The following is a 144,179-nucleotide window of genomic DNA, read 5'->3' on the forward strand; positions in this document are numbered from 1 at the left end:
AGCTAGTAACATTAAATGGCACTCATGGAGTAACATACAGTAGGTATAAATAATACCCAACAGTCACACCACATTGTCTGTATCAAAGCTTCCTAAGCTTCTTCATATGCTGACACATAGGAAATACTATGCAGCACACTGGTATAAACAGAAGGAATTGAAGCAAAAAAAAAAAATCATTGTTTTCATTACATAATTAGAAAAATGCAGAAGGTTGGCGGAAATAATTATTTGTACAGAACTTTCTTAACTTATAACCTATTAAAAATTTTAATGTTCCCACCAAGAGGAACACCCCACAAATGGATGATAATTTTTAAACCTTTCCATCTACAACATCAAACATGTATGCAGTTGAAATTATACTTACAAAATCTAACAGCTGTAAATGTAATGGTAAGTGTAATGTTGAGCTTTCTTATGGAATGTAAATTAATTTTCAAATTCAAGTGATTTTTTTCACTACAAGTATTTCAAAATAATGATGAAGCTCTAATTTGTACATACATAACTCTGCTGCTAGTTGAGCCACTGTTGAGAACATACATCAGCCAGACACACAGAAATACCTGATTTATATGAAAGCAATTCAAGGCCTGCAGGAAGCCCTGCTCCCACTTCCAGGCCCCAACTCCCCCCTCCTCACACTCACCAGCTACATTTGGAATTTCATACCTAGACTTCCTACCTGCTCTTCGAACACCTGGAGCATACTTCTTTTCCAGCATCATAGATCCCCATCGTCCGTGTGTGGACAGTGGAACACTGCATCCATCTGGCAAGGGAGAAGTGGGTGCCTGGGTACAATTACAAGTACACACCACTCTGGTAAATAAAATACCATGGTGATTCCATACCTACTACCATTCATCTATTTTAAAAATGCAATAAGCTCTTGATCTTTTGGAAATTTTACATCATTTTCCCCCTTAAACCTATATATCAGTTATTAATTTGTTGCCTCAGCTCTGAATGCACCCTTCAATGTATGCTCTCCAATAATGGAACTCCTTTGAGTAACACACCTTTAAAGTCAGAACAATGCCGTTCAGTAAGGGCCATGGAGGACATGGTAGAAGGCAAAGATTATCCTGTAGGTTCCAGGGTAGGCAGCCTGGGTGTAGCCTCCCGCAGCCATGGTCCCTCTGCTCCCTTGCAGCCTCAGCCTGACTGTCCTTCACTAAGCCAGAGTTGCTGTGCAGCTCATAGGCTGTGAAGCTCATGTGCTTGCTGCCCGCACTGAACTCCCATTCCCTGCCCTGCATGTCACATGTGGCCCACACACTGGCCCTGCAGGCCTGTCCATCCCTGGTATCCACACTCCCACTGCACAGCCCATGCCAGTAGTTGCTGTTGGCCTCCTCCCCGCCTGTACCCTGCTCAGCCTATTGCTGAGCATCTCCAGACAGGCTCAGGCCTTGTGGAACCAGTGATCTGTGCTGTCCTGGGGGCTGAAACATAGCTTCACCAAAGAGGACTGAAGCCCTTCTGAGTCTGTCCTACCATGAGTGCCCCCCTCAGCTTTAAGGGGCCACACAGTTTCCTCACATTTTACAATTATTATCATAGTAATAACCCTTTATATTAAACTTGCCCTACTCAAACTACTGTGTGCTTTGTCTTCTGATTTGATCCAGACTGCTACATATATCCTTTTCAACTATGCCACAGCTTTTTATGCAAATCTAGTACTTTTGTTAGTTTTTAATTGATTACTTATATTTTCTGCAACAAAAAAGTTTAAAATGTGATTTTTTTCCTTAAAAGCCATTACATTTTTTTGTCCTAGATTTTATACCTATTAAATATAACTGATCAAAAATATAAATATTATTACTTGTTCCTAAAAATGAGTCAGGTCCATCATCCATTCTATTTCTATTTTCATTTTTGTAAACACAAGTGGTAAAAAATTTGTTTGACATATATAAGTAGATGAGAAGAGAGGTCTGTTACAGCAATGTCACTCATTCTTCAACTTCGGAGTTTTCAGGACCAAACAAAGCATTGTCGTATTATCAAAAGTTATTTTATATAGGTCAACAGTTGAAAACAATTATTAATTATTCACATACTCATCACTGACACCAATATCACCAATATCTCAAACTGTGTCTTTAGCTTCATAGGTTTACACACCTTAGTTTGATGCATCATCATAAGACTAGAAGGTTAAAGGTATGTGCTCATTTTATACACAGAAGGGCTGCCCGCAAAATGAAGAAAAGGAAAGTAGAACCTGCACCTTGTTCACAAGTTCTTTCTAGGCAGAATAGCAGTTAAGCAGTATACACATGGAAGGTGAATTCTGTGAATTTTCCAGGAAGCATACCCGCATAACATTTGGAAATATTTTACCATACTCTGGGGGGCTGGTGGTGGTGTTAGTCACTAAGTTGTGTCTGACTCTTGCCACCCCATGGATTGTAGACCACCAGGCCCCTCTCTCTGACCATGGGATTTCCTAGGCAAAAATACTGGAGTGGGTTGTCATTCCCTTTTTTTTTTAAATGCATTTTATTTTTTTTATTGGAGGCAAATTACTTTACATTAATATATTGGTTGGTTTTGCCATACATTTGTCATTCCCTTTAAAGGGTCTTCCTGACCCAGGGATTAAATGTGTGTCTCCGGCATTAGCAGGCAGATTCTCTACCACCAGGGAAGCCCCTCAGGGGGTATATCCCAGTTTGAAAACTATAGTTTCTGTGACAAGAAATAGTTAACAGGCTTATTTCCACATTATTTACAATGAAAAATCAGCAGCAACCTAATGACCATTAATAACAAAATAGAGTTACTATGGCAAAGCCACACAGTGGAATACCACACAGTGGTCAGAATGAACTAACTTGACCTACATTTATTAACATGATGGATCTCAAAATAATGTTGAGGTTAAAAAAAAAAAAGCCAATTTCTAAAAGATATATATGTGTGTGTGTATATATACGTATAAAGATGTTATTGATGTACATTTTTGAAAGGAAAAACTAAACCTATATACTATACATAAACACATTTAACCAGAAAAACAAGAAAACATTCACACTTTTCACGAGAGTACTTACCTCTACAGCATGAGGACAACTGTATCTGGAAAAAAATTTTTTTTTCTTGAAAATAAGGTAAATGTAAAATTTGCTTTAAAGGAGCATTCTTTACATAATTATTACAGAAAACAATCTCAGCTATTTGGAGTATGGCCAAGAATCCACAAGTAAATAGAAAAGGTTTGTGGGAGATTATGCCCTGTACTCAGTTCAGTTCAGTCGCTCAGTCGTGTCTTGACTCTTTGTGACCCCGTGAATTGCAACACGCCAGGCCTCCCTGTCCATCACCAACTCCCGGAGTTCACTCAAACTCATGTCCATCGAGTCGGTGTTGCCATCCAGCCATCACATCCTGTCGTCCCCTTCTCCTGCCCCCAATCCCTCCCAGTATCAGGGTCTTTTCCAATGAGTCAACTCTTCGCTTGAGGTGGCCAAAGTATTGGAGTTTCAGCTTTAGCATCAGTCCTTCAAAAGAACACCCAGGACTGATCTTTAGGATGGACTGGTTGGATCTCCTTGCAGTCCAAGGGACTCTCAAGAGTCTTCTCCAACACCACAGTTCAAAAGCATCAATTCTGCGGCACTCAGCTTTCTTCACAGTCCAACTCTCACAGCAACCAATGCAAAGAAATAGAGGAAAACAACAGAATGGGAAAGACTAGAGATCTCTTCAACAAAATTAGATACCAAGGGAACATTTCATGCAAAGATGGGCTCGATAAAGGACAGAAATGTTATGGACCTAAGAGAAGCAGAAGATATTAAGAAGAGGTGGCAAGAATACACAGAAGAACTGTACAAAAAAGATCTTCACGACCCAGATAATCATGATGGTGTGATCACTCACCTAGAGCCAGACATCCTGGAATGTGAAGTCAAGTGGGCCTTAGGAAGCATCACTATGAACAAAGCTAGTGGAGGTGATGGAATTCCAGTTGAGCTATTTCAAATCTTGGAAGATGATGCTGTGAAAGTGCTGCACTCAATATGCCAGCAAATTTGGAAAACTCAGCAGTGGCCACAGGACTGGAAAAGGTCAGTCTTCATTCCAATCCCAAAGAAAGGCAATGCCAAAGAATGCTCAAACTACTGCACAATTGCACTCATCTCACACGCTAGTAAAGTAATGCTCAAAATTCTCCAAGCCATGCTTCAGCAATGCCCTGTACTAAAAGGCATCAAATTCAGGAGAGCCACTTGTTTCCTTCCAGCTCATTTGTTCTTATGTTCAGCAGAATTCTGATAAGTCTGTTTCTCGGTCTCCAGTAGATTAGAAGTGGACAGAACAAATGAGTGTGGAAGGCAGAAGTTTACAATCCTCAAAAAAGAATATAACTAATCTTAAGTCGTTGTGAAGGAACTTGAAATAGACCTACACAACCCCATAACAAGCTTTAAATACACTGTAATGATAAATGCAATGACCCTGAAACAATATAAAAATATATTCAAAATATCTCTGTAGTAAGTTAACAGAACACTTAATATATCTTGGAAATCTTTTCACACAAGATGGTTAAAATAAATATTTGTGTTTAAAAGAATGGATTTTAATCAAGAAATACTTAAGTGAAATTTTCTAAGAAAACACAGTTATTAGCTAAGAAACGTCATGACTGATAGAAAGTGAATATTTACTGTGTACCAAGTCATGCTCAAGATTCTCCAAGCCAGGCTTCAGCAATATGTGAATCATGAACTCCCAGATGTTCAAGCAGGTTTTAGAAAAGGCAGAGGAACCAGAGATCAAATAGCCAAAGTCCGCTGGATCATGGAGAAAGCAAGAGAGTTCCAGAAAAACATCTATTTCTGCTTCATTGACTATGCCAAAGCCTTTGACTGTGTCGATCACAATAAACTGTGGAACATTCTGAAAGAGATGGGAATACCAGACCACCTGACCTGCCTCTTGAGAAACCTGTATGCAGGTCAGGAAGCAACAGTCAGAACTGTACATGGAACAACAGACTGGTTCCAAATAGGAAAAGGAGTACGTCAAGGTTGTATATTGTCACCCTGCTTATTTAACTTATATGCAGAATACATCATGAGGAACGCTGGGCTGGAAGAAGCACAAGCTGGAATCAAGATTGCCGGGAGAAATATCAATAACCTCAGATATGCAGATGACACCACCCTTATGGCAGAAAGTGAAGAGGAACTCAAAAGCCTCTTGATGAAAGTGAAAGAGGAAGAGTGAAAAGGTTGGCTTGAAGCTCAACATTCAGAAAACGAAGATCATGGCATCTGGTCCCATCACTTCATGGGAAACAGATGGGGAAACAGTGGAAACAGTGTCAGACTTTATTTTTTTGGGCTCCAAAATCACTGCAGATGTTGATTGCAGCCATGAAATTAGAAGACGCTTACTCCTTGGAAGGAAAGTCATGACCAACCTAGATAGCATATTAAAAAGCAGAGACATTACTTTGCCAACAAAGGTCTGTCTAGTCAAGGCTATGGTTTTTCCTGTGGTCATGTATGGATGTGAGTTGGACTGTGGAGAAAGCTGAGCGCTGAAGAATTGATGCTTTTGAACTGTGATGCTGGAGAAGACTCTTGAGAGTCCCTTGGAATGCAAGAAGATCCAACCAGTCCATCCTAAAGGAGATCAATCCTGGGTGTTCATTGGAAGGACTGATGCTAAAGCTGAAACTCCAATACTTTGGCCACCTCATGCGACGAGTTGACTCACTGGAAAAGAGTCTGATGCTAGGAGGGATTGAGGGTGGGAGGAGACGGGGACGACAGAGAATGAGATGGCTGGATGGCATCACCAACTCTGTGGACATGAGTTTGAGTGAACTCCGGAAGTTGGTGATGGACAGGGAGGCCTGGCGTGCTGTGATTCATGGGGTCGCAAAGAGTCGGACACGACTGAGCGATTGAACTGAACTGAACTGAAGCATAATTTTAACCACTTCACAATGAAGTATTTTATGTAGTTCTCATAGCAACCCTATAAGACAGGGTATTTGAGACAGAGGAGAAAGGATAATTCTTTAGGGATATATTCCTAAAATATAGAGAAAAACCCACACAACAACAAAGACCCAACATGGCCAAAAATAAATAAATAATTTTTAAAAGAAAGAGATATACTAATAGAGGTTTAAATACATTAAAAATTGCAAAAGCAACAACAGAAAACTTTACCTGGGATAAATATCAAACATGAAGAAGAAAGGAAAATGGGGATGAGAATAGTACAAGTGCATTTAAGTCCCGATTTTTCATCTCAAGGAATCAATACACATACAAATTAATAAATGTAAGTTCATAGATATGTATATCTTCTAAAATTCTAAAATCACCAGAATTAAAAGGAAAAAAAAAAAGTCAAAAGAGAAAATGTCTAGGATGTATAACTGGGCATAAGGAATAAACGGGGAAACCTTGAAATTGATCCTTAAATTCTATTATTTTATTTCTTCCCAGTTGTTTATATTACCTCAGTGAAATGTATTTTTAAACTAATTATGTTCCTTGGAATCCCAAAGTATTTTAGACCACTCAGCCCATATCAAGTCTCCTGCCTTCCGCCACGCTCTCATCTGCCTCCTTGGTTTATTTCCATTCTCTCTGTTATTTTTGATTTGCTTTCTCCTCTCTCCTGTCTTAAGCCAAGACAAGTCTTTCCTACCCCAGGGCAAAAAAATTTTATTTACTTGATTAGAACATTCCACATTACTCCTCTTACATTTCTCTTCTTTCCCTTTCCAACTTAAAAAAAAATAGTCTTTATTTCCTACTGAAGGCTGCCTTTTAATACTGAAAATAATGATGCTTTTTGGTTCTCATTCTTCTTATTATTTTTATCCAAGCTTTTCACATGGAGCCTTGCTTTTTAGCCTTTTTTCTATGGCAGGGGTAAGAATGGAGAGGGAGTATAAATGGCTCACAAGGACAGCGTTTCAAAGAACATCTGAGGAAATGCTGGCATGAAGTGTTCCAGTTATAATGCATCACTGCTTTGTTCAAAAATATTTAATCTTCAGTCTCTTGGCACTGAAGGAAAAAATCCAAGTAAACAACTAAAACCAATTAACTTTTCAATATAAATAGTATAATATTAGCTATACTTAATTGCCTTTCCTTTCATAATCATATTAATGTGTAAGATGACTAACAACAGAATACAAGCCCAAGTTACAGAGACTTTCTAAAGATACTGAGTTCAAAGCTCAAAATGACACACTACCTCAATACAGCTATCTTAAAGTAAATCTCACATTCCCCACTAAAAACAGTAAATATCTTACAAATGAAGAGAAAAACAAAAAAATAAAACTGCACAGGAAATCAGTGAATTAATTAAGAATATCTAAATTCTTAAATTTGCCATTAGATAATATCCTGGCTTTAAAATATGATCTTTAAGTGTATTAACTTTTTGAATTGGGTCATTCATGTCTATTTATAAGAAAAGGGCACAGTTTTGGTTAAGATACCTGAATGGGAAAGATCCAAAAAAGTATTATTTTTAGCCTCAAAGCCATTGGTAGAAGTAAAAAAAAACACTAACTATTGGAGCCATATTTATGAAAAAACTAGCTGATTTTATTATTATCAATTCCAATCAAGTCTTTAAATCAATCAAAATTTATTTAATTAGGCATAAAGTTACTTTCACATATGTCTGCAACCATAGTAAATACAGTTCTTGGCATAAAGACACACAGCCTTTGGAGTTAAAAATATCCCCAACTGCAAGATTACATATATAAAACTCTCTTTATTGTTTATGTTATAGTAGATGAATTAAATTAAAATAATTATACCACCTAGAACAAAATAAAATGGAAATAATTTACTCATAAGATTCATATTTAAATCATCTTTATTTACAAAATACCATCCTGAGAATTATAATTCCATTAAGCTTCAATTTGAGCAAAAGTATAATCACTTAAGTAACAGCAGTTACTTAAACTGAAAATGAGAGAGAAGTCAAAATTACTTTTGAAGAGAGACCAACAATATGGTCAAGTTTCTTGCGATGGCTCTGGATGCTCAGTAGTAGGCTCATTTGAAGGTGGAATAAGCCCTGATGGGAACTCACTTCTGCTTTCAGGATGTGGGGGTGGGGGGAAAAATCCAGCTCTCGGGGGAAGATAATGAGGAAAACCTCTTGGTGGATAGACATTTCTCACTGTTCAAAGAGATAGGTAAAAGACAGGTTTTAACTTTCAGCACCTGCACTGTGGCCCCAATAAATCATTAGCTTATAACTTCCAATACCTATCTTTATTTTCAAAAGATGACACCAGAATAATTACCTGATTTAACAAATGAATTTTTACAACATTGAGAAAAACATATGCTCTTCAACTACACGTGATTAAAGGGAATATCACTAATTTTAGCTGCAGATTTTTGTCCTATGAAAATCTAATATCTTAACACTTTTTAAAAAGGAGAATTATTTCAAAATAGAGTAACTTACTCTCAAAAAAGCTTTCATGTAACTTTCATCAGACTTAAAATTAAGATCAGTAATTCCAAAATCTAATTTGACATTATCCTAAAATATTTATAGTTGTATCAAAAACTGTCTTGAAATTCCTCAAATAAAATTCATTTTAGTTCACTCTGAACTTTAAAGAGGAGGAATGAGGGAAGGAATGACCCTTTCAGGCAAATGATAGGCTTTTTCCTAGTGTTTGTTACCCATGTATTTATTCTGCTGAAACCTGTAGTTCTAAATGGAAATAGATAGTCATAAAAGCAATAATCATTTCTTTTCTCAAATGTGAGGCTATGAGGAATTTTAATAAATTCAACAATTAGTCCAAACATGATGATAAACACATTCTAGGTTTTAAATAAGTAGGACTACATGGGAGCTACTTATGAAAAAAGATTTTAAAAGATTTTTTAAAATACTTTAGCCAGTCATTTTAATGCAAAATATAAACTAATTATTTTTACTAATTGACATAGTACCCAAATTCTGTCTAATAAGATACAAATAATTTTAGTCTTAACATAAGACTGTTGCAAAAAGCCAATGATTTTCTTGATTACTGAAACACAGAAGTAATTCTACATCTATTAAGATGAATCAAGTTGAAGACTCATTACTGATGAGACCTCATTACTGATGGCTGGCAATCTTCCCAACTTGGAAAAATAATGGAATACTTACAGAAGATGAGAAATTTTTTCCTCCATTGTATTACTACATGAATAGAAAGTAAAATGAATATTTCTGATCTACTCTACAAGACATATATAAAGCTTTATAAAGCATACTTGCGAATGGCGGAGGTGGTGGGCCAGGGAAATCCCTTGGTGGAAAATAATCTCGGGGAGCTCCATACATGCTTCCTGGAGGAGGTGGAGGAAAAGGAGGCCCTCTTCTTATGAAAGGACCCCTTGCATCCATTGGAAACAATGGAACTCTGACTGGAGGACGAGGTGGAGGAATAAAACCAGGTCCAGTTGCTTCATTTTCAATGGGAAGAGATGAATCGGGAACATTTAAATTCTACAACAAATTGACATACAGCAGTCACTGCAGTAGCAAAGTTTGCAATAGCTTTCCTTATAAATTTAGGCTTAGAAGAAGGCACCCAGGCACCTAGGCAGAAAGCAGTCTATGATACCGTAAAAGGCTCCAGAGAAAGATTCCATTTTCTACATCAGATGGATTTTAGCTATCATGAATATTTTATTACCTTAACAGAAACAGCTTTAACCAACAAAGCAATTGTCCAATTAAAAATAAAACATAAGAACAGCTCAAGAGTACCAAAATATACATTCTTTTATCAAGATATACTAAAAAAAAAAAAAGTTTATGTTAATATTTTCAAGGTGACAAAAAACCAAGATTGTAAGCACAGTAAACAAAAAACATACTTTAAAACAATCCTGGATTTAAACTAAAAGTCCAAGAGGGAATTCAAGTTCTTGTTTAACTATACAAACTAAATCAAGCCTTGAGTCTGTACGTTGTACTTTATCACCATGGGATACAATCCAGAAAGGAAATAGCTATAATGCAAAGCATGAAGCACATTTGTCAAAAAGAAAGCAGCAGTTTTTAATCAAAAAACCAGATGCTGGCTAAATTACTATTCTAGTAAACCAAGAGATCAGAAATACATGGATACATGGATACAATTTCACTTTCAATACTTACACCAAGATCATCTTTGCTTTCATTTCTACTGGATTCCATTTCTGAAGATACTGGCCCATCTAAAATTAAAAGTTAAACCATGAAAAATATGTGGTTTATCACACCATTCTTACAGCTTCAGATCACAAAGGACACTGATATCCCTACTCCCCTGGTCAGCACATAAGCCAGCTTGACACCAGCATCCTGTATTAGGGCCACAAGGACAGCTTGAGGTCCGTGGAACTTTTGGCAGACTCAGAGTTCTATAAAGGCCTTGTTTGTGGTTTCCCCACCACGTGCCTAGAGAGTCCTGCAAGCTGCATCACTAAGGAAACTTCCAGGAGACAGCATTCCTCTCCTTCTCCCCACCTCCTTTTCCTCCTGCCTTCCTTTCCTCTCCTTTCTTCCTCCCTTCTCTCTCATCTTTCTTCCTTATTCCTCCATCACATAACATAGACTAGCAACTGAATTAGCCACTGTTTCTAAATAAATGTGCCTGGGCTTTATCATCAAGAATTGCACAGGCTCTGAGAACATAAATTTAAACAACCCTCTCTCTGACCACAACTACCTGTCCCCTCCCAGCCTTTTCATTTCACTACTCTCACTATACTTGTCCTTGGGAATCACTGAAGCTTCCAGTCCTCTATCTCTCAATTTCCTCCTTTCTTCATTTCCTTCCCTAATTAGCTGATCTCGCAGACTCCATTGCTAACAGCCAGTCACTAGCATCTTTATCCTACTGGCCATTTTTCACCTGCCTAGGATTCTTCTAGACACTCTAAGAGCCTGATTCTGTACTCAGAGTGCCCTGCCTCGAGCTTCCGCTGGGATCTTCCATTCTGTTTCCTCCCTCTACCCTTTCTGCTACACCTATCCTATCGGCAGGTCTCTCCCAACTACTATTTTAAAATTAGATAGAAAAAGAAACCCCCTTACAGCTATCGCTTCCCTTCACAGTCAAAAGTTCTACTTAAAAAAAAAAAAAAGTTTTTATATATATATATAATTCAGAATTCCTCCCATTTTGTCTCTCAATTATACTCAATCTATGTGTAGCATACACTGTTCCACTGAAATTATATCCCAAGATGAAATGTCTTTTTTTTTTCTCAATTAAAATAGAACTTTCAGTTCTTATTTAATGTAATTTCTCCCACTGGTCACTATTCCCTCCCTCTTTCAGTTCTCTCAGCCTCCACCTCCTGGGAGGGCATCTTCTCTGCCTCTCCTTTCTAGCTGCTCCTTCTCAGTTTCTCCAGTGGGCTCCAAGACTCCTCAGGGGTGGTCTCTTCAGAGTTCCACCCTCAGCCTCCTCTCCTCTCATTCTCTCCTTGAGAAACCGCATCCATTCTACAGCTCTAATTTCATGTAGACTACTACTGTATTTCCAGACGTTTAAGTCAGATCTAGATATTTCCGAGCTTGAAGTGCCTACTTGAATAGCCTTGCAGCTCCATCATAGGTGCAGCGAATTTAAGTTCAAAGTTAACTTAAAATATTTCCCATCAAACATTATACTGCTTCTTGCTCCTTGTCTCAGAACAATGAATGGCCCATATGCCTTAGCCAAGAACCCAGCATCAGCCAAGACTCCCCCTCCTCCCTCATTCCATTCAATCTGAAGTCCTCCCAATTATATTATATATGTGTCTCTTCACATCTTTCTGTCTGCTCAGCTAAGTCACCACCATCATCCATGTAGATTTCTGTCAGTCTTCTAAAAAGTTTCTCTCTCTCCCATCTCAACCGCTACCTCTAATCTATTCCCCATAACACAACCAGAATAATTTCTCCAAACTGAAGGTCTGATCTAATTATTCTCCATTTAAAACCCTTTAACGTGTTCCCATTATCCCACAAGTAGGTTCAAAATTTCTGAACAGGTTTGCAAGGCCTTGAAAACTATGCACTGCTTACTTCTATACTACTTGTTTCAATATTCTGACTTCCACTCCATGTTGCAGCCATATTTACAAGACATTCCTACCTGTGTCTTTAAATATGCTATTCTCTCCTCCCAGAACATTATCAAACATCATTCTGGCCCAGCTAATTCCTCCTTTAATGCTCAGCTTATACATCCTTTCCTCCAAAAAGACTTCCTCGACAACCCCACATTCAAAACATCACCACCTCTCATCTAGGTTCGTGGCTCGTGGCCCGTAAGCTCCCATAATATTTTGCACTTGTTACTTTTGTCACTATATAGTGCAACTGTCTACAGACCACAGGTATAAGGAATGCTGACTTCCTATTCACCACTGAAACATAGCAGCTACCACAGTGCTTGTCAAACGGTAAACAGTCTGCAGATATTTAGCGCATCAATGGCAGGGCTGAGGCACTAAACTGATCCACTACCCTCTCATTTCAGCAAAGCCTAAGGACCAAGACCATGGCTCTGGAGTCAGACAGGGTATCAAATCCTAGCTCTACCTGAGCTCTTTAGCATCTTTTTGAGCCTTGGTTTCTTCATCTGTAAAATAAGGGTAATAGTATCTACTTTACAGGTTTATTGTAAAGATGAAATGAGGTCATTCATTTCATTCAATAAATGTTTACTGAGCACTAGTGTTAATGTATTTCAACCATTTCACACCACTTTCCTTCATGTAAATACCATACACTGATAAACCAATAACAAAACATTACATATACATAGAAATTTTTCAGTTTACAAATACTTCCACACACATTAGCTCATTTAACCCTCATAAGATCAAGGGATTCATATCTCAGTTTTATAGTCATTATCCATCAATAACTCATGCTCTTTTCTTTATTTTTGCTTATACTCTTCATTACTACTGGCACAGACCTTTACCTTTTAACTAAATTTTCAAATTCCCTAAAAGTAGCTCAAATGCCACCTCTTTCACAGAGTTTTCCCTGATCCTTCAACTACATGGGTGTTTTCACTTTCTGTGAACATAACATATTCTCTAATGGGACTTATCATTCTGACTAGTATCAGTCAAGCATATATATCTGTCTTTCTCCTCTATTAGTAATTATTAGCTCCTTAGAGCTAAAAACTATACCTTACTATAATTATATTGTCTACCATGTCATGCAGCATACCTTCTAAAGTGAAAGAACTTAAAAATTGTTTGCTAAATTGAATATTGGTCAATTGCAAAAAAAATGAACAAAATGTGAAAATTTTTAAACATTAGTTTAGAAATAGATGTTTAATCACAAATACTTTCATTCACATTAAGCTTGAATTAATGGGGGAAAACAATTTCAAACACCAAACAGAAATAATAACAGAAAACCAGGCCGCAGGTCTCCTTCTTTGCTTATTATTCAGAGAAGAATGATTTTCCAAAATAATACATATTCCAACTGGATAATTTCCCTCTCCTGAAATATATACCCTTTCCTGAGGAAATCTTTTACCCATAAATTTTTCACTTTCTACTTTTAATCTTTTGTTATGTACTTCTAAAATACATTGGGTGTAGGTAATTCCCAATTTCAATGGGTTGCTATGAGGTGGTTTAAGAAAATGAGCCCCAAACAAATTGTTGGTTGCTCAGTAAATGTTAAACCTACCTAAGCATGAAAAATTTAAACAAGGTAACTGATTAACCCATCAACAGAGCATGCACTCAAATTATTTCTCTTATTTTCACATATCATTCACACAGCCTAATTTCTTTGATTACTACACAGGATTTATGTAAAGTGGACTGGAAAAACTAGAAAATTAATCATGGAACACAGTAAAATTTACCATCAAGAGGTACACAGAATAAAGTCATTGCAATAGTGCTCAAACCAACCACCAACACATGTGCAGATGCCATGGATGTATACAAAATAGCAAGAAACATAAAACCAGGAAGTTCTCAGGAAAGAAATTGTGACCTTAAGAGCAAAGCAGAAATCACAATTATCTTAGTCCTTTATGCAGCTTCCAGTTCTTTCGTACGCCATTATTACTAAAAAACACATATACACACAGAATATTTCTTACCTGTTTTATCCAAAGAAGGCATATTAAAACTTCTGAGTTCTGCTGGTCCAGAAAGTCTACCAGAATTAGAATAAAATCTGTCTTGCCTTTGTGGAAAAAGAACTGGATCAGGATATGGCTGGCCTAGAAAACATGTTTTTAAAATATCTTCATTAAAGATAAAAATCAAGTTTCCTTAAATTTAATACGTTGAACATATAATTTTTCTCTCTAAAAGACTTTGACACATATTCTTGGTAGACGATAGTAAACAATTTTAAGAAAACTACACACTTTACTTAAGGCAATAATTTTGCTTTTTAGTAACAAACACAAATATGATGACACCTTGGAGTTTGAAAGTTTTCATTACTACATGTACATCAGAATACATGAACAGAATTTAATTATATATATATTTATAGATAGATTTAACTTTAATTTTAATAATAGTGGAAGGAAGTGGATACATCAATAAATCAAAAAAAGGCTTCAAGGAGCTATCTTTCTAGTGAACAAAGGAAAGACAGACTCTGCTGTAAACACAGTAAGAAATTTAGCAGATCTGATAATGACAAAAGAAATGGTCACCAGAGCAGAAACAGTGTCAGTGAGGTCACCAAGTAATCAAATTTTCAGTAACTTCAACAGTTTAGAATTTAGCTTCCCTCCAAAACTAAAGGGAAAGATCTCTGACTCAACAGATGAATGGAAGGTTCACAATGCTCAGATTAAGGACATTTGGGCGGACACAAATATAGGCACAGACTCTGACTCAAGTGCTTCTACAGTCAGCCTCCTCTGTCATTTATGATGACAAAATGGTAATAATTCATGGGTCCTTGTGTAACTCACCATTCTTGAAAAAATATAGGTAGCCTATCTCATCTCTGTCAGGTGATGGTAGACTTTGATTAAGGATGCTTTTGCCAACCTTCAAAAATATGGTGAAGAACATGACCAGCATCTGCCCATTTCTCCATCCCCAACCCCTGGGAGCCATTGGTCCACTCTCTTTCTATATATTCTACATTTTCAGATGCCCACGTATAAGTGAGGTCCTGCAGTATTTGGAAGTTCTTAAAGACACTGCTACAGTGGGAGGGAAGCGCCAGAAGTTTCCTTAAGTAACCAGTCTGGCAAAAGTTAGTAAGTAATAATGCTATTAAAAAAATATGTCAGAGGACAAAGGGGATAACTTTTTTTTTACCCTGCTTCACTCTCTCCCATCCTAATAGATACGGTCTCATACTACCTTCCATGACTGTCCTAGGTGAATATAATGTGAGCTCCATACATATTTGTTACATGACTCAGTTCCTTGGGACCTTACAGACACATCTTTCCCACAAAAAGCCAAGGATACCATCTGCCATCAACTGGAGTCAATGAAGAAAATTACATTTAATGAGTTCTCAAGGGTCAAGTGGAGAAGGAAATGGCAACCCACTCCAGTATTCTTGCCTAGAGAGTGCCGTGGACAGAGGAGCCTGGTGGGCTACTGTCCATGGGGTCGCACAGAGTCGGACATGACTGAAGCGACTTAGCATGCATGCATGCATTGGAGAAGGAAATGGCAACCCACTCCAGTATTCTTGCCTGGAGAATCCCAGGAAGAGAGGAGCCTGCTGGGCTGCGGTCTATGGGGTCACACAGAGTCGGACACGACTGAAGCGACTTAGCAGCAGCAGAATGATTAATATAAAGCTCTTAACATCTGGCTCAAAGTAAGCATCCCAAAGTAGCTGTAATGATAAATTAAAATTTTTATAATTACAAACTATATTAAAATATAGTATTGACTTGTATGCTTAGTCGCATACAACTCTATGCAACTGCACAGACTGTACCCCAGGCTCCTCTGTCCATGGGATTTTCCAGGCAAGAATACTGGAATGAGTTGCCATTTCTTCCTCCAGGGAATCTTCCTAACAAAGGGGTTGGACTCTTGTCCCTTGAATCGCCTGCACCAAAACCCCTGGGGAAACCTATAGTATTGACTGTTCTCTTTCAAATCTATGATCATAAACTTCAACTGGATACTCAATACTGCTGTGTAATCATTCCACATTTCACTGATATGTAAATTCTTTCACTCTCCTAAATGGCTACTGGGTACCTTTTTCTCCCTCCAAATCTCTGACAATCCCCTGCCTTTCTCTCCTATCCCAAGTTAATGATCTTTCACATTAAGAAACTTGATGCAACTAAACACACTCACTTAGCCTCACCCAGCCTCTACATCTGTACCCAGCTGCTCCACCTTTCTTCCTTTTACAAAGTTATTCAAACCCTTTTTTTTGGATCCCACTTTTTTTTGTTTTTACTTTTATACCCTCTCCCATGCATCATCAATTTCTCCTTTGATCTTAGATTATTCCCATCAGCAAATAAACATGCTGTAATGTTTTCTATCTTTAAAAACAAGAACATTTCTCCATCCAATTACCACCTCATCTCTCATTTTTATTAAAAGCAAATTTTTTCAAAAATTGATTACATTTTCCCACACATCTTAATCTTTCCTCAATCTACTCTCTTCAGGAAGACTGAAAAATTAAACATGGATTTTTCAAGTTTATATAACTACATATAGCAGTAAGTAAGCAACCAAATGCTAATCATTAGAACTTAAAAAGGATCATTACACAAGAAAGTTGAAGCGCCACAAGAAATACATACTTCCAAAAAAGTGACAGCCTCAAAATTTGGAAACAACTTTAAAGTAAATCTCATCCTCTAAGAGTAGAAAAGCATCACTATGGATTTTAGTACACTTTTTCAGCTTATGAAGACTCCAAAATCTCAGCAGGGAAATCAAAGTGAACCTAACTTAAGATAAACTATAATTCTATCAAACGCATCTTATCTGAAAGAATGTTTGCAATGCAGGGCAATGCACAAACATCTACACAAACATCTACAGATCAAAGCCAGTAATGTAAAAATCTATGCCTGTATTCTCCAAACTGTTCTGATAAAGCTCTCCCAACTATTCTGATCTGTTTAGCCTGCTTTTCTCTCTCAAGGTAAAATTTAGAACTGTCCTCTTCAAGTTGGCTGTATGTGTCTTCTGTTTAGCTCTTTAAAAAAAAGAGAGATAAAAAGCAAGTTTTTTAAACACACAATGCTGAAGACCACATTTAATTCATGACAGAACCACCAAGAAATAGCGGCTAAGTCTCTTTGCTACCCCTTACATAAAATATATTATCTAAATCAGTTAAAGATAAGCACTGACCAAAAAAAAATGGAATACATACATACATATTACCTGCTCTTTGCTAAAACTCAAAAAAGTACAAGGAGGAAAAATTATATAATTCACTATTAATGCATCTCTCTCGAGTAGCACAAAATCTGCTGAGAATTAAGATTCTTATTCTTCTCTGCTGCTGCTGCTAAGTCACTTCATTCGTGTCCGACTGTGTGACCCCACAGACGGAAGCCCACCAGGCTCCCCCGTCCCTGGGATTCTCCAGGCAAGAACACTGGAGTGGGTTGCCATTTCCTTCTCCATATTCTTCTCTACTACTTCTCTATTTCTGGAAAAAGAAATTGTGAGGCAACACAGAGGAATAAAAGGACACTGAAGTTGCAGCACTGAAAGATCAAGAAGAGAGATTAAGAATACTAAAGAGTGAAAAAAAATAGATAAAAACTGAAACTTTGTTTCATTAAAGTATCTGTGGTTTTATTTTCTTAACTTAAAATTTTACCAAAATATTTACATGAACTTAGACACAATTACTATCTTTCTTGTTAGAGTTATGAATATAATCATGTACATGATGAATCATTACTGTGATTAATACCTGTACTATAAATTTATAATTCTCAAGAATCAGTTAAAATACTAAAAGCCAAGAATCCAGCAGATTCATACCCTGACAGTCAAAAAGCTATCATTTAAATTTTAGCATTTCTTATTTGAATTATGTTACGAGTACCATAGAAACACACAGTCACTAATTACAGTTTACAAAAAGCATAAGAACATTTTAATAAGCATGTCTCTCAAAATGTATTAATAACTACTAAATGTGGGAACAGGAGATGCAGTTCAATCCCTAGGTTGGGAAAGTCCACTGGAGTAGGAAATGGCAACCCACTCCAGTATTCTCACCTAGAAAATTCCATGGACAGAGGATCCTGGTGGGTTACAGCCCATGGCGTTGCAAATAATTGGACATGACTAAGTGACTTAACACACACACATGCGGAAGTTAGATCATATTTTAAGACTTTCTAAAGACTTGTTCAACCATTAATCAAGATTGCTTATCATGCACAGCTTTGTAAATAAGAGCAACTACAAAGAAAACAAGGCAATTACTTAGGAAGAACTTAACAGAAAAACCATATACTCCTTTCTTCCAAAAAGTAATTTCAAAATTTTTTAATTATATTACCTAAATATATTTTTAAAAGCTAGTTATATAATAAGTGAAAATACATCACAATAGTATTAAATATAATCCCTCTGGCTAGACTGTATTCATGACCTCAATTTTATTTACCTTTCCTTATACCCTTGTCCTTAAGAGGTAGAATACCTATCCTGCCCAATGATTCCAAATTCTGCCACATGACTTGCTTTGTCAATTAAATGTTAGCTGTTGCGATTCAGAGAGGCTTCAAAAAGCATTTTGATGTTTTTGCTTTTCTGCTCCTGAACTTCAAGGATGAGATCCTCACAGAATAAAGTTCTACTTCTTACAGAATGAAACACTGAGCAAGGTAAGTAACACTGATGAAATCCATGTTGCAGTTAAAGATTTATTAAGAATTCATAATGGGCTTACTAATTACAGGACATCTTCCTGCTAAAATTTTAATTCTGGTTACTTATGATGGGATACTTAACCTGAATGCTGGCTTACATGTGTGCTCAAATTTTGAAACAATCATCAGGTTATATGCTTAAAAACCCTTGCATTTTATACACACTGTATCCAGATAAGAAGGTTTTTTTTTAACTGTTGACTTTAAAATAAAGATTCCCAGAAAGCTGCAAAAATAATGCAGAAAGTTCCTGCATACCCTTTATCCAGTTTCCCCAAATGTTTACATTTTTCATAACTATAGTTCAATGTAATAACAGGAAACTAACATTACTAATGTGTATATTTCTTGCCATGGATAGATTTTATCGTGAATAGATTTATGAAACCACCACCACACTCAACATACAGAACTATTCCATTACCAAAAGGATCTCTCTCAGGCTTCCCTTTAATCACATCCACTCTCCTCCCTCTACCATCCCTAACTCAGGGCATCCACTAATCTGTTTTCTAGTTCTATAATTTTGTCATTTCAAGGATGTTATATACATGAAATCATATATTATCTGACCTTCTGAGATATTTTTCTCAGTCAACATTATGGCTTTATGTTAGTCACCCAGCTGTACCTGTCTCTTTGAGACCCCATGGACTATAGCCCGCCAGGCTCCTCTGTTCATGGAGTTCTCCAGGCAGGAATTCTGGAGTGGGTAGCCATTCCCTTCTCCAGGGGAGCTTCCCATCCCAGGGATCCAACCTGGCTCTTCTGCATTGCAGGCAGATTCTTAACCATCTGAGATCTATTCAAATTGTTGCATGTATCAATAAGTCAACCTAGTTTGATTCCACCATAGTCAGAGAACACACGATATGATTTCAATTCTTTTAGATTTGTTAAACATTGTTTCATGACCCAGGATATGATCTATCTTGGGAAATGTTTCCTTGGGGCTTGAAAAGCAGATCTATTCTGATGACAATTTATCTGATCCAAAGTATTTCTCAGTATATCTCTTTAAGAAGACTTTTTAGTGGTTGCTCTAGGTATTACACAACTCATCACTGTTTACTGCAGTCAACATTTACCAGTTTGATTAAAAGGTAGCTTGACCTAGAACAAGAAGTCCCTCAATTAAGTTTTTAAACTGAAAAAGGTGTGTTCACAATTGGATTTAGAAAAGAATGCTGTAAATAGTCTTTGGTTTTACTAACATTGTATATTATCTTATTTGGTCTGTCAACTAGATTGAACATTATCTAGAACATCTCAACATTAACCATTAATACTGAACTAATGTTCTATTACTCAGATAAACAGATTACACAGATCACTCAGTTCATCTCTCTCACTGTATAAAAGGACTGAGGTCCAAAAAGATAAAACAAATTTCCAAAATCACATAAAAAGATTAAAGAGTGAAGATTAGAAATCAAATTTCTTAATTCCAATCCAAATATTTTTCACCTGCAGAATTCTGGACAGAGGCTACAGTTCATGAGGTTGTTGAGTTGCTCAATCGTGTCCAACTCTTTGTGATCCTGTGGACTGTAGCCTGCCAGGCCCCTTGGTCCACGGGATTTCCCAAGCAAGAATGCTGGAGTGGGTTGCCACTTCCTTCTCCAGGGGATCTTCCTGACCCAAGGATCGAATCCATGTCTCCTGTATTGGCAGGCAGATTCTTTACCACTAAGCCACCAGGAAAGCCCCAAATGTACCAGATGGGCGTTATTAACAGCAGAATGGAAGTAACACTGGAAAGAGTCAGTAAACTTGAAGATAGATCAACAGAAATTATTCAACCAAAAAAAGAAAGAAAGGAAAAAAATTTGGCAATAAAATGAGGAGACAGAGATCTATGGGACAACATCAAAAGGTCTGAAAAATTATAGGCTTCAGGCAATTGTTAAACAACATGTCAAATATGTTCCAATTTTATGAATAATGGTCACTATTGTTTGAGTTCCAGCCTCAGCTCCTCACCTAGCTAACTGTTCTAACCTAAGACTGTCAGGGAAATTCCCTCTTCTGGGACTCAGTTCCCTTCTCTATTTAGTAAGGGCACTGGATAAATTAGTGGTTTTTAAATTTAGCTATTTCTCAGAACCTCCTAGAGAGGTTTTTTTTGGGAAATATAAATCTTACCTCCAGCGGTCATGTTCAGGTGTAGTGACAACATCGCAAATCAACTAAACTTCAATGAAATTTACAGAAAAACAAGGGTGGGGAAATGTGGTGAAACCCAGGTATTTGCATTTTTTTAAGTCCCCTAGATTATTTCTGATGATAAGCCAAGTTTGAGCATCACCACACTAGATAATACTTGGGGGGAGGGGCAGAGCATGTAACAGGGACTCTTGGTACTAACAGCTTGTAAATTCCCAAAAGGAACATCCTTTACAAAAATGTGAGACTTCCCTGGTGGTTCAGTGGTTAAGAATCCACCTTGCAATGCAGGGGACATGAGTTTGATCCCTGATAGGGGAACTAAGATCCCACATGCCTTGGAGCAACTGAGCCCATGCACCACAACTAGAGAGTCCGTGAGCCACAAAGAAAGATCCTCCTAAGACCTAATGCTGCCAAACAAAAAATTTTAAAGGTACACACACACACACACAGAAATACAATATACACCAAAAGCTTGAAATCAAACTCCTTAAGAAAGGGGCTGTAAATTATTCATCTTTATTTTTACCACATCTAAAGTCTAAAATGAATGCTACTCAAGAAAAAAATCCTTGAAAGGAGGATTTCTATGTCACCTATTAACAGATTCTTAAGTCTGAAAGTCACAGCATATATATTTCTAAATATAAAAACAGTAAGAAAAATATTCAGCTTTCTTAGAATTATTTGGGTATTCATTCATTCAACAAATATTTACTGGGCAAATACTACAGGCTCAGCATTGTTCTAGGTTCTGGAGATACAGCAGTGAACTAAAGTGACACAAATCTCTGTTTTTATGAAGCTGATACTCTAATGATATCAAACAAAAGAAAGTAACCTCAAACCAAAGAAATTACCACTTCATACAACATACACACACTAACAAAGCAAAGGCTAACTCTTGCAATTAAAGGTTTTTTTAACCACAATATTCTTCCTTCTCCAACTCCTCAGGAAGCAATCTGAACTAGTATATATTTTTTAATGTAACTAATTTATGCAAAGCGACATACACACACTAACAAAGCAAAGGCTAACTCTTGCAATTAAAGGTTTTTTTAACCACAATATTCTTCCTTCTCCAACTCCTCAGGAAGCAATCTGAACTAGTATATATTTTTTAATGTAACTAATTTATGCAAAGCAGGCATAGCTCACTCTACATAACACTGTCTGTCCCTGAAACACTGTGCATAAATAAAAGTTTAGCAAACTGAATAATTTTAATAATGTTCCTTGGGCAAATAGAGGCTATAAGGGAATAACAGTTATTGCTCTACTTCAGAATATTCTACTGTGAGTCTTCCGGTAAATATATTTATCTTGACAATTAATCTAAGATATATTGTTCAAGGGTAAAAAGACAATTATAAGAAGGTGAACAGTATAACTGCACAGAAGTGATGAAGGAATAGGTATACCTATGTTTATGAAAACATCAAAAAAGAACTCCCTAAAAGATATAAAACTACATTCTGGGAGGGGCATGCTTAAAATGACAAGGGGGATTTTTTCACTTTCCTAATTATATATTTCTCAATTGTTCAAATTTTCTAACATAAATATAAACATGTATCACTTCTATGAGCAACAAAAACTATAAAGACATTGCATGGCGGGGGTGGAGGGAGGACAGTTTCCTATAATGTGAATAATTATCCCTGATTATTCTCTTTGGAAATTTGTGTTACTACTGTTTTCTAATATGTATCATGGTTCTTCTTAAGACAGGGCACACGTGTACTTCTCTATTCTTTCATTCCTGTATGTTGCACATACCGGCTGCCTTTCAAATTACACACTAACTATATTCATTCCATACCTGATGGAGGAACCATCATCCTACGATCTTGCTCCCAGGGAGGTGAAAGGGAACCAGTGTCAGATGATGCTCTGTGAGGATCAGTTAACCTATCAGAATTTGATTCTCCTCTTTCATTGGTAATCGGATGGTCCAGAGGATTCCCTGGGCCTCTTGAGCCTAATTAAAGAAGAAAGATACAACTGTTTTATCTAAAAAAGTATTATAAGATCTCTCATCAAATAAAATCCAGGCCTTTTTTGAAAGGCAAAACAATCAGATTCCAACCAAGTTTTCCTAAGACACATTAGACTATAACTCTATCCTACCAAAGCCATTTCTAAAACAAAAGGAAATATTTTGTCATATACATAAATACTTGCTTATAAAACTCATTCTTAAATGTTACTATCACTATTTACATAAAAATCAGTGGATAAATTGGAAATTATAAATACTAAGCCTGAAAAATAAGAGTAGAAAGCAAATAGCAAAGCAAAGGATTTCTATATCAAATGTAATAATTATGAGATTTTTGTTAATTAAACTAACATGCCAATAGTCAAAGAGTATGAAGCCTTTAAAACAGTCATCTTAGAGGCTATGTACCTATTTTACTAATTCTGCAACTACTCAAAGTATCTTTTAGAAATGTACTCAGATTAACTTAAGAGCCACTCAAGAAATTGCATCTTACTATTATAGTAAGTAGAGGCATGACTCTTCATGACTTCTGCCTCAGAAATGATTTTAACCAATCTGATTACAAAATTTATATATGTCAAATAAATCTGGCTTTAAGTGGCTTCTAGCAATTTTTAAATATCAAGTTTACCTCCAAAGAGAGCTCACAACTCTGAACGCAAGTCTATAATAAAAGAGTTTCAAAAGCAGCAGCACTGTTGAAATAAACACTCTGAACAAGGTAACACTCATTTGGATAAGAAAATCTGACATGCTGACATTTACAAAGAAGGGGAATCATTCCAAAGTTCCCTTCCTATAACCACAGAAAGAATGGCACCTCAACTAATAACCCATACTCAAAGTGAAAAACATAAATATAAAAAGTTTTAATATTACATAACAAAATTAATATTTCATCTGCCATTGAGGGGGTAATGAGGTCTCCTCAAAATTATATTGCCCAGAAAACAAAAGCTTATTTGACTTTTCAAAGAACAACTTTAAAAAAACAATTACTTTAATAGAAATCATTCTAAAATGCCCCCCACATTTTGGTACTTCCTTTAAGAGAGAAGAGTAATATGACCTTTTCATAGTAACTTGTACCAATCAGTATAAGCATTCTTTTTTTTTTTTTAATTTTAGTAATTTTTAAAATTGTTCTATCTACTCTTGTTGTCAGGAAGCCAATTCTGACTTTTATGTCAGTAGGTCAACTTTTCCTTATTCCTTCTAGTTTGTTCATCCTTCTAATCAGTTCATCAGAAGAAGAAAATTAAATCGGTGAAAAATGTGCAAGAGTCAATTAGGCTGAGGCTGTCTAGAGTGAAAAACGGATCTTTAAAGGACACATTCAGAGACTTTCTCCTGATTGCTTACTTCCAGAGGAAAAAAGTACAGGCCAAGTGACTATTAGGTGAAAAACTGCCAACATGAACATGCTAAACGTCAAGGTTTTTCATTCAGTCCACAAGTTACAAACAATTTACTCTAAAAAGAAATTATTTTCCTTACACTCAAACTTATTCAAACATGTATCTCATCCAAACTTTCAAAAAAAAAAAAGATAAGAGGAAGGAAAAGAAAGGTCATTCTTCTTTTGTGGGTCATAGAAACTTTCAGTTCAAAGCAACTCTTTTAAGACCTGCTAATAACTTACCTAAAACTTCTGCAGCTTTTCTAACAAACAGTAAAACACCCTTGCAAATGATCTAATCACATTGTATCTTGAAAGTTATTTAAAAAGAAAGGAAAGTAATTTAAATAGGAGAGGAGAAATCAAAGGTAATTTTTACTGTTATTTCAAATATTCAATTAACTACAAGCAATCCTTGACTTATGTCATTCAATTTCTAGTGATTCACATTGGCAATTTAGCTAGTTTATACCCTTACTTATAGGGCACTGTTTTTCAGACTGTTGGCTGCAACCCATTGTGGTGTATGAAGTTAATCTTAACTAGTATTCTTTCTTAATGAAATGGAATAGAACTGAATAGAAGTTATCAGAAAGCATCAAAAATAGTAAGAGTAGTACTATTTCATGTGACTGGCTTTGATAACATTTATGTTCATGTGTAATATGACATGATACAAACACAAATTCAGGGCTAAAAACCTAAGCCTCTTGATTTTGGAATAAATGTTTGAATTTTGCCACAACGCAAGGCAAAGTTTTAAAGTAACTTGACAAACAAAATACAGTTGAGAGATCAAAAGAGGAAAACTCCAGATCAAAAGAGGCATACAGGTAACATCGGTGCTGATGAGATAACTGCAGAAAGATCAATAGCTAATGCTTGGGACTGAATGGCTCTGGAAATTCTCAAAAACACATAAGAGGGTAACAAGCACACAATCTTGGGTCAGTTTCTCAAAATATTAACAAATGATTTAGGGCTCTTTTAAGGTTCCCAACAAAACTATGCCTATAAGAGAGCACTTCTGAATTCCTTATTTCTTAAAAAAAAAAAATAGCTCTTTCACGTTCTGATTTTCTACAATAAAAAGATCATGATAATAAAGTAAAAAAAGATTTTTTAAAAATTCTGTATTCCAATAAGGCTTAATTAAAATACAATTTTATGCTAGGTTATACTGTTACTGTATTTCACGTATACTTTTTATAAAGTTATATATTATGTAGCAAAAGATACAGTTTTTAAAAAGATTTTAAAAGATGATATGTCAAGTCTCTGACCAAAATGTAATCCATTAGAAATAGGTTTCTAAGGGAAAAATACATTCAAATTAGATGTCACAGAGTTCCTTTACCAAACAAAAATTAACCCAGAGTAAGTGCAAGGAATGCCTGTACTTTTCAAAGGTTTATTTTAAAGATCATTTTAAAGATAAGTTGAGATGAAAATATAAAGTAAGGAAGAAATCTAGAGTAATAAAGATGTTTAAACAATATACCTCTTCCTCCTCCCCCTGGAAGCAAAGGTGAGAGTCTGAGTGGACCCTCCAACAAAGTTGGAGGGGAGAGAAAAGCTCTCATTTCAGGTGAAGGTCGACCCAATGGTGAGGGACCATATGGGGAATGCTCTGGAATAATTAAAACAGCATATTTAAATTCATAGTTTCAATTACCTACACTATAGGTTAGAATCCTATCTCAGCAATTACCATCGGGTCATTCTATTGCCAATTTAAATTTAATCTCTGTCCTAAATACTAAACGTGCCTTGGGTTTAGCTAATATGGGATAGAGCTATATATAGAACCATGTGTTTAAGTCTATCTACCAAATAGACACTTCAGTCAATAAAAACATCACTCTTTTGGTAACTAATACACTTGAATGATCATATACTATTAAGTAAAGGACACCATATTTTAGAGTTATAAGAAGGATTTGAGGGACATGAAGTTTGTTTGGTTTTGTTTTGAATGGCAGTATGCTTCCAGATATTTCAGCTGGTGAGGGTTGTACCAATAGAAGAGCTCTGTTTAAAACAGGGCCAGATAGGGCCTGTATTGAGCTATGAATTACCCAAGTATAGTTTAGATTTTCAAAAGCAGAAAAAAAAAAACACACAAAATACTCTGAAGCATCAGAAATTACTTCTGATTTGTCATCAGTGAAAACTCAGTTTTGAAAATCAAATAAATCATTTTATCTATAAACCATATAACCAAAAGTCTGATCATTTTACAAAATTCACCATTCTCAAATAATGGTTATACTTCCAAAGATCAAAAATTAACATTATCAAAAAACAAACAAACTCCAATGCCACCCAAAATAATACTTTTCAAAACATGCTTAATTTTATTATGTAGCTTATATAATATTCAAATGTAGTTACAACAAAAGATCAAAGCATTATTTACCCTGAGACATTTTTGCATTAGATTCAGATAAAAATTCTTTCTGTATAACTCCCTCAACTCCAGATTTTGTTCCTATTTGAAATTCATAACAATCTGCTATTTCTTAAAGTAGAACTACTTAATGAAACTAGACTCTCAAAGGGATTTTTATAACTTTTCAAAAGTTATTAAAAGAGGAGTCTACCTACACAAGATAGGTTTGTTTTTACTATCCTAGAAGCTTAATTCCAATTCAACCAAAATTATTTTGAAAAATGTAATAAACTATTTGGAATAGTATGAGATCATGAAGATGCTAACTCACTAATGAATGGACAGAAATATTAACTACATCGTCCAAATAACTGGTTCTTTTGGGGGTAATTAAAGCAATCAAAACTCAGATTAATAAAGTTTTCTCATCTTTTTTAATGAAGTTTTACATAATTAAAAACCAGCTGCTTTAATTCTTATTTTTAAAATTCAAGCAAATTCCAAAGAATGGTTAATATGTAAACAGTCACAATGCTATTCCATTTAAGCAATCTTTACCCATTCACTCTCCAAAAAAACAATGAGTACCTTACTATGTACCAAGCACTTTGCTTCCCAAGGAGCTCAAGGTACTAAACATACATCATCCTACAAAATGCCACTGAGAAAGCCATTATTCACATTACTGCTAGAGAACAAAACTCAGAAACTTGGGAGACCACAAGAGAACTCAGATTAGAACCCTAACTCCAAAATGTAAAAAATTCATCGGGAGTAGTGTTAATTCACACTAATATAAACGGTATGTACAAAATATAATAAGTATTTTTTTAATGAGGGGTTAAAAAAAAAAACTACCTCTGCCAAATGCTGTATTTGGAACATCAAGTGCATAAGGATCTTTTTCTAAAAGTTCAATTTTAAACTCTGTTTCAGTTAATCTGCAAATAAAGAACAAACATCGCTAAGTTACTTATCTAAGAGAAGCACTCACATTTCAAGAAAAATGCTATTATTACAAACTACTTTTTATTATCTCAATATCTACATAAAAGAAACAGGTCCTTTAAAATTATTCTGACCAAAATACCTTTATATATCCCCCCACTATTTATTTTAGGGTAACAGGTTCCTTTTGCCTCATGATAGTGATGTTTTGTTGAGGTTTGGAATTGTTTTGTTCTCTTTCAAAACTAGGCTACAAAGAATACCGTATCACAGAATCCAACTTTTAGAAAGATCTTGAAGGGCCCTCCAAGGTCAATGAGTTCAAACCTATTATTTTACAACTAAGGAAAGTGAGGTTAGGAGTTCAAATGATTTATGCAAAATGAAAGTACCAGGGTTAAAACTCAGGGCTCCCAGCTCTGAGTCATATAAGCTTTCCATTGTAGTGTTACCCATACGATTCCAATCATAAACATAAAACTGGAATCTGATTAATTCATCCTACTATTTTATTCCTGTCCAAACTTTTTATCTGAAAAATATGACATTTTGAAAGAATCTTATTGCTAGTTCTATAGCATTAGATCTGAAATAAAACATTTAATCATATGGCTTTAATTTCTGAGTAGAAAAGACAAGAGACTAAAACTTATACTGGATAATGTTAATAGTACATTCTGTCAAGAAATCATAACACTGTGGGAAGACTTTCACAGTCTTCACAGAAAACCATTTACTCTTCCCTTCAATTGTACATTGTACTCTTTTATCCTCTCTTTCCTTTAGTTACTGTAAAGCAATGCCATCCAATATAATAAAACCACAAAAAAAGAAATAATAAACATTCCATCCATTTATTCATTAACGATGTCAATACTCTTCGAATTACCATGTCAAAGAGATTTATCCTTTCTATCTCCATCTCTTATGATCTCCTTCTACCTACCCTGGTTTAAACAAAAATCTTTTTAAGCTATACTTTTTACAAAAAAATCTATGAAAAGTTTCTTTCTGTTATAGTAACCTCTAAGACAAGTGTTTCAAACAAAAAATCTAGTAAACTCTAATAGAACTAAGGTATAGTTTACTAGTAGATATGTTGGGTCACTGAAAGTCTGTTTATCCTTATAAAGATACTAACTAATAAAATGACAACTAAGAATACAAGTCATAAGCAAAGTTTTTAAAGTATTCCCACTAAGATACTTACTTTTGTCTGTTGTGAGCATTTTCCTTCCTTAAATCATTGAGGTTTCTTTCAGCAGTCCGAGCTGCCAACTTAAGGAAAATAATATATTTTTAAAATAAATTTATGAAAACATGAAATATAAGCGTACATAAATATATCAATAATTGCATACAGATATCACAATCACTTAAGTATGTAAGTATGCATTTCAGTAAACTCAATGTAAAAAAATTTTAATTTAGAAAATTATATCAAAAAGGAATGAGTTTCATACAACCAGATGAGCCTAAGGCTGGAGTTTAATCATGTACTTGCCAAGAAATGCTTTCAGCTAGATGTGAAGGCTAGTATTAGAAATACTTGGTGTTGTAAATATCCAAATAACATGACAAGAGCAATGGAAGAGGACCCAAGCTTAGGAATGGAGACTCAACTATTATGCGTGGCAGCATTGGCAGTGGAACAAAGTAAGTATCTCTGGAAAGAAATCACTGTAATTCTGTGAAACCATAAAGGTCTAAAAATGCTGGTAAAGGCCATTTTTTAAAATGGCTGAATATAATCAAAGCATGCCGCATGTTTATTAAGTACACAGCACTGTAGAGATACATTCCTTAGTCTTTTACATTTAGAGACATTTTCTTTTAATAAAAATCAGAGTACCGACACATATATTACAAGAAAAAAAAGCTTATATCAAGAATATGCAATAAACCCAAATAGCTGTGGGTAAAATTAAGCTTGCATAGAATACTACATGTTTCCCTGTTATTCTGTGGACTCTCCAGAGTAGAAACAGCAGACTGTGGAACATCACACCTGCCAGATTAATGCAGTTCACTAGAGCAAATGTGACAGTCACCAAAAATTAACTCAGTCTATAATTTTGAACTGTACCTTAGAATTGACTTTAACTGGGCAAATATTCACTAAAAATATAGCTTAACCATATGTTAGCACTCAATATCAAAAAGATCCCAGGTGTAAATCTTTTTCTGAATTATATAATCAATTTTGTACTAACAAAAAAGAATACCACTGTAACAATTTTTGTTAAAATACCAATCCATTTAACTTTTAATGATGGAGAACTAAAATCATTTCTAAATGTTTGCTAATGTGTAACATATTTACTCTTGAAAATATGGCACAAAAATGTGTAGTTAAGTCAAAAGTAATTTCTACTCCAATCATAGTATAGTATATACTAAAGATATACCTACAACAATGAAATATAAAACTAGACTGATGACACTGATTCACACTTGAAAAATTTACACCCAGAAGTTAGCAAAAAACTGTAATTTTAGTAAATAACCAACCATACTGTATTCTAAAACATTTATATTCAGATATTGAACACTTACAATATGCAAAAAAGATTCTATTAGGTACAGGTGTTAAGAAGGAAAACAAAACAGTCCCTATAAGCTTAAATCTGTGGTAAGAACAAATACAAATCACCACAGTACTTGCCACAGGATACAAAAAAAAAAACATGACAATTTAAAGGAAGATAAGTCTAACAGGATGGAGCAAAGAAATGCTCAACTGAGAAAGTAACACCTAAAATTAAGAAATTGTTTATTACAGTAAAATAGTGGAAACAAACTAAAAGTTTATAAAATGAAAAACTTCATAGAAAATATAAAACTTCATAAAAACATCTGATATATTAACATTAATATATGATCTTGTTTTTTTAAACATATATATGTGCTTTATGTCTCAATGTATCTATAACAGCATGGAATAAATTAAAGTACTACTGTTGATTACTTCTTTGTACTTTTCTACATGGTATAAATTTTTGTTCAATCAGTATATATTATTTTTATAAAATATCTTTTTAGTTTGAGACATGAGCAGCATATTTTCTGCATGTTTTAATTTAAGGTCAACGTCATTATTTACTAAACAAGAATTTCAATGTATTGAAAAGAAAAAGTATAAGACTTGGAATCTAAAAAAAAAATGTATAAGACTTAGAATCTAAAAGGTCAATGTTTCAGTCTCCAATATTAACTCTCTAATCATGTGACCTAGGGCTGTTTCCTCATCAGGAAGACCTGAATTACAGTTATTGTGTGGACTGAGTGAGTAATATATGTAAAATGCCTTTGAATACAGTGCCTAGAATATATGCAATACTAATAAACATCAGTTCCTCTCCATCTTTAAAAAATAATTTGCATCTGAGCATTTAGAAAGGGGTGAAGAAGACTAAATGTGAAGAAGACTAAATTCATTTTCAAGACCAGCGTATTATTTCATTAACAAATCTTCACTTGAACCCTCATTAGAGAAGCATATAAAAGTTCAAAATTGGGAAGGATCCTGATATTCAACTTATCTAATTTCTTACTCTAAGCTGAAATCTCCATTCCAAGAAACATCCATGCCTAAAAATAAAAATACCTTCCAAGCTTCAGTACAACAGTGATAATTTAACAGTTAACCTTTACTGAATCCCTACTATATGTCAGGTACTTGGCTATCAGAATTATCTTATTTAATGTCATCACAATAACTGTGAAATAGATACTAATAATATCTCTGTCTTTAGGTAAGGAAAGGGTAATAGGTGATAGAGCCAGGATATCAACTAAAGCAAGCTGACTCCAGACCCCATATTCACCTACTGTGCAAATCGCTTCCCCTTGAAGACTTTGAGGGGCAAGTCTTTCAAAGTCCAGCTGTTAACAATGGTTCTTCATGTTAGAGAGACCATCCTGATCATTACTCAAAATCTAAATAGTTATCACTTCTTCATACAGTTCCTCCAAAGCACTGACATGTCATTTCTCATGATGGTCTTTTTCTTACTATGTAGCAAGTAATTAAAAATCAGAGAATCAGATACATGAATTATATTAATATAACTTTTAGAACTAGGATGGGCTTTAGATTATTACTTCAGCTAGTCCCATTGTTTTACAGATGAGTAAACAAGCCCAGAGAATTTTAAAAATTTGTCCACAAGTAATTAGCTGGCAATCCACTGCTGAAACAAGTCCATGAACGTTGCCTCACCTCCCCCAGAGTATAAGCCCCAAAGAGTAAAGCTCCTTGCAAAGATGTGCTAAAAGCAGAGAAGGAAAAATCAGATTTTGTGAATAACTGTATCATAACAAAGTATTTAGTTCATAGGGATGTAATTTCACTACTGGTGAAATTAAAAGAAACTAACTTCTTTAAACACTACCTTTTTTTCTCAGTTGTGAAAGTGTACCTTTACACTGCTCATCTAAATTAGGAAAAAGAACAATTTGACAAAAAAGTCTAAGAAAATTTAATACTTACCCAATTATCATATGCTTTTTTCTCATGAGAAATAATCTGAAAAAGAAAAGTCATTAAAATACTACTAATAACTATTTTTTTCTGTAAAAAACATTCATATCTACCACTATGATTTAATACAAAACTCATAAATTCGAAAATAACTCAATCATCTCTAAAAAGTCAGCAAGTATTATTTTAAAGAAAATTTTCATATACATATGATCTACTCTATTATACTTCTAAAACAATAACAATGTAAAGACAACTGAAATTTTTGTCTAGTACATTTCTGTTTTATACAATAATCAATTGCAATAGGAGGTACCAATTAAGAGACAACTAGCCAGACTGGTTATATATATAGATATAGATATATAAAAGACCCTAATGCTGATATATGTTTATTTATTTATGCAACTCAAATTCCCAAATCAGCAGTAGTTCACATAGCAACTTTAAACAATGTCTGTTGTCCCAGAATCTTTGCTCCCTAGAAATGTTCCGCCACCACATGCAAAACCTCAGGAGACTAACTATATTCCTGTATCAAAACAGATACGAATTCAAACAAATCACCACCGTTTTAAGTTACACATACACACACACACACACACACATACCTGTCCTTGATAAGAATGAATAGTTCTCTCCAACTCTTCTTCTAGATCTTTGGCTCGCTTTCTATAAAGAACAAACAATCATTTTACTCTTAACATAAACTAAGAAATGACAGAACATACTATCTCTACTGAAAATATTAATTAACACCTAGACTGCTTTGTTTCATGTAATGCTAGAACTCCACAAGTTCAACACCTTTGGTGGTGCTGGTTTAGTCGCAAGGTTCTAAAGCATATTTTTTTCCTGATATAATTTAAACATTAGGGAAGCTTTAGGAATACTACTACTTGAGTTTACCTAAAACAAAAATCATGAAAAGATTTAGATGGAATACTGACTCATTTTCATTTTTAAGAAGCATATTGGGAGATGTATTCAGATGTCTATAGTCTCAAGAGAACTCTAGGAAATTAAAGATCTGTGAGAAAGAAAATGCTATTACCTTTAAAAGACTAAAAATACCTAAAGTTCATAAGACTATAAAAAGACCTTTTAAGACTAAAAATTTCTTTTGGATAAAATTCAAGCTTGCTCTTCCTAATGTAAAATGAAGTATCACAACTATTTGGAGTACTGCTGAATCTTGTCACTTATTTTCTCTAGGTTTTTTCTATTATTTTAGGATCGATTATTTCAGTAAGGATTGAGCTAAGGTAAAAACTAGATTTATGGTCTTATAAACACTTCTTCATAACTTTAATTAAGGCTTATTCTTCTTTTTGCAGCATACTTCTCAAATTGATTAATATTATATACATTCTTCTCCATGTGAACCAAAGAGGAAACACCTTAAAATTAGTCACATTCATAAAGTTCTTAACTTTAACAAAATATAAGATTGTCCATATTCAAATCCAACTAATCTAAGAGATTTTGAATTACACAGAATAAAGAAAAACTTTTTTTCCTTTTTATATTTTCTGTATAATCGCATAAGAGCAAGACATCTAAATGAAAAATAATAAAATTATGGGGGATTTTTTTTGATTGCTCTATTATTTTTTTCTGCTTTTGGGCTTTTGCATGGATACCCTTCCTACCTCAAAAAGAAAAGGGTGAAATATATTCATACCTATAGGTCTCCAGCTCTTCAGCTGCATGGCTGATCTTTTCATCAGCTTTGGAAAGTTTCTCCTCTTTCTCTAACCGGTAATTTTCCTCCACTGTCAATTTCCTTAAAACAAAAAGTGTTTTATTTGTTATTGTATGTCATAAAATAATCAATGGTATATTTTTAATTATATCACAACTGGTGATTTATTCTACTGCTTCCCATAAAGCAACCTGAAAGTATCAATAATAACATCACATGTAAGAAAAATACAAATGTACCTGTGGAATTTAATATTATAGACTCAAATTGTAAAGCACCTTATCCAACGCAGTACTACTAATACAGAAGCTTTAGAGTTCACCATTATCATTTATACTTTTATCATTGAAGAAAAAATGTTTCAAAATCAAATAACTTTCTTAAATAAACTGATGAAATGCAACCCAATCATAAATTAAGAACTTTGAGTAACCACATAGTGAAAGTGAAAGTCGCTCAGTCATATCCGACTCTGTGACCCCATGGACTATACAGTCCATGGAATTCTCTAGGCCAAAATACTGGAGTGGGTAGCCTTTCCCCTTCTCCAGGGGATCTTCCCAACCCAGGGATCAAACCCAAGTCTCCCTCATTGCAGGTGGATTCTTTACCAGCTGAGCCACAAGGGAAGCCTAAATAATCACATAAGCTGAATGCAAAACATTTTTAAGCTATTTTATTTGCCACTCAATGGAGTGACCAACATAATTTATTACCTGTGAAGTATCATTTCATTTTCTTGATATAGTTCAGTCATTACTTTAAGCTTCTGCTGAAGTTTTTGAGTTTCACTTTCGAACTGTGTATTTTCTGACTGTAAAGATGCTTGTTCAGTCTGGAGATTTTTAATACACTCTACAGAAAAAAATTTTAAATCACAATTAAAGGAACAAATATTTTTAACTACACGTTAATATTTTATAAAAATAAAAATTATGAAAACTAATTATTAATAAATTCTTTCCGACAGAAAATCGATATTTTGTTTGACTAAACACTTTTTAACATGTTAAAGAGCTATATAAATTATTATAATTTTTTTATTATTTAAGGATTTCCTAAAAAAAATTCTAAAACCTCAGTACTCTAATTTTAGCATCTAATTTTCAGTCTAGGAGACAAAAGTCACTAAAATTCTCAAAGTTTTGGTGATAAGGATTTTGAAGGCAAATACTTTAGCTTAATATTTTCTGTGAACCTCTCCCACATGATTAATAATGCATCTTTTTTTCCCTAGTAAAAAGTTTGCCAATTAATACTTCTATCCAGCCTCTTTTTAAGCCAAAATTTTATATACGTTAAAAATCAAGCCAGAAATTTGGATCTTCTGATAATGAATGCCCCAAAGGCCTGCTGGCTTATACCAGATCAAGACTGGAAAGGAAAATACCAACTTTAGCTTTGTATCAACCTAAAAGAATCATCAATGAAAATTAAAATAAACAATTCTAATTAATTATTATAAAATAATTAGTGGATGCACTAATTAGATAAATTATTTCTCTTTCAACATAATTCAACTCCTCTAAGACTAAGGTGACATCTCCCCAAAAAATGTGTATGAATCACGACCATACCACAAATCTTGAAACAAGGCAAAACTCACTCTGCCTAAACAGGACAATTCCAAAATCACACTAACAATCACTAGAATTTTGTTGATTTACGTAATGTTATATAATTATTCTAAAACATGTACTAATTAAATATACACACCAAAAAGATAGTTTAATACCTTTACATTAAATGATTAAATGTGCAATAAATTTTCCACATCTGTCTTTCCAAGAAATTTTTAAATCTAGATCAGTAACGTTTGTTGACCTTTGGCCTTAAGCCATTGCCACATCATCTTAACAATTTTTAACAAGCCATTGTTAAGTCACTTAACTGACATTCATGTTGGATATTACTTCTTTTAAAATTGGATCATCTCTATTTAAAAAAAAATTAAACGAACACTTTAAACTTCATTATATTTTTTCACTTCTACCTTAACTATTTTGTTTCAAATCTTCTGTATCTTAAAATAGCACTGTAAATGATTACCAAAAACGGAAGGGTCAGAGGAGAAACAATTCAGAAGAAAACCTTTCTGTTCTGAATAGAAGATCAATTATAGAAATTTATCTTTCATGACTCCCTAAAATAAGAAAGATTTGCAAGAAGGGACACAAAGTCTCCAAATACTAGTTTTAGAAAAATAGTAGTTTGCCAAGACACCATATTACGTGATGGGGTAACTGGTGAGCAAATTCCTTACTTTCCTAGCACTTCCTACAGTTCCTCACTGAGAGCCTGTTAATGTACTAAAACAGGGCTTCCTTGAAAGGAGGCTCCATATCTTTTCCTCTTATAAATCTCCCATGGCTTTTAGTACTATACATTAGCAAAACTTTAAGTTAACATTAACGTTTTTCAAAATTCAAAAATAACCCAACTACCAGTACCATGTGAATAGGGCAATGATAATTTTTTAAATAATCTGTATCTTTGGTGGTTCAACCTTTTAAAAAAATGTCTTATTATAAACACAGTTTACTTATTTTAGAAATTTTTGAAAATATAGATAAGTAAAAACAGAAATCTGTCCATGATCCCATATTCAAAGAGAATCATGGCTGACATTTGAGAATGTCCTTCCATCATTTTTTTATGCTTACAGTTATGCTGAAAGAATGGAATGTTACTTACATCAACTTTTAAAATTTTGGAACATAACAGTATTTGTTCACTTTAGGAAAAAAAATGTTTTCAGCAAAATTAAAAAATATCTTTTCAACGAAAAAAAACATCAGTTCTACAGGTCTAACATCATTCCCATATATGTTAATATACTATGCAAGGACATTAGAGGAAAAAACTGCACCATAAAAAGATATATGAAATATAGAAGTACCACTACTAAAAATCAAATTTGCAATTAACAAGATTTTTTTAAATTAAGTTTTAATTTGCCACTTTTAAACAACTAAAACCATACCAAATATTTTTACACTGAAATTGAAAGTACAGTTTTACATGTTTTTTTTAAATAATGCCATTAATTTTATATAAATATGGAGGAAACAATATGGCTTTACCAACAATAAAAACTCAGACTAACTTTTCAAATAACAAACAAAAGTAAAAAATCAAATTGTATCTCCCCATAATTGATTCAATTAATGTTCTATTCTCTATAAGGAGACGTATTTATTTAGAGAAACTTTGTAAGTCTATAGATTATCTACCTGTAAGCTCTTCTTTTGTTTTATCAACTTCAGATAATTGAGTGTAAATTTGGTTTCTTTCTCCTTCTAGGGTTTTTAAAGAAGCTCTTAACTTCAAAGAATGAGAGAAGGAGAAGAAAAAAAGCAACATTAAACAATTATACCAAAACAAACAAAAATCTCAATATACCATCCTAATCCTTTGAAGCTCTTTTACACACCAATGAAATTACTGCCCAGACTACACAAGCCAACAATGGAGTTTCCATCTTAGAAAGTTAGCAAAGTCATCAACACATGTAAATCTCAAAACAGGAATAAAGAAGTCAGTGACTAATGCTTGAACAGCAGCTGTTTGCTTTCAGCACATAAATTTTGATCAAAGCAACCTTCAAACTACATTACTGAAACTTCACATAGATCAATAAAGATCAGGATACCACTACTAGGATGAAAGAGAATAGGGATAAACCACAAGACAATGAATCTAGTACCTACTTCTCAAGATAAGATATGTGGCAACAGAATATTAGAAAACACTGAGACCAGAGAATGAAGAACACTCAAAGAGGAAAGTATGGGAAAATATGTAGTAGACATTCTTAATACAGTCCTTAATCCAAAGAAATGAGTGCACACCTTGAAAATTTTTATCACAATGAATTCTAAAAGCTAACAATATGAATTTCTAGTTACCATAAAAAAATTAAAAAGCAACTGAAGAAAATTGTGATCACTTCTAAAACTTCTATCACTTATATGGTAAATATAAAATGGACATTTAAAACAGTTACTAGGATATATGGATTTAACCCATGCTTTATTTGTTTCTCTATATTCTTATGTAGTAATGCAAACCTTAGCAGCATGAATCAGTTTCTTCAAAGCTCCTTTTGGTGGATTATCTATAGTGAAAAACAAAAACATAATAACTTGATAAACAGTACAATGCCACAACAGACAGCCAAATGATTTTATTAGTTCACTCAACTAGGGCTTTATAATCCCTTGCTACAATAAAGAATTTAACATAAGGCACAATGGCTCAGACCTGCTCCCGGGAAGCTAAACAAAAAAAGCAATGGAATTATCACAGTATCATGTAACACGGTTCTTCACCACTAACTCCAAAAACAGAGTTAAAATAAGCATTTGGTAATCACCTAAATCTAGCCCACAGTTTCAATTATTCTCAGACAAAATATGAGCAGAATTATATTCCAAATTAAAATAACATTAAGCATGAGTTTTCTTATTAGAAAATAATTATTTCTTACAAGATAAAGCAGAAGTAAAAAAGTTCAAACAGAATTATATGTCTTTACTTTGGAGTATACTTGTCTTCCAAGATATTAATGTTATCATCAAAGAAAATCTTTAAAAAAATCAAACTTTCTCCTTAACACATTTTTTACTGATATAGAGGATGGAGGGAGAGAGAAGAGAAAGGTTACAAAAGTCAGAGAAACTATCATTGGGGGAAACTCAATGAAGATACCTCAGACTTCTTTGTACTGTTCTTACAATTTTCTGTGAGTCTATATATGAAAACAAGATGTTCTTTTTTAAAGTCAAAAGAACTGATCTGAAAATACACTAAGTGGCTATAGGGAACCTAAACTTTTGCAGAGTTTTCATACTGCAACCAGCAATGGCAATAGATTTTGGGATGGTCAAAATTAAAGTACTGTCACCATATGAACCATCTGAAAAAATGCATCCTAAGGCATTCATTTCGGAGAAGGCAATGGCAAGCCACTCCAGTACTCTTGCCTAGAAAATCCCATGGATGGAGGAGCCTGGTAGGCTGCAGTCCGTGGGGTCGCTAAGGATCGGACACGACCGAGGACTTCACTTTCACTTTTCACTTTCACACATTGGAGAAGGAAATGGCAACCCACTCCAGTGTTCTTGTCTGGAGAATCCCAGGGACGGGGGAGCCTGGCGGGCTGCCGTCTATGGGGTCACACAGAGTCGGACACGACTGAAGTGACTTAGCAGCAGCAGCAGCAGCAAGGCATTCATTTATATAACACTCAATTTTCCAACTACTCACCCATCCATTTGATCAGCTTACAGTACAGGGGAAAACAGGCACGGAAAGAATTATGATGCAGTATGAAGACTGTGGTCATGGTGGTGGTTTAGTCGCTAAGTCATGTCCAACTCATGTGACCCCTTGGACTGTAGCCCGCCAGGCCCTTCTCTGTCCATGGGATTTCCCAGGCAAGAATACTGGAGTGGGTTGCCATTTCCTTCTCCAGGGGATCTTCCTGACCCAGAGATCAAACACGTGTCTCCTGCATTGCAGGTGGTCTCCACATTGCAGGCAGATTCTCTACCACTGAGCCACCTGGGAAGCCAAAGACTGCTATAATGCACAACACGTAAAAAGAACAGAGACGAGGAAGGCTGAAAGTCTGAGGCGCTGAAGAAAGATTTACTGAAATGGAGCTATCCTAGCTGAAACAACCATAAGGGACAGTGAGAGAGGAAAAGAATATTGCACAAGTGTATAAAGAGTATTATATTAGCACATGGGGCACTAAAAGGATATATAAGAGCCAGTCACCATTTTCAGTAAAAGAAGATGAGTTATGACTTAATACCTAGGTGCGCATCATTTTCTGAATCACTCTTCATTTCCAATTCCAAGTTATCATCATCTGTAATGTCTTTTACCAAGGACAGCAGTCCAGTCTTTCATCTTTCGTAAGCGCTCTGTCAGAGACTTGACATTTACCAAAGGGGAAAAAAAAAAGGGTAATGCTTTATGCTGGCTTTACAACCTCTGAATGGATAACTGTAGTCTAAAAATCAAACCACATAGTTAAAAGTACACGAGCTCTTACTCTCTACCCAGCATAAAATATGTAAATACTCTCAAAAACTAACATTTATTTACTATTTAGGCCTATAAGTTAAAACTAACAACTGGTTACTCTTAAATAAGAAAAGTGAAAACTGAAAGTGTCAGTTGCTCAGTCAGGTCCGACTCTTCGTGACCCCATGGACTGTAATTCTCCAGGCAAGAATACTGGAGCAGGTAGCCATTCGTTTCTCTAGTGATCTTCCAACTCAGGGATCGAACCCAGGTCTCCTGCATTGCAGGTGGATTCCTTACCATCTGAGCTAGGAAGGAAGCCCAAATCAAATAAATATAATACCTAGTAATGGCCCATTTTTGCTAAATGTATCATATGACTATACAGTAATAAAACATTTCTTACATGGTATTTCTCACTTTCCACAATAAGAGTAGTCATTAACACGAGAATAAATTTTGTGTGAAGTCAAACAAATCCCCAAGTGAAGTACATGATATATGAAAAAAGAGATATCACAGATTCAATTTATTCAAGTAAACAACTAGCTGAGGAGATCAACTGACACAACTGACAAAAAGAAAAAAATTATAAAAGAGAAACTGAGTTGGAACATCAGAGGTTTTGCTACAGTACTTTCTGAATTTTCTTAAAGAGGCTCCTCTGTCCATGGGATTCTCTAGGCAAGAATACTGGAATGGGCTGCCATGCCCTCCTCCAGGGGACTGTCCCAACCCAAGGATCGAGCCCAGGTCTCCTGCACTGGCAGGTAGATTCTTTACTGTTGAGACACTGAGGAAGCCCCAAAAACATCCTTCAGTTCAGTTCAGTCACTCAGTCGTGTCCGACTCTTTGCGACCCCATGAATCACAGCACGCCAGGCCTCCCTGTCTATCACCAACTCCCGGAGTTCACTCAAACTCATGTCCATCGAGTCGGTGATGCCATCCAGCCATTAGGAGTGAAGTAAATAGTGTAAATGTATAGCTTTTAAGATGACATCATCCACTTCACTGTGCAGTTGACAGAATGTTAGTTGTACATGTTATTGGTTAATATTCACACTTGAGTATCTGTTTGCTGCTTAAAAATGTAAGATTTAAAACTGTAGGCAGGAAAAACTGGTAGAAGGGAGAGACAAGAAGTAGGAAAAAAATCAATAAATCTTAAGAGTAATACCAATTATCTTATTCCTATTGGAGTTAAAGTGCAATTGGATTTACTTAAAATATTCATCTCTGTGAAAGTACATATACCAGTTAATCTAGGCATTAAAGATATTCATATTTATATTCAAGGCATTTAACTTCATTTGTCCAATTTATAAAATTCTTTCCAACTCTTCTCATTAACAAAAAAAGATGACAATCTTAAGATAAAAGCCAAAATCCAAAATCCTTTGTCTTTCTTCATCAAATATCTAGGCTAAAATAGAAGAGAGAAGAAAAAAGGACACAGGGAATATGTGTACTATAAATCTACAAGTTTTCAAAGAACATTTGGCAACATGGATAAAAACACAATACAACTAGTAATGTTTGCCAAAAAGTACATCTCCTCAAATCTCCTCAAAATAAAAGCTGCTAAAAACATAACTTTTTATATTTCACAATTAGTATAAAGTTCTAGCTTAACTCAGTCATTAAACAAGCAGGGCCATTTACCTTAATCTGATTTTCTTTATCACACAGAACTTGTTCCAAATGTACTTTGGAGTCTTCAAATGTTATTTTCTGTTTATTAAACTCATTCACTTGTTCTCTCCATTCTTCAGCTTCTTGTAAAAGCTAAAATTTAAACCCCAAAGAAAAAGAAAAGCAACTCTTATTATGTCATCATATTTATGTGCAGGTACACTTATTTAAGGGCTTCTCTTGTGGCTCAGCTGGTAAAGAATACACCTACAAAGCAGGAAACCTGGGTTCCATCCCTGGGTTGGGAAGAACCCCTGGAGAAGGGAAAGGCTACCCACTCCACTATTCTGGCCTGGAGAATTCCATGGATTGTATAGTCCATGGGGTCACAAAGAGTCAGACACAACTGAGCGACTTTCACTTTCACACTTATGTATGTAATGTGTATCATTAATAGAACCTCACAAAAAGAAGTAACTCATTGAATCAAACTCAGGTGTAGATGCACTTATTTATATATACCTAGGTGCACCACTAATAAATAGGCTTCCCCAGTGGCTCAATGGTAAAGAATTCACCTCCCATTGCAGGAGACCTGGGTTTGATCCCTGGGTTGGGAAGATCCCTTGGCGACAGAAATGGCAACCCACTCCAGTATTCTTGCCTGGGAAATCCCATGGACTGAAGAGCCTGGCGGGCTACAGTCCACGGAGTTGCAAAGAGTCCAACACAACTTAGCAACTGAGCACGCATGCACCACTAATAAATATTATACAACATAGTGTGTTGCTAAGAAGGGTGAGAAAAAATGAGGTGGTGGGGAAGAAGGAGTGTAATGAAGAAAAAAGGGAAGGAAGGAAGGGCTCCTTTTTTCAAAGAACTTTTAAAATGGGTTTTAAAGTAAAATAACAGACTTTAACATTCTTCAACTACTTACATGATAATTTTATATCAAATTAAAAGCTTTCTGAGACAAACACACTTGTTAGATTTGGCCATTTCTTGCCATTCCTTATATCCCATATAACATGCCATACCTCATTTATATTAAAATTTATTTAATCATGTGCCATTTTGTGGTTAACTAACCTTCAGAAATACCCTTAATCTAGAATAGATCAAATCCTGCATAAACAATCTTTTACTGTATAGACTTTCACAGAGAACTTTCTCAACATGAATAAAAGGTTGTCAACATGAATAAAGACTGTCATGAAAGATAAACTTAACTACATAATGCTTATTTTAAAGTTTTGGAAAACAAAAAATAACAGAAATAAAATTTAAAAACAAGCAAGTAACCAGAAAGAAATATTTATATATACCAAAGGGTTAATAATTGCAATATCCATAAAGCTTTTAGAAGTCAATAAGAAAAATAGGTCCCCTCCCCCCAAAAAAAGAATCAGCCCATATATACATATATGGAAAAAAGGCCAATTTTATTTAATCTTTAAAACTCTATTCTATTAAATAGTAATTACTAGGGGTTTTCCCTGCAAAATTAAGGGTTCATCAGCATATTCCCTAGCACAAAAAAAAACTAGTCCTTCTCCCCATATGTTAGTAAAATAAGACAATTTTGACAGATTAAAAATAAATAAGAATTGAAGAATAAAACTTGGATATGGTGACTGGCTGATCTTTAGTGAGTTACTAAGGAGACTGCATACATAGCAAGCAGTCTTATAAGGTTAAAGAAGGAATGTGTTAGAATATGGAGTCAGTGCATACAGAATAGTTTATTTCCAGAACTCTGATGACCAAAAGGAGTTAGACTAAAGCAGCTATAAAGAGTAAGACAATCTAGATGAAACATTTTCAGTGTACAGAAGGTCACTTTTGACTATATTGATAACACAGCAAAATTAACACAGGATGTATTGATACCAGCCACTTTCTCCTGAAATCTACTAAGATGACGGTAAAGAGGTTTAAGGGGGAAAAAAAGCATAAACCCACAAGGAAAAAGACAAAATGTGATGAAGAAAAAGATAGTTCCAGAAGTGGAAAGTGATGGAAGCATGGTAAAAGACCAGACAATTGAAATCTAAGGCAGAAGATGGTAGAGTCTAAAAGCAGTGTTGACTTGATATAAACCAGGAAGGAAGGCTCATGATTTGGAGGGACAAGTACTAGTTTGTAAGTGGAATGAAAAGAGAAGGACTACTCAAAAGTCTGTATGAAAACCAGTTAGAGAAAACCCCATGTTCTCCCCCACACACATACACAGACACTCTAATTCTCAGTCCATCCCCCTCTCTCTCTGTCTCTTACATGCACGAACACATGCATGTGCACACACACTCACACACACATACACACATCTGGCAAAAGCCTGGAAGGTTATTCTCTGGAGTGCTAGAATCCGTAACTCTGGGACACCTGACCCAGGTAAAGGTGTGAGGAATAAGCTATAAACATAAAAGCATTAAGCGAAAACTGACTTACTAAATAGTGAGATACTAACCCTCCTTAAGTCTTGAAAGATGATGCTGTGAAAGTGCTGAACTCAATATGCCAGCAGATTTGGAAAACTCAGCAGTGGCCACAGGACTGGAAGAGGTCAGTCTTCATTCCAATCCCAAAGAAAGGCAATGCCAAAGAATGCTCAAACTACCACACAATTGCACTCATCTCACACGCTAGTAAAGTCATGCTCAAAATTCTCCAAGCCAGGCTTCAGCAGTATATAAACCGTGAACTCCCAGATGTTCAAGCAGGTTTTAGAAAAGGCAGAGGCACCAGAGATCAAATTGCCAACATCCGCTGGATCATGGAGAAAGCAAGAGAGTTCCAGAAAAACATCTATTTCTGCTTCATTGACTATGCCAAAGCCTTTGACTGTGTGGATCACAATAAACTGTGGAACATTCTGAAAGAGATGGGAATCCCAGACCACCTGACCTGCTTCTTGAGAAACCTGTATGCAGGTCAGGAAGCAACAGTTAGAACTGGACATGGAACAACAGACTGGTTCCAAATAGGAAAAGGTGTACGTCAAGGTTGTATATTGTCACCTTGCTTATTTAACTTATATGCAGAGTACATCATGAGGAATGCTGGGCTGGAAGAAGCACAAGCTGGAATCAAGATTGCTGGGAGAAATATCAATAACCTCAGATATGCAGATGACACTACCCTTATGGCAGAAAGTGAAGAGGAACTCAAAAGCCTCTTGATGAAAGTGAAAGAGGAGAGTGAAAAGGTTGGCTTGAAGCTCAATATTCAGAAAACAAAGATCATGGCATCTGGTCCCATCACTTCATGGGAAATAGATGGGGAAACAGTGGAAACAGTGTCAGACTTTATTTTTGGGGGCTCCAAAATCACCGCAGATGCTGACTGCAGCCATGAAATTAAAAGACGCTTACTCCTTGGAAAGAAAGTTATGACCAACCTTGATAGTATATTAAAAAGCAGAGACATTACTTTGCCAACAAAGGTCCGTCTAGTCAAGGCTATGGTTTTTCCCATGGTCATGTATGGATGTGAGAGTTGGACTGTGAAGAAAGCTGATCGCCGAAGAACTGATGCTTTTGAACTGTGGTGTTGGAGAAGACTTTTGAGAGTCCCTTGGACTGCAAGGAGATCCAACCAGTCCATTCTAAAGGAGATCAATCCTGAGTGTTCATTGGAAGGACTGATGCTGAAGCTGAAACTCCAATACTTTGGCCACCTCATGCGACGAGTTGACTCACTGGAAAAGACTCTGATGCTAGGAAAGGTTGGGGGTGGGAGAAGGGGACAACAGAGAATGAGATGGCTGGATGGCATCACCGACTCTGTGGACATGAGTTTGGGTGAACTCTGGGAGTTGGTGATGGACAGGGAGGCCTGGCGTGCTGTGATTCATGGGGTCGCGGAGAGTCGGACACGACTGAGCGACTAAACTGATCTGAACTGAACTATTAAATAAACAGACACCCATGAATCATCAAACATCTGAAAAAAGAAACTCTTAGACAAAAGACATAAACTAAAACAGAACACAAAGGAACTCAAAGGAAACAAGGCAACTCAGGGAAAAAAAAAAACCCATCAAAAAAGAGTGGGAAAAAAAAAATGACATCCTCAGCAAAGTAAGACATTGCATCCATGAAATCAGTAAAAAGCATAAGCAAAACAACAAAGAATTCTCACAAGTAAAAAATATCAGAGAATGAGTTCCATAGTCATAAAGAAACCAAAAAAGACATTTTCAAATAATTTCATACATCATACAAAATACACCCCAAAATGAATAAAATAATTCAAGTAAATTTCCCAGAACTGAATCAAGAGCAAGAGTTTCCAGACAGTGTATCCAACAAATATATGGAAAAAGACCCACACTAAGCCATATCATTGTGAAATTTCAGAGAACTGGAAATAATGAAAGATACTAAAATTTTTCACAGGGGCAAAGAGTAGGTAACAAAAAAGGTTCAGTAATCCAAACAGCACTTGACTTCTCACCAGTAAGTCTGGAAAATGAAGACAATAGAGCAATAATGTCAAAATTTCAAGAAAAAAAAAATTGCAACCCAGAAGATATCCAACCAAAATGTTAAACAGTATGAGAGAAAAAGACATTCTAAGTCATGAAACTTCTTAATAAGTTTCCTCCTATGCTTTTTCTCAGCAAGATAATCAAGGGAATTTACCACAGAAGGCACACACAGGACATAGGAAATAGAAGATCCGACACAAAAGAAAGACAAGTCAAAGGATAGGGGTGAAGCGAAATCTCAGAACAGCAGAAATATAACAGACCTAAAGAACAAGTTCCTAGTGAATTAGGAGGACAGAAGACCCCAGAAAGTACTGCTTCAAGGAAAAAATGAAATTAGTAGGTTAACCAAAGCCTGTGCACACATAAACAAAATACTTACATAATCTCTGAAAGAGACATTTATGATTGAAATACAGATAAATTACAGATAGGCATAAAAGAAAACAAGACAATTATTAACTCTGGCAAATAAAAAGTTGAGTGAAACAGAATATGTAATCAGAGCACATCATGTGACTCAGCTGTGAACAATGTTTAGAAAATTATAAATAATGTTATCATTAAAAAAATTTCCCACTGAAAAATTCTAACTGTATTGGGAGAATAGTTGGAGAGGAAATATGTTTGGGTATGTGGCAGTATCTACATATGTGAGGAGGAAAAAGATAAAAGTTAAATCCTTACTCTACCTGCCACCACAACCGCTTCTGTCTTTAGGCCCCTAGCTGCAATAACTCTCATGGTATTATTCTCTGCTCTCTTACACTCTGGCTTTGACGATTTGTGCTAAATGCGATTTGCTATTATTATCAAAATGGTGAGTGTCCAGGCTTACTTTCACTCCTGGGGGAAGAGGGTTCCAGGAATATAGACCTTTGTATCCTATACAAAAGAGACACCATAGGATACAAAGGAGAGTGCCCTGCTCCTGTGGTCTCTGGAAATAGCCTACTTTTGCCCCTAGCATGAGTCAGTCATGAGTATGCCCGGAACATTTATAATTATATACTCACAAGTTGAGGAGTCCCTTTACAGTACAAACCTGTTTCTGGTTTTCCTGAAGTTGAGAATTTTCACTCAGAGCATCTTTTATAGCTATCTTAAGTCGTTCTTCATTCATCTGAAATATTTTGAAGGTTGTTTTGGCCTAAGTAAAATACAACATAGTGAGATTACAAGAATTAGTTTAATGGCCCATTTTTATACACACTCCTTGAAACATGGAATTAAAGTTAAAAACGTGCCAATATTAATAGGAGAGGCAGCATGCTATTGCAGAAAAAAAGCTGGTTTAAACTCATGGTCTAGTCACTCAAGGTCTAGCTGCTCTGCACTAACTTGCCACATGACTTTGGACAAATGATTTGGGGATGACAGAGAATGAGATGGCTGGATGGCATCACCAACTTGATGGACATGAGTTTGAGTGAACTCCGAGAGTTGGTGATGGACAGGGAGGCCTGGCGTGCTCTGATTCACGGGGTCACAAAGAGTCGGTCATGACTGAGCGACTGAACTGAACTGAACCTTCTATGTACTACCTGACAAATTTCTATTGTCTCTCTTACTAGAACTTAAAATCCACAAAAGCCTTTCTGTCCATTTTGTCTACTAATATTAAGTGCCAATCACCTTCAACAGTGAACAGTATATACAGCTATGGCTCAATAAATACTATTCAATGAAAAAAATGAACTTTCCTCAGATACTCTGTATTTTACAACTGTATCTAAGGTTTCCCTGGTGGCTCAGTGGTAAAGAATCTTCCTGTCAATGCAAAAGACACAGGTTCAATTCCACATGTCAAGGAGCAACTAAGCCCATCTGCTACAACTACTGAGCCTATAACTCTAGAGTCCAAGAGCCACAACTACTGAGTTCACGTACCACAACTACTGAACCTCATACACCTAGAACCTGTGCTCTGCAGCAAGAGAAGCCAGTGCACTGAGAGGCCCTTGCATAGCTACTAGAGAATTAGCCCCTGCTGTCCACAACTAGCAGCAAAGACACAGCACAGCCAAAAATAAACTAAATTTTTTAAAACTACTTTTTAAAGTAGTTTAAAAATAAACTAAATTTTATTTAAAAATAAACTAAATTTTTTAAAAACTGTATCTAAATTCTAATATTTCATTATTTAATCATGAAAGTAATAGCAAAATGTAAATGATTTTTAAAGCAATAGCCCTATTAAAATAATTTAACTTACTTCAGCTACTTGTGATTTGAGGGACTTGGATTCATCTTCTAGGGACTGGATCCTTTTTGAAATGTCTGACATCTAAAAAGACAGTATCAATCAGCAAGTATTTACTGAACTCTTCCAATTTTCAAGATGCCATTTCTATCAAGTATATTATTAACCTAACACTTTTGTTGCAAAAGTGAGGATACAAATTAAGAAAATTTCACAGCTATATGCTTAAAGGGATTTTATATGAAAGTTATATAACAACAGTATTTCAACTCATCTTTAATATTTCTTAACATTTAAGTTATATCTAAGAAGGCCACTAGCATTATATCTAAATAATCTCACACACATTAAGATCATCCTTAAGGTCGATTTTAAAACAGAAAAATAAAGGGAAGTTTAAGTTCCTAAAACACTTTCAGAGTAATAAAAAAACAAAACCACTATGTATGTGATTATTCAACTTAAATGATTTATGAGAGCTATTCCAGAGTGGAAATAGAAAATTTCTATAAGAATATGCAAGAAATATAACATAATAATATTAACTCTAACAAATGAAAAGAGCAGAGGATCCAGAAAATTTTATTCTCCACTTACAGCCTTCTGTATTCTTTGAGCTTTTTTTTTTTACAGTGCATGCAATACTTTAACTGATATATAATTTTTTTAACTCAATAACTTTCTTTTTCCTACAGTCTCCTCAAATACAAAACCCCTACCAACTCATCTTGCTTCAAATGTTTCGATTTCTCTTCCTTTAACTCTTTTTCTAGAATGAGTATTTCATCCTCAAGTTCAGATTTGAACCCAGTCAGGTTTTCAAAGAATGCCTGAAAGAGGAAGAAAACTTTATAAGACAGTCATAGGAATATTTGGTGAAGAGAAATCAGATGAATGTAATCAAATACAACCACTATAAGTTAAATAAGTCTAGTCTATATATTTGTTCATTTTTACATCACTGAAATAACAGCAATACTAGCAGGTGTTAGCAAACTTTTTCTATAAAGAGATAGTAAATATTTTAGGCTTGAAAGCCATGCAGTTTCTGTCCTAGCTAAAGTCATATACACATGTAGTGAGAAAGCAAAGACAATACATAAATGAATGAGCATGGCTATGTTTCAATAAAATTTTATTTACAATAACAGGTGGAGAACTCAGAGCCTAATTTGCCAACTTCGGCTCTAGAGCATTATAAAAGAAGCAATGAGAAAAACCAAATTTCATATAATTCAATATATAAAATCAAAAATAAACTCAAAAGACAATCAAGATAATATTCTACACTGAATTAAGATATATTTTCTGTGGCCTTTTTAATTTAAAATGATTAGTTATTGGATTATCCAATTAGAATTTAAATACTGTAATAAACATACCTCTGATATTTGTGATCCTTCAACAAACTTGTCAAAAGAAAAATAAACCAAAAGAATCAAAGAACTTAATGCAGGCCAAAATAAAAGTAGAATAAGAACATATTATATCATACTGGTTAAAAAGCATATTTTTATATATTCATATATATAGTAAAAATATATATATATGTATATATTTCCCAAAATTTGACTATCTGATTATATGAGTTCTCTTATTTGAATCAAAATTACTCTGATATTTGGATTTTATCTACAGATTCAAACAGCAATTTTTGTAACTGTACCACATTATAGTTTATATTCAACTATATTTACCAATCTTGAAAATAAACACTGTATGTTTCAAAAAACTACTAAAATTAGAGAAAAACTTCCAAAATCTTCATTTTAAAGTAAAAATTCAATTCCTAAGAATAAACTGGTGTGCTTTATTTTATCCACAACATTGCAAAGCTTAAGTAAATATATTTGCTCTTCAGTTTTTGTTCTTTTGTCAGCATGCTAAATTCCTTGTGAAATTCTATTTTATTCAATCTGATAAATTACTATCAGAACAGTAGTTAAAACAGAGGGTCAACAAATAAAATATAATAATTTCAACAAGTTCTTGAGAATATTAAGAGGTAACATAAAGAAAGAAAAGGTTAAGAATTCAATTTTATTTGGAATTCAATGTATGACTTCCTTTGGACTCTACTAGGAATTCTGATCCATATGCTTTGATGATCACAGACATCAGTGATGGAGAACGCCAAGCTAAACTGAACACGTATACCGAAGGTACAAAGTCCACCGTTTTCCACTTTAATATTAGTATGCTTTTTACAGCACTTCCATCTCTAAACAGTAGCAGGACACTCCTGTTACAAACCCTTATGTGTCATACCTTAGCTAAATGACAGATTATCACACTTTCCTTCCTTACTATTAGCCAAATCAAACCTGGCTCAGGAGAGCCAACTCTGTATTTCTTCCAAACTCCACATTCAGCGGCATCCTGTTGGTACCTTGAAATTGGTCATGGTAGGAGTATTTACACAACAGAACTCAGCAGGTGCTACAAATAAAGTCTCCTACTTTTTAGATACCAGCACATCACTGTGTGTAGTCAGCTCCTAACCCTTTGATGAGGTAAAGGCAAGAACTGCATCAACTTACATAATGTAGTACTTCAAATTATTCCTAAATTTATGAAAATGAACTCTATTTTTCTTTCCTGGAGCAAACTGAGCCAAAAAAGGAATGATTACCTTAATACATTTCCCAGGAATGAAGAATTAAGAGCGTCTATATAACTCTAGATGACAGTGAACCGAATATGCTTCACTCAAAACAAGTCAACAAAGGCTCAAAATTTTAAAATACCTTATGCTACTTACTAACATTCTATTTCCTATATTTAACTTAAATTTATTTGTTTTAATATCCATGAAATGTGAGTTTTGAGAAGATACATGACTTTTAAAGTTTATGTCATTTAGTAAGAACCTTTCCTTTAACTTTTATAAGTACCTATGTGTTCTTACCTCCAAACTTTGTGCTTCGGTTGACTCCTTCTCAAAGCTGGCATCCTTTAAAGATGACTCTAAGCCTTCATACTGAAAGAAAGCAACACTGTAAGTAAAAGTACTATAAATTTTACTCCAAACTATACCTGCTCTCTGACCCACCAATTCCATGAGAAGCAATAGTAAAACCTCACTGCAGAAAGACGACATCATCCACAGCTTCAAATTTACCACTATAATTTTTATTATACTATTATTTATACTCAACATGGAAAAATCTGGCATTCAAGAAAACAAGATCTGAGTGAGAATCAAGAGAAAAAAATGAACAAGAGAAAAAGACAATCTTATAGGGGTCAGGTAACAGAGTTCTCCTTCAGACAACAAAATAAGTAAGCTTAATATATAAGAGGAACTAAAGGACAATCCTGGATGTTCATTGGAGGGACTGATGCTAAAGCTGAAACTGCAATACTTTGGCCACCTCATGCGACGAGTTGACTCACTGGAAAAGACTCTGATGCTGGGAAAGGTTGGGGGCGGGAGGAGAAGGGGACGACGGAGAATGAGATGGCTGGATGGCATCACCGACTCTGTGGACATGAGTTTGAGTGAACTCCGGGAGTTGGTGATGGACAGGGAGGCCTGGCGTGCTGTGATTCATGGGGTCGCGGAGAGTCGGACACGACTGAGCGACTGAACTGAACTGAACTGAACTGAAAGGACAATCATTGAGCCAAAGAAAAAACTACAAAAAGAGCCACACAACCTTTAGAACCAAAAAAGGCAATAGATGAAATTAAGAAGGTTTAAAAGCTGATTAGGCATTGGTGAAGACAATCAGTAAGATGGAAGCTAGATCAGAAGAAAATAACCAGACTGAAGTGTGAACAAAAAGATAAGAAATCCAGAAAAGAACATAAAAGATATGTGGGATACAGTAAAAAGCTAAAGTACAAGTATTTGGAATACCAACAAGAGAAGGAAAAAAAGCAAAAACAATATTTGAAAAGGTTATGATCAAGAGAATTCCAAAACAAATAAGACATTAAGCCACAAATTCTGGAACATCAAGAAGCCCAGGGATGAATAACAGAAGACACCACATCCATACAGCTAGTAACACTGCTGAAAATCAAAGATAAAGAGAAAATCATAAAAATAGGCACATAGTTTCTTATAAAGTTATACACTTCCTGCCATATGACTCACCAATTCTCAGATTCTTACAGAAGAGAAATAAAAACATATACCACACACAAAAAAAAGGTAGAATGATCATAGCAACTTTATTCATAATAGCCAAAAGATGGAAATAACCACATTAAGAGGTAGACGGATAAAAGAAAATGTGGTATGTTGATATAACACAAATTTACTTTATATGCAACAACACAGTGAATCTCAAAAATACAATGCTACCTGAAAAAAAGCAAGACGCAAAAAAGTAAGATTTCATTTACAGAAACTCTAAAATAGACAAAAACTAACTTATGGAGATAGAAATATAAACAGTGGTTGCTGGCGGGGGTATGGAACTGAATGAAAATGAGGACAAGGGAAATAGAAATGTTTTATGTATTATTGAGGGAGGTAGAGTCCTGGGTAAATACACCTGTGAAATTCACAGAACTGCGTATTTAAGAATGTCCATTTAACTAGTGAAAACTGTACCTCAAGTTTTTAAATTGAAAGAGAAAAATAATACAAAAAAAGACAAAACACTAAATTTCAATAAAACTTACAGCTGACTTTGACCCACAAACATGCCAAGAAAAAAAAGTAAAATGAGGTGTCCCCAAAGTGCTTAAAGAAAATAACTGCCAACTCAGATTTCTATAAAGAACATTATACAAAACAGAGAAATAAAGACATGATCAGATAAAAACTAACAGTTATCAACAGTATATTACAGAAAAAAAAGAACAGGAGGTCCTTCTATTCTTTAAGAGGAAGAAAAATCACCTCAGATGGGAAAAAATATATATCAAAAGGAAAAAGATAACCAAAGATTTTCAAAAGATAAAAGATAATTTTAAAAATGTGAAAAAAAATTAACTAGGAAACATGAAACAAAAAGGATATATCCAAATGGCCAATAAAACATCAAAAGGTGCTCAACCTCATTGGTCAGGAAACAAAAACCGAAATCACAATGAGACATCACTATGCACCAACCACAACGGTTACAATTTAGACTGGTAATATGAAAGCAACTGAACTCTCATACTTTGCAAACAAAGCATTAATAATCTTAAACTTATACAGAAATACCTGCACTGAAAAGTAAGGATCCTAGAGGATCCTAACATGAAGGTCAACATTTTCAAAAATGTCTTACCTCCTTTTGAACAACGCTAAATTTTTCAAGCAGTTTACATTTTTCTTCAATCAGTGTAGAAAGTTCTACAGCAAGCTTTTTCTCTCTCCCTAAGAAAGAGTTAATGTTATCATGTTTTTAAGTTTAATTACAAACAACAATGATGTGATCTAAAATAGAAAAAAGAGCTTACCCACATAAAGCCGGCTTCTAACCTGAAACAAATTTTTAACAAAAATTACATTAAAACAAATATACATTCAGGCAAATATAACTTATTTAACTGCTACTGACAACTTAAAGTGTTTCTTATTACCTTTAGTATAAACGTAAGTTAGCCAAAAAGTGTTCTATTTCCACTGAGAAAATAATACTACATATTAAAGTCCCCCCATTGAAGAGTCACATTGTTTATTAGCATAATAAAGGCTCTGAAATAACTCTACCTTAAAAATACCTGCTTCATTTCATTTAGCCCACTGCTTCTCAAACATATTTGACCCCAAAACAAACTACTTAAAGAAGCCCCTACTATCATCTCCCCTAGTACTAATATCTAAAATAACACAATTTGAAAAATGTTACCATGGGGCCATGGATCTGCTGACTATAAAGTAAAAAACTTTTTTCTTCTTTAACCTCTCTTTCAAACAATGAAGGGAAAATTTCAATTTGTGAGGGGTCAGGCTTAGGACTAAAAAACAATGGGGACATGCCTGCTCCCCCTTCATTGCCCAAATGGGCCACAAAGGTCAGAATAAACAAGTGCAGTACTGAGAAAAAAAGCAATGGGGACTTAGACAATCTACAGAAGATACACAGGACTAAAATGAAATGAAACAAGATTCAAAAGTCAAGGTACAGTATAATTAGTTAGATGAGGAACAACTGAAACAGATTCAGAAACTATCTCAAAAAGTAACAGAAGAGGCGGCAGCGGCGAATCTCTTACAAATGGTGCCAAAGCAGGACCCGAAGCCCAAATTCCAGGAGGGTGAGAGAGTGCTGTGCTTTCATGGGCCTCTTCTTTATGAAGCGAAGTGTGTAAAAGTTGCCATAAAGGATAAACAAGTGAAATACTTCATACATTACAGTGATTGGAATAAAAATTGGGATGAATGGGTTCCAGAAAGCAGAGTACTTAAATACGTGGATACCAATCTGCAGAAACAACGAGAACTTCAAAAGCCAATCAGAAGCAGTATGCAGAGGGGAAGATGTGAGGGGCTTGCCCCTGGAAAGAAGACTGCTGGGCTACAGCAGAAAACATTGAAGTGAAAACAAAAAAGAACGAACAGGAGACACCTAGAAATGGAGATTGGGGCAGCACCAGTGAGACACCTCAGCCTCCCTGCAAGAAAAGGGCTTGAGTAGATCCTCCTTTTGAAAACGAGGAAACATTCATTCCTGACGAACTCAAACCATGGCTTGTTGATGACTGGGACTTAATTACCCAGCAAAAACAGCTCTTTTATCTTCCCGCCAAGAAGAATGTGGATTCCATTCTAGAGAATTATGCAAATTACAAGAAATTTCGAGGAAACACAGATAATAAGGAGTATGCAGTCAATGAGGTTGTGGCTGGGATAAAGGAGTACTTCAATGTGATGCTGGGCACTCAACTGCTCTACAAATTTGAGAGGCCACAGTACACTGAGATCCTTGCAGACCACCCTGATGCACCCAGGTGTACAGGGCACCACATCTCCTGAGACTGTTTGTACAAATTGGAGCAATGTTGGCCTATACACCTCTGGATGAGAAGAGCCTTGCTTTATTACTGAATTATCTTCACAATATCCTAAAATACCTGGTAAAGAACTCTGCAATTTTGTTTAGTGCCAGCTATTATGAAGTGGCTCCCCCTGAGTACCATCGGAAAGCCTTGTGAGGCGTGTCCACCCACCCACATTCGATCTCTATAAACACCTTTTTGTTTCTTAGTCCTTCTCTTGTACAAACAATGTACTTTGGAAATGTTTGTGTATAACAAAATTGATGTTTGTTTTCTGTTTGATTTTAAACAGAGAAAATAAAAGGAGTTACAGTTCCTTTTTTCTTTCCTTTTTTTCATTTCAAAGTTGTTCCCAGTGTATTTAGTGATGGACAACAGAGAGACATACTGTAGAGTGTTTTATTGCTTAGTTGACAAAGCTGCTTTTGAACACTGGAGGTTTCTATTCCTTTGACACTACGCACTTTTATAATATGTGTTAATGCTATATGACACAATGCTCTGATTCCTAGTGCCAAAGGCTCAATTCAGTGTATATAACTGAAGACATTCATGCATTTGTGCTCCCCTTTTTTTTATGGTGCTTAAAATAAAGAGCCCCTCCTTTGTGAGTCATCCATCCATATTGTTCTTTAGGCATTTTATCTTTGCTCAGATTGCTGAAGAACGGTGGCATGTTTCATGGCTTTCGTATTTGTCTAATGCACGTTTTAACATGATAGACGCAATGCATTGTGTAGCTACAGTTTTCTGGAAAAGTTAATCTTTTAGAAATTGTTTTTCAGATCTTCAATAAATTTTTTCTTTAAACTTCAAAAGAAAGTAACAGTAAACCATGATAAAAAAAAATGGAGAAAAAATCATTAAAGAGATAGGGAAATGAGAAGAGCCAACATCATAAACAGCAATAGTCCCAAAGAGAAAAAAAACATGTAAAATGCAGAAAAAACTTCTCAGAATTAAAAAATATAAAAGATTTCATATTTAAATATTTAAGATAATTCAAAGAAGAAATAAGAAAACAGTCAAGCCTAAACAAATTATATTGAAATAAGGATATCAAATTAAAAGCCTCTACAGAGAACAGATCACTTACAAATGAATAAGAATCACACTGACAAGAGACCTTTCAATAAGTAACATTAGACATAAAAAGACAAGGAAGTAAAGGATTTTAAAGTATTAACGGATGGAACTTTAGACCCAGAATGCTTAAATCAAACATACTGCTGTTCCAGCATAAGGACTTAATTCAAACATCCTCAAGCATACAAAAGTTTTGCCATACAAAGACCAATACTAAACACAATATAGAAAAAAGTATCCAAATATGAGAAGAATTAAATCCAGGAGACCCTACAAGAGATATGTCAATTACTGATGATCAAATATCTTGGTAATATTTATTGTTGTCTTCAGGGATGGAGAAGGGGTAGAGAAGAAAGTAAAAAACAAAAGAGAAATATTTTTAGAACTAAAATTCTAGATTATACCAACATGAAAGTAGTTTGGAAAGTGAAAGAGACCAAAGGATGTGCGAGTATGCTAAATAAGGTTCTTGTCTTCTCACTAGGGAAATTTACTTCATGAATGTAGAAAGAACTGAAAGTGATAAGGAGTGATAAAGTGAAAGTCACTCAGTCGTGTCCGACTCTTTGTGACCCCATGGATTATACAGTCCATGGAATTCTCCAGGCCAGAATACTGGAGTGAGTAGCCTTTCCCTTCTCCAGGGGACCTTCCCAACCCAGGGATTGAATCCAGGCCTCCTGAATTGTAGGTGGATTCTTTACCAGCTGAGCCACAAGGGAAGCAAGAACTGAAAAGAAATATATAAAAAGTGGAACAAATTAATAAAGTATGCTAGGAGAAAGTGGTCCAAATACATCAGTAATCAATAATGACAACTATATGTAGATACAGTAAATTCAGTGAAAATACAGAGATTTTCAGATTAAATATAAAAAAAAAATTCATACAGAACTGAATCACTTTGCTGTATGCCTGAAACTAACACAACATAGTAAATTAACTATACTCCAATAAAATAAAAAGAGAAATTCGTAGAGTACATACATCAAGTAAAAGACCACAGAAAGACTGGAAAATATAAGAATGGAAAAAGACAATAAATATTACCAAAAAGAAAACTGGTCTAACTGTATTAACATCAGATAAGAAACTTTATGACAAAAGCATCAGTAGAGTTATAGAGGGTCACTAAATATTGACTAAAACAGTTAACCCACCAAGAAGAGATATAGCAATTCTAAATATATATCCACCTAACACAATATTCTCAAAATATGTAAAGAAAGGATTGAAAAAACTATAGAAAGTAACTGATAAATCCATCAGACAGTGGAATTCGGCCAACTTCTCTCTATTCTTGATAGATGAAGGAAACAACAAAAAAGAGCAAGAATATGTGATGCATGAACACTACAAATTAGTTAGCAAGACTGACCTAATAATGGATGGATATGGAATAATACATGTGTATTCGTTTTCAATAATACTCAGCGGAATAGAAAAATGACCACAGAAAAGGTCTACGTCCACGTGGCACTCTCATACGTAGCATGGCAGACAAATGGGAAAAGGAAAGACTATTCAATAAACAGAGTTGGGAAAAAGGTTATTTGGGGGGTAGGATGAGGAGGATGGGGAATTACAGGCTTGCTACCCTACACCAACCAGAAAATTAACTCAAAACGGATCAAGCACTTCTGTGCTAAATGGAAATTGTTTTAATTAAGAATTTCTACTCATCAGAAACCATATTAAGAACAATGAAAAGATGTTTCATACTGGGACATCTGTAATAGACATAATCAACAAGGATATCATCAAGTATACATAAGGAGGGGATGAGAGGAAGGCTCAAGAGGGAGGAGATACATGTATACTTAGAGCTGATTCACTTTTGCTATACAACAGAAACCAACATAACAGTGTAAAGCAATCAAACTCCAATTTAAAAAAAAATTTTAAAGAATACATAAGAAATTCCTACAAATAAAAAGGAAAAGAACAAACTACTCAAAAGAAAAAGGGGCATAAGACATAAACAAAATATTTCCCTGAAGAACAAATACATATGGCCAGTAAATAAAGTTTTCAATCTCCTTAGTGATCAAAGAATACTTCAGAACCATGGTAAGATACCATTCAAATGGCAAAAATAAAGAATTTCAATAATGACTGTTGGAGAGGATAGAGATCACACGGATCTCTAGGACCTCTTACATATTGCTGTTGGGAGTATAAACCGGTACAGACAACTGGAAAAGAATTCAGCATTACCTTTTAAAAGTAGAACCTCCAGCATGCACTAAACCAAGTAAATCTCAGACCCAGTATATTCCCAAGAGAAACTTATAAATACACAACAGGTGACAAGTATAAGAATTTACATAGCAGCATGATTTGTAATAGAAAAAACCTGGAAACAATTCAAAGGCCCAAGACCATAAAAAATATAAATTAACTGTAGTATATTCACTCTATGTAATATTAAATCAATCAAAATGAGCCAAGAATATGAATGAGTCTTAGCAATATAGGATGAAGTAAAAAAGTTCCAAAACATGATATTTGGCATGAAACTAAGCAAAATTACTATACTTCTGAAGGATATATGTATTTAATACATAAGACCAAAAATAAATTTTTTCTGAGGCATTGGAATATCAACACAGGATCTTGAACAGGATTACCTCTACTTCAGGGAGGCAGGGGGATGAAATGAGGAGGATCATCTAAATATAAGTGACGGTCAACATCTTTGATTCCAGGTGGGTGGTATATTCACAGATGTTTAGTAGACTATTAAAAATAAACACCACACCAAATAATAAATAAGGATTAAAGGCAGGGTTTTAGTATCAGTATGGAATACTCTAAGAAATTTTTTAAAATATCAGCACTTTAAAAAATTCCTCTGGGGATTTCCCTGGCAGTCCAGTGGTTAAGACTCCACGCTTCTACCACAGGGGGCATAGGTTCTATCCCTGGTCAGTGAACTAAGATCCTGCATGTGGCATGGTGTGGCCAAAAAATGAAATAAAAAAAAATTCCTTAAAATCTATATTCAGTTTCTAGCAGCCACAGATTAACATGAGTAAACCACAAAACAATAGCCTGTTTCCTTAAAACAAAAGATACATTTCTCATATTACTTATTCAACGTGAAGCCTGAATGAACATTCTCTTAGTATACCTAGCGTTGGTTACTTACCGACCGAAAACTTCTCCACAAAAACAAAAGAACAGCAAAAAATCCAACAATGGTTGTACATATCACCAACTCCCATGGAAAACCATGGGATCGTCTCATATCTTCAGGCAATGCTGCCACAGCCTTCAAGACAAAGAAAATTAACTTGTTAAAAAAAAGTTTTGATTACCACATACCAGATCTGCAGCACCTTTATCATGGTGTCCAGCCCCTAGGACTATGATGAAAATGTTTGTTAAGTCACTCAGGCTATAGCCTTTTTGTTACAGCAGCCCTGTCAGACTAAGACATAAACATCAGTACAAGTTTACATGTTCAGTTCAGTCGCTCAGTCGTGTCCGACTCTCCGCGACCCCATGAATCACAGCACGCCAGGCCTCCCTGTCCATCACCAACTCCCGGAGTTCACTCAAACAAGTTTACATGTAAACACTACTAAACCGTGCTTCATAAAATGACCTGCTTTTAACCACTATCACCAATTGCCGAAGAACAGCAGGGTGAAATGTGATGATGTTTAAACCAGAGTTCCAGAGGTGCCTGGAAGTGACAGTAAGAGGAGAGGAGGCCAAAGAAGCTGAATCAGATGTTCTTATCCTGATTCAATCAGTTTGGGTTTTCTCCATAGAGTATATTGGCTTCCATATAAGATTTACCTAGGGGGGAAAAATGGATCTGCTGCTTTATTAAAGTTTAAAAACTACTGATGAAACCTTGGCTTTAGAATCTGAATCCCTCTACCATACCTCTATGGCTGCCTTCTCTTATCTATTATGGGAACAATACTGTTTGAACATGGAGGACAGGTGCTCAATAAAAGGTAATTGTGTCTACTATTCCTCTTCCAAAGACCATGATACTGTAATCACGGCCTTTCCACATTACTTCTTTCCCTAGCAAGTCTTCAGCACAAAAGCAGCTGCTTCTGGATTTTACCTTTCCCTGGGTCAATTCACCTTTACTGTCATCCAATGAGGTTATTTTTTCTTTGTTACCAGGCCCCACATATTATTCAATCACATAAAAAGGTAAAAGGGGACTTCCCCAGTGGTTGAATGGTTAGGAATCTGTCTGCCAATGCCGGGGTCACGGGTTCAATCCCTGGTCCTGGAAGATTCTACATGCCACGGGGCAAATAACCTCACTGTGCCACAACTACTGAGCCAGAGCACCTAGAGGTCTTGCTCCACAACAAGGGAAGCCACCACAACGAGAAACCTGCGCAAATGAAGAGAAGTCCCTGCTCATTGCAACTAGAGAAAGTCACCGCATAGAAATGAAGATCCAGGGCAGTCAAAATTAAACAGGCATTTTAAAAAAAAAAAAAAAAGGTAAAAGGTAGGGGGATAGTAGAAAAATGTCCTTTTTCTTAAGAACAACCTGAAGTTTGATCAGGTTTGAGTCTTTCCAGAGTTAAATCCAAAACCTCTACTGGCAAATCTTTCCTTTTTAGGCCATTTCTATCTAGAAAAACACCCTTTAATATCTAGTCTCCTTTTTAAAATCTTTCTTATAACTCTGATCCATATACGCTATCTACAGTTCATTAAGCTGTATTAAATAGACCTTGTATTATAGCTTTTCTTAAAAATAAAAAATAAAAACCCTTTACCCTGATCTCTACCTCTGCCTTTCTCTACATTACCCGTTACCAGCTCAGAGAATTGTGACATCACTATACACAACTAACGATAATTTTTTAAAATTATTTCTGTTTTTGAGAAAAAGAAGTATTTGGACACACAATACTGGGAAGAAATGGATACATGTATATGTATGGCCGAGTCCTTTCTCACTGTACACCTGGAAACACTCATAATATTGTTAATCAGCTATCAGTTCAGTTCAGTCGCTCAGTCGCGTCCAGCTCCTTGCGACTCCATGAATCACAGCACTCCAGGCCTCCCTGTCCATCAGCAACTCCCAGAGTTCACTCAAACTCATGTCCATCAAGTCAGTGATGCCATCCAGCCATCTCATTCTCTGTCGTCCCCTTTTCCTCCCTCCCAGCATCAGAGTCTTTTCCAGTGAGTCAACTCATCGCATGAGGTGGCCAAAGTATTGGAGTTTCAGCTTTAGCATCAGTCCTTCCAATGAACACCCAGGATTGATCTCCTTTAGAATGGACTGGTTGGCTCTCCTTGCAGTCCAAGGGACTCTCAAGAGTCTTCTCCAACACCACAGTTCAAAAGCATCAATTATTCGGCGATCAGCTTTCTTCACAGTCCAACTCTCACATCCATACATGACCACGGGAAAAACCACAGCCTTGACTAGACGGACCTTTGTTGGCAAAGTAATGTCTCTGCTTTTTACTAATCAGCTATACCTCTATACAAAATTAAAAGTTTTTTTAAAAATTTAAAAAGAAGATGTAGTGTATTCACACACATACACACACACACACAATGGAATGTTATCCATTCATAAAAAGAATAAAATTTTGCTATTTGTAATATGAGTATATCTGGAAGGTATTAGCTTAGCAAAATCAGCGAGACAAAGAAATACACTGGAAATTATCACCATATGAGGGATCTAAGAAATAAATGAATGCAACAAAACAAAAAGAGACTGAAGGTTATAAAAAACAAATCTGTGGTTACTAGTGGGAGAGGGAAAGGGGAAGAGGCAAGATAAGGGGAGGCAGGTAAGAGGTACAAACTACTATGCATAAACTACAAGCAGAAGATATTAAGAAGAGGTGGCAAGAATACACAGAATAACTATACAAAAAAGATTTTCACGAACCAGATAATTATGATGGTGTGATCACTCACACTAACCTAGAGCCAGACATCCTGGAATGTGAAGTCAAGTGAGCCTTAAGAAGCATCACTATGAACAAAGCTAGTGGAGGTGATGGAATTCCAGTTGAGCTAAATTCAAATCCTGAAAGATGATGCTGTGAAAGTGCTACACTCAATATGTCAGCAAATTTGGAAAACTCAGCAGTGGCCACAGGACTGGAAAAGGTCAGTTTTCGTTCCAATCCCAAAGAAAAGCAATGCCAAAGAATGCTCAAACTATTGCACAATTGCACTCATCTCACAAACTAGTAAAGTCATGCTCAAAATTCTCCAAGCCAGGCTTCAGCAATACGTGAACCGTGAACTTCCAGATGTTCAAGCTGGTTTTAGAAAAGGCAGAAGAACCAGAAATCAAATTGCCAACATCCGATGGATCATTGAAAAAGCAAGAGAGTTCCAGGAAAACATCTATTCTGCTTTATTGACTATGCCAAAGCCTTTGACTGTATGGATCACAATAAACTGTGGAAAATTCTGACAGAGATGGGAATACTTGACTGCCTCCTGAGAAACCTGTTTGCAGGTCAGGAAGCAAGTTAGAACTGGAAATGGAACAACAGACTGGTTCCAAATAGGAAAAGGAGTATGTCAAGGCTGTATATTGTCACCCTGCTTATTTAACTTATATGTAGAGAACATCATGAGAAACGCTGGGCTGGATGAAGCACAAGCTGGAATGAAGATTGCCGGGAGAAATATCAATAACCTCAGATATGCAGATGACACCACCCTTATGGCAGAAAGCAAAGAATTAAAGAGCCTCTTGACGAAAGTGAAAGAGGAGAGTGAAAAAGTTGTCTTAAAGCTCAACATTCAGAAAACTAAGATCATGGCATCCAGTCTCATCACTTCAAGGCAAATAGATGGGGAAACAATGGAAACAGTGAGATATTTTATTTTGGGGGGCTCCAAAATCACTGCTGATGGTGATTGTAGCCATAAAATTAAAAGACGCTTGCTCCTTGGAAGAAAAGTTATGACCAACACAGACAGCATATTAAAAAGCAGAGACACTACCAACAAAGGTCCATCTAGTCAAAGGTATGGTTTTTCCAGCAGTCATGTATGGATGTGAGAGTTGGACTACAAAGAAAGCTGAGCACCAAAGAACTGATGCTTTTGAACTGTGGTGTTGGAGAAGACTCTTGAGAGTCCCTTGGACTGCAAGGAGATCCAACCAGTCCATCCTAAAGGAAATCAGTCTTGAATATTCATTGGAAGGACTGATGCTGAAGCTGAAACTCCAATACTTTGGCCACCTGATACGAAGAACTGACTCATTTGAAAAGACCCTAATGCTGGGAAAGATTGAAGGCAGGAGGAGAAGGGGGCAATAGAGGATGAGATGGTTGGATGACATCACCAGCTTGATGGATATGAGTTTGAGCAAGTTCCAGAAGCTGGTGATGGAAGGGAAGCCTGGTGTGCTGCAGTCCATGGAGTCGCAAAGTGCTGGACATGACTGAGTGAACTGAACTGAACTGAAGGGATGAAGTGAGGCGAGAATTGGGACTGATTACTAATAAGGACAGGGTTTCCTTCTAGAATGATAAAAGTATTCCAAAATTGTGGTGATGGTTGCATAACGCAGTGAACATATGCCAAAACAAATCACTGAATTCAGCATTAAAAATGGGTAAATTTTATCTTATCTGATATCTCAATAAATTTTTTTTTTATCTAAAAAATTAAAAAGTAGAGCAGTGTTGTGCAATCCTAGGCCCCAGGCTAGTTTTGTGAGAATAGTGTATTTAGCAAAAAAAAAAAAAAATCATCCAGGAGAAGATATTGTTCACAGTAGAACAACTTGCACAAAATTTGGCTACCCCTCTCCACATCTCTCTCCACTGACAGTCCCATAAAAACTAAGTTTTGATTATTGTTGGTTTTCGTGAAGAAGGAAATATATGCAACCTGAAATTATCTCTCATCCCACAAATCCTTCCCTTTCTACATATACTATCTCTTTGAATGAAAAAGCTGCCATAACCAGAAACCTGGGAGTCATTCTACATTACTTTTCTCTCTCTGATCCTTTGTGTCCAATCAATAAATTCCTACCCACTACAGCTCTTCACTACTAAATATTTCCCATTCAGTACCCTCTTCTCTGCTTCCCAGGTGTCTCAGTGGTAAAGAATCACCTACCAGTGCAGGAGATGCAGGTTCAGTCCCTGGGTCAGGAAGATCCTCTGGAGAAGGAAATGGCAATCCACTCCAGTATTCTTAACCTGGGAAATCCCATGGACAGAGGAGCCTGGCAGGTTATAGTCTATGGGGTCACAAGGAGTCGGACACCACTGAGCTCGAGCACACCCTCTTCTCTATCCATGTGACAAGTCTGTCACCTCTCCCTTACACTGTGCTCCTAGTTTTGTTGTTCCTACATCTAACCTACATACTTCTATCAGGAAGATCTATTTAAGCCAAAAGTCTAACCACTGAAATACTTTGAAGGCTCTCCAGCATCTACATCACTTGGAACCTACTTATGTCTCCAACAAGCATCACTGCATATCGCTCCCTGAGCCGCTTTACACTCCAGGAACACTGCTCCTAGTCAGCTGTACACACCATGCTGTTTTCATTGCTTGTTGGGCTATTTACTCAGTCTGCAGAGGCTTTGATAATCACTCAAGAAAATGTGCTCTCTCCCACCCCTTAATTTTCTCAGCACTTTGTATGTATGCTTCAGTAAGCACTTTATCCATTTCTACCCTGTACTGTTTTTGTCTTCTCTCCCTTAACTGACAGTATGACAGCAGTGGCCCAGACTATGTCTTAGTCTATTTAGACTCTCCATATAACTATCATCTGTATTTACATTTAAACATATACAGACACTAGACACACTGTGGTTGAGGAAGTGAATACCAAGGCAATAGAACTTTTTAATTTACATAATAAGAAACAAAAAATTGTAATTGCCCCAATAATTAAAGGGGCTTTTGACATTTCTAACGCAAATAGTTTTTTTTTTTAAATACGGTGACATAAATGCCCCTAAACATGTCAACAAAGACACTTGTAAACAGTTACTGAGAAAAATCCCTGCAACCTGATCATAAACTGAACCTTAAAAAAAGAAAAAGAAATTGTGAACACTGGGAGCTCAATATCTCCAGATCTTGACGTTAACACGACCGTTTACATTAACAAGACAGAAAGCGACGAACAATGTCACTTATGGTAAAGCACCTCAAAAGAGCATTCTTTCTTAAAAGAAACCGCAGAATTAGAATCCCAATTCCCTGCCCAGCCTCAGATGTCCTTTCAAGCAACGCGAAGTTTCAGCACTTAAAAGGAACTCATTTCAGAGGATCAGTCTTCAAGTTTCTCACAGTCGAGGAAACCACGTGTCATCAAAATAATTAACATGACCGAAACGCTAATTCATTTTAGGAATCAGGAAACTTACCTTTCTAAAGTCCTGCTAAGCATAAGCAAATACTCTCTTCACCTTCCGGATCTCCAGGTCCCCCTACACCACATCAGAAACCGCCCAAACACCCTAGGAACCTAGCTACTGCCGTGGACACAAGCCGCAGTCCGCCGACAGGTGAGAACTGGCTTCAGGACCTCCGACCACTGCGGCTCAGACCCCAAAGCCAAAGTCTGTAGCTTCCTTCCCCGGGAGGCACCCGCGACCCCTGGGCCAAATAACCCTGCTCGCGCCTAGACTCACCCGGCGAAGCTTTGCCAGGACCAGCCCCAGGTACGGCTGAGGGGCACTCCCCGGCCCCTCCATAGCGCCAAGGCTGCTCTGGCAATCTGAGCCGTTTCCAGGGCCTGCCCGAGCCACAACAAATGAACAGAACACGCAACGTTCGGTCCGGAACCCAAACCTGCACCGGGCAACCGGATCAGACCACTGCGGAGCCGGCTACAGGGGGGTGCTGGAGATGAATGGCGCCGCCGTGCCTCAAGCGGTCCACGCTGACCACCCAGGGAGCTTCGCCACACACCCCAGGTTACGCTTTGCGTCCCGAAGATCCGAAGGTTCAAGCCCGCCCGCGCGAGTCTGCTACCTGCAGTCTCCTTGCCGCCCTACCCCGCGGTTTGGTTTCCGCCGGGCCGCGGCGGGGAGGCGGGGTCGCGGGGACTCGGTTAATTTCCCTTCCTTCTTCGCGCGAGGTTCGTAGACGTGTCCCTGTCTTTCTGTCTTAAAGGGGCCGGCCCTCTACCTAGAGAGGCTACCCATCCTTGGAAATCGAGGTGCTTGGGGCTGAGAGAGAAGGATTCGGCCTCCGGCCCTGAGTTGTAGCGCGGGCCGCAGACATACCCGCCGAAGGTCCAAGACCACGGCCCAGAAATCCCCACCTTCGGGCCTGCGGCTGCTAGACTTCTCCCGGAGGCCCCTCCAGGTCGCCCGGCTGGGTGAGCGCGACGCGCCTCCTCTGCCCGACTGCAGGCGCCTGGCTCAAGCCCAGCCCCCAACGCTTATCTCGCAGCCCTCCAAGAGCCTGCTGTCCGCACCCCACAGAAGCCTTGATGGCCTCGTACCCCGGGGGAGCCCGCCGGCCCAGGGAAACCGATCGCCGTCTTCATCCCAGTCACAAAATGGCTTGCGGGGCCCGGGCCTCTGCGTCCTGCCAACCGTGTCCGGACTTTGGACAGGAAGGCGTCTCGGGTCAGCTGTGATCTGGGCAAAGTTTAGCCTCTCCCACGCAAGAGAACATCGATCGGGCCTTCGGTGCCCAGCGGAGGGTTCCAGGGGCTTACTCACTTTTACCTGAGTTACTTTGGCACTTGCTGCGCGAAACTCGTAAACTCCATGAGCTCCTAGTTACCCAGACGCCAAATCAAACCCGTATGAACTTCAGCTGAGCCCGTTCAGCTAAAAGGGGAGCTAAAAGTAGCACCTTGCCCTCTAAATTTAGGACCCTATATTTAGGTCTGTTGAATAAAATATCCAGGGATGGATCTGTTCCTAGAGATGAGTTTTATAACCCATCTCTGCATTTTCCAACTGAAGTCCTCGCTGAAGCAACAAAAGGAACGGAACGGGTACGTCTACCTTAACAAATCACCTGAGAGAACTCAGCAGTTGAACAATATGTTAGTTCCTTAGGAAACTTCCCTAATGTTAAGCTCCCGCAGCAACAAAAGCATTGTGCCATAAAGAAGCCAAAAATGGTCCATTTCACGGGGGAAGATTTTCGGAACCAAAATGCCGCCTAGATTTTCAGAACTCTCATTTGCCACATCAAGCCTAAGGAGTTTCAGGAACTATCGGTAGCAAAGACCAGAAGAAATTTCTTAATAATTCTCCATATTTAAGCTATTACACAACCTTCATATGTGTTGGACAGGGTATACTGAAACTAAACTATGTGTATAGCTTATTAAGTCAAACAGAAGCCAAACTAAAACTCTGTGTTTAAAATTAAGCCTCAAAACATTGTATTACTGAATGAAAATTCTTCAGTAAATCTGAACATTTTCAGAGAACTCCAGAATTACTTTCAGTTTTCAGGACTTATTTACAACCTAAATTTTTTTTTAAGTCCCTTTGGTCTCCCAGAGACAGTCTGTGCTCTTTTCTAATTTAACGATAATTACCATCACAAATATTAAAAACATAGATTAGGGACAAAAGGATAAATGAAATTTTTAAAAAATCTACAAATTTCCCCATGGCAAAAACAGTAAACCTTAAACTCAATGTCAGATCTGAACCTAATTTCTGTACACACTTAATAGTCATATTGAAACTTACCTCTTCTTCTAGATCTTTCAGTTCCATTTTTTAAAAAGTTCATGTTAAAATATCCTAATATGTAAGTAAAATTCTAATAAGTACCTCATATCTTTGAGAAAGATTTCAGGTTCTAATACATCCTGCACTGTTCTGTTTCTACAATGACTGTGATCCTGTTTTGACACGTGTGTGGTAAAGGGGTGCTATAGGTGGAGTTGTGACTACCAACACATAATCTAATTTCATGGACAAAACTCCTGGTCAATTTTTGTCTTTAAATATCATGCAAGTACTACCCTCTTAAAATCTACAATTGAAAAGAGAAATCCTGGATTAGGTAACTGATAAAAATAAAACTGAATGTTTTAACATATGTTCATATAGAGTATATGATTTTTACCATATTTACATTCAAAGTTTATTCTCCTTAAGTAGATATGGGATTTTGCCACTTATATAGGCCTACCTAAAAGGAAATGGAGAACACATGCAGTTAGTATTTGTGACAGCTACAAGAACCCATACAAGAACATTGGAAACATGCTAACCAGTAAACTTTGTCCACAATCCAGAAACTGATTTCCCTTATAAAGGGCCCTGTTGCTAAACTATAAATACTAGTTCAGTTCAGTTCAATTCAGTCGCTCAGTCGTGTCCGACTCTTTGCGACCCCGTAAATCACAGCACGCCAGGCCTCCCTGTCCATCACCAACTCCCAGAGTTCACCCAAACTCATGTCCATAGAGTTGGTGATGCCATCCAGCCATCTCATTCTCTGTCGTCCCCTTCTCCTCCTACTCCCTTTTAATTAAACAGTCAGTGTCACTGGCTATAAGATCTAGTCTTTCAAAAGAAAGTCAAACATGCTGAGCCACATCTTCATTCTCTAATGATGTAAGAGCTTGTTCTCAAAACATGTTAAATCAGGAGCCACCTGTTGAACAAGAATTGGGTAATCTCCATTGTTTATTCCATATATAAATGAAGCATTCTAGTTAAGAATATATAAATGGTAGAACTCAAAGAGCTTCTTCAATTATAAAGTAGATAAAAGTGGTGTTGATTCCTATTACTTAATTTTTAAAAAAGCTTTATTTTTTAACAAAATCTAACTGAACTTATCAACAAATAGAAACAATTTAGGCAAGAAAAAAAGGAAACCCTTTCACCTAAATGTATGGTGCTTATTAGACCATTAAGATTGTTGAAATTCCTCATCTGACAGGAAATCTTCAGAATATTTAGTCCAAACATTATGAACTTAAAGCCATATAGAGGCCAAACAGTTGAAATAAGTATAGGGAAATGAAAAAATGCATGTCTACTCAATACAAGCACTATTCAGCTTGAACTTCTTGTTGCTGTAGAATGGGAGACGATGTATTATAGTCTTCTACTTTTTCAACAGAATGCAGAAATCCAGATTTTTGTATGAATGCACATTTTAAATGCAGGCAACTGATTCATAATGTTTCACACAAAGCTCAAGCCAGTCTATGACCTGTCAAACCTGTCATATAATCTCTGATATTAGAGTTTTAAACTGAGACTTCCCCAGAGAATAACTGACTTCCCAGGGTCACAAGATAATTAATACATTTAAAGTCAATATTTTCATGTCTAAAGAATTTCAAACAAGATGTTCATATAAAATGTATTTGACAAAATTTACTGAGTCCACAAAAGTAAGCATACTTGGCACATAAGTGCTTATGTTAAATCAGCACTTAACTGTATATGAAAGGTTAATATGGTATAGCAATAAATTATTTTTTAATTTAGTAACTTCACTGGTATAATTTATGGGGAGACGAGAAGTAAGGGCTGTGTCAGTAGGACATACTAGTAAGTAGAATTAAATAAGCAGTTGAAAGTTTTATTATAAGAATTTTAGAAACTACATCATCATTAGTTTTTATTCTCTCCTATGCTAGAGCAGATTTCTGAGTAATGTTTTTAACCAGCATCTTCAACACCAAATCATACTGAGTAATCATTTCCCTGAGCTTATTTACTAGGTAATGTCAACTCTCTGGAACCCACCAAAGAAAGTGAGGAGGAAGCCTCTGAAAGCAAAACAATATGTGTCATTAAGCCTAGTTTTCACAAATACTCTTACAGTCAGTGGCACCTGGTCACCTTAGCTAGAAATCTGGTAAATTTTCCTGTTTTCCATTTTCTCCTTGCTACTTTCAATCAGTCACTAAATCCAGTGAATTCTATCTGCAAAAGATCTATCTAGTTTGTTCTTCCAATCATTTTAATAGCCACAATCAGATATTTAGGTCAGAGATTAAAAAATATGGCTAGTAGACCAAACTCAACCCACAGAACATTTTGTTTGACCTGCATGCTATTTATTTTTAATCTGAATATCTGCCAGCAATTAAAAATTGGGAGATTTTAAGCTTCCCTGGTGGCTCAGTGGCAAAGAATCCACCTTTCATTTTTCACAGAACTAGAACCAAAATATCTCACAATTCATATAGAAACACAAAAGACCCCAAATAGCCAAAGCAATATTGAGTAAGAAGAATGCAGCTAGAGAAATAAACTTTCCTGACTTCAGAGTATATTACAAAGCTATAGTCATCAGGAAGACAGTATGATACTGGCACAAAAACAGAAATATAGACCAATGGAATAAGATAAAAAGCCCAGAGATAAACCTATGTACCTATGGATACCTTATTTTTAACAAAGGAGGCAAAAATACACAATGGGGCAAAGATAGCTTCTTCAGTAAGTGGTGCTGGGAAAACTGGACAGTTACATGTAAAAGAATGAAAGTAGAACACTTCCTCACACCATCTTAAAGTCTCTTCAGTCATATTCAACTCTTTGAGACCCCATGGACTAGAGCCCACCAGTCTCCTCCGCCCCTGGGGATATTCCAGGCAGGAATACTAGAGTGGTTTGCCTGAGTCCTCCTCCAGGGGATCTTCCTGACCAAGGAATTGAACCCACATCCCTAACACCATGCACAAAGATAAACTCAAAATGGATTAATGACTGAAATGTAAGACCAGAAACTATAAAATTCTTAGAGGAAAACATAGGCAGAACACTCTATGACATAGATCACAGCAAGATCCTCTATGACCCACCTCCTAGAGTAGGGGAAATAAAAACAAATAAACAAGTGGGACCTAATTAAACTTAAAAGTTTTACACAGCAAAGGAAACTATAAACAAGGTGAAAAGACACCCCTCAGAATGAGAGAAAATAATAGCAAATGAAACAACTGAAAAAGGATTCATTTCTAAAATAAACAAGCAGCTCATATAAGTCAATATCAGGAAAACAACCCAATCAAAAAGTGGGGAAAAGACCTAAACAGACATTTCTCCAAAGAAGACATAAAGATGGCTAACAAACACATGAAAAGATGCTCAACATCGCTCAATATTAGAGAAATGCAAATCAAAACTATAAGATATCACCTCACACCAGTCAGAATTGCTGTCATCAAAACGTCTACAAACAAATGCTGGAGAAGGTGTGGAGTAAATGAAACCCTCTTACATTGCTGGTGGGAATGTAAATTGATACAGTCATGATGGAAGAGAGTATAGAGATTGTTAAAAAAATATATATAACTGGGAATAAAACCACCATGTGTGTGCTTGCTAAGTTGCTTTCAGTTCAGTTCAGTTCAGTCGCTCAGTCATGTCCGACTCTCTGTGACCCCATGAATCACAGCACGCCAGGCCTCCCTGTCCATCACCAACTCCCGGAGTTCACTCAAACTCATGTCCATCGAGCTGGTGATGCCATCCAGCCATCTCATTCTCTGTCGTCCCCGTCTCCTCCCACCCGCAATCACTCCCAGCATCAGAGTCTTTTCCAGTGAGTCAACTCGTCGCATGAGGTAGCCAAAGTACTGCAGTTTCAGTTTTAGCATCAGTCTTTCCAATGAACACCCAGGATTGATCTACTCTAGAATGGACTGGTTGGATCTCCCTGCAGTCCAAGGGACTCTCAAGAGTCCTCTCCAACACCACAGCTCAAAAGCATCAATTCTTCGGCGATCAGCTTTCTTCACAGTCCAACTCTCACATCCATACACGACCACTGGAAAAACCATAGCCTTGACTAGATGGACCTTGGTTGGCAAAGTAATGTCTCTGCTTTTTAATATGCTATCTAGGTTGGTCATAACTTTCCTTCCAAGGAGTAAGCGTCCTTTAATTTCATGGCTGCAATCACCATCTGCAGTGATTTTGGAGCCCCCAAAAATAAAGTCTGATACTGTTTCCACTGTTTCCCCATCTATTTCCCATGAAGTGATGGGACCAGATGCCATGATCTTTGTTTTCTGAATGTTGAGCTTCAAGCCAACCTTTTCACTCTCCTCTTTCACTTTCATCAAGAGGCTCTTTAGTTTCTAAGTTGCTTTAGTTGTGTCCAACTCTGCAACCCTATGGACTATAGCCCTCCAGGCTCCTCTGTCCATGGGATTTCCCAGACAAGAGTACTAGAGTGGGTTGCCATTCCCTTCTCCAAAACCACCATATGACCCAGCAATCCCACTACTAGGCATATACACTGAGGAAACCAAAATTGAAAAAGATACATGTACCCCAATGTTCATTGCAGTACTATGTACAATAGCTAGGACATGGAAGCAACCTAGATGTCCATCAACAGATGAACGTATAAAGAAGCCATGGTACATATATACAATAGAATATTCAGTTCAGTCGCTCAGTCGTGTCCGACTCTTTGTGACCCCATGAATCACAGCACGCCAGGCCTCCCTGTCCATCACTAACTCCCAGAGTTCAATCAAACTCACATCCATAGAGTCGGTGATGCCATCCAGCCATCTCATTCTCTATCATCACCTTCTCCTCCTACCCCCAATTGCTCCCAGCATCAGAGTCTTTTCCAGTGAGTCAACTCTTCACATGAGGTTGCCAAAGTATTGGAGTTTCAGCTTTAGCATCAGTCCTTCCAATGAACACCCAGGACTGATCTCCTTTAGAATGGACTGGTTGGATCCCCTTGCAGTCCAAGGGACTCTCAAGAGTCTTCTCCAGCACCACAGTTCACAAGATATTACTCAGCCATAAAAAGGAGCACATTTGAGTCAGTTCTAATAAGACAGATGAACCTAGAGCTTATTATATAGAGTGAAGTAAATCAGAAAAAGAAAAGCAAATATCGTATACTAACACATATATATGGAATCTAGAAAGATAGTGCTGATAAAATTATTTGCAGGACAGCAATGGAGACACACACATAAAGAACAGACTTACGGACACAGTGCAGGGAAGGAAGGAGAGGATGGGGATGTATGGAGAGAGTAACATGGAAATGTACATTACAATATATAAAATAGATAGCTAATAGTAATTTGCTATCTGACTCAGGGAACTCAAACCAGGACTCTGTAATAACCTAGAGGGGTGGGATGGGGAGGGAGGTGGGAGGGAGGTTCAAGAGGGAGGGGACATATGTATACCTATTGCCGATTCTTGTTGATGTTTGGCAAAAACCAACACAATACTGTAAAGCAATTATCCTTCAACTAAAAAAAAAAAAGAATCCATCTGCCAATGCAGGAGACACAGGTTCAATCCCTGGTCAGAGAAGATCCCATATGCCGCAGAGCAACTAAACCCGAGTGCAACAACTACTGAGCCCATGCTCTAGGGCCCTCAAGTCACAACTACTGAGCCCATGTACTGTAACCACTGAAGCTCCTGCACCCTGGAGCCTGTGCTCCTTAACAGGAGGAGCCACTGCAACGAGAAGCCCTTGCATCACAACTAGAGAATAGCCCCCACTCATTGAGACTAGAAAAAACCTGTGCAGCAATGAAGACCCAACACAGCCATAAATAAATAAATATTTTTAAATATTATTTTTAAAAAACAGGTTCTTCTTAAAAAATGGGAGATTTCAAACACACAAAAAATCTAGATTTCCAACTTCTCTTGAAATATCAGAAGATCTGGGAAAAAAAAAAAAACTGAAGGACCTATTTCCTTTGGAGAAGGCATACACTCTCTAGTTGGCTACAGTTCTCTCCTTTACCTGTGCTGCACTCATTTGAGTTTATAAACCCTAATTTAGACCTTCACGATTTATTTCCTGAACTCAAGTGATAACTTCTTGATTGAGCTCCCTTCCTCTGGTCTTCATTCAATTCGTATTAATATTGACAATGTTGATTGACAGACTTAATACATGAAACTTTTTCACTTTACTTAGAGCAATTATCCTCCAATTAAAAATAAAGTTAAAAAATAGTGCCACATGATTGAAAAGATAGAGTTCAACTTCCTATCACAAATGCAAAGCTAACCTTTCTCTGTAATCCCAGTATTCAACTTCAGTCTCACTTTATATTCAGTTAGACTGAATTACTTATAAATTGCTTATAAATTTATTACTTATAAATTCAATCAGATTGAACTGCTTAGAAATGCCTGAATCTCTCCCACTTCTGTACTTTTTAAAATGTGCTCTCAACCTAGAATGTTCATCCTTTCTTGCCTGGTTAACTCTTACTCTTTCTTCAAGATCAGCTCAAGTAAGATCTCTTCTGGGACATTTTCCCAGGCTACTCCTCCCCACTCTCTCTACCTACCATTTCCAATCAGTCTACCAGGCAGCTCCTCCTGTGTGTCAATAGCATCCTGTGGCCATTACAGCACATACTACAATTATTACTTTTTTTACCGTGTCCAACTAGAATGAACTCCTTGAAGGCAACCACTGTTAAATTTCATCTTAAAATGTAAATGAGAAGATACAAGTGCTTCCTCAATTATTTATATAATAGCAGTAAATGAGAAAAGAAACAAACACTTGCAAAAGACCTTATGTGCCAAATACTACAGCTAGCTCCTTTTGTAATATTTCATTTACAATAAATGAGATAGAATTTAATAGAAGTTACAATAAATGAAAAAGCAGCCAGATTTTAGAATTTTAGTTATGACTTGGTTAAATTTTGAAGTACTAGTTGTTTTTGCAAGATTCTCACATTACATAATTTTGAGGTCACAGTTGTCATTCAAATATTAATAATTTGCTTAAGATTAAGTTTCAGTTCATATTATTTCTGAGTTAAATCTTAGTATGATTTCCTCTGATTTAAAAAAAGAGAGAAGGAAAAAACCCTAATGCTCAAGATCAACAAAGCTTAAGGAAGGGTTTTTAAAATATCTTTAAGAACATCCATGCAACAAAATATTCATGTAAGGGAAAAGCTTCCTATAAGATTTTATGCAAAGAGAAATATTACACATCAATAATATTTACATAGGATTTACTCAAACATAATTTTCAGCTACTCCTATGTTTAGTAAAATAGGTAAAATTATTGGGTGGCGCTAGTGATTAAGAACCCACCTGCCAATGCAAGAGACATAGAAATTCAGGTTCAATCCCTTGGTCAGGAAGATCCCCTGGAGAAGGAAATGGCAACTCACTCCAATATTCTTGCCTACATCATCCCATAGGCAGAGGAACCTGGCGGGCTGCAGTTTATAGCCTTGCAAAGAGTCAGACACAACTGACTCAAGTTAGCACATACATAAAATATTGAAAAATATCTAAAAGGTCAACTTACCCTTTCTGTAAGAATTACAACTGGTAAAAATGCAGAATTCAGGAAATCATATACATCAATTTGAAATAAATATTCCAGAAGCTGACGCCAAGAAGCATCTTCTGTCAATTTATAAATTAAAATGTTAATACTTGATAAGATACAAATTTTGAGTTCAATTTCTTCCTTAATTGCTGCATTAGAGAACAAATAACTTGTTTCTTACCTTTTTTAGCAATGTAATTTTGAGAAGATAAAGAGTAATCAGTTAAAAGGATCTGACTGTTTGACAGGGTATTTTCCATAGATGTATCAATTTCCATCTGAGCAGGCCTTTCGGTGTCTAGTGATGTCTTTAATTTTTCATCACTATTTTCAGAAGATAGAGTTTTGAAATGAGCTTCTTCATGAATTCTCATAGGGAACTCTATTTCGGAGTCCATATCTGCAAATAGAAAGGTTTAGTGTTTTTAATAATGTTTACTTTGTTGTAGGCTTCCTATTTTTTTCTAGGCAGGTCACCCTTTGAATCTTTGTGGGCACTGTGATACTTCATTGTGGAAAGAATTCACTGAAACAAATTTATAGTCTGTATTAGTTCCTACTGCAGATATAATAAATTAACACACATTTAATGGCTTAAACAACACAAATATATTTCTGGAAATCAGAAATCCTAAAACCAAGGCTTTGGCAGGGCTGTATTCCTTCTGGAGGTCTAGAGGAGAATTCATTTCCTTGTTTTTTCTACCTTCTGGAGGCCATCTGCATCCTTTGGTTCATGGCCCTGTATATATGAAGATATATATATATATATACATATATATATGTGCACATCTTGAGAAAATTCATTTTAAAGAGGATTTTTGTCATTGTTGTTTAGTCACTAAGTTGTGTCCAACTTTTGTGATCCCATGGAATGTAGCCCGCCAGGCTCCTCTGTCCATGGGATTTTCCAGGCAAGACTATTGGAGCAGGTTGCCATTTCCTTCTTCAGGGGCTCTTCTGAACCCAGGGAGTGAACCCAACTTGCATTGGCAAACAGATTCTTTACCACTGAGCCATCTAGGAAGCCCTTAAAAAGGATTACCCTTCTCCAAAATTAAGAAAAAAATTTAATTTGAAATATATGTGTTATAATTTTCTACATTTGTAATGTTGCACCATATATTTATGTGTATGCCATGTCACACAGCCATCAATTCAATTTTCAAATATAGTTTAAACTGATCACTGGATTCAATTAACTAATCAAACAGGATTTTTTTTTAAAAGAAAGGTTCTAACTAGTTCTAGCCTGAGGTATAGTAGTCAAGTAAATTGTGGGATTTATTTCTCAGTTACTTTTTAAGATAAGGATAGAAAAGTATCATTGCAGTCCTAAAAAACAATATGAAAGAATAGTCCTAACTGAAATATTCAATATCTAACTTCGCTCTTTGAGTTATGAATATAACATATCACTTTCATGCTGTCACTTACTTAGCAATGTTGAAAAGATGAAAGTCCCAAGTGAGCAAACAGATACCTGTAATTTAATAATGCCACATGTGGACATTAAAATTTAAAATGAACAATCAACTCAGGAGTCTGAATATAATTGGATCATTGTAAATACAGGACTCAAACAGTGATCTACAATGATGTTTAATGGCATAAGAGGAAAAAAGACTTATTCAACAAATAATTTCACAAAATTTATGTGTGCCTAGATTGATTCTTTTAAAAATATTATCTTATACTGCACTTGAAATAAATATATGTAAAAAAATGAAAACTTCCTATATATTTAATTATACTTCTGAGGTATTATTTTTACAATACTTTTACGTAAGCCTTAGGATTTACATGAGAAGCCAAAGCAATCTTAAAAAAGAAGAATAGAACTGGAGGAATCATACTCCCTGACTTCAGCCTATACTGCAAAGCTACAATCATGAAAATAGTATGATACTGAAACAAAAATAGATACAGAGATCAATGGAATAGTCTAGAGAGCCCAGAAATAGACCCACACACTTACGGTCAATTAATCTACAATAAAGGAGATAAGGATATATAATGTATAAAAGATAATTCCTTCAATAAGTGGTTTAGGGAAAACTAGACAGCAACATGTAAAAGAATGAAATTAGAACATTCTCTAATGCCATACACAAAAAAATTAAAGACCTAACTATAAGATTGGATACTATAAAACTCCTAGAGGAAAACAATGGTAGAACACTTTTTGATATAAATCACAGGTCAATATCAAAAAAGCAAACAACTCAATCAAAAATGAGTGGAAGACCTAAACAGACATTTCTTCAAAGAAGACATCCAGATGGCTAAGAAGAAGCACATCGCTAATTATTCAGTTCAGTTCAGTTCAGTTCAGTCGCTCAGTCGTGTCCGACTCTCCGCGACCCCATGAATCACAGCACGCCAGGCCTCCCTGTCCATCACCAACTCCCGGAGTACACTCAAACTCATGTCCACAGAGTCGGTGATGCCATCCAGCCATCTCATTCTCCGTCGTCCCCTTCTCCTCCCGCCCCCAACCTTTCCCAGCATCAGAGTCTTTTCCAGTGAGTCAACTCGTCGCATGAGGTGGCCAAAGTATTGCAGTTTCAGCTTTAGCATCGCTAATTATTAGAGAAATGTAAATCAAACCTACAGTGAGGTATCACACCAGTCAGAACGGCCATCATCAAAAAGTCAACAATGAATACTGAAGAGGGTGTAGAGAAAAGGAAAGACTTCTGTACTTTGGTGGGAACATAAACTGGTGCAGCCACTAGGGAGAACAGCATGGAGGTCCCTTAAAAAACTAAAAATAGAACTTCCATAGGATCCAACAACATCACACCTGGCCATATACTGGAAGAAAACTATAATCTGAAAACATACATGCATTATTTACAATAGCCAAGATGTGGAAGCAATCTAAATGTCTATCAACAGATGACCAGAAAAAGCAGATTGTATGTATTCAATACATACAATGGATTATAGGCCATAAAAAAGAATGAAACAATGCTATTTGCAGCACTGGATAGACCTAGAGATTATCATATTAGATGAAGTCAGATTGTGAATGACAAATATCACATAATAGCACTTACATGTGGAATTTAGAAAAATTATACAAATGAACTTATTTACAAAACAGAAATAGACTCACAGACAGAAAACAAACTTACAGTTACCAAAGGGAAAGAAAGGGAGGGATAAATTAAGAATTTGGGATTAACATTTATATACTACTATATATAAAATAAACAGCAAGGTCCTAATAATAGCACAGGAAACTATATTCACTATCTTATAATAACCTATAATTGAAAACAATCTGAAAAATAATACATAGTCTTATGTATGTACTCATATATGTTCTTAAATGTATGCATATTGTTATATATTTATAACTGAATCACTTTGCTTTATACCTGAAATATTGTAAATACTTCAATTTTTAAAAGATTTACATTAGATACAGTTATGACTTTCTTACAATTGTTAATAAATTAATAAAGTTTTAATTCAAATAAAATAATGAATATTCTTTCATATTTAACTGTACTTGGAAAATTCATTATTTAAATAAGCTCAGTTGGAATCCTTTTGTAAAGCTATTAATATTGTAATATAAATAACTTATCTAATTTATTTTGTAAATTCTTAGATCAGCAATATTGGCTTTTTGTAAATGTGTTATCTCAAGTCTCAGCTTTCCACAAATACTTATTCAAGATCAGCAATTAATTTTTCTTATGCATTCTTTATAAATAAGTCCAGTTTTCACTTGTTATTCCCTAAAAGAGGTAGTGAAATTATCTGAAAATATTGACTATTTTAGCTATTTCTCCAATATCCAGAAAATAGACTCTGTGGCATTAACTGAATCCTTAAGTTTCTCTTTTTTAATAGCAAACTTCGCATGACCCTAGTTTGTTTTTCATTTAGTTATAGTGAAATGTTTTGAAATATTTGTAGAGTAAGGCAACTTTTTTCTGAACCTTAAAAGAATTTCTTAACACTTTTATAAAAATCCTTCAAAACTAGTTATAATTGCATAAATGCACTGCTTGATTATTTACCAAGTTATTCTCCCAGCATCACTACATGAAATAAATTCTACTAAAATTATATTCAGAATGACCTGAAGTTTCTATCAGTTCAATTCAGTTCAGTCGCTCGGTCGTGTCCGACTCTTTGCGACCCTATGAATCACAGCATGCCAGGCCTCCCTGTCCATCACCAATTCCCGGAGTTCACTCAAACTCATGTCCATCAAGTCGGTGATGCCATCCAGCCATCTCATTCTCTGTCGTCCCCTTCTCCTCCCACCCCGAATCCTTCCCAGTATCAGAGTCTTTTCCAGTGAGTCAACTCATTGCATGAGGTGGCCAAAGTATTGGAGTTTCAGCTTTAGCATCAGTCCTTCCAATGAACACCCAGGTTTGATCTCCTTTAGAATGGACTGGTTGGATCTCCTTGCAGTCCAAGGGACTCTCAAGAGTCTTCTCCAGCACCACAGTTCAAAAGCATCAATTCTTCAGTGATCAGCTTTCTTCACAGTCCAACTCTCACTATCCATACCTGACCACGGGAAAAACCATAGCCTTGACGAGACGGACCTTGGTTGGCAAAGTAATGTCTCTGCTTTTTAATATGCTATCTAGGTTGGTCATAACTTTCCTTCCAAGGAGTAAGTGTCTTTTAATTTCATGGCTGCAATCAGCATCCACAGTGATTTTGGAGCCCAAAAAAATAAAGTCTGACACTGTTTCCACTGTTTCCCCATCTATTTCCCATGAAGTGATGGGACCAGATGTCATGATCTTTGTTTTCTGAATGTTGAGCTTCAAACCAACCTTTTCACTCTCCTCTTTCACTTTCATCAAGAGGCTTTTGAGTTCCTCTTCACTTTCTGCCATAAGGGTGGTGTCATCTGCATATCTGAGGTTACTGATATTTCTCCCAGCAATCGATTCCAGATGTGCTTCTTCCAGCCCAGCGTTCCTCATGATGTAGTCTGCATATAAGTTAAATAAGCAGGGTGACAATATACAACCTTGACGTACTCCTTTTTCTATTTGGAACCAGTCTGTTGTTCCATGTCCAGTTCTAACTGTTGCTTCCTGACCTGCATACAGGTTTCTCCAGAGGCAGGTCAGGTGGTCTGGTATAAATAAGCTCTAAAATATTTTTATATAGCTATATTTTGAAATGTCTATATTTCTGAGTTGATATTGCTTTTATTTCTAGTTACTCTTATCTGCTTTTTCACAAATATCTCTTTAGGATCTAACAAGCTTAGAATAAAATAATTTCCTCTAGCCTTTGAAAATCTAGGTCTCTAATGTTTTCAGTCATGAAAATCATCATATCTATACCTTTCTTATTTATAAAAGTGTTAGAGGTGGCTCAGATGGTAAAGGATCTGCCTGCGATGCAGGAGACCCAAATTTGATCCCTGGGGTCAGGAAGATCCCCTAGAGAAGGGAATGGCTACCCACTCCAGTATTCTTGCCTGGAGAATTCCATGAACAGAAGAGCCTAGCCAGCTACAGTCCATGGGGTCCCAAAGAGTCTGACATGACTGAGCAACTAATACTTTCACTTCACTTAGAATCTAAAGTCTATATTCTGGTTAGAGGATGTTGATCAAGTAAAGAACTCACATTTTGTGGAATATTAAGAAATAACATATAGTTCTTCTGGAAATTCAAGAAAATCTATCTATTAAGGGCTTCCCTGGTGGCTAAGACAGTAAAGAATCCACCTGCAATGTGGGAGACCTGGGTTTGAACCCTGAGTTGGGAAGATCCCCTAGAGAATGGAATGGCAACCCATTCCAGTATTCTTGCCTGGAGAATTCCAAGAACAGAGGAGCCTGGCAGGCCCCAGTCCATGGGGTCGCAAAAAGTTGGACATGACTGATTGACTTTCACTTCAATTCAAAATCTACTAAGTCCCAGAGCAAACCAGATATATTGATAAAAGGGTGATTGACAAGGTTGTTGCTGATTATTGTTTATTCAGAAAAACAAGGATTCCTGGATTTTTCATGAGATCTGTACTTTTAAAAATAGGCTCAGACTGTAAAGAATCTGCCCATAATGTGGGAGACCCAGGTTCGACCCCTAGGTTGGGAAGATCACCTGAAGAAGAGAATGGCTACCCACTCCAGTATTCTGGCCTGGAGAATTCATGGACAGAGGAGCCTGGCGGGCTACAGTTCATGGCACCTCAAAAAGTCAGACACGACGGAGCAACTAGCAATTTCACTTTTTCGTATGGTTAAAAAAGAAATCACATTATAGATATTTTTATACTAACCTGGATGACTGTAACCACTTTTCAACATATCTTCTATATTATCCGTGGGGTACTTTTCAGCTGAAAATTCTTCTGTTTTATCATTTTCACCTACATTAATTTCATCCAGAGTCTGTTTGGGAAATGTCAATTCTGTTTCCTTTGGAGTGTTCTGGAACCTCCAGCGGTTGTCAAAATTATATAATAACTTTTTAAAATATGGTACAGTATCAGAATCATCTGTTTTCTCTAAGACCCTTTCCTTGCCTATTTGATTTTCAGTTTCCATAATTTTTATTAGTTTTATTTCTTGTTCCTTATCAGGGTCAAATTCACTTGTTGAAGGATATCTATGTTTATCTCCCTCACCTCCTTCTTCATTTTTTCCACCATCTGATATCATTTTATCTTCATTAGCATATGCAAAGCCTAGCATAGCAAAACCAAAATCAAACCAACTTGGCTTGAGAATTGAGCTGTCATTAGTGATTACATCTTCTTTTTCTGTTAATATTTCTGTACACGGAACAGTGGGTTCTTCCTCAGAGGATACGGAATTAGGAACATCTTCTAAAGGTGGGTTGCTCTCTTTGGACAATAACTCAAGCTCTGTATCCTCACTTCCAAAACCCAAATAACTTGTGAATCCATCACCAAACCAACCAGTGTCTTGAGGATTGAGAATGTGCTCTGACTCAGATACTAGTTCAGATTGTTCCTTTGGCACTGAATCAAACTCTGATTCAAGTTCTTGCTTATGTTCTGTTTGGGGCTCACCACTGTTTAATTCCTCTGGGTCATTCCCATCTTCCACTGCTATTTGTCTACTTTTAAATGAGCTTTCTTCTTGAGGTTCAATAACTGATTCAAAAGTCTTTTCTTCAGCTTGATCCTTTCCAAATCCAAACCATCCTTTCACTTCAGGCACGGTTGAAGATGGTGGGACATGATCCCCTTCTGGAATAAGATACTGTTCCATACTTCCAGCTTCTACTTCCCAATCTTCTGATTCACTTGTACTTCTGATATCTTCAGGAGCCTCTGAAGCTGGAAATTGGTCTTCAAACAAACTACTTTCAGAAGCTGAATAAAATCCAGGTTCTACCTGAAAATCATTTTCATATACACTATATTTGGGGTCATTATCTTCTTCATATGGATACATATTTTCACTATTATCACTGTTTAACTCACTGGCTTCATTTTCAAATATGTAGCTTATTCCAAGAAGACAGAAAAAGTCAGATTCCTGAAAGGAAAAATATATATATGATTGACATTAATATACTGAAACTCCTTGTTTGTCCAAAATCATTCCAGATGAGTGTCATTTTCCCAAGGCCACACAACTAGCTCAATAGCTGAGCAAAAACTCCTAATTGCAACACTTGTATCATAACCGACTTTTCAGGGTTAGTTATATAAACCTCAGTGATATCCACTTGTATTAGGATTTGACATCAAATAGTTAAAGAACTTTAGAAGAAAAGGCAATCCAGTATTGAGTATATTCTGCAAAGAAACTCTAATGAAGAGGCGTTCATGGCCACAAAATCTTGCTCCTTGTAAGGGGACACTGAATAGACACATGGAGCTGTGCAGTGGTTTCAGAGTGGAATTTACAGCACATGATCACAGCTCAGAAAAACTAGACTCTAAGGCATGATGGCCTGGTTAGAAGCTACACTATAACACTTACGCTTCTTTAATAGACTCCAAGGCATGATGGCCTGGTTAGAAGCTACACTATAACACTTATGCTTCTTTAATTGAGTTACTGCAAGCAGCCGATGGAGGCAGGGATCCCCTTGCTCATCTCACAGAACAACCAAATTTTCAAGAATAAAATGGTAAAAGCTATTTTTTTGATCTGAAAGTATGAGACACTGATATGCACTACTCTTTGGTTATCACCATTATAAAATGAGAATAAAACTCAGAATTTTACAAAAAATAAACTTCAGAATTGCAATTTTTACAGTATAATTTTGGCACTGCAACACTGTAGGTGATTAATAGATGTTGGAGCCAAACACTATGGATTGAAATATTAATCCCGCTGTTTACTAGCTCTGTGACCTTGGGTGAATTAGATGACCTTTCTATGCCTTAGTCTCTTCATTTGTAAAATGAAAAATAATACCTTATAGGGCTGTTGTGAAAAGATTAAATGAATCAAGTACTTAAAATAGCAACTGTCTCTAGTAAATATTAGCCTAATGTAGCCCAAGGTTATACTACCCAAATGAGCCAGTTGTGCAAGGATAAAAAGGCCCAAACCCTTGCCTCTATTCAGAACAAATCTGAAAGCCCATCCCAGCTTCTAAGTTCCTTACAGAATCACCTGAAATCATTGCTGCAACTGCATCATAGTTCAACTTCTCTGTCTGTCCAATTCTGTTTTTTTTCTGGTGTTTCCTTACAAGTGTTATTCCCAAGAGTACTCCCCAGTACACTTCTTGGATGGAAAAGTCCATCTATTTTCCAGGAGACTTGACCTAAGAATTTGGACCTCCTATATGCCTACTGTGATCCACACAGTCAAAGGCTTTGGCATAGTCAATAAAGCAGAAATAGATATTTTTCTGGAACTCTCTTGCATTTTCAATGATCCAGCGGATGTTGGCAATTTGATCTCTGGTTACCCTGCCTTTTCTAAAACCAGCTTGAACATCTGAAGTTCAGGGTTCACGTATTGTTGAAGCCTGGCTTGGAGAATTTTAAGCATTACTTTACTAGCGTGTAAGATGAGTACAATTGTGCAGAGGTTTGAGCATTCTTTGGCATTGCCTTTCTTTGGGATTAGAATGAAAACTGACCTTTTCCAGTCCTGTGGCCACTGCTGAGTTTTCCAAATTTGCTGGCATATTGAGTGTAGCACTTTCACAGCATCATCTTTCAGGATTTGAAATAGCTCAACTGGAATTCCATCACCTCCACTAGCTTGGTTCATAGTGATGCTTTCTAAGGTCCATTTGACCTCACATTCCAGGATGTCTGGCTCTAGGTGAGGGATCATACCATTGTGATTATCTGGGTTGTGAAGCTCTTTTTTGTACATTTCTTCTGTGTATTCTTGCCACCTCTTCTTAATATCTTCTGCTTCTGTTAGGTCCATACCATTTCTGTCCTTCATCGAGCCCATCTTTGCATGAAATGTTCCCTTGGTATCTCTAATTGTCTTGAAGAGATTTCTAGTCTTTCCCATTCTGTTGTTTTCCTCTATTTCTTTGCATTGATCGCTGAGGAAGGCTTTCTTATCTCTCCTTGCTATTTTCTGGAACTCTGCATTCAGATGCTTATATCTTTCCTTTTCTCCTTTGCTTTTCACTTCTCTTCTTTTCACAGCTATTTGTAAGGCCTCCTCAGTCAGCCATTTTGTTTTTTTGGCATTTCTTTTCCATGGGGATGGTCTTGATCCCTGTCTCCTGTACAATGTCACAAACCTCCGTCCATAGTTCATCAGACAGTCTATCAGATCTAGTCCCTTAAATCTATGTCTCACTTCCACCGTATAATCGTAAGGGATTTGATTTAGGTCATACCTGAATGGTCTAGTGGTTTTCCCTACTTTCTTCAATTTAAGTCTGAATTTGGCAATAAAGAGTTCATGATCTGAACCACAGTCAGCTCCCGGTCTTGTTTTTGCTGACTGTATAGAGCTTCTCCATCTTTGGCTACAAAGAATATAATCAATCTGATTTCGGTGTTGACCATCTGGTGATGTCCACGTGTAGAGTCTTCTCTTGTGCTGTTGGAAGAGGGTGTTTGCTATGACCAGTGCTTTCTCTTGGCAAAACTCTATTAGCCTTTGCCCTGCTTCATTCCATACTCCAAGGCCAAATTTGCCTGTTACTCCAGGTGTTTCTTGACTTCCTACTTTTGCATTCCAGTCCCCTATAATGAAAAGGACATCTTTTTTGGGTGTTAGTTCTAAAAGGTCTTGTAGGTCTTCATAGAACTGTTCAACTTCAGCTTCTTCAGCGTTACCAGTTGGGGCATAGGCTTGGATTACCATGATATTGAATGGTTTGCCTTGGAAACTAACAGAGATCATTCTGTTGTTTTTGAGATTGTTTCCAAGTACTGCATTTCAGACACTTTTGTTGACCATGATGGCTATTCCATTTCTTCTAAGGGATTCCTGCCCACAGTAGTAGATATAATGGTCATCTGAGTTAAATTCACCGATCCCAGTCCATTTTAGTTTGCTGATTCCTAGAATGTCGATGTTCACTCTTGCCATCTCCTGTTTGACCACTTTCAATTTGCCTTGATTCATGGACCTGACATTCCAGGTTCCTATGCAATATTGCTCTTTACAGCATCAGACCTTGCTTCTATCACCAGTCCCATCCACAACAGGAAATGAAAGAGCAACAGAGTTCCAGAAAAAATCTATTTCTGCTTTATTGACTACGTCAAAGCCTTTGACTGTGTGGATCACAGTAAACTGTGGAAAATTCTGAAAGAGATGGGAATACTGGACCACCTGACCTGCCTCTTGAGAAACCTATATGCTGGTCAGGAAGCAACAGTTAGAACTGGACATGGAACAACAGACTCGTTCCAAATAGAAAAAGGAGTACGTCAAGGTTGTATATTGTCACCCTGCTTATTTAACTTATATGCAGAGTACATCATGAGGAACGCTGGGCTGGAAGAAGCACAAGCTGGAATCAAGATTGCCGGGAGAAATATCAATAACCTCAGATATGCAGATGACACCACCCTTATGGCAGAAAGTGAAGAGGAACTCAAAAGTCTCTTGATGAAAGTGAGAGAGGAGAGTGAAAAAGTTGGCTGAAAGCTCAACATTCAGAAAACTAAGATCATGGCATCTGGTCCCATCACTTCATGGGAAATAGATGGAGAAAAAGTGGAAACAGGGGCTGACTTGATTTTTTGGTGCTCCAAAATCACTGCAGATGGTGATTGCAGCCGTGAAATTAAAAGATGTTTACTCATTGGAAGGAAAGTTATGACCAACCTAGGCAGCATATTAAAAAGCAGAGATATTACTTTGCCAACAAAGGTCCATCTAGTCAAGGCTATGGTTTTTCTAGTGGTCATGTATGGATGTGAGAGTTGGACTGTGAAGAAAGCTGATCACCGAAGAATTGATGCTTTTGAACTGTGGTACTGGAGAAGACTCTTGAGAGTCCCTTGGACTGCAAGGAGGTCCAACCAGTCCACCCTAAAGGAGATCAGTCCTGGGTGTTCATTGGAAGGACTGATGCTAAAGCTGGAACTCCAATACTTTGGCCACCTCAAGAGAAGAGTTGACTCATTGAAAAAGACCTGATGCTGGGAGGGATTGGGGGCAGGAGGAGAAGGGCACATCCAGAGATGGCTGGATGGCATCACCAACTCGATGCACATGAGTTTGAGTGAACTCCAGGAATTGGTGATGGACAGGGAGGCCTCGCCTGCTATGATTCATGGGGTCACAAAGAGTCGGACATGACTGAGTGCCTGAACTGAACTGATATACCTACTATGTGCTCTGCTCTGTGCTAAGTACTGAAATTCTACAGTAAATGATAGAAACAGTAAGTAATAGATTTTGATAAGTGCTATGCAGGAAATAGGAAGCTGTGGTTGAGAAGCAATAATTCCTTTAGAATCATCATGGAAGAGCTCTCTGAGGCACTGATATTTAAGCTGCAACCTACAGCTTAACGACTAAACAACAACAGATACAACTTAAGGACTAAACAACAACAACAAAAGGATAAGGAGGAACTAACCAGGTGAAGAACTTAGGGAAAGCATTCCAAACAAAGGGAAAGGGCTTGACATGGTCTAAGAACAGTCAATAGGCCAGCATGGCTAGGAGCATAGTGGAAGCCAGAAGAAGGGCATTAGATAGCATCAGCAGAGGGCAGGAACAGATCATGCAGAACCAGGTAAGGAGTCAGGGCTTGATTCCAGATTCAACGTAAAGCCGTTAAAAGGCTTTAAACCAAGTGAATGACAAGATCTGATATTTTGGATTTTGATTCATGACTATAAGATTCATGACTGTTTAGGGAATGAATAGGAAGAGGGCAAAAGTAAAGGTAAAAAGACCAGTTAGAAACCTACCGCAGGTTCTACTCAGGAGCTAATTATGCCTTGAGTCAGAGCTATAGGGAGAGTAAGAATGAAGAGAAGACAGATAGATATATTTTGGAGACCGAACTAGCAGGACCGATAGTTACACAGTGAATAGACAGTTAATCCCAGAATTTGTGCTGGGAGACAGCCAGATAATAGACAGTTTACTTAACCAGGCAGAAATGACTTCACACTGACCTCATTTAAGGTAAACTGGCTTAACCTGTGTGTGTGTGTGTGCTAAGAAGCTTCAGTTGTGTCCGACTCTTTGTGATCCTATGGACTGTAGCCTGCCAGGCTCCTCTGTCCATGGGATTTTCCAGGCAAGAATTCTGGAGTGGGTGGCCATACTCTCCTCCAGAGGATCTTGCTGATCCAGGGACTGAACACAGAATCTGAATTAAATGTGTTAGTCAAATTCATGTATTGAAGAGTCACCTTCTGATTCCCTTTCTCATTACCAAGCCCAGTATTATCAAATTCAGTTAAAATTCCAACAGCAAAAGAGGTTTACAGATTGGAGACCTAGAGAGTATGATGGGAAATAAACTCTGTCTCAGGAGGACAATAACATTAGTAATAATATCTAACATTTACATAGCATTTAGTAAATGCTGTTTTACATGCTTTCATATGCTCTTTTTTCCTCAATACATTTATGAGGTAAGTTTATAATCATCATCCTCGTTTTACAAATGAGAAAAAAGGCACAAAGATCACATGACAACTAAGTGGCTAAGTCAGGCTTTGAACTCAGCCCATATCCAGAACTGGTGCTCTAAACCACTGTATTCTACTGCCATCTAATTTTTCAGTAAGCAAAAATCTTTGTCATTAACCCTATCTTACCTGATTTTATTCACATACTCAAACTATTCCTAGCATGAGTTCTTAAGACTATTTTATGTATCCATTATATAAGATGTATAACCAATGGGCACTTACACCACAGAAAACTGTATTAATCAAGAAATTTTAAATTCAACTAATAACCGATAAGGGAATGGCAACCCAGTCCAATATTCTTGCCTTGAGATTTCCATGGACAGAGGATCCAGGTGGGCTACTGTTCAAAGGGGTCACAATGAGTCAGACATGAATGAATGACTAACACACACACACACAAAACAACTATACTCCAATATCAATTAATTAAAAAATAAATTAAAGAATACATTCATTAAAAGGAGAAGGAAAAAAAAGAAAACTGGTAATTAGGGAAAAGAGAATTCTTGGGTGTTTTCAATTATTTCTTTTGTTAGAGAAAAAATATATGAATTTACTTTAAAAAAATAAATCAGTTCAATTAACAACCAAAATCTGTTTACTCACTTTTGTTGGTATTTGAACTTCCTCAGATATGAATACTTCTTCAATCTGGACTGCATCTCTGGGAAAATATCCAAAGTCCTTTCCTTTCTATCCAAATGAAGAATAAATATTAGCAAGTAAGAGTGATCAAAGGAATAGCTATTGAGCCTAATTTTGTTAAATATCCTTGACTTTCATGTATTTCAAATCACAAATATTAATTGGTTTTCATTTACTATCTAAAAAAAAGTCCAATGAAATCATATTCCTTTTGCTACTCAACAGAACAGGGTTAATTTGAGAGAACAAAGGAGCAAGCTATAAAATGGCACTTTTTCAGATTTCAGAGGGAAAACCACTCATTTTCTTCCTTTTTCTGTTCTTAATGACCTTTCTTGCCTAGTGAATCACAGATTTATACTAATAAACCTGGAATATCAAAAAGCAAGGGAATGGTGACAGTAGCCAAGCTAGATGGAGCTGTGACATATTCAGCATTTTCAGGATGTCAAAATAAGATGTTTAAACTCTGAAGGGCCAAGATGGATTCATCAAGAAGTAAAGATCTACGAGTCCTCCAGAGGGGACTGGGTTCCATTCAACTTCTGTACCTTGATGACAGAGATCCTCTCAATCTTGTTTAAGTGCCTTGAAGATGTCCCCCAAGAGTGAAGGCTTCACACGGCCACTCTCAGTCCATTTCCTACCCCTGTCCAAATTTAAAGAGTGTATCTCTTTTGGCCCTTTGATTTAGCACCATTACACCTCAATTCTGATTTTTCCAGCTCTTCAGTTGCTGCAACTATTTGAAAACTGACAAAGTGAACTTCACAATGTGGCTTCTTTTCTATGGTCGCAAAACCTGGTTTGCAGGAGCTTAGCTCTTTGACCAGGGATTGAACCCAGGCCTTCGGCAGCGAAAGCCCAGAGTCTTAATCACACAGTATGGATTTTTTAAATTTTATTTATTTACTTATTTTTGGCTGTGCTACGTCTTTGTTGCTATGCACGCTTTTCTCTAGTTGCAGCGAGCAGGGCCTATTCTCTAGTTGCGGTGTGCAGGCTTCTCATCGCAGTGGCTTCTCTTGTTGCTGAGCATGGGCTCTAGGGCACATGGGCTTCAGTAGTCGTGACTCCTAGGCTCTAGAGTGCGGGTTCAATAATTGTGGCCCACGGTCTCAGCTGCTTCGCAGCATGTGGGATCTTCCCAGATCAGAGATCAAACTCATGTCTCTTGCACTGCAGGTGGATTCTTTACCACTAAGACACCAGGGAAGCCCACAGTGTGGCTTCTTAAATGGCTGTCTGCCTGGACTAGATACCTAAAGCACAAAACTAAGTGTGCTTGAAACTTCACCCTGGCTCCACACGTTACATGTCGCTTTGTGCAGAACTATCATTTTCACACACAGTAGACAAGAAAGAATGCTTTCTTTTCTTCTTATGATACCTACAGTTTAATTTTTCTTATAGTTGCATTAGATACCTCCAGTGCATTCAAGGCAGAGAAATAGTGTGTTCAAAGAACCATAAGCAGTAAGCAGTCTTGGGAGCTGAAGAGTCCAGGTAAACAATTCTGGTCAACAATGTCTGAGGTTCAGTCATATAGCCTCTAATGCTAAGAAGCAGGATTGACCCACATAGAATCTGCTCCTTCAAATAAAGATCAGAGGCTTCCCGTGTAGATGCTATACAAGGAAGAGATCTTATGCATATGCTACATGGAAATGATGTATGTATCAAGTTGGTCATGCTTGCTCAGCTTGGGAATAAAATCATGTGTCATGGTATGTTTTCATTCTAAAACATAATGATATAATCAAAGATACCAATCTATTTTCAACTGAAAATGTTAATCATTAATTTGTCTATGTTATGTATTCAGAAAGAGGATTCAGGCATCTAGGAATTTCAGTGTAATAGGACTTTGGGCCAAATAAAAGCATCTCAGTTATTCTTTTTTTCCATGAAAACTTCATATATCTCATTTCCTTAGGCTACTAATCTCTCAAAGGACCTCTTCAATAGCAACTCAGTCCTTTATTTGGAAAGACATGTCTTTTTTATTTTTTTGGCCAAGTGAGATCTCAGTTTTCCCAGTTAGGAAATGAAACTGCACCCTTGGCAGTGAAAGGTGATAGCATGGAGCTCTAACCATTGGACTGCCAAGGAAGTCCCAAGACCTGTCTTTTAATCTGATTAACTAAAACTTCCCAGTCTCTCTTAAACTTGGCTGTTGGTAGCACCAAGGGATGGCTGGGCTTACCTAGTCACCCAGTAATCTCCATCAGTACCTCTAAGGTCTCTCCAAACAAATATAAAAGTTAAGCTCAAAAACTATGCATGCTATGTAAAATAACTTCAAGGCCCTCTTAAGCCTTCATCCCAATCAGACTGGCTTCCCCAAAGCCACTTTTATAGAAATTCTGGAACCAACAGTGAATATGTCCATGTTTGTTTGTTTAAATATGTCAAAGGTTTTATATATATATATATAAAGGTTTTACATATAAAATCTTTATATATATATATATAGTACTTTGAAATGTTTCAAGTTCTTTTAGAGATGAAAAGCAGGCTTCTTTGTGCAAGCTGGTCATTTATTCTGTATTCGATTTATAAAATTAGATACTTACACTTCCTGCCCATAAGTCTTCCCTTTTTCCTGAGAGTTTAACATAAACCGATATCTCTTCTCCCTTAGTGAAGTTCAGGTATCGACAGTCAGGTCCTCTGTAATCTCTAATGGCAAAGACTCTGCTTATTAAAGCTATGTAACATGCAAAGTAGAGAAGGGAAGGAAAAGATAATTAGTTTTCTTCCTGGCACCTACTATATTCCAGGCATCATGATAAGCTCTTTCATACCTTTTATCATTGTTATTATGAAATTCTCAAAGCAGCCTATGAGGTAAATAATCTCATCTCAGACTAACAAATGAGCCTTTAATTAAGTCTCAAAGAGATGGTCACATACCTGATAAATAGTCGAGCCAGACCTGAACTTTCTTTTCACTGCAATACCCACCTTCTATATTCTGAGCTTTTCTTTCTGTTTTTCCCTAAACCTTTCTAGAAATCCATCAGTCTCTCTTAATGGAAAACTCATATCCTACTTCTTATATGAGATATCCCTAATTGGTCCAGCCTATTCTGCTCCTTCTCTGAATTTCAAAATTATCTATTATTCTTATGTTGTATCCCTATTTACTATTTCATATTGACCTGTCTTATCATCATTTACTAGAATGAAAATCCCTGGAGGAACAGAAACTTATCTTACATTTTATTTTATTCCGCTTAGATACACACCCCTCATCTTCCAGACCCAGCACATAACAGACCCTTAGTAACTATGAACGATTATATCCACCTATGCTAGATTTAACCCTTCAACATGTAATATACATACCATATTAGCTATTATAATTATACTGACATATGTAAAACATTTTGATTAAGTTGTACAATTAAAGTTAAAATAATTTTTATCAATTACTATAAATGTGAATGTTCTGTTTACATGATATGTGCCTAACCCTAAGGCAACTAAAATGAGGTTGTAAAAAAGGAAATAAAAATTGTTTTAATCATTATTATATAATTAGATAATATAATTATATAATGGTTATATAATAATATTATCATCTAGTAAACATTCTCTCTATATTAAATTACATATCCAAATTATTAAAGAAAATGTTTACACATAAAAATTTACTTTTAAATTATTTATGTTAATACTAATAATATTTTGCATTTTTAATTTCCATGTTGCAAATTAGAAATAATTCTCACATACTGGAGGGATAGAAGGTTTAAAGCAGTTATAATATATTGGGATGAAAGTTGCTATTCATTTTGTACCATAATGCCAATTTCAGAAAATAAGTTCTTAAAGAACAAAATGAAAATTAATTTATCATTGTAGAAGAAAGCTTAATATTCAAAGACATAAATAAAATTTTCAACTCCTAAAACTGATTTCAGTATTTTTACATAATAAATTATGCAAAAATTATTAATGTTTGATAAAGTTTTAGACAATAAATCATGATGGTATGAAATAAAAAGTCTTAGAAAACTTGAGAGTCAGAAACTTCTAATTATGAAACAGAAACTAAAAAATGTAAGATTTTCATAAAAATAGTTACCAAATGGCCTGATTTTTTTTTAATATAAATCATTTACACTTATCTTAAAAAGTAGTAAAAGAGCTAATTTGTTTTTGAAAGCTGGATTAATATCCTTATAATTTCTGATATATTTATATATAAGGTTATCCTTACTCCTTTATATTTACATTTAAAACTATCACAAAATGTTTTGCTTCTAGCATATCCTTTTTATAGTGGACTATACCTCATAACTACAAATATTTCCCGATGATATTAATGTTCACTTTTTTTATTATACATGTCCACAATAACATTTTATATCATTTCAGAGCCTTAGTTTAAGAGGAAAGAAAGAAAAGCAACTTACTTTCACATTCCAAGTCACCACATTTTTTTAAGTCTGCCAGCAGTTTCGTGCTCTCCAAACACTTTGTCAGAGAAATAACCAAAAGGAAGATCCTGTGAATTTTAAGATCCGCCATGCTAAAATAAGCAGGAATCCCAAACAAGGTTTAAACTGATCGTTTAGGCAGTAGTTATGCCAGCCAAAACAGGAGATAACCCAGCCTATTTTCTAAATGTAAGAGGGAAAGGTTTGAGGTTTTTCAACCCCTTCATAACTACTTTTTTTCTATCGGTGTTTAGGCTTAACTTGAGAGACAAACACTCTCTGTTCTCAATCTTCAGTATCTGCAGTGTCAGGTATCCAGATTATACATAAGGGTTTAATAATTAACAGGGATTTTTAGCTGGAGTCATGTCTTATAAAGCCGGCCCATGGAAAACTCTCTTGCTTAAAGGAACCTTGTGTTCCACAAAACAATTCTTAAATGGCCTCCACAAAAGGTAGTTCATCTTTTTCTGTTAAAGTCTTCGGGTAGATCAGTCAATAAGTACACAGGGATCTGCTGCATGTAAATACCAGCATCAGGGAAGATATAGTTAAATGTAGAAGCAATAATAATTTATATTAAAAGCATGGTTCAGGATTATCATGATGAAAGTTATTTGAAAAAATATCCCACTTTCATATTGTAACAACCATGTTACTCTGAAGTTGAAACTTGTATTTAGTTAAGATAGTTAAAATGTATTAAGTACTTATTATGATCCAGTTCAGTTCAGTTAAGTTGCTCAGTCCTGTCCGACTCTTTGCGACCCCATAAATCACAGCACGCCAGGCAGGTACTATCTTAAACAATTACACAATCTGATTTTACTTTCACATCAACTGTTTAAGTAGATAATATTATCATCCTTATTTTTGCATTATGAGGAAACTGAGGTACATGGAGATGGGTTAACTCACTTGCCCAACATCACATAGTGCATGGAGAAGAAATTTAAACCTAGGTCCCATGACTCGTCCTTCTCACAACCACAGAAAGATGTCTGCTCCATCTGCAACAATACCATTCCAGAAACAGAAGGCACAGTTTCATACAATACATACATACAGTGTCATTTCATGTATTTAAAATCATATGCATATTTCTGTATGTAGAGGGTGAGCAGAGAGATGTCTGAAAGACTCTTCCCCCATGTGGTGGGAATTTATCGTTTGAGTTCCAGTTGTTTTCACTTTCCTCTTTGTACTTTTCTATATTGTTTGACTTTCTTCCTAAAAATAAGTAAGCATATATCATTTTTAAATAACAGTAAGGTTATGGAAATATTTGAATGACTTGTTTAGTCGCTAAGTCACATCTGACTCTTTTTGCGACCCCATGGAGTGTAGCCCTCCACGCTTCTCTGTCCATGGCATTTCCCAGGTGCAAATACTGGAGTAGGTGGCCATTGCTTTTTCCAAATTGAATGATATTGTCCCTTAAAAGAGATCAAATCCCTATATTGGGAATTTTTGTGTAAATCACTAAGTCAAAATAGACTTTTGCAAACTAAGTTTGTCCTATTTCAATCCTGCTGCTGCTGCTGCTAAGTTGCTTCAGTCGTGTCCGACTCTGTGTGACCCCATAGACGGCAGCCCACCAGGCTCCCCAGTCCCTGGGATTCTCCAGGCAAGAACACTGGAGTGGGTTGCCATTTCCTTCTCCAATGTGTGAAAGTGAAAAGTGAAAGTGAAGTCGCCCAGCCGCGTCCGACTAGTAGCGACCCCATGGACCGCAGCCCACCAGGCTCCTCAGTCCATGCGATTCTCCAGGCAAGAGTACTGGAGTGGCTTGCCATTGCTTTCTCCGTTCCTGCCTTGCAGTCTACTCTTAATGCTGCTGCTGCTGCTGCTGCTGTTTAAGTCACTTCAGTCGTGTCCGACTCTGTGTGACCCCATAGACGGAAGCCCACCAGGCTCCCCCATCCCTGGGATTCTCCAGGCAAGAACACTGGAGTGGGCTGCCATTTCCTTCTCCAACTCTTAATGCAGCAACCAGTAATTGTGTTAAAACAGAAGCTGTCACTACTTAACTCAAACCCTCCCAAAAGGCCTCCAATCCCCCTGAGCAAAGCTCAGTGTACTTGAAAGGACATTCAGAACCCCATGAGGTGCACCCCTCACCACCCCGCAATTGATTCGATCCTCGTTCTCCTCGCCAGAATTCTAGAAAAGCCCTTTGCGCCCCCCAAGCCCGGCATGTTCCCTCTGCCTAGAATGCTCTCTCCAGGTGTTTACACGGCACGCACCCTCACCTCATGTCGCCTCCTCAGTGAGACCTCCCCTCGCCACCGTTTTTACACCCTGCGTGTCCCGCTCCATACGCTGCTAACCATCTCTCCCCTTCCCTCCTTGCTTTTCTCCACAGCACTCTGACCCTCTGACACACTCTCTCCCTCCCTACCGCAGTGCAGGCCCCATGAGGGCAGGATTTAGGCATATTTTGTTCACTTTCCTTACTTCCCAAGACTTAGAAAAGCAACTGGCACACAGCACCTTTAGTAAGTATTTGTTGAATATACTAATAAACTAAGGAAGCCTACAGTTGCAATGCTGTGTAGACTTGCAGGTTTCACAATCAAAGTCATGAAAATTAGCACTTAATGGTAGCGCCTCCCACATACCAGAGCAACTAGAAAGCACCTGAAAGCTGTTCTGAAAATAAGCGGACAGGAGACGAAGTAGAAAGCACAGCTTTTGCTTAGTATCCAATCTCTTAGCTATTGACACAGTCACTACCTCTAAAACGGATGCAGAGCCATTCACCCGTTACCACCTTTCCTAGCTTGAGTTCCTCCTAGTTTATTTTAGCTGCTCCAAATTTTTACGTTTAAAAGTATGATTTTTTTCACCTCAAAACTGACTGGCCCAAAGTTTTCCCTTTCTTTTATCTTTTAGGTTTGAGGAGGAGGAAGAGGGCGGAGAAATAAGAGAAGTATTCCAAAAATGTTTTAATTTTTAAATGATAGAAACTTAGGAGTGCTTTCATTCTGATTTAGGACCACAAACAAGTTTCAATCCGCAGTGATCGAGTCCTTCGTTTCTAATTGCCAGCTAGGTATCACCACCAATATTTCCTGGATATTTCACACTCACAGTGTTCAAAATTCACCCTGCTGTTTCTCACAGAAACACCCCTGTTTCTGTGGAAAGCACCGCCATTCTTTCATTGCCCAGGCATCCTGAAGTCCTCCTTCCTGATTTCCAAAATCTCCTTCAGCAGGTGCTAAGTACTCATCCTCCAGACCTCTGATTCTCCCTCTACTCTTACTGAGAGGAGCCCGAACTCTTCTATGAGTGTAAGGCATCCATGGCACTGGTCTCTCCCAGTCAGAGTATCTTTTCAAACACAGTTTTGATCATGATACACACTCCATCATCATCAGCCTGTCATGAAACTAAAGGGAAGACGCATGCCCTTGTTTCAACCTCTGGACAAGACTCAACCACAACTTTCCGCATCCAGTTGCTTTGTAAATTCCTATTCGTGTCTCACAAAAGTCCTTTCATCATGTTCTACCTCCATCCAGCACAGCCAAAGTGACCTACCCAATGATTCCCTTGCAGCCCCGCTCTTCCCCTTCATTCTCGCAATTCCCTTAACCTAGAATACCCTACCACCTTAACAAGGAGAACTGCTGGATCATATGGTAAAACTATGCTTCACTGCTTTAGAAAATGCCAAACTGTTTTCCAAAGAGGCTGTACGACTGTACATTCCCACCACAATGTGGTAGGGTTCCAGTTTCTTCACATTCTCACTAATACTTGCTGTCTTTTTTTTTTTAAAGCAGGTGTGAAGAGGTATCAAGAGGTATCTCCTTGTGGTTTTCATTTTTATTTCCCTAATGACTTGATGTTGAAAGCATATCTTCCCAAATGCTTATTGGCCTCTATTTTTGACACAGGACACAGAGAAGTAGGGAAAATGCTTTTCACTCAACCACTGGAAAATACCCTCAATCACTTGCCATCAGGTTGAGTTATAAAAAATCTACCTGTACTTTCATAGGGAAATATTTTTCTTAGTCCTTCTTTGCTGTACCTTCTCCCAGAGTCTGGGCATACCAGCAAACACACCCTTTGCAGAATGCTGCACTTGTGTGACACCACACTCCCCTCTAGTGCCTGAGCAAGCTAAAGTGAAAGTCTGTTGCATTCAAAGTCCTAAAAAAAAAAGGACATGTGTTCTCTATTTGTTTTCCAGAACCAATAATTAGTAGGAAACCTGTTCTCTGAGATCAAAGACTTTTGCCTCTTTAGAAAGAAAGTAACAGAGCATGAGTTTGAGGATCCTTTGGTTTACAATTAGAGCACTGCATAGCTGTACATGTGCACACTCAAAAAGGTGTAGGTTTGTTTCTGGAATACTTTTGCAAATCTGTAATCTCTGTTTGTCTAAGATATTAAAGAAGCTCTTCAGCTTCAAATTTTGGCACAGAATTTCTTACATAGTCTATAGTATCGAATCAAGAATGTTCAATAATTAATGTACTTCATCCTTTTCTGTATTCAGTATTAAAAATGTCAAAGCTAAATTCTTAACTAGTTAATTGTGCTCTGCATTATGAGACAGACAAACCCAGAGAAATTTGTCTATACGAGTCCAAAAAAACAAGAGAAAAATCCTTGCCTAAGATACCACCTTGCCAAGATTTGCTCTTGCTAGAAATGCTACCATTTTCTTACTACTTAATATACTCAAATGATCTCATTTTACGTTCAAACCATTATTCAAATATATTTTAACAAGAAATCTGAAAATGTGGTAGCATAATGTCAACTGTCTCTAACAGATCCAGATGAAGAGGTGGTATATGAAAAGGATGAGAACATTTAGTTTAAAGAAACTGAAGTATCAATTTTCACTGCAAAAATAATCATATTAACTTAGCCAGACATTGTATAATGGCTGATGCATTTTGCAGCTCAAGTGTTTTGTCAATATTAAAATATAATACTGTTTCTGAGGATTTCATAGTATGAGTCAGGAAAACTGATTTGGAAGGCCTATCTTTCAAAAGATAGGCCTTTGGAAGGCTTTCTTCCAAATCAGTATTGGAATCAGTTTGCCAACAAAGGTCTGTATAGTCAAAGCTATGGTTTTCCCAGTAATCACGTACAGACATAAGAATTGGATCATAAAAGATACTGAACACTGAAGAATTGATTCTTTTGAATTTGTGGTGTTGGAGAAGACTCTTGAGAGTCCCTTGGACTGCAAGGAAGTCAAACCAGTCAATCCTAAAGGAAATCAACCCCGAACATTCATTGGAAGGACTGATTCTGAAGCTCCAATACTTTGGCCACCTGGTGCTAAGAGCTGACTCATGGAAAAGACTCTGATGCTAGAAAAGGTTGAGGGCAGGAGAAGGGGGCAGCAGAGGATGAGATGGTTAGATGGCATCACTCAGTCAATGGACATGAATTTGAATAATTTCTGGGAGATGTGGAAGACAGGGGAGCCTGGTGTGCTGTAGTCCATAGGGTCTACATTCGAGTGATCAGACACAACTTAGTGACTGAACAACAACGATAGCTTTCTTCAGAAACCACACAGGGTGTAAGAGTAGCTACTGCACTGAGGTAAAGAATCAATCCTCAAAGCCACGAGTGTTCAGTATCTTAGAGGTAATATGACAAAGCAGAGCTTCCCATGAGAATATACAGACATAATCATGAATGCTGCACTTCTACTGCTTGGTGATGTTATTTCTGATACTATCTGGTACTACCTTTTCTCTTAGTACCTCAGATTTCCTAAAGTGGGAACATAGTTCTTCAACCAGCTGCCTGTTACCCTAGCAGTTTATAAAATAGAGAAACGTAATTACAGTGGTCCCATCTTATCCACATTTTCACTTTCCATGGATTCTGCTACCTGAGACCTGAGAATATTATGTTGAAAATTCCGGAAATAAACAAGTCACCAGTTTTAAATTGTGCACTGTTCTAAGTGGTGTGATGAAATCTCCTGCTGTCCTTCTCCCTTCTGCTCAGAATCATCCCTTTGTCCAGTACATCCTGTCCATCAGTCACTTAGTAGCCACCTTGGTTATCAGATGGGCTGTCAAGGTACCACAGTGCTTGTGTTCAAGGAGCCTTTGGTTTATTTAAAAATGGCCCCAAACACAGGAGTAATGATGCTGGCAATTCAGATACACCAACGAGAAGCCATAAAGCACTTCCTTTAGATGAAAATGGGAAAGTACTTGACTTAATAAGCGGAAAAAATCATATGCTGAGATTGCTGAGATCTAAGGTAGAAACAAATCTATCTGTGAAATTGTGAAGAAGGAAAAAGAAATGTGTGCTGGTTTTGCTATCACACTTCAAAAATGAAAAATTACACCTACAATGTCTGATAAATGCTTAGTTAAGATGGAAAGGGCATTAAATTTGTACAATAAGAAATGCTTGGAGAGAGAAGACATACAAATGGCCAAAAAACACATGAAAATATACTCAATATCACTAATTTTTAAAGAAATACAAAACAAAACTATTAATACAATGAGGTATCACCTCACACCAGTCAGAATAGATGTCATCAAAAAATCTACAAATGATAAATGCTGGAAAGAGTATAGAGAAAAGGGAACCCTCCTACCTTGTTGGTGGAAATGTGAATTGATACTGCCACTATGGAGAACAGTATGGAGATTCTTTTAAAAAATAAAAATAAAGCTACCATATGATCCAACAATCCCACTCCTGGGCATATATACAGAAAAAAAAACAATTCAAAAGGATTCATGCACCCCAATATTCACTGAAGCACTGTTTTACAATAGCCAGGACATGCAAGCAACCTAATGTCAATTAAATGAGGGATGGATAAAGATGTGGTACATACATATAATGGAATATTACTCAGTCACAGAAAGGAATGAAATAATGCCATCTGCAGTGACATGGATGGACCTAGAGACTGTCATACAGACTGACATACAGATTGTCATACAGACAGACAAAGACAAATATGTGAACTCAGTCCTCCCTATCTGTTTGCAACCCCATGAACTGCCCGCCAGGCTCCTCTGTCCATGGAATTTTCCAGGCAAGAATACTGGAGTGGGTTGCCATTTCCTATGCCAGGGGATCTTCCTAAACTAGGGATCAAATCTGCCTCTCCCACGTCTCCTGCATTAGCAGTCAGATTCTTTACCACTGAGCCACCTGAGAAACCTCAAATACTGTATAATATCACTTATAGTGGGCTTCAGAAAAATGGTACAGATTTACAGATAGGCAGAAATAGAGTCACAGATGTAGAAAACAATCTTGTGGTTATGAGTGGAGGAAGTGGGGGTGGGATGAATTGGGAGATTGGGACGGATATATACACACTATTATATATAAATGGATAACTAATGAGAACCTACTGTATAGCACAGGAATCTCTACTGAATGCTCTGTGATGATCTAAATGGGAAGGGAATTTAAAGAAGAGTGTGTATATATATATATATTTATTTAAATGATTCACTTTGTACAGCAGAAATACAGTATTATAAAGCAACTATGCTCCAATAAAAATTAATAATAAAAAAAAAGAAATGTTGAGAGAGAGACCACATTTATATGACTTCTGTTCTAACAATGCACCTATCTTCAGGTCTGCTTCAGCTGCAGAGAGCCTCCTTACCCAAGATCACCCCTCCCTGGGTGATCTGATGAATCTTGTTAATAAATGACAAGTGAATACAAAAGCAGGATCATCTCAGCCTAAGGCAGGACACTCTGACAGGCATTCCTTACTACAGAGCACCTTGTTGGGTTGACTGAAATTTGCAGAGCCTACACTGGAGTTTGACTTCCCTTTCCATCCAATCCCTCCTCTCTCCTCTGCTTTAATAGGTGTTAATTTCTTGAACGCAAAACTCCATCTCAGTATTTATTACCTAGAGGACCCAATCTCACATGCCAGTGATCCACAGATGCAAAAAGAGGAGATGGCAGAATGTGCACACTTTGACTTGTCATTGGCGCTAGTCACTCCACGGCTCTTCTTACTTTTGTTGCTTTTGTGTTGCTGAAGTCTGTTTTAATTATCTTAACACTTCCTCTTATTCTATCAGTCAGAGTTCTACCAGGAGACAGATGGGTATTCCATTTTGAGGGAGGCACTCTTGAGTGATTGAGGAGTTTCTAATAACAAAGGTGGGGCAGGGTTAAGAAAGACCAGCAGGAGATGTAACATCCTTGGGCATGAACAGTAACCACAGCCTGGAGAGAACTCCAGGAAAGGGCTGCTCAGCACAAACTTGAAACCTTCAGTAAAGGAACTCAGTCAAGAGACTCTCTCTTTTTCTGATCTTCCGATTGTATCTCCAATCCATTAAACCCAGTCAGAAGCTAGCAAATAGGGAACTCTCTGAAGCCATTCTAAAGTTCTGTGTTCTAGAGATGCAGAGCAGAGTGGTAAAGAGTGGACTGGGAGGAGCAGAAGAGAATACCCTCCATGTCGTCATTATTCCTTTACTGTGTGTTTTTGAATGATAGTATGCAATATCCTCTATAGTCAAGATGGTACGTGTGTGATATTTACTGATCAGCGGACTGAATTGGTAAGTCTCATCAGTGGGTAGGAAAGGAATTTAAAGTTTGTTGAACACCAACTTTTTATCAATAAGCTTAATATTTCACATGCAAATCTCACCTTCCAGGATAGGTATTATTTATTGAGTGCCTGTGATGTGTCAGCCACTCTTCTAGGGACTGGAGGTACAGGAATGAACAGAGCAAAGTCCTTGCTCTCAAGGACTTTGTATGCTAGGGAAGAGAGACAGACAAGAACAAACAAGCAAATAAATGAACAGGATAACTGCAAGTAGTGATAACTTGTTATGTAAGTCTGCTTAAGATAAAATTGTAAGGAAAGGAATTCTGGACAGTGACATTTAAGATGGGGGAGTAGGAAGGCAGAATATTGTGTGCAGAGGGGAGAATTAATGAGAAAGTTGTACTTCATTGTCTGAAGTTTGATTGTGTGTGTGTGTGTGTGTGTGTGTGTGTGTGTGTGTGTGTGTGTGTTAGTCACTCAGTCGTGTCTGACTCTGCAACCCCATGGACTGTAGCCCACCAGGTTTCTCTGTCCATAGAATTCTCCAGGTAAGAATAGTGGAGTGGATTGCCATTCCCTTCTCCAGAAGTTTGATTACCAAAAATGTAAAGAAAAAAAACATGAAAAAGGCACATTGAATGCATTATAGTATGTCAGAAACAAGGCTCTAAAGTGGAAACTAACTTGGCATATATAATCAAGAAACATAAAGGCAGGTGGAGAGTAGTCAGTGATGAAGTAGGAGACGCAGGTCCAATCGTGTAGGGGATTTTGACTTTGGAAATGAATAAGCTTTGTTCTAAGTGCAGTGGGATGCCATAGGAAGTTTTAAGGAAGAGACTGACAATATTTGTGTTTATATATAACCTCACTTTTTTGCTTTACTAACTCCTACTTATTGTTCAAGTATCTTAAGTTAAATCACTTAATGAATATATCACTCAACTTTTTATTGAGTAAATAAACGAATACATACGTGAATGAATAAACAAACTGATTTCTTTTCAAGGGCAAGATTCGTCATGCCCCATTACTAAATGAAATTGTATCTTTAGCTGTGAGGCTCAACTGCTTCTTTCTCTCATTTCAAAAAAAGTCAAGTGATCCTTTTGATTAAATTTGCATTGCTGGTGCTCGCTTTGGCAGCACATATACTAAAATTGGAACGACACAGAGAAGATTAGCATGGCCCCTGCTCAAGGATGACACACAAATTCGTGAAGCGTTCCATATTTTTATTTGTATGGAAATACAAAAAACCTCGAATAGCCAAAGCAATCTTGAGAAAGAAGAATGGAACTGGGGGAATCAACCTGCCGGACTTCAGGCTCTACTACAAAGCCACAGTCATCAAGACAGTATGGTACTGGCATAAAGACAGAAATATAGATCAATGGAACAAAATAGAAAGCCCAGAGATAAATCCATGCACCTATGGACACCTTATCTTTGACAAGGGAGGCAAGACTATTCAATGGAGAAAAGACAATTTCTTCAACAAGTGGTGCTGGGAAAACTGGTCAACCACTTGTAAAAGAATGAAAATAGAACACTCACTAACACCATACACAAAAATTAACTCAAAATGGATTAAAGATCTAAATGTAAGACCAGAAACTATAAAACTCCTAGAGGAGAACATAGGCAAAACACTCTCCGACATAAATCACCACAGGATCCTCCATGACCCACCTCCCAGAATATTGGAAATAAAAGCAAAAATAAACAAATGGGACCTAATTAAAATTAAAAGCTTCTGCACAGCAAGGGATACTATAAGCAAGGTGAAAAGACAGCCTTCAGAATGGGAGAAAATAATAGCAAATGAAGCAACTGACAAAGGATTAATCTCAAAAATACACAAGCAACTCCTGCAGCTCAATTCCAGAAAAAGAAATGACCCAATCAAAAAATGGGCCAAAGAACTAAACAGACATTTCTCCAAAGAAGACATACAGATGGCTAACAAACACATGAAAAGATGCTTAACATCACTCCTTATCAGAGAAATGCAAATCAAAACCACAATGAGATACCATTACACACCGGTCAGAATGGCTGCTATCCAAAAGTCTACATGCAATAAATGCTGGAGAGGGTGTGGAGAGAAGGGAACCCTCTTACACTGTTGGTGGGAATGCAAACTAGTACAGCCACTATGGAGAACAGTGTAGAGATTCCTCAAAAAACTGGAAATAGAACTGCCATATGATCCAGCAATCGCACTCCTGGGCATACACACCGAGGAAACCAGAACTGAAAGAAACACATGTACTCCAATGTTCATTGCAGCACTGTTTATAACAGCGAGGACATGGAAGCAACCTAGATGTCCTTCTGAAGATGAATGGATAAGAAAGCTTTGGTACATATACACAATGGAGTATTTTTCAGCCATCAAAAAGAATGCATTTGAGTCAGTTCTAATGAGGTGGATGAAATTGGAGCCTATTATACAGAGTGAAGTCAGCCTGAAAGAAAAACATCAATACAGCATACTAACGCATATATATGGAAGTTAGAAGGACGGTAACCTTAACTCTGTATACGAGACAGCAAAAGAAGCACAGATGTATAGAACAGTCTTTTGGACTCTGTGGGAGAGGGCGAGGGTGGGATGATTTGGGAGAATGGCATTGAAACATGTATATTATCATATGTGAAACCAATCACCAGTCCAAGTTCGATGCATGATACAGGATGTTCGGGGCTGGTATACTGGAATGAACCAGAGGGATGGGAGGGGGAAGGAGGTGGGAGGGGGGTTCATGATGGGGAACATATGTACACCCGGGGCGGATTCATGTCAATGTATGGCAAAACCAATACAATAATGTAAAGTAAAAAAAAAAAAAAAAATTTGCATGCTGAAGGTATGTTACAAAAATCTATAATCCACCCATACTGTAATCAGGGGATTTAGATTAACTTTATATTAGATCTGTATTTCTAATATTCTCAGACAAGGTGTGGTAATGATGCTGGAACAAAGCTCATAGTCTTATCAGTAAACATATTACCACACTTGAGCAGATTTTGTTTTATATAACCTGTTGACAGAATTTTATCTCCATAATTATTTTAAAAGAAATAACATTTTCAAAAAAAGAGAAATAACATTTTCAAGTGACAAAGGTGTGAGTATTTTTTTTTTCTTCAGGATCAACAATTCAGAGACATTGGAGGGCTTTTACTCTAGGACTGCTTTCTGGGCCTACACCAGAGAACTGCCTCATAAGAAAGTTCATGTTGGTGTATCAGCCATTCATACAAAGGTCAAGACCTGTCTTACACAGGATTACACTCTACAGAGTACTGTGAACTAGATTCAACATATTACTTTCACTCAAGCCCCACAACAGTCCTGCTGAGAATTCATGTCGCCTCCATGCATTCTTCAGGATTCCATTACAGCAAAATCGGCACCTAGAGCTACATACATGTTTCCAAATTTAGTGATAATAAAAAACTCTTTTCTCCAAAACTTCAACTCAAAGCATGTGAAGAGTGAAATGTCAGCCAAAGAGGCTTTTCTGCCTGTCTGCTTTCCTCACATTTGTAGAACACTTTTCCCCCGTATTGTAGAGCATAAAAATACTTAAATGGTACACATTAAAAGTCTTAAGATCTGCATCCCCAGTATTAAATCCTAATTTTTCATTCTCCATAGGAAAGTCATGTTGGGTTACAGTAAACAAGCAATAGTTCAAACAAAAATAATTAGAAATATTATCAAATTACAAAGTATTGCTTCTCATAGACCTGCACATAAAATTCAGACTATTATAAATTCACAGTAATAAAGAGCTACTTAAGAGCTTGGAAAATTTTACTTTGAAACCTTACAACTGTGTGTGGGCTTCTAAAAATATGCCATGTTAGACGAGTCACGTTGTGGCAAACACACTTATAGATGTATCTCCATGGCTAGTTATTCAGATGTTGAACATCTTTATGAAAATTCCTTTGGAGATGAGTAATGTGGGAGTTGGGCTTCCCTGGTGGCTCAGAGGTTAAAGCGTCTGCCTCCAATGAGGGAGACCCCGGTTCGATCCCTGGGTCGGGAAGATCCCCTAGAGAAGGAAACGGTAACCCACTCCAGTATTCTTGCCCGGAGAATCCCATGGACGGAGAAGCCTGGTGTAGGCTACAGTCCCCGGGGTGGCGTAGAGTCGGACACGACTGAGCGATGGAACGGAATGGAATGTGGGAGTTGGCAGTGCATTTTCATCTGATTTCTTCCGATTTCTGTCCTATTGCTATCATGATTAGCTTCTTTTTCAGAGTGTCATACTATTTAAGCCAAAATGGAAGGTCCGTATTTTGGGCAGATGACTATTCAGTGCGCTGAATGATGGAGCATCCTACCAGATGTAGGATGCTGTTGGATGTAGGGAACTGTTAAATCTAGGAAATGATCAAACTTTGAAGTACAGTTTCTACTGAATACCATATACTGCTTTCATACCATGGTAAAGTAAAAAAATTATAAAATCAAAAAAGTCATTAAGTTGAACATCATAAATCAAGTGAGTGAAGTCGCTCAGTCCTGTCTGACTCTTTGTGACCCCGTGGACTGTAGCCTACCAGGCTCTTCCATCCATGGGATTCTCTAGGCAAGAATACTGGAGTGGGTTGCCATTGCCGTCTCCAGGGGATCTTCCCAACCCAGGGATTGAACCCGTGTCTCCAGCATTGCAAGCAGACGCTTTAACCTCTGAGCCACCATATGTGGTGGTTTGGTTTTTTATTTTTTGCTGGTATCACCTATCTGCCCAGTTAATTTCTTCCAAAAGGAAAAACACTTAAAAATTTTCCCAAAATTGCCCAGCATACAATATTTCTCATTGTAAGCACGTATCTGTTCATTAAATGAACACTGCTATCATTTCAATGGAAACTGATTCCATAAAGTAACCATTAGAGCCAGCTTTGCCAAGTATTCTTATGGAAAAATTGTGAAAAATCTGCAGAAGCTAAACCACAATGCATTATAAACATATGAATCTTGACTATTCTCTAGGAAGCAGTGAAGTCTATGTAAATATATTCCATTTCCAGCATCTGGTGTTGAATAGATGCTCAAAAAATGTAGGACTGTTATCAGTCCTTAAGGGAGTGAAAGCAATCAGCTTAAAGTTTTTCTTAGTAATAGAAGGCAAGGACTACCACTAACTCTCTCATTCTCCAAATGTCTTCCTTTTATTGAATAAATAGGCTTTCGGGGCGTCCCCGGTGGACTAATGGTTGGGACTCTGCACTCCCAATGCAGGGGGTGCAGGTGTGATCCCTGGTTGGGGCAGCTAGGATCCCACATGCCGCAGCTAAAAAAAATAAATAATACAAAAATAAAATAAATAGGCTTTCAATAAATATTTCCTAAATTGAATCACTCAACAAACTAAGATTATTAACTTTGATATGTTGAGACACTAACTTGTTTGGGTTGGTTTAGAAGTAGTAATAATCTATAAACATTCTTGAGATGATCTTAAGCATAACAAAGGTACAGAAAAGTACACAAGTCTTAACTATACAATTCAGCAAATTCCTCCAAGTATAACCATTATCCAGGTGAAGAAAGAATTTAGCAGCAACTTAGAAGTTTCCTTCATGACCCATTTCAGTCATTAACCTCTCCATTCTTCCCAAAGGTACCACTGTCTTGATTTCTAACACCATTAGTTCTAAAACTATGGATTAGCTTTTGAAATTTGTCAATGAGATCACATGATATGTATTCCTCCCTGACTTCTTTTGCTCAATATTTCAGTTGTAGGAGGTATCATGTTCATTATATAGCTGTGGTTCATTTATTTGAATTGCTGAACAGCATTCCACCGCATGAGTATGCCACAATTTATTCATCTCATTGTTGAGGGAATTTGGATTTTTACAGATTGGGCCATCTATAAATAAGGCTGCTAGAGATATTATGCACATATCTTGGTGAAGACTGCCTACTTTTCTATTGGATTTATCAGTTCAGTCACTCAGTCATGTCCAACTCTTTGCAACCCCATGGACTGCAGCTGCAGCAGACCAGGCTTCCCTGTCCATCACCAACTCCCGGAGCTTGCTCAAACTCATGTCCATTGAGTTGATGATACTATCCAACCATCTCATCCTCTCTCGTCCCCTTCTCCTCCTGCCTTCAATCTTTCCCAGCATGAGGGCCTTTTCCAATGAGTCAGTTCTTCGCACCAGGTGGCCAAAGTATTGGAGGAGTTTCAGCTTCAGCATCAGTCCTTCCAATGAATATTCAGGACTGATTTCTTTTAGGATTGACTGGTTTTATCTCCCTTCAGTCCAAGGGACTCTCTATGTCCAGTTCTAACAGTTGCTTCTTGACCTGCATACAGATTTCTCAGGAGGCAGATCAGGTGGTCTGGTATTCCCATCCCTTGAAGAATTTTCTAGTTTGTTGTGATCCACACAGTCAAAGGCTTTGGCATAATCAATAAAGCAGAAGTAGATGTTTTTCTGGAATTCTCTTGCTTTTTCTATGATCCAACAGACATTGGAAATTTGATCTCTGGTTCCTCTGCCTTTCTAAATCCAGCTTGAACATCTAGAAGTTCATGGTTCACACACTGTTGAAGCCTGGCTTGGAGAATTCTGAGCATTACTTTGCTAGCGTGTGAGATGAGTGCAATTGTGCAGTAGTTTGAACATTCTTTGGCACTGCCCTTCTTTGGGATTGGAATAAAAACTGACCTTTTCCAGTCCTGTGGCCACTGCTGAGTTTTCCAAATTTGCTGGCATAATGAGTGCAGCACTTTAACATCATCTTTTAGGATTTGAAATAGCTCAACTGGAATTCCATCACTTCCACTAGCTTTGTTCGTAGTGATGCTTTCTTTCTAAGGTCCACTTGACTTCACATTCCAGGATGTCTGGCTCTAGGTTAGTGTGAGTGATCACACGATCATGGTTATCTGGGTCATGAAGATCTTTTTTGTACAGTTCTTCTGTATATTCTTGCCACCTCTTCTTAATATCTTCTGCTTCTGTTAGGTCCATATCATTTCTGTCCTTTATTGTGCCCATCTTTGCATGAAATGTTCCCTCGGTATCTCAATTTTCTTGAAGAGATCTCTAGTCTTTCCCATTCTATTGCTTTCCTCTATTTCCTTGCATTGATCGCTGAGGAAGGCTTTCTTATCTCTCCTTGCTATTCTTTGGAATTCTGCATTCAAATGGGTATATCTTTCCTTCTCCTTTGCTTTTAGTTTCTCTTTTCTCAGCTATTTGTAAGGCCTCCTCATACAACCATTTTGCCTTTTGGCATTTCTTTTTCTTGGGGATGGTACTGATCACTGCCTACTGTACAGTGTCACGAACCTCTGTCCATAGTTCTTCAGGCACTCTATCAGATCTAATCCCTGGAATATATTTGTCACTTCCACTGTATAATCATAAGGGATTTGATTTAGTGGTCATATCTGAATAGTCTAGTGGTTTTCCCTGCTTTCTTCAATTTAAGTTTGAATTTGGCAATAAGGAGTTCATGATCTAAGCCATAGCCAGCTCCTGGTCTTGTTTTTATTGGATTTATACCTAGTGATAAAATTGCTTGGATATAGGATCTGCAGAGAAATGTACTTCAGCAGATGTTGCCAGTTTTCTAAAGCGGTTATACAACTTACTTTTTCACCAGCAATATGTGAAAGTTCTCTTTACTCCATAACCTTACCAGCACATGGCATTGTCACTTTTTAAAAATTTTAGTTATTGTGGTGACCATCTATTTCTGGACTGTATTTCATTGGTCTGTTTGACTATACTTGCACCATTATCACAGTCTTAATGACTTTAGTTTATAAAAAGTCTTGATATCTGGTAGATATCCAGATATCCTTCTTCAAGGATTAGGTTCTTTACCTTTTCTATTTTCATATATATTTCAGGGACCCCTGTCAATCGTTACACACCCCACTTCTCCCTTCCCCACAAACTTGTGGAACCTATACTAGAATAATATTGAATTGATAGATCAACTTGACGGAAATTAACATTTTTATAATAATCTTAATGATTGAATCTGGCACATTCTTTCACTTAATTTTTCTAAAATTTCTCTCAATAATCTTTTAGTTTTCTGTATAGTTCTCAATCTTTTCCCCTGTCCAATCTTCCTATTTTTTCTTCTTGCCTTATTGCACTAGAATTGTCCATTCAGTAAAATGTTGAATAAAGGTGGAGATAGTGAATATCCTTTTTTGTTCTTAAACTCAAGGATAAAGTGCTGAATATTTTACCACTGTGTAGTTTAAGGTTTTACATTTATGTTTGTGAGTGAATTGCACTGTAATTTTCCCTTTCGTCTAATATCCATGTGTCATACTGCTATCAGTGTTATACAGGCCTCACAAAAGGAGCTAAGACGTGTTTCCTTTTCTACTCTCTGGAAGGGTCTGTGCAAAATTGATAGAATTCACTGATGAAATAACTGGGGCCTGGAATTTTTTCCTCTGCTGTTTCCCTCTCCCCTCAGGGGAAGGGGAAAGGTCTGGATTACCTTCAGAGGAGAAGGCAATGGCAAGCCACTCCAGTACTCTTGCCTAGAAAATCCCATGGATGGAGCAGCCTGGTAGGCTGCAGTCTGTGGGGTCGCTAAGGGTCGGATACAACTGAGCGACTTCACTTTCACTTTTCACTTCACACATTGGAGAAGGAAATGGCAACCCACTCCAGTGTTCTTGCCTGGAGAATCCCAGGGACGGGGGACCCTGGTGGACTTCTGTCTATGGGGTCACACAGAGTCGGACACGACTGAAGTGACTTAGCAGCAGCAAAAATAAGGCCATCATTTGACTTAAACAGAAACAACCAATACAGAAGGCAATAAAATAAGGTGTTCAGAATACAGAAAGAAAATACCTACTAACCTAGACTTCTATACGGAGTAAATATATCCTGCAAAAATGTAGATGAAATAAAAGAATTTTAGGATAAATAAAAACAGAGGCTACATTACCAGAAGACCCACATTGAAGGATATACCAAAAATGTTCTTCAGGCAGAAGGAAAATGATTCCAGATCAAAGCTTGAAGGTGCAGGAAGGTATAAAAAGCAATGGAAGGTGTAAATGAACATGAAAGTATCAATCTATAACAATGTGTTATGAGGCTTAAAACATATATAGACAAACTATATGAAAAAACTAGCAAAATGGAGCAAAATGTTCTAAGGGTACTGCCTCATGCATAGATACATATTGTAAATTCAAGGACTCTACCACTTGTAAAAGTGCAAATATTAGTCGTTCAGTTGCATCTGACTCTGCAACCCATGGACTCTAGCCTGCCAGGCTCCTCTGTTCATGGAATTCTCTAGGCAAGAATATTTTGGGTAGCTATTCCATTCTCCCGGAGAAGGCAATGGCAAGCCACTCCAGTACTCTTGCCTAGAAAATCCCATGGATGGAAGAGCCTGGTAGGCTGCAGTCCACGGGGTCGCTAAGGGTCGGACACGACTGAGCGACTTCGCTTTCACTTTTCACTTTCCACTTTCACACATTGGAGAAGGAAATGGCAACCCACTCCAGTGTTCTTGCCTGGAGAATCCCAGGGACAGGGGAGCCTGGTGGGCTTCCGTCTGTGGGGTCACACAGAGTCGGACACGACTGAAGTGACTTAGCAGGAGCAGCAGCATTCCATTCTCCAGGGGACTTTCCTGACCTAGGGATCGAACTCAGGTCTCCTGCATTGCAGACGGATTCCTTACCGTTTGAGTCACCAGGGAAGCCCTTATGAAACTTTAAAAGAATGTATGAAGTTAATAGAGCAGGAAAACAGGAAAACAAAATATTAGTAATTACTCATTCAGTTCAAAAGAAGTCAAGAAATATAAAGAAACAGAATAGGAAAGAAAAATAATCGATTATTAAAATGATAAGATTTAAACCTAAATATGTCAATAAAGTTAGGCAGACTATTCCAAATAAAAGACAAAAGCTATCATATTGGTTTTCAGAAATATCTTGCTTATAAAACACATCTTTAATACAAGGATTAAAGAAAGGTTGGAAAAGAAATGTGAAAATGTGGAAAAGAAATTATGCCAACACTGTCCCAAAGAAAGCTGCAGTAGCTATACTAGAATCAAACAGAGTAGACTTTAAGAAAAAAAAAAACAGAAATAAACACATTTGAAAATTCTAAATGGGTCAATTCACAAAGGTGAAGCTATTTTAAATTTATATGCACTACAACAGCCTCAAAAATACATAAAATAAAAACAAAAGAAGAAATACAAATCCATGAACTTAGTGGCAAGTTATAACACACCCCTTGGTAACTAAGTCAATAAAGAAGTAAGAATATAAAAGATTTAAGTAAGCAACACACCAATAAAAAGAATCTAACTGACATAAACTGCAAATAGCTACAGAATCACTATTTTGTTGAAGGCCATGTAATAGTTATTCAACTAAACATATGCAAGGTCTAACCTAATAGTAATTCTCAACAAAATTTAATCAATTGAAATTACACAGAATAAGCTCTTTAATGACAGTAGAATTAAACTATAAGTCAATAATAAAAAGATACAAGAAAATTCCCCTACACTTGGATTTGTATTTGGTTTTGAAAAATTTTACGATGCTCAAGTGCTTTTTACTTATTCCACTTGAGGTTCAACACTATGGCCTTATTGTGTTTCCCCCGTTTTGAGGAGATCCTCAGCCACTATTCATTAACCGTCTCTGATCCATTGCTAAATTTGGCTACTGAACTCTTGATTTCAAAGTGTTTCTCAGTTCTAGAATTTCCATTTAGCTCTTTTTTAAAACTAATTTTCCATTCTGTTAAAGTCTCCATCTTCCCTTAGTTCCTTGTATATATTAAGCAGTTAAAGTTCAGGATTGATTACGCCATTATCAGGATTCCCTTTGACTCTGTCACCTTTGTGTCTGTTGTCTTTTGACCAGGTCTTTATCTCTTTTCACTCCTGGTTATATTTGATCATGTATGAAAAATTGCACAAAAAAAACTTGAAACACTGGTGATGTCATCTTCATACAAACCAACTCTGCTCCTCTGAATCTCAGATAACAATCCAGTAAGGTTCACTCAGTCCCTTTGAAGACTGGTCAATTAATACTTCTGGTTCAACCTATTCCTAGAGTATGTAGTAACGTGGGGTTCCAATTCAGAGCCTGGGGCATGGGAGGCTTAAAAATGCTCCCTTTTTTGGTGACTAATGAACTCAAGGTTCATTGGCACCTGATTCTGTACATCTGTTTTCAGCTTCTTGGTAGCCTCTTCCAGAATAGGTCCTGGGGGAAAAATAACCCCAAACACCTCTTTGTTTTTCTTCCTTTCTCAGATTTTGGCCCTATAATTCTTTAGTACCTTAGTGGTTCTCTGAAAGTTTCAGATGTTCATATCCATACTTCTCTCTATATATACACAGACATACACATACATATGTCTATATATAAATCACAGCTTTTCTAGTTCTCAGAGGGGAGATAGGTAGGTCCAAGGCAACTACCTTAGCTGGAAATGATACATTTCTTTTCCATCATGCTCTTACCCCATCACTCTCCTGAATCTATTCTTTAAAATTTTATTCAAATAGTTTATTTTTGCTGTACAGCAAAGTGACTCAGTTATTTATTTTTTATATTCTTTTCCATTATATCATAGGATATTGAATATAGTTTCACTGTGCTGGGGCCTGTTTTATGAAACTGTCCTTCTGAAGTTCACTAGTAGTGACCTGTTGCTAAATTTAAGGGTTCTTACTCTTCATTAACCTATTTGCATTACTTGGCACATTATACTACTTCCTCCTGGAAAGACTTCCTTCCTTGACCTTCCAAAACACCACTCCACTCTATTTCCCTATTTTTCTGGTTTCTCCTTAGCTCCCCATTCTCTTAAAAGCCGAAATGCCCAAGACTCTCATTACAACTCTTCTTCTATTCTTACCCTTGGTGATCTTACCATGGATACACTCAGAATTCTCAAATTTGTATTTTCAGTAAAGCATCCCCTGAATCAACTTTCACTTCCAGTAAAAATGTCTTGCTTCTTTTACTGCATATCATCACTTGGATATCCAACAGGAATCTCAAACTAAGTTCTTGACCCACTCACCTTCACTATCCTCAAATCTGTTTATTCATTCCGATCTTTCCCATTTCAGTTAACAGCAATGCACTTCTAGTTGTTCAGGTAAAATCTTTAATCACCCCTGACTTCTCACAACATACAGTCCACTTGAAAGGAACTATCTTAAAAATATATCCAGAATCTGGTAACAACTTCTACAGCTACCACCTCCAAGTCACTACATCGTGCCTAATTATAGTAGCTCCTTAACCGTTTGTCAATGGCCTTGGTTCCATTTAGTCTTTCGTCAGCACAGTAGCCAGAGAGTAATTCTATTAAATACTATCATTTAACCTCTTTGTTCAAAACTCTCTAATGACTTGCCATAAATAAAAGCTAAAGAACTTAACCCAGAATGTCTCCTTGGGTCCAGCTACAATGGCTGGTACATTTGAAACAGTTCATTGTTTCAAAAAAGCATATTTTAATGTGAAAGGAGAGGTGACATAAGCTGGAAAGAAAAAGATCCAAATCACACAAACATTAATTACCCATAATTTATTCATGATATTGCCTATAACGAACAAGGCCATATCCAAGGTATCTGAATTACAGCAATGGCATTAAAAAAATCACTCATGGAATTTGAATTCTAATGGGACATATACAATATATCAAAGTACAATATAACTACATAATATTAAGTATTATGGAAGAAAATAAAGAAGAGGATAGTAAGGGTGTTATAAACTTAAATAAGGTCCTGAAATGGCAATGGGAAGTATTATGCTAGGTGAGACAAAGAGTAGTGTTTAAGAGATTTTCAGTGGCTCAGAGGTTAAAGCATCTGCCTACAATGCAGGAGACTGAGGTTCAATCCCTGGGTCAGGAAGATCCCCTGGAGAAGGAAATGGCAATTCACTCCAGTAACCTGGCCTGGAGAATCGCACAGACAGAGGAACCTGGTAGGCTACAGTCTGCCGGGTCGCAAAGACTCAAAAGCGACTGAGCGACTTCACTTTCACTTTCAGGTTTGCCAAGCTGCAATCCTCCCCATTGATTTCTTACAGAAGCAAAGTCCAAACATGTCAACAGGCAACAGGTTTTCTGGGGTAAGTACTTTAATGGCAGTATCTCAAGAAGGGAAACTGATTTCACTTTTATTCAAGGATTTTTTAAAAAATGATCTAAAAAACTCATGTTAAGAAACTGAACCCCAAAACATGCTGCTGCTGCTAAGTCACTTCAGTCGTGTCCGACTCTGTGTGACCCCATAGACGGAGGCCCACCAGGCTCCCGCGTCCCTGGGATTCTCCAGGCAAGAACACCGGAGTGGGTTGCCATTTCCTTCTCCAATGTGTGAAAGTGAAAAGTGAAAGTGAAGTCGCTCAGTCGTGTCCGACCCCTAGCGACCGGATGGACTGCAGCCCACCAGGCTCCTCCATCCATGGGATTTTCCAGGCAAGAGTATTGGAGTGGCTTGCCATTGCCTTCTCCGCCAAAACATGCTAGTGACTTGCTATTCTGAGGGCACTGGCTTACATTACCATCCCACGTAATGTCAATTCTGTAGCCTATGAACTCATTCAATTGCTACAGTTAGTGCTTGGCCCTAACGACTAGAGTATACATGTGTATCAGGGAGAGGTAAGAAAGTCTTCCTCAGCAATCAATTCAAAGAAATAGAGGAAAACAATAGTATGGGAAAGACAAGATATCTTTAAGAAAATCAGAGATACCAAAGGAACATTTCATGCAAAGATGGGCTCAATAAAGGACAGAAATGGTATGGACCTGACAGAAGCAGAAGATATTAAGAGGTGGCAAGCACACACAGAACTGTACAAAAAAGATCTTCATGACCCAGATAACCATGATGGCGTGATCACTCACCTAAAGCCAGAAATCCTGGAATGTGAAGTCAAGTGGGGCTTAGAAAGCATCACTACGAACAAAGCTAGTGGAGGTGATGGAATTCCAGTTGAGCTATTTCAAATCCTGAAAGATGATGCTGTGAAAGTGCTGCACTCAATATGCCAACAATTTTGGAAAACTCAGCAGTGGTCACAGGACTGGAAAAGGTGTTTTCATTCCAATCCCAAAGAAAGGCAGTGCCAAAGAATGTGCAAACTACCACACAATGCACTCATCTCACACGCTAGTAAAGTCATGCTCAAAATTCTCCAAGCCAGGCTTCAGCAATATGTGAACTGTGAACTTCCAGGTGTTCAAACTGGTTTTAGAAAAGGCAGAGGAACCAGACATCAAACTGCCAACAGCCGCTGGATCATCGAAAAAGCAAGAGTTCCAGAAAAACATCTATTTCTGCTTCATTGACCATGCCAAAGCCTTTTACTGTGTGGATCACAATAAACTCGTGGAAAATTCTGAAAGAGATGGGAATACCAGACCACCTGACCTGCCTCTTGAGAAACCTATATGCAGGTCAGGAAGCAACAGTTAGAACTGGACATGGAACAGACTGGTTCCAAATAGGAAAAGGAATACGTCAGTTGTATATTGTCACCCTGCTTATTTCACTTATACGCAGAGTACATAATGAGAAACGCTGGACTGGAGGAAGCACAAACTAGAATCAAGATGGCCAGGAGAAATAACAATAACCTCAGATATGCAGATGACACCATCCTTACGGCAGAAAGTGTAGGGAAACTAAAAAGCCTCTTGATGAAAGTGAAAGAGGAGAGTGAAAAAGTTGGCTTAAAGCTCAACATTCAGAAAATCAAGATCATGGAATCTGGTGCCATCACTTCATGGCAAATAGATGGGGAAACTCCAAAATCACTGCAGATGATGACTGCAGCCATGAAATTAAGATGCTTACTCCTTGGAAGGAAAGTTACGATCAACCTAGACAGCATATTAAAAAGCAGAGATATTATTTTGCCAACAAAGGTCCATCTAGTCAAGGCTATGGTTTTTCTAGCTGTCATGTATGGATGTGAGTTGGACTGTGAAGAAAGCTGAGCGCCGAAGAATTGATGCTTTTCAACTGTGGTGTTGGAGAAGACTTGTGAGTCCCTTGGACTACAAGGGGATCCAACCAGTCCATCCTAAACCTAATCAGTCCTGGGTGTTCATTGGAAGGACTGTTGCTGAGGCTGAAACTCCAATACTTTGGCCACCTCATGTTTAGAGTTGACTCATCAGAAAAGACCCTGATGCTGGGAGGGATTGAGGGCAGGAGAAGGGGACAACAGAGGATGAGATGGCTGGATGGCATCACCAACTCAATACACATGAGTTTGGGTGAGCTCCAGGAGTTGATGGGCAGGGAGGCCTGGCGTGCTGTGATTCATGGGGTGGCAAAGAGTCGGACACGACTGAGTGACTGAACTGATACATGTATATAATTACCAGAGTTCTAGATAGTGCAAAGACAAAGCCTAGACTGGATACAGCTCATCGAAGATACTATTTTCTAATTTCTGTGGCCATACCTAACCTTGGACTCTTAGAGCAAAGCGTTTTCTTAACAGCCTCTTCAGTTCAGTTCAGTCGCTCAGTCGTGTCCGACTCTTTGCCACCCCATGAATCACAGCACGATGTCCCTGATTAACAGAGCTCCAAACTAATTTCAGTCCTTGGTCAGTAAATGTACCCTTTTTAAGCTTCTACCTTTTTCCATAGAAATAATTTCTAATAGGATTCCTGTATGTCTTTTTCCCGTAAGAAATTATCACTACTTTTACATTCTAACATTTCTTGTATCTTTATAAGGAGCCAATTACATGATTCTCTGAACATAAATTCCTTAAAATATCATTTACAAGGATAAAGCAAAACCCAATTTTAAAAATGAAACTTTCTAATTTATAAACGCATACCACTAAAAAGCTAAGTTATTCGAATTTTCTTTATATACATCATCAGTACAGCTTAACCAAAATAAAATTGTTCTGCATATTCTTCTTTTTTCTCCTCATGCATTATAATTCCAAAATAATCTTCTGTATAAGCACCATGACAACAGTTCAAATTTTCTGGATAAAAATGAGTGAACAACATTTAATTTATATAAGATCTTAATACATGTAAGCATTTTACATTCATCAAACAAGGAAGCTTTAAGAAAAGAATCAGTTTGTCCTATGGTTATCCCTTGTGTTTACCAACCTTCTCCCCATGACGGCACACAAGAAAATAAAGCTTATACTGTATGTTGAAAAGCATTACAATTCCTAGGTAAAGTGACTCGTGGTAGAAACAACTGGCCCAGGGATGCAGGTATCTAGCTTTGCAGCTTGAGAAGTTCTACACGTTTACTATTTAATAACTGCTCCAAGAAAGGACTTTTAAAAGAGATCTTTCTTTTACCGTGTTCACTAACATTTATACATTGCTGGAAATGTGTTGACATTTTAACTCTTACCGCTTTCTTGTCAAGGGAAGGCATAATGAATATTCAAAATTAAGCCCAGAGCTACAGTCACAACAAAAAATTATGAACTCAAAAAAAAAAAGACCATCTGCAATTTAAGTGCTCTCTTGTATAAAGAATCAAAAAGTTAATACAAGCACTAGTCTTAAGCAGTCACACAAGTCTAAGCCACATTTATTTGCACATGTATAGTAATGGGCAACAGATACTCCAAATGCATACAAATTTATAAAACAACAAATAATCATTTGGTACCACTTGCGTGTTATCTTGCTTACAGATTCAAGTGTAGATGAAGTTCCTTCATTTTGTAAACTTTCACACAAATACTTAAACAAAAATTCTTGAAAACACATATTGGCATGTTTCAGATAGGGCCAACACAAAAGTTAAGACAAGACCACAAACTTAAAATGCAAGTTTAGAAAATACTTTTCTACCTCCTTCCTCTAGAAAGTGATTATTTCCTTTAACAGATGTATATGCTGTATCACAGAAGTAACCATGGAGACAAAAGATGCTCCCATAATCATAAAGAAAATGCCAGTCATACTGTTTTATCTACCAAATATATTGTTTAAATATGAGAAAACAGGAAAGATGGGGAAATGCTTAGATTAAAATAACAAGGGAGATTAGAAAAATGTGCGAAGTGATTTTGAAGGAGAACAAACTATGTTCCCATCAAAGCTGGAAAGCTCTGACTTTGATAACTCAAAATAATTGTCTAAGGCAAATAAAAGTGATGAAACCTTCAAAAACATTTTAATCACGTTTAGTATCTAGTGATAAAAGCTGAAAATGGTATCAAGAGGATATTTATTATACAAGCGTCAACGAGGACATCCCAAAACTAATGAAACAAATGCACATTTATTTCTACAAAAGCAATGTATGATACAGAAAGGAACAGACTTAAAGATTTACCTATTAAAATATACAGATTCTTACTGAAGAGTATAGGATATTTAAAAAAGATGACAAGGGATGTTAATCTTTTTTTATTATTATTGTTTTTACATATTTTGGAACCTCACATAATTTTGATAAATAACTCTTACAAAATTATGCAAAAGTACAAGAATGTCTGGTAAACAAACAGTCTGTATTTTCCAAAAAATTTTTTACAACATGCAATTCTTAAGGCAGCATTCTCCTTACAAGGAAAGGTAATCCTTTTAACTCATCAAGAAATCTTCTGCTGCAAAGAATAGGCAAAGCCTGGCTTCTTCCATTAACGCCTCTTGTCTTTCCTGTCTGATTTTCGGTCTCTTTCACTTCTTGAAGATCTTTTGCCTGATCGACTACTCTCTGATATAGACCTCTTTCTGTCAGACCGGGAATTCTTATCCTTTGATCCTTTTGCATCTCTACTACTACCTCCTTTTGAAGACTTGTGACTTCTTTCTAGTCCTGAAGCATCCCTTCGCTTCCGATCCACGCTCCTTCTGTGCTTTCTATCTCTGTTATGTCCCCGGCCCCGACTCCGACTTCTACTCTCACTACTACTGGTTGTGCTGCTGCTACTGTCTCTACTGCTGCTGCCGCTTGTACTGGAGCTGCTACTGGAACTACTTCGACTACTGCTACTGCCACTGCTGGAACTGCTTCCACTGCTGCTACTGGTTGAACTGCTACTAGAACTACTACTGCTACTGCTTCGACTTCTACTCTTGCTTGTTTTATTTCTAGCTCGACCTCTACTTCTGCTCCTAGTTTTGGTTTTGTTCTTGCTCTCTGAATGTACCGTCCGGACTAGCTCTGTCACCTCAGTGGGCTTTACAGATTCTACAAGAAACTCCTTCCTCTCAGGTGGTAAATGCCCTTGCTCCTGAATAACCTGAGGTGGTGGCTGTGAAACAGCTAACGGCAAAGTCTCAGGGTGAGAGAGAGGCTGGGGCTGGAGTACTTGTTGGGGCTGAGACTGGGATTGAGATTGAGATTGGGGCTGGGGCTGAGGCAGGGACTGAGGTTGAGCCATAGGCTCAGGTTGGGGCTCAGATTCTTTTTCTTCTTTTTCCTCAGGCTCATTTTCCATTTCTAGAGTACTAGCATTCTCTTTTGCAGGAGAAACAGATTTACATTCTTTATCTGGCTCAACTTCAAATTCCATTTCTGGCTCCAATTCTTTGCTAGTTTCATTTTCTGAAGGTTCTATGCTTTCAACTTGATTGATTTCCATTACCTCCTGCTCAGCAATTACATTTTTGACACTCTCGACCATCTCTAGCACATCCATAACTTCTTCAGGCTGACTATCCTGCTGCTTCTCACTTTCCCTTACCTCAGTTTCCTCCTCCATCTTTACTTCCATTTCCTGTTTCTGTTCCTCCTCCTCCTGTTCCTTCTCTGCGTCACTATGAACTATACCAATTTCCTTTTCCTCTTCCTCTCCTGTTTCCTCTATTTCTACATCATTGTGCTGATTACCTGTCTCCTCCAACTCTTCCTCTCGCTGAGCCACCTTACCCTCTTCTTGTTCCGACTTCTGTTCTTCGTTACGCACCACCACCTGATGCTCTTTTTCCTTCATTGATTGTCTTCTAGGCCTAGCCTCCATTTTATTTATTTGTTCTGCAAATTCGATGCGTCTACCTTCAAATAAAGCTAAAGAATAAAAATTTACATGTGTAAAATTTACTAAGATTTAAATAATTCAAAGTCACAATTTGACATCTGGTCACAAAATGTCACTGGAGTTTTATCTAAATGTCTTTTTTGTAAAGAGATGACAAGAGCACACTGGAAACCTATACACTTTAAGAAATCAGCAGCAGACAAAACTACACATTATCTAACTGATGGAAAAACAGGACCATCTTTTGCTATTTTACTGCAGACTAAATGAAAAAGAACAAAACTTCTTTTAAATAATCAGTTTCATGGTATCATATCATGAATTAATTTTTCTGATCCCAAAAAGAGACAAATGAGCCAATCACCATCTTAGTAGTATCTACCCTTCCACGTATACACTTCCTCTATAGACTACATCAATCTTTAACTTTTTCTTGATTCATCAGCATTTGAACCTGGCTACTAAGAATATAAAGCGAAAAAAGAAGTCAGCTCACACAAACGCTTTAGAAAAAACATGCATTAAGCACCACCTAATATATTAAGTTTCCTGTATCTTATATCTGTCATAAAACAAATGATCCTGTACTCTAAACACATTAGCACCTTAAGAATATCATTCTAAAACATTAACGAATTGCAACTGCTACATGAAAGAAATAAACATATATGTATGTATGAGTCTGTTACCTTACCCACTAAGGAAATTTCAAGGGACCTCTTCTTTACACTTACCATTCATTTTTCTCTGAGACTCCTCTATTAATTTTTGGGTAGCAGGACACATTCTTCCAGGAATATAGAACAAATGGGGCTTTGTTTTAGTTCTGATATATTTAATTATCTTGGCATTATGCTCATTCCATTCTTCTTGCTAAAGAAAAGGTAAAAGGTCAGTGCTTTTGTCAACATGAAGGATTACCAATCTTAGAATTCCAAAATATACTCACCAGCTGCGCAAGCTCAACCTTCTGTTCCAAAAGCCGCAGTTCTGTCTGTTTAGCACGTCTTTCTTCAAACAGTTCTCTCCTCTCATTTTCAACCTGTTTTCTTTCTTCTTCTGCCTGCACTTCAAGTTTTTGTTCAATTTCCTGGCGTCTCTTTTGCTAAGGATAAACAATAACCTTTAAAAGCTTATTATGAACCCTGATGTGAAACACTGCAATTTTATTGATGTCTCCAAACACGTGTCGTATCTGCAATTCAGGACACCAGCTAATTCAAACTTGGCATCTGAAGCAGACTGCAATTTCCCTTTCAGGAAATGGGTACTGAAGCCTTTTCATGTAAAAAATCTAAATTTTAAAGCCGCTAGCTGTAATATCAGTTACTATTCCATTCCAACACAATATATGAAAGAACTGAACCTAAAAGTTCACCTGAAAGAGAAGAGTACTGTCTTTATAGGTTATTTTCAGTTACTCTTTCCAAAGCAAAAAATTGGAGACAAGTGATATCCTAGAACAACTAGTTCACTTTCTCTGAAATAAAACTTTATTAACTTCCTATAACTGAATTGCTGTCTCCCTTCTCCCCTGAGAAGCAGTAACTTGGTGTTCAAATCCAAGGACACAATTTTGTAGCTTTAGTAAAATAAAAACTTCCACAAATAGGACAAATAAACTCTGGAGAGCAGGGAATATAATTTATGCTTCTGCTTCTAGAGTACCTCTGAGTGTGTTTTAGAAATTATAATTACTTAATAAATTACAATGATTAACAAGTTCAACTTGCTGTTTGAAAGAAAGTACTGTAAGGCCTGAAGAAATGGAGAGACTTGCCCAAGACCTGAAAATGAGATTGCTATAGAGCTGAAACCTGAATCCAAGTTCTCCTGAATCAAATTAGGCTCACTGAACAACAAAGAAAAGTTCACTAAGTTACTTAACAGCACCTCAGAAAGAACGAGTTAGCAACAACTTGGGAAAGTTTTAAGTTTTTCCTTAGCCTCATTTTAGGCTGGCAATTAAAATTTTTTCTGTCCTAGGAAATATCAGTAATGCACTTTATGAATCTTGCAATTAAATCTTAAGTTTTTTTTAAACATTTAACACATAATCAACTACTTTGACAGCTTAATAAAGGAAGCAAAAGAAAAACTGCATAAATACCCTTTCGGTAGCAACAGTGGATTCTTGTTTAAATTTCTGAAGGGTGCCCATCAACAAGCCAAATATTCGCCGGTTCCTAAAGAAAAGAAAAACAAAATCCAGTTTCAAAAGGTTCTACTTCATTTAAGCCTGCCATGTCCTAAAAGAAGCACAGTACAGACACCTGAACAATTCCTAAAATTTTCTTAATATTGCATTATTTAACAAGAATTGAAGATACTCAAGATACCTTTGCTTTCCCTTTTCATCCATATTTTGATCCTGGATAAGGTCTCTCCGTGTGCGCTCTTTGGAGGTAGCTACAACTGAAGACTGCAAAGCTGGCTGCAGGAAAAAAAGAAATCTCAGTAATTTAACTAACATATGGGTAGCACTGTACTAAATGTAGTAAGGTGAAAACACTATATTCACCCTCTATGAAGTTCTTTTAATCTCAATTACCTTCTTAACATCATCATCCTCTGGGTCGCTTTCTTGGCGTGATTCTCGTCGAGTCCGACGCTCCCCTCCCAGCCTGACAAAGGAAAGGGAATTTAAAAAGGCCAATTCAAACTTTGATCTCCTATAGCTCTCAACCCAATTAAGCTTTTGTAGTGGAAAGTAACACAAACTATTTCCTCAATCTTATTTTTCTCCTTACCTTTACTGTGCTTTCTTTTTTTAGTTCTACCAGTTTATTGCTACCAACCCATGTCCCTCCGATCTCTATCATGCATGAGTGCTCAGTCATGTAACCCCATGGACTGCAGCCTGCCAGGCTCCTCTGTCCATGGACTTTTCCGGCAAGAATACTGGAGTGGATTGCCATTTCCTTTTCCATGTGCTAAGATTTCTGTTACTTCCATGAAGAACTGAGTTTTGAAGGATACTGGCTGTCTCAGTTCAGTCAAATACCAAGTGAAAAGACTCAGAGTAAGTGATATACTACTCAATTCTAATACAAATCAATTCAAAATATTAAATATTTATATTCTACCTCACAAAATAAAATATGCTTCCAGAATCTGTCCTCCAACATACCTACTGACTGCCCCTTCGAGGTCTCTCTGTTTGGCTGGGGGTCCTCCTCCACTATCTGAGAATCCACGCCTGCAATAAAAATGTCCAACGTAAAGCACATGAAAATTAAGAAAAATAGTTATTTCTATTTAAGAAAGTAATTTAGTTGCTGTTATTAAAAGCTCCTCTTCCAAATAAAGTAACCTCAAATGGACACTTACTTCAAGATGGATATTTTTACAGCATTTCTTTTTTAGGTCTATGAGAATAAATTAAGTTTACACGTAACAGATATAGTTACTATATTCTTCAATCTCTAACTGTAAATGTAAATGAAATTATACAGAAAACTACAGCTAATCACAGCTTCAAACACACTAAACTTTTCTTCACACTGGCTCGAAATTTGTTTAAACCGATTCATTAATTTAGTACAGTACCAATGGATTAAATTTTAAGAAAATCTTACCTCAGCAATAAACTACCACGTCCTCTACCTCCACCAGGACCAGAAAGGGCGAGCAATCTGGCTTGGATGGGCCTACAAAATATTTACAAATCAGTGCAACAATCGTTTCTAACAGCACCAAACACTTCAACGGGTGCGGTTCACCATCAAGAGAAAATAAACAGAAAAGCTCTAAGATGACGGTTTCAAACCCACGTGTTTCAAACACGGCAAGAAGCACTTTATTAACTTCCTCGTTCCCCCAAGCCCAGTTTCAGAGAATTGTATTTACCTCAACACCACTACACGTTAGCAGGCCTGAGTCAGGTTCAAATTTCACCAACCCAAAGAAAGTTGCACGTGGACAAGAGCCGGAGGGTGAGGCAGCGGACCCTGGTCCTAGGGCCAGCCCTGACGCGGGCGGCCCGGGAAGGAGGAAGGCTTTGTGCTGCAGTTCCGGGCCTTTGGGGCCGAGGGCGGGAATCGGCAGTCCCGGCCTTCCCACAGGACGGGAGGCCATCCCGGCGCACCCAGGCTCCGCTCTCCTTCCTCACGCACCCAGGACCCAGGACGTGACGCTGAAGGCCTTGGAAATTCCCACCTCACCGAGGACAGGGTCTCACGGCTGTCCGGGAACAGGCCTCGATGTTCCAGTCTTCTCAGGGCTGACTGCCCTCCCCGCCCCCAATTCACCCCGGCTTCACGGCCGCCTCAGGGAGCCAGCATTTCCCATCCACTCCTTACCTCACATCATTCGGATCCCGCCCGGTGAGCTTGCGAATATTCTCATCCACATTCTTTAGGCTCTCTTTGGCCTTTTCTAGCTGCTCCTGCAAAGTTCTCACTGCGACCGCCATCTTCTCCCTGCAGCAGGCTTCAAGACTGCTCTATAGGCCGCGCCTGCCCGTGTCGCGCCGCAAGACGCCAGAAGACTGACAGCTGGGCTCAGCCAATGGCAAAAGGAGTTGTATCTGGGCCTCAACCACTCAGCAACCGGAAGGGGGAGAAACTGCCGGTCTTTGTGACTCTGGGCCAATGAAAAGTCAGGCAGGGGTCCCCTCCCTCCCAATTAGCTGCGGGTAGCTGGGCTCTGCTTCTAGCGCAGAGCCGGGGCGGGTTTGAGAGTACCTGCGTCCTCGGAGACGTGGGTTCGCGGCCCAGCTCCTCTAGTGAGGAGAGCGCGGTCTTCCTGGCCCTTTTTAACCTGTAGATGACGTTCCTCTTTCCGTTTTACCACCTGATCCCCTCAGAGTAGGGTTCGGGCGAGTCTATTTCCCCGTCTTCCCCCGGTAAAGGATTTGATTAGGACAGGGCGCGGCCATTCGGTTGGTGCGCATGCCCAGAGAGGCGGTGGGCGGGGCGCAGATTTCTCTTGATTAGGTTAAACCTTAGAAGAGCGGAGGGAAGCGAGTGAAGGAAGAGGAAAAAGTCATTCCTCCTAATAGCTAACAATTATTTTGTACTTTGTGAAACACTTTACGTGCATTATTCTCCACAAGTCAAAGCCTTGAATAAACTTGTTATTCAGGTTTGTTATTACTGATAAGGAAATTGACTCTGGAGATAATGTAACCGTCCTAGGTCACGCCGGTCCAGAATCATCCTATGATCAGACCAGTGCCAGACTGTACTACCAAAAAATGATCAATGTGCAGGATTGTACTAAAAACGAAAGCGACGATAACGGGTATTAGCCTCTACATCTAGGCTGCAGCTGGTTGGTTTAAATTGGGTTCTGAGAAACAATGTTATGGATAATCTTTGTGTTCTCATCCTTCACTCGTTAGCCAGGCATCCTTGCACTAAGCTTAGCGGGCCAGCAGTATTTATTCCGAGTTAGCATTAAATGCATTAATTTAAATTCATTAAATTCATCCATTAAAAGTTCTTGATCTGTTAATCTGGACTCTGGAAAAATCCTGGAACAAGATAACTGTGGTTCCTGCTTCCACGAAGTTTGTAGGCTTCTCAGGAAGCAAAGATGCTTCCTGTACTTAATGCATTCAACAGATATTTATGAAATGCCTACTATGTGCCAGGCACTTGGATAGTCACTGTACAATACAGATATCTGCCCACAAGGAGCTTGGCGATGGGAAGAATGAGGAGACAGATAAAAGCATGAGTAAATTATAAAGCGTGGTAGAAACGGGTTAAGTGCCATACAAAAGAAAATGTAAAGCTGGGTAAGAAGGATGCGTGCGTGCTCAGTCGTGCCTTTGCAACTCTATGGCCTATAGCCTCAGGTCCCTCTGTCCAAGGGACTCTCCAGGCAATACTGGAGTGGATTATCGGTCCCTCCTCCAGGGAGTCTTACTGATCCAGAGATCTGCATTAGCAGGCAGGTTCTTTACCACTAGCGCCACCTGGGTAGCCAAGAAGGATGAGTCTTGATAAATAATTAAATGATTCTGGGACTTCGTTGGTGGTGCAGGGGTTAAGACTCCTAAATTTCCACTGCAGGGGGCAGAGGTTTGATCCCTGGTTGGAGAACTAAAATTCTGCTTGCAGCTGTGGTATGGAAAAAAAAAAATTACATGGTTCTGATTGTGAGCAATCACTGCAGATGGTGACTGAAACCATGAAATTAAAAGATAGTTGCTCCTTGGAAGAAAAGTTAAGACCAACCTAGACAGCTTATTAAAAATCAGAGACACTACTTTCCCAACAAAGGTCCCTCTAGTCAAAGCTACGGTTTTTCCAGTAGTCATGTATTGATTTGAGAGTTGGACTATAAAGAAAGCTGAGCCTCGAAGAATCTGATGCTTTTGAACTCTGGTGTTGGGGAAGACTCTTGAGAGTCCCTTGGACTGCAAGAAGATACAACCAGTCCACCCTAAAGGAAATCAGTCCTGAATATTCACTGGAAGGACTGAAGCTGAAGCTGGAACTCCAGGACTATGGCCACCTGGTGCAAAGAACTGACTCATTGGAAAAGACCCTGATGCTGGGAAAGATTGAAGGTGGAGGAGATGGTTGGTTGGTTTCACCAACTTGATGGACATGAGTTTGAGTAAACTCCTTGAGTTGGTGATGGACAGGGAGGCCTGGCATGCTGCAGTCCATGGGGTCGCAGACACGACTGAGCGACTGAACTGAACTGATTGTAAGCATGCTTAGTCTCATTGATCCTTATTACAATCCTGTGTAGTAGGCAGTACTTGGAACCTGAGTGTGGTAATAGTGCCACGAAGTGTAACACTGTTTCCATGGGGAGATGCTTTTAGAGTCAGCCAAAAAGGTAGGATCTAGTCCTATTTCCTTAGACTCTATTACTAACATCCTGGGGAAGTTTAACAGTCTCACTTACAGGGGCTAATCAGTAAAATGACAAGTCCAACATTTAGTAATGCTCAATAAATATTAGTTTCCCCTCTCGTCTCCAAAATATCCGAAGACACCGTTATTGTGGTTTGAGAAAGACACCAATTTTTTGCCTAATCTTTGACCTTGCTGGTGGTGATGAGGGAGAATACAATTGGGACATAGAGGACCTGATTTCACAAATGGGAAATTTTAGTGCTGGAAAAATCAAGATTAAGATTACAAAATACTCTTCAAAATTAGTCTGTTTTCAAAGGGTTTGTTGAAACATATGCTTGATTTTTTGTGGTGGTTGAAAAAAATTGATGGAAACGTTAGAAGGGACATGTTTAAAAACAAACCCGCCTCAATTCCAATTATGGTACATGGTCTTAAATTTTATGAAAGGATATGAAGAGTTGAAAGGTTAACAATTTGAGAAACTCAGCATTACTTTTAGGGAAGCAATGAATTCATTGGGCAAAAAATCTTCTCTGTAAGTTACTAAGAAAAGAACTAATCATAGGTGCAGCAACACGTTTAAGCCAAAGTTTGCCAAATTTAAGATGTGCATATGGTCTAACATTTGTATTTGCACGTCTGCAGCGGTTGTCCCACGTCCGCCATAGATTCTTATATGAACTCCATCCCACAGTGACGTCGCATTTCTGAAGTCTTTTATGTGCATTTTCTGATTCAAATTTCCCTGTTCTTTCCTTACTCCATGCACCTTGTCCCTTACTCCCAGTAAACTTCCTGGCAGCCAGAATGGCTCTAAATCTTATACCTAGGCTTATCCAAAATGGATTGGGATAGTTTCTCAATATACCTAAAATTTATCAGTTGAGTTCAGTCCTCAGTCGTGTCCGACTCTGCGACCCCATGTACTGCAGCACGTCAGGGTTCCCTGATCATCACCAACCTAAAATTTATAGCCTGAAAACTGACGATTTATTCACTCCTTACAACTTTTCATATTTAGGAACATATAGCGGAAGTAGCGGAGAAGGCGATGGCAACCCACTCCAGTACTCTTGCCAGGAAAATCCCATGGATGGAAGAGCCTGGTAGGCTGCAGTCCATGGGGTCGCGAAGAGTCGGACACGACTAAGTGACTTCACTTTCACTTTTCACTTGCATGCATTGGAGAAGGAAATGGCAACCCACTCCAGTGTTCTTGCCTGGAGAATCCCAGGGACGGGGGAGCCCGGTGGGCTGCCGTCTATGGGGTCGCACGGAGTCGGACACGACTGAAGTGACTTAGCAGCAGCAGCAGCAGCGGAAGTAGAAGCTTTTAATGAAGCTATTAGACATTGTTGTCAGTTCTAACAAGACAAATTAACAGAGATGGCAGCGGGAGCTCTTCTCTTATCAACTTCTGCACTTAGCACACGAAAAACCCTTCCTGCTATCTGCGCCAGCGGTTCACCCGGGCGAAGGAGCTCTGTGACCATAGAGCTGGCGGAATGCCGGGGTAGAGGGGACCGGATGTTGTTTTTCCACCTCCCCGCCTAGGGGCCGGATCGGGTCTCCGCGGGCTGGGTTTGGTTCCCGTTGCTGTCAGACTCTCCCGTTCAGCCGTAGGGCTGGGTGGCCCTGGGGTGAGCTCGCCCCGGGACCAGACTCGCTCCATTACCAGCCTGCAGGAAGCTGAGTGGATTCCTCGGTCTCCTAGCAACGAGGGCCCGGCCGCGGACTGAGCCAGCCGCGTAGCTGGCCAAGCAGTTGGGGCGCTATCCAGAATCCCCAGGCCGGACCCGAACGGGAGCCGAAACACCGAGCTTGGAAGAATAAGCAGGAAATGGCGGACGAGGCGTTGTTTTTGCTTCTGCATAACGAGATGGTGTCTGGAGTGTACAAGTCCGCGGAGCAGGGGGAGGTGGTGAGTGCTGCCACACGCCCTGACACTCCTTGTTTCCATTGAGTTCTTTCCTTCAACCCCTGTCCCATCGCATGCCACTCGTCGCCTCCCGAAGTGTAGACAAATTGGTCCACCTTCAGGTATCCTAAGCCTTAGAACCTGCCAAGCTGTCTTCAGTCTTGCATTCTTGTCTCTTTTGTATGTTCTACTCTATGATACCTTTTTGTCCAGTCCCGTATCTGTGTCTGACAGGCCACAGATTTTCTTAGTTTTGTCCCTTCCGTATGTCGTCCTTGCCCTGATTTGCCGCAGAGTTAACTGCTAATTTTGGCACCCCTACTTAATTCCACTGTCACTTCCAGCACTTCCCAGTTGCCCACTGGACAGACCTGTCCTAACCTGGGAATCCTGTCCCTCCCTCCACATCCCTAACACTCCAGAAAACTCAGAGAAAGAAGGTTAATGAGATTTGAGATCGAAGCAAAGGAAACTTTGCATGTGTTACTATGATTAGGAAACACAATGTAAAAAAATTTAGTGTGTATTGTATGTCACGAGCTGGTCGCTGGGGATGCAGTAATGAAGAAGGAAACAATGGCCCCATCCTCCTGGAGGTTACTGCTAATGTATGTGAGTCTTCATTCACGAATTGATTCATTTAGAAAATATGTTAAGTGTATTGTGGGCCTGACACTGTTAGATTAATAAGATGAAGTCCCTCCCTCACAGTCATTGGGGAATGTGGGTTCAATGAATAATTAACAGTATTGGGTGGTATGAAATAACGGAGTTGTAGGATTTCATATATAAAGTATTCTAAAGTCATGTTCAGGTCAGAAGCTCCAGTGTCTATAATGCTGTTGATAAAGAGGGGTAGAAAGTAAGGGCAGGACAAGCATGCTAGGCAAACGTAAAGTCGTAGTGGAATGAAAGGCGTAGAGTATCATAATGTACCTACATATGCCTACATATTTATGAGTGAATATGAGCATTCACTGTGACTAGATTGAATAGGTGGAGAGTGAAAAGTATTGAAAGCTGAAGTTAGAAAGAACCTTGTATGATTAAAAACATGGACCTTCTCAGTGGAGGATTTTTAAAAAGAATGATACAGTCCATTTGCATTTCAGAAAGATAAAAGTATTCTTTGGACTGGAGAGGGAAGCTCTTGTAGTGAGAGTGAGAAGCTCCATTATTGTAGGAGTCCAGGCAGATGATAAAGATCTGGATAAAGAGAAGAGAAGAGAACGGTTTGAGAGATAGGAGGCCGAATCTCTTAAGACTTGATTAGGTATAGGAATGAGAATTGAAAATTATCCCCAGGTGTTTAGCTTGAGCCGCTGGGTTGGATGGAGAAGGAATAAAGAAGAGGTGAAGATACTGAATTATTTTGGACTGGCTGAATTTGTGGCACCTTAGGACATCCAGGAAGAGGTACTGTCAGTTTGTGAACTGTAAGAAGGATACTGTCTGTTTTAGGGAGCTGTAACAAAGATGCCAAAGTGATTTATAAACAACAGAAATTCATTTCTCATAGTTCTGAAGGCTGGGAAGTACGTCAAGGCACCAGAAAATTCAGTGTCTGGTGAAAGCCTCCTCCTGGTTTATAGATAGATGCCCTGAAGGCTGGGAAGTATGTCAAGGCACCAGAAAATTCAGTGTCTGGTGAAAGCCTCCTCGGTTTATAGATAGATGTGTTTTGGCTATGTGCTCACATGGTGGAAGGGGATTAGCTAGCTCTCTGGGGTATCTTTTATAAGGGCACTAATGCTTTTCTTGAGGGCTCCACCCTCAAGACAGAATCATCTCCCAAGGCCCCTATATCCTAATACTATCTGGGGGTTAGGATTTTAACATATGAATTTTGGGGAGATACATTCAGTCTTTGGTATTAATTATGCATTAGAGATATTAATAGGAAGACATCAGGAAGAGTATTGGAAACAAAGCAAATTTTATCTTTTTTTTTTTTGGCCACACCTTTCAGCATGCAGGATCTTAGTTCCCAGGCTGAACTCATGCCCTCGGCAGTGAGTCCTAACCAGAGAACCACTAGGGAATCCCACAAAGTCTATTATTCAGATCCATCAGTAATAAGAGATTTTTTCCAAATTACGAACTTTTGACTTTAACATCATTAACAACCAGTAGTTAATGTTTAGCATCTGTGCTAAGTGCTAGTGCTGAGTAGCAGACATTTGTGTTTGTGTAGAGTTCAGTTCAGTCGCTCAGTCATGTCCGACTCTCTGCGACCCCATGAATCACAGCACGCCAGGCCTCCCTGTCCATCACCAACTCCCGGAGTTCACTCAAACTCATGTCCACAGAGTCGGTGATGCCATCCTCCCCAGAGAATAATTAGTAACACACCTCTTTTACTCTTTTATCATAAAATCCCTGCTCCCTGCCCCACCACATATGCATCAGCTTGCTTTATTCTACTATCTTCTACTTTCTTTCCCTCTTTCAGCTCTTGCCCAGGAAAAACTTTTTTAAAAATCCCTTTCCCACCCTCAATGGGTTAGCCAAAATAAAACAAAACGGTTGTTCTAATCGTGACTGATAATTTTGAGAGATGTTCTAGTCCTATAAGAGAAAGGAAATCCAAAAATTTTGAATCATTAAAAATAACTTTCTTTTCCTATTGCAGTTTGTGTATGGTGGGGAAGAAATTTTAAGTGCATATAAGCAAAAAGGATTTGTAAAAAGTTATGTAGTAGGCTTGGTTAGAATCCATACTGGCATCTTGGTGTAAGAGGGTTTGTTAACATCTCTACTTTGAGTGTGCTTCAAATTTTTCATAATAAAAAAATGTAAACGAAAGACATAATTCTATCATCCAGAGATGGTCTTTATATATCTTTTTAGACATGAAATCATAAGTTTAAGTGAAATCAAGGAAAAGAGTAATGTTCTCACACTTCAAATCAATAATTTTCCATCTGCGCCAAAGAGGTATTAAGTCTAATAATTGAATAACTGGACATTTAGCAATTGGGAATAATTTTTTTTACATTAATGGATAAAATATTCATGTTTTTCTTAAAAATTTGGTACTTACTAGTGAGCACTCACAGATGCCAAAGTGAATGGACAAGTAGCAACATCAGAAGGTTTTCCTAGGGCTTAATTCAAAAGTTCATGTGATTCATAGTTAAGATTTGAGAATGTCTGCATATAAGCATATTTCCTGCTTATCAATATATTTCTGGGTGATTCTACAAAAAGCAGATTGTTCTACAAAGAGCAGATTGTTTCACAAAGAGCATCATGATTTACAGGTCATTCTACCTGAGCATGTTTGGAAACGGGGTGTGGAAATTAACAGAGTGGTGCTGTATGGTCCTGTGGAGAAACAACACGATTTGTTTTTTAGAAAGTCTATAGCATAAATACAGAAAATAAATCAAAGGAGAAAAAACTAGAGACAAGGAGATCAGTTGGAAGGCTCTAACTGAAGACCAGGAGAGAAAGGTTAAGAGCTAATTTAAGCAGTCAGGAGAGAGAAGATGGATTTGGAAAAGCATGTACATGATAGGCTCCACAAGACTGCAATGTGTGTGTAGGCTTGGCAGCACAGAGGTGAAGGAAGTGGAAGTTGTCTGGTTATAGTAACTAGATAGATGATGGTTTCATTAATGAGGTTAAAGAATTTTGGAGGCAGAGCAAGCTGAGGATGCTAAGATAATATCATTTTGAACATGCCATATTTAAGGGGCCTGTGGGACCTTGGGGCTTCCCAGGTGGCGCTAATGGTAAAGAATTCACCTGCAATCCAAGAGACGCAGGAGATATGGGTTCAGTCTCTGGGTTGGGAAGATCCACTGGAGGAGGGCCTGGCAACCCACTCCAGTATTCTTGCCTGGCGAATCCCAGACAGAGGAGCCTGATGGGCAACAGTCAATGGGGTCGCAAAGAGTTGGACACGACTGACCATGCACACAATGGGACTGCTAGATGATTGTGTCTGCTAAAATCTGTACTAGAAATTAAGATTTAGTAGTCAGCCCTGTTAGTGGAGTACTTAGAAGAAAGTTCAGCAGATAACGAGGCCTATGGTGTTAATGGAAGACAAAGGTTTCAAAATATATAAAATTTCTTGCCCTCTTGTTGCTGTATTCTAGTAGGTGGGGATGGAGGAACATGAACAGTATAAAACTAGTAAAATATATATTAGGTTAAATGGTGAAAGAAGTTCCTTGGAGACAAATCAAGCAGAGAAATCAGAGCATCAGAGTCACTTTTGGAGGGCTTCTTAAAACACAGCTTACTGACCCATACCTCCAGTTTCTGATTCACTGAATTGGGGGTGGGGTTACAGAATTTGCAGTTTTTGCAAGTTCCCATGTGATGCTGATGTTGCTAGTCTTGGGACACCCTTTGAGAAGCATTAGGTAGTTTCTGAAGTGGAATGGTACTGTAGTTTTAAAAGACTGAAATTAGCCTCACTGAGCTGATGACATGTGAGTGAAGACCTAAAGCCAGTGAGGTGGTCATATGAGTATCTAGATGGACAGCTGCCTAGAGCCTGCCTGGCATGTTTAAGGACAGCAGGAAATCAGTGATGCTGGGTGGAGTGAGTGAAGGAGAGGAGGTGAGGTTAGAGAGGCACAGGAGTCTGGATTGTATGGGGCTTTGTAGGTCGTCTAGAGAATTTTGAGAGTCTTTGACATAGGTGTTATTTAAAGCCTTAAGAGTGGATGAGATTGTCAAAGGAAGAGTGAGGCAATTGCAGGATTCCAGAAATAGGATGGTGGGGTCACCAACTAAGATACACTGGGAAGTGGAAAGCTTGGATGACTCTGAGAGACATTTTGAAGCAGAACTTAGAACTTTGTGACAGCACAAAAGGACTGACAGAAAAAAGTCAAAGGTGATACCTTGACCTCAGTTTTATAGCGGACAGAATAGTTGAAAATGGAAGCCAGGGAAAGCAGGAAGAATAATTGGGAAGAGGCTTTGACATTTCTGAAAAGTAGTAACAGTTCTCTGTATCTTACTGCCTCATGAAAATGATTAAGAGAATTCAACTATGACCTGTAATTCACTTTTTCTCACAATGTTTCACAGTGTTTCAGTGAAATATTTACATTCTGGCATTCTAAAATTATTCAAAACTATTATTTTTTTAAATAGGAAAATGGACGCTGTATAACTAAACTGGAAAACATGGGGTTTCGAGTGGGACAAGGATTGATAGAAAGGTGAGCAGTATGGATTTGAAAATTTTCTTCCAGGTAGGTTATGAACAAAGATGATCCATTTCAAAAGATTGCATAAAACATGAGATACTTTCATTTTAATTTCTAAATTTTATTTATTCTGTGTTCTTTATTCACAGATTGAAATTTCTTTTTAGGTCTGATGCTATTTTAACTCTGTTATCCAACTTTCATGTTTCAAAATTTGAAGAAAATATGTATTTGTTTTAAATTTTTTCCCTGAAAACTTTGATGTGCTGAAACAACTATCTGAAAAAACCTTGTTGCATTTCCTACTGAAGCTCTAGTAGGTTCTTTATCCTCAATGGAATACGGTTTAAATGTGTACCTTAGTCTCTGTTTATGTGTGTGATCATCTTCAAACTTACAGATCAATTTCTTTTAGTATTCCTTTCTTACTTTCTGAAATAACTGAACTCTTATATTTTCCTGATCTTCCCTTGTGGCTCAGGTAGTAAAGAATCCACCTGCAATGCAGGAGATCTGGGTTCAATCCCTGCATTGAGGAGATTCCCTGTAGAAGGAAATGGCAACCCACTCCAGTATTCCTGCCTGGAAAATCTCATGGAAAGAGGAGCCTGGCAGGCTACAGTCCATGGATCGCAAGGAGTTGGACACAACTGGGCGACCTCTCTTTTCTTTCATATTTTATGTAACAGTACCTTGATCATGCTCAGCTTTTTTTAAAAAAATGTGTCAGCTGTACCTAAAATTGCTTACTGTTAGACTAATTTTAGCCCCATCATATAACAGAATGTGAATTCATTGAAATGGGAACTACTTTGCTTGGTGCTTCTCAGTTTATGACTGTCAATAAATGTTCAGTGCTATTGTGGCATCTGGAAATTAGTGAATAATTTGCCCCTCCTGCTTTCTCTGGACGAAAAGTACTGTATTACTTCTAGTTGATCTTTTTAGGTTTACAAAAGATACTGCAAGGTTCAAGGATGAGTTAGATATCATGAAGTTCATTTGTAAAGATTTCTGGACTACAGTATTCAAGAAACAAATCGACAATCTAAGGACAAATCATCAGGTATTTAGATAAATTAAGGCCTATTTTTTAAAGTCCTTTATCTTAATATAAATGTCCTATTTTAGTGATTTACTTGTTATATAAAACTTAATTTCTCAGAAACTTAGGAATGTTTCTATGTTATTAATACATCATTACTTTTTTTCTCTAATAATAGGGTATAGTGAATAAAGACAAGGGCAGTTATCTGTAATGACAGCTGTCCTTTTCTCTCAATAAAATTTTAAGTTTTAAAAAGTAGTAAATATCAGAATGATAACAGTTTTAGGACTTGGTTCTTTCAATAATACACTGAAGCACAGATGTGTCACATTTCTGTCTTTCAAGCAATTCCTGAACTCTCATTGTAATTCTTGCCTGTTCAGTTGCCATTATATTTTTTATTCTTAAAATATTTTGTTAATATAAAAGTTAATAGGTTGCCTGAGAGATTATGCAAAAATTTACTTATTTTTTAAAATTCTAGGAGATATTTAGAATATATTTGGCATTTACTGAAGTATAAAAAATAAAAGATAATGTTATCTCTTAGCTACCAGTAGAATTCATTTTTTAAGATAACATCAGTCTTAGCCTAGAAGTACTTGAAATGCTTATGGGAAAAAGTGACTCTGATTATTGGCTTTCTAGGTATGAGTTAATTAGATATAGCTGCTAATCTCACCTAGAATGTATTTTTGATTCTTTCACACTAGACTGAATTCTTTAAGGATAGAAACTGTTTTATGTATCTTTGTATCTTCAGTATCTTTAAAGCATTCAGTAAATTTTAAAGTGTTATAAATGATGAACAACTCTTGAACACTGTAAAAGTTCTTTGAAAATAAAGAAAATTTGACCAATGGAAGGGAGAGTTTTAATTTTTAAAATCTCTTAAATTGTTTTGAAGGGAAGAGTACAGATTACATTGACTTTGGATGTCTTTCTATTTTTGGGACAGGGCATCTATGTACTTCAGGACAACAAATTTCGCCTGCTTATTCAGATGTCTGCAGGAAAACAATATTTAGAACATGCATCAAAGGTATTTAATGGAATAAAAAGATTGTTTTTTTATTATGAAACAAGTAGAAATGTAGGGAAAAGTACAATGCTAATCATAGTAGACTTGACTTCAAAATGTTTTTAAATTGTTCCTTTTGCCTAAATACTTCTCTTTGAAATAGGAGAAAGATATTTATCTTATTGAAATAGTTTAATTAGCTTGTAACTAAGTAGGCTTATGATGACCAAAATCAAGAAACACTACAGTTTAAATGCCATTAAAAATGTAGATTAATGATAAGATTCTCAAGTATAGTATGGATACATCAGAAAAGATACTCAAACTTAAAAAATTGGTATTAGCTATACAAAATTATTTACCTCAGAATTCATATTTACAATCTCCATCAGTAAATTAAAAAAATTTTTAATATAGTTAATATTTGTTTCTAAGAATATATGTTTTGTATTAAGTATATCCGCATTTCAGGGTTTCATGTATTTTTTTTTCAGTCTCAAGTAAGAATCGATAAATAGGCCAGATGTATTACAGAAAAGCTGACAAGTTTTTAAGGGTTCCTTTGAAATGATTAAAATATACTGGGCAGTATGTAAAAGCTGCTTTTACCTGTAAAATCTTTTCCACACCTAAATTATCTAACACAAAGGCAGTTTGGTGTAGTGGGAAGAGTATGAACTTGGGACCAAATAAATCTAATTTTAAGCTAACTCCACAACTTATGGATCCCCTCTGGACCTTAATTTCCTTATTAATAAAATCGTAACAATATAATAAACAATTTTTCCCAGTTTATAATTTCATGATTCCATATCTGATTACCTGTCAGTATCCATTTATGTATATTATAAAATAATTTCCATATTATTTCATATTGTTGAATATCATGCAATACAAAAATGCAGATGATAAAATACCTTGGACTATTTGATTTTTGGATTTTCATTTTTATGCTGTCTCTACTCTGGCTTAGTCCCATTTCCTCGTTTCCTTAGCAGAGTTTCTCAACATTGGCACTTTGGTCCTTTAAAATGGATAAGTCTTTGTTGTGGCAGGCTATAAGTCTTGAACAAGTCAAGATTCTTGGTTGTAGAAAGCAGAAACCAATTTTGATTGAATGCAATCATATTAGTTAGCTTACAGAATTGATGGGAAGGCTCAGAAAACAGGCAAGAACCATGGGAAGGGGAATCTCCTGGTGGTTTAGTAGTTAGGATTTGCTGTGGCCCAGGTTCAGTCCTTGGTCAGGGAACTGTGATCCCACAAGCCACGTAACATGGTGTGGCCAAAATTAAAGAGGGAAAAAAGGCACCATGGGAAGTTAAAGCAGCAAAGCACTCCACAAGGAGAGTCTAGTTAGAATCCTTCAAGCAGCACTGATGGTAGGTAGACACCATCCACCTTTGCTATCTCTAGAACTAATTCTAACCTGTTTCCCAGCTTGATTTTGTCACTCATTATAGATTCAGGGTCATGGATTGGACTAGTGAGTTGGCTGAGCTTAAGTCATGTGTCCGTGTTTAGTTACCAAGGAGCTGGGAAATCTAATAAGAATTTTTAATAATTTGAAAAATTATTATACAGCTTTTCCAAATAAGTGACTTATTATCAAGGTTTAACTAAATGTCATGTTTATCAATAGCTTTACTGTCTCAGTAAACCCTTAATACTTTTTACCCTTTTGTTCCTTTTAGTATTTAGCATTTACATGTGGCTTAATCAGAGGTGGTTTATCAAACTTGGGGATAAAAAGTATTGTAACAGCTGAAGTATCTTCAATGCCTGCCTGTGAGTTGACTTCATATTTCTCAACAAATGTTTTTAGCAGTTATTTTTCAGGTCTGGTGTTCTTTTTCTTTGTTTCTTGTTTTTGTTACTTAGCGGACATTTAAAATGCTAAAACCATTTCATTTTACTTTTGTCAGTTTTAACACTTAATGTAGTGATATGTAGCATATTTATAGTCAATGATTTTTAAATTCATAATAGACAATGACTTAAAATGTGCTAAGGAAATGTAAATTTATAAGACAACTTAAAGGGTGACTCTTGATTAATTTTTAAAGGAAAATTTTAAGATAGCAAATTTCCTTATAATGTTGAAGATTTTAAAAAATTTTCTCGAATACATCTAGTATATAACGCTAGATAAAGCCAACTAGTCTTTTATCACTAAACTCCTTTTCAAAAATCTCTTCACCACAGCTAATAACCAAGAATAAAACTGGCTTGAGCATCACTGTATTTCCTATTCATAGTAATTAGCAATGAAATACCTAAAATATAGAAATCAGAGAAACAAAGGCACTCATTTACAAACCAGGTAATCATGATACAAATGAAACTGACTTTATCAATTAGTGTGAAAAATCATTTGATATAGAAAGTTTCTTGATTAAAACAACTTATTAAATAGAGCAGAAAACGGATATTTAGGTATGTTATCCTTTTACCTGAAATCAAAATTATTTTCATGTTTTCCTTTTTAGGTAAATTTCAAGTGATGATACAGAAGCTATAGAACCTACTGAAATGCAAGACTTTACTAGTGTAAAGAGATAAATTATTCCTGTATAAAGTATTTCAGATGGCAATGATTTAAATACATTGTTGGACATTTGTACTGATATAAGTTATTTGCTAACTTGTATAATGAAAGATGCACTCTTAAGCAGGAGGAAGGTTATATTTTATCAATTTAAGACAGACCTTAAAGCAGGTAGAGACATTCTACTATGACATACAGTTTACTGAAACTATTCAGAATGAAAACCTAATTTCAAATAACTAAACACCAATGCAGGACCCTGATTTAAACATTTTTATTTGCTTAGTGATACATATTTAACCAGAATGGAGGAGCAAAACTCAGGGTTTGATGAATTAGCATAAAGTATGCACCAATCAGAATCATTTGGGGTAAAAAATAACAAATTTTGGTTTATGAATTTTAGTTATTAAAAAAGCAAATAGTACACTAAATTTTAAACTTTATTATCTTATTGCTTATAATTTATTTCTATTAAGAGTTTTTATGCATGTAAAAGGGTATTTCATTATATATATACATTGTGTGTTGTGTGTGTGATGTATTTAACTGTCTAAATTGCTTTAAAACTTTATTTTAGTAGAATTCAGTTTTTGAAAGCTTCATTATGTAATAAAGTAAAATATAGATCTAGATAAAGTGGGATACAGATGTGAATTCAGTGACTCCAGAGCCAAAGAAAAAAGGTATTTGAGGAAGGAATTGTTATACTTACTCTTTTTAAAGTCTTGACTTTCCATTTCTCTCTCCATATGTGGAAGTGCTGGTGAAGATTCTAACATCTGTATTCTTGCCCCTTTTAGTCTTCCCCAAGGGCAGAGGGGTGGATGAATCGATAGTCACACCAGTATTCATGGGCCCATAAGCTTCTGTGGGTTGAGGTCAGTGCTCATCTAGTGTATCTCTTATCTCGTCTGATGATCATGAAAGGACAAGCATGGAGATGAAAGCTATCATATTGAGGACAGCAGGTGCAGATAGAAAGCACCTGAACTGTGCTCCTGAATTAACCAATCCTGGAACTGTTATACCTTTGGACTTTTTCTTTTATAATAAACTTCTTATATTGTTCAGTCTCCCTTTTGTGTATTTAGGGGTTTTGTGTGCTCAGTTGTGTCTGACTGTTTGCGACCCCATGGACTGTAGCCCGCCAGGCTCCTCTGTCTATAGAATTCTCCAGGCAAGAATATTGGAGTTGCATGCAATTTCCTTCTCCAGGGGATCTTCCCAATCCAGGGATTGAACCTGCATTTTTTTTTCCTTCTTTACCATTAGTGCCACCACTTGTAGCCAAAAATAAGCGCCTATCTTGGTAGAGGTGAGGCAAAAATTAGGTTATACAAGAAACAGTATGGGAATATTGAATTTTCTTTTTTCTATAGGGGAGGGGAAGACAAAGGTTTACATTTAAAACAATAAAACCATGAGGTGCTAAAGACAATATGAGGTTTTATGATCTTGTAGTAGAGAAGGCCTTTGCAAGACTTACAGAAAATCAAATAAAGCAAAATAGTAGAAAAAATTAATAGCATATCTTCAAGAAACGGTACTGGGAAAACTGAATACACATCCACAAGAATGGAATTGGACCCTTATACCATACACAAAAATCTACTGAAACTGTGTTAAAGACTCAAGACCTGAAACTTTAAAATTCCCAGAGGAAAACAGGAAAAGAGCTTTATAATATTGGTCTTAGCAATGATTTCTTGGATTTGACACTGAAAGCACTGGCAACAAAAGCAAAAACAGACAAGTGAGACGATATCAAACCAAAAAGCTGCACATTAAAAGAAACGAGTGTAAAGTGGCCCTGTGGAATGGGGAAAATTGATGCAAACCATGTTCCCTGGTAAGTGGTTAATACCTAAAGTATACAGGGAAATAAAACTAGCAAAAAGCTCAAATAACCCAATTAAAAATGAACAGAGGACTGAAACACACATTACTCCAAAAAATACATGCAAATGGCCAACAGGTGTATAAAAAGATGCTAAGTATCATAACTGATGAGGGAAATGCATATCAAAATCACCATTAGTTACTACCCTACACCAGTTAGGATGGCCGTTAAACCCAAACCAGAAAATATGTGTTGGCAAGGATGTGAAGAAATTGGAACCCTTGTGCACTCTCAGTGGGAATGTTAAAATGATACAGCCACTGTGGAAAAGAGTATAAAGATTTCACAAAAATTTTAAAGTAAACTACTATATATTCCAGCAATCCCACTTGAGAGTATTTATTACAAATAATTGAAATCAGGATGTTGAAGAGTTATCTTTCACTCCCATGTCCACTGCAGCGTTATTAACAACAGCCAAGAAGTGGAACCAACCTAAATGTTCATTGTATGTATAAGTATTTTCACTATTTGATTATATTCATTGATAGGGACTTGATTTGTACTGGCAAACAAGGAAATAATGTGCAGCCAGTAAAAAGGATGAAATACAGCTGTATGTATTTGCTTACATGGAATGATGTTAATTGGTCTTAAGAGAGAAAGTTTTGTTTTTTTATGGGATACCACACATGCAATATATAAAAAATATATTATAAACAAATATATATGACTATGAGTATATCCAAAAGACTTGAAAGTTATAAGTAAATTGTACAGTAGATTATTTTAAAGTAATCTCATATTAAAGATATTTTTATTTGGGTAATTTTCTGTACAACTTTATATTTTAATTATAGTCATCAACAGCCCTAAGTGAACAGTAAACTGTTGAAGAGCAGGTGTATGTTTCAATAGTAAATATACTGTATGAATGACAAACAGAGGTAGCTTTATAAACTAGTTTTTATAGTCAGTGGCCTATACTAACCATGATGACAGTTCAACCCTTGTCTACTAGCCAAACCTCTATAAAGGAACTTAAGCCTGGAGATGTCATCAGAACCTGTCTTGGTCCATTTGGGCTGCTTTTCTACTATATACTGCTATCCTCATCTTTCTCAGTTTCTAACGAATTTTTATTATTTTTGTCCTCAGATGGTAAAACTGGTAACTTGAACCACTTTTCATATAGTTCAGTCTCTAATTGATTTATTCTGCTGAGAGAGACAGATGAAATAATCTTATCTTTAAAAAAAAATGCATACAATAAAAGTACAAACACAATTTAATGAATGCATAATGTCCTTCTGACCAAAAGAAGTAATGAATCTTTATGTGGAAAGAAAAAAAAGGGTGCAATCCAATTTATCTGGTCCATACCCCCAAAGACCTGATTAAACTACTGTATGGCAGCTATTATTTTCAAAATAATTACCTCTAAATTCCGTATTTAAAATGTGTAATTTCTCAATAAACTTAAAACATTTCTGTGTCAAAGAGTTGGAAAAATTTTCCTCTTCAATTTCTCATTAACATCAGAAGATACTTTTATTTGATAAAGACTTGATAAACCCTTCAGCTATATTGGTAGTCTGCCTAATTATATTTGTGACAAAATATCTTGTTTCTACATTCCTGAAAAATATCCTTACGCCAAGTTAAGTTATTACAAAAATAAGTTTTCAGTTAAATATTGGAGACCTACAGCTTTCTGGAAAACAGGGTATAATAGCATTAAAATAATTTTGTATACCACTTGTCTTCTGTACATGCAAAATTGCCTTTTTTGTTTCTAGTCCTCAGGAATGTTAATTCTTCTGTGTGAGTAGTGACTATACCACATGCTCAGCCACTAGCCACGGAAAAGTTATACGTTAGTTACAACAATAACTGCCACTTTATACCTTTACTATTAATAAATCAGTCCCTAGCCTTACCCACTAAAGGTCAAATAGCAAAGAACATGAGTCTATTACAAGGCTACTTGTGGTTATTGGCTAGGGAAAACTAAACTCTTCATGGTAGATACTGCTGGCTCTCTACTCAACAGCCCCTCTCCCCTCTCGTCTAACAGAACCATTTTTGGTAGGAGTGACAATGTGCTCACCAATAATTACATTTTCCAGCCTTCATTCTAAAAAAAATACCGTAATTCTGGCAAATAATGTGTAAGTTGAGGATTTCTTGCAATACTTTTCTCCCCTGATATGACATCAAGAAGTGTGATACCTTTTTATCCTCCCTGGAATGTAGATTCAAAAAGAAAACAACCAAATCACGACTAAAAAGATGAAAACTATCCTCT

At 37.2% G+C, this 144,179-nt stretch overlaps 3 protein-coding genes, 1 non-coding gene and 1 pseudogene across 5 annotated transcripts; 3 read left to right on the forward strand and 2 right to left on the reverse strand.

Moving 5' to 3' along the window:
- Positions 1-7,645: 7,645 nt before the first annotated feature.
- MIA2 (MIA SH3 domain ER export factor 2) lies at positions 7,646-94,265 on the reverse strand. Its single transcript, XM_055418290.2, is given in 31 exon segments — positions 7,646-8,205; positions 9,309-9,543; positions 10,201-10,259; positions 14,168-14,290; positions 22,926-23,084; positions 26,009-26,137; positions 27,758-27,840; positions 29,058-29,125; positions 32,340-32,375; positions 32,942-33,002; positions 34,015-34,116; positions 34,752-34,890; positions 37,269-37,359; positions 38,106-38,152; positions 39,857-39,926; positions 39,928-39,978; positions 41,737-41,859; positions 47,244-47,348; positions 48,414-48,485; positions 49,121-49,231; positions 49,784-49,810; positions 51,310-51,381; positions 53,633-53,721; positions 53,805-53,826; positions 59,587-59,709; positions 75,687-75,787; positions 75,892-76,110; positions 81,993-83,220; positions 89,403-89,489; positions 92,018-92,151; positions 93,866-94,265. Coding segments are annotated over 31 exon segments (4,248 nt in total). The 5' UTR covers positions 93,981-94,265; the 3' UTR covers positions 7,646-8,038.
- Positions 54,566-55,502, forward strand: LOC129550545 (mortality factor 4-like protein 1 pseudogene; annotated as a pseudogene).
- Positions 94,266-103,582: 9,317 nt separating the features above from the next.
- Positions 103,583-103,689, forward strand: LOC129550835 (U6 spliceosomal RNA). Its single transcript, XR_008684958.1, has one exon. It is a non-coding gene; the product is annotated as a U6 spliceosomal RNA (small nuclear RNA).
- Positions 103,690-119,076: 15,387 nt separating this feature from the next.
- Positions 119,077-126,351, reverse strand: PNN (pinin, desmosome associated protein). The gene is made up of 9 exons (XM_055418285.2): positions 125,800-126,351; positions 125,077-125,148; positions 124,629-124,697; positions 124,050-124,122; positions 123,838-123,932; positions 123,609-123,684; positions 122,448-122,603; positions 122,233-122,371; positions 119,077-121,527 (listed from the first exon to the last, which is right to left on the reverse strand). The coding sequence occupies exons 1-9, from the start codon at positions 125,910-125,912 to the stop codon at positions 120,155-120,157; spliced, it is 2,166 nt and encodes a 721-aa protein (XP_055274260.1). The 5' UTR covers positions 125,913-126,351; the 3' UTR covers positions 119,077-120,154.
- Positions 126,352-129,853: 3,502 nt separating this feature from the next.
- TRAPPC6B (trafficking protein particle complex subunit 6B) lies at positions 129,854-141,104 on the forward strand. 2 transcript variants are annotated; one of them, XM_055418288.2, is made up of 6 exons: positions 129,854-130,240; positions 135,356-135,423; positions 136,360-136,477; positions 137,418-137,501; positions 139,175-139,268; positions 139,970-141,104. In XM_055418288.2, exons 1-6 carry the CDS (start codon positions 130,160-130,162, stop codon positions 139,999-140,001), a joined length of 477 nt encoding a protein of 158 aa, XP_055274263.2. In that variant the 5' UTR covers positions 129,854-130,159; the 3' UTR covers positions 140,002-141,104. The 2 variants fall into 2 exon arrangements, with proteins under 2 accessions (XP_055274263.2, XP_055274264.2); XM_055418289.2 differs by having other exon boundaries at positions 130,221-130,359.
- Positions 141,105-144,179: the final 3,075 nt, after the last annotated feature.

The sequence above is a fragment of the Moschus berezovskii genome, chromosome 21 (assembly GCF_049115385.1).
Source record: "Moschus berezovskii isolate FMDL1 chromosome 21, NW_MosBer_1.0, whole genome shotgun sequence".
Taxonomy (NCBI): Eukaryota; Metazoa; Chordata; class Mammalia; order Artiodactyla; family Moschidae; genus Moschus; species Moschus berezovskii.

Coding starts and splice junctions, on each gene's coding strand:
- PNN (XM_055418285.2), bottom strand. CDS start 125,912: ATGGCGGTCGCAGTGAGAACTTTGCAGGAGCAGCTAGAAAAGGCCAAA. Junction 122,604..123,608: donor CCACTGTTGCTACCGAAAGG/GTATTTATGCAG, acceptor GTTTATCCTTAG/CAAAAGAGACGCCAGGAAAT. Junction 121,528..122,232: donor GTCTCAGAGAAAAATGAATG/GTAAGTGTAAAG, acceptor TTTATTCTTTAG/CTTTATTTGAAGGTAGACGC.
- TRAPPC6B (XM_055418288.2), top strand. CDS start 130,160: ATGGCGGACGAGGCGTTGTTTTTGCTTCTGCATAACGAGATGGTGTCT. Junction 136,478..137,417: donor ATCTAAGGACAAATCATCAG/GTATTTAGATAA, acceptor TTTTTGGGACAG/GGCATCTATGTACTTCAGGA. Junction 137,502..139,174: donor ATTTAGAACATGCATCAAAG/GTATTTAATGGA, acceptor TGTTCCTTTTAG/TATTTAGCATTTACATGTGG.